General features: G+C 43.2%; 1 protein-coding gene across 1 annotated transcript; it reads right to left on the bottom strand.

Moving 5' to 3' along the window:
- Nucleotides 1-29,730: 29,730 nt before the first annotated feature.
- Nucleotides 29,731-139,324, bottom strand: LOC117506024 (multidrug resistance-associated protein 1-like; the record flags this gene model as incomplete). Its single annotated transcript, XM_034165563.1, has 10 exons — nucleotides 29,731-29,844; nucleotides 35,974-36,135; nucleotides 43,708-43,885; nucleotides 53,348-53,575; nucleotides 69,657-69,788; nucleotides 107,106-107,167; nucleotides 118,095-118,220; nucleotides 126,721-126,858; nucleotides 135,139-135,267; nucleotides 139,142-139,324. Coding segments are annotated over 10 exons (1,446 nt in total), but the record flags the coding sequence as incomplete, so codon positions are not given.
- Between the last annotated feature and the right edge of the window lie 4,855 nt (nucleotides 139,325-144,179).

Below are 144,179 nucleotides of genomic sequence, written 5' to 3'. Positions count from 1 at the left end.
GGGTAATACCCGTGGAGACACGAAGGTCGGACCCCAGAGACGGAGAGCTGGTTTAGTACACAAACACACTCATCGGAGGGTGAGCGTGTGCCGTGTATCTAAAAAAAATAACGGGATCTGACAAGCTACATGATGCTATTACATAGGCAAATATTAGACAAAATACACAACAACAATCTTGCCACAGTAACTTTGAAAAGTTACTTTATGCTTTACTTCATTAGCACCTGTGGACAACTTGTCGGCAGCTGCTGAATGTAACTAATTAAGTAACTTGTAATCTAACTTGGTTATTTTTAAGACTGAGTACTCAGAAAAGTAACTATTAGTTACTTTGTTGATGAGTTACTTTTCTGATTCCTCAATCTTAAGAGTAATCAACTTAGATTACTAGTTACGTTAGTTATTACTAGTTACAAGTTGTGGGGAGCTGCTCAAAGTAACTGCATAAAGCTGCTAATGAAGTAACTGTATAGAATAACTAAAAAATAACTAATAAAGTAACTTTTCAAAGTAACTGTGGCAGCACTGCACAACAGAAAGTAGATCTGAAATTAAATGTACAGAATGGACTCTGGTTTCTGTGGTGAGAAGTGAGCAAAGCCATTCATGGATGGGGCTTTGCTCACTTCACTAAAAATATGAAAGCCAAGATATGGGTTGCATAAGTAATCAGCCCCTTTGGTATAATACCTGTAAATGATCAATTTTGTTGCCACTTTTCTTCAGACAAGTCAGGGGATGGATACATGAACATTTCACAAGTCACTGAATATGTCTTGAACTTTATTTCTATCACTTATGAAGAAATACAAACAGTAAGACACTCTATGGTAAATCTGTGTGTAGACAGTTCTCAAAAACTGAGTGACTGTGCAAGAAGGAGAAGAATGAAGAAAGACACCAAAACATCCAGACAGCCCAGAAGAAGTTACAGGCAGAAGCCTGTAAAGTGGGACAGAGGAGGGTTTTCTTTCACCAAAACATCAAATGTAGGCTTACATCTTAGATGTACCTTCTGGCAAATTGTAGCTGAAGTTTCAGGTCTTCTTTTTAATAAAACCCTCCTCTGCTTCACTTCATCATGAAGCTGTATAACTGGTGACACAAAATGCAAAACGTACTGTGCACAATTTCTCCAATCACAGCCACAGAAGCCTGTAAGAAGTTTGAAGGTGATCTGGATCTGGATCCGGATCTGGAACCTGGATCAAGATTCACTTTGTATAGTGTCTGAATGATTACGTCAAAAGTACTTCATGGATTCTCACCAAATTTTCACCACTATGAATAAAACATCTTAGAGACTGCTACAGAGGAAAGAGATCTTGGCATCTTGATTTCAAACAATCTGTCCTTCTCTAAGCATATAGCTGTGTCAGCAGCCAAAGCAAACAGTGTATTAGGCATGATAAAAAAGAGGGTTTTTTTTTTCTCAGTTTGACAAGGAATCCTTCCTTCTCTTGTATAAGAGCTTCTATCGGCCACACCTCGAGTATTGTGTGCAGGCCTGGGCACCATATCTTGAGAAATACAAGACTATATTGGAAAAAGTGCAAAGAAGAGCCTCCATGTTGGTTCCTGATTTGCAGCAACTGCCCTATGAGGACAGACTTGCTGAATTAGGTCTAACTACTTTAGATGGCAGATGTACCAGAGGTGATTCAACTGAAATGTACACAATTCTGCATGGTTTTGAAAATGTAAACTTTTTAATGTTCTTTGAAAGGAGAAGATATGCTGTTTGAGAGGCCATGAGTTGAACCTTGAGGTTGAAAGGTCCAGACTGAACCTAAGAAAAAATATTTTTAATAACAGAGCAATTGTATGATGGAATTCACTGCCAACTGAAGAGGTGCTCTCACAAAATGTAAATGCCTTTCAGAAAAATTATAATTTGTATTATACTAGCAACACCACCAGGTCTTAATGTCAATGGTTCTTAATGTATTTATTTTTAATTTGTTATGATGTGTCATTATATATATTTTGTATATTTTATTGTACAGAATAAAATGAATTATGAATTATTAATCCATGGAAGACTCCATAAAATTCTGGAGGTAACTCAGATTTGAATCCAGATTCTGGATCAAGATTTCACTTTATATACGCTTTGAAGGATTACGTGAAAACTATTTCACGGATTCTCACCAAATATGCACAAATAGCAAAGCAAATCAGACGGCAAAAATGAAATGTTTAATTTTTTTCTGCATCGAGCACAGGACACAGAAAGGAAGTGGTTTCAACGCAAGTCAGAGCAACGCAATGGTACTCGACGTGACTGGAAGCCACACCCTCACAATACAATGTTACCAGACTCCAATTTATGATTCCTGCTGTGTACCATCCATCCATCCATCCATTTTCTTCCGCTTCATTCGAGGTCAGGTCGCGGGGGCAGTAGTTCAAGCAAAGCCGCCCAAACCTCCCGATCCACACACACCTCCCCCAGCTCCTCCGGGGGAACCCCAAGGCATTCCCAAGCCAGCCGCGAGATGTAGTCCCTCCAGCATGTCCTGGGTCTTCCCCGGGGCCTCCTCCCGAAGGGACATGCCCGGAACACCTCTCCAGTGAGGCGTCCAGGGGGCATCCGAAAAAGATGCCCAAGCCACCTCAGCTGGCTCCTTTCGATTTTCATCACGGACGCTTCACACTCGGCTGCAAACTGCCCCAGTGCACGCTGAAGGTCCTGATTTGACAAAACCAACAGAACCACATTGTCCGCAAACAGCAGAGACAACATTCTGTGGTTCCCAAACCGGACCCCCTCTACACCCTGGCTGCGCCTAGAAATTCTGTCCATAAAGGTAACGAACAGAACCGGTGACAAAGGGCAGCCCTGGCGGAGGCCAACGTGCACTGGCAACAGGTTTGACTTACTACTGGCAATGTGAACCAAGCGGTCGTACAGGGACCAGATAGCCCTTAACAAAGTACCCCGGACCCCATACTCCCGGAGCACCCCCCACAGGGTGCCCCGAGGGACACGGTCGAACGCCTTCTCCGGATCCACAAAACACATGTGGACTGGTTGGGTGAACTCCCATGAACCCTCGAGCACCGCAACCATGTGCCGCGACCAGGATAAAAACCACACTGCTCCTCCTGAATCCGAGTTTCGACTATCGGTGAAATTCTCCTCTCCAGTACTCTGGAATAGACCTTACCGGGGAGGCTGAGGAGTGTGATTTCCCCTGTAGTTGGAATACACCCTCCGGTCCCCCTTCTTAAACAGACGGACCACCACCCCGGTTTGCCAATCCAGAGGCACTGTCCCTGACCGCCACGCGATGTTGCAGAGATGTGTCAACCAAGACAGTCACACAACATCCAGAGACTTAAGGTACTCAGGATGGATTTCATCCATCCCAGGAGCCTTGCCACCAAGGAGCTTTCTGATCACCTCGGTGACTTCAACCTGGGTGATGGATGAATCCTGCTGTGTTCCATTGTTCCTGAAGTATAAATCATGCAGGACTGTTTTTATACCATGTACACAATGCAGTAAAACTACATGCTCAAAAAGAGCAAAGAAAAATGCTGATTGCAGCCTGACTGCTGTTGCAGCTCCTCACTCTTCTCTCACAAATGTGTTTAAATCAAGTCCATAAAAGTCCTGCTCACAGACTGATTGCCAGAGACAGGACATGTCCACATGAAGTACAACTAAATTAACAAAACAACCATGGGAAGAAGGGTCCACAGAGTGCTGCCAGGTGGGGAAAAAAAAACAAACAAACAAACAAACAAACAAAGAAACCACCAAAATGAAATGTGAAAACCAAATAAACTTGAAAAAGTGCTACAAGGGAAAAGAAAACTGTTTGATACACGAACGCAGAACTAGAATCCCAACAAAGTAAACTCTGGGCCCAATCAAAAACCGATCTCATAAATTAACTGGGAGAAAAAAATAACTAAACAGTGATAAAGGCACTCAACCCGTTTCTGATACAAGCAGAAATGGTTGAAGGACCCAAAAATATAATAAGTCTGCACTGCAGTACAGAGGAGATTACTGTACAAACCTTAGTGCACGAATTGTAAGAGGACCTAGCCAGATATAGATATCGATTAAGAATTTTGGGAGCACAAATGCGCAAAAGGCAAATAACTCCACAAATTAAACCTAAGGGGCGACAAAAGCCAGACAATACACTCAGAAAATTGGGAGGTATGTCAGTCAACCAGTACTGTGGGGTGCTTATCCAATTAACCAAAAACATGACCCCTGAGACAGGCAGAATAATAAAACCTAATGAGGGGACAAAACCAAATACTGGCAATGGACTTGAAATTATCTATCCAGCAAGCACAGAGTTGGGTGAAGACACAAATCAATAAGCAGTACCAACATGAAACATGAAAAACTCAGTCCTGTTGGTCTTGGGTTTTGCTGTTTTCCCTCAGAATGATTCAGAAGATTGGATGTGATGAGGTGGCACTGAAGACGTTTCTTGTGGCAGACTCGCAGTTGATTCAGTTTGCACTGCTGAGGAGCTAACAGCTGGGCGCATCATTGTCTATGGCGTGCGCGCTGACAATTCGGTTTGCACGGCTGAGGAGCTTACAGCTGGGTGTGCTGCTGACGTTGTCTGTGGCGTGCACGCTGATGATGACTCGGTTTGCACGGCTGAGGAGTTTACAGCTGGGTGTGCCGCTGACATCATCTGTGGCGTGCACGCTGACGATGCCAGAGTCGTGGAACATGCAGACAGCTGCGGAGGCATGTAGGTAGAGATGTACTGTGGTGATGTAACTTTTCCTGATGGCTCTGCTGATGGAGTGATCAGTCCAGAGAGTTCAGGTAACATGGGAGCTTCTGTTTCCGTGGGCGGAGCAAGTATAAGTGCCGGGTGCTGGAGCTGAGGGGCTCGAGATTTCTGTGGCATTGGTACAGGAGGTGGTTGTGGAGCAGCCAACGAATGTGCCAGGTGACGCCGAAGTGCAGGCTCTGGTGGCAGGTGTGGCGTGGGTGGGGTTTGTGCCGATGTGAAAGGAGGAGGAGACGAGACTGCTGCATTACACAGGGTGACTGACAGTGGTGCATCAGTGCAGGAATCATACAGGTCTGACGCAAACAGATAGTTCATGGAATCCATGATGTAAGAAGGAACCCTGCCCTGCCTGAAGAAAGTTTTTATGTTTACCAAGTCAGGCTAGGCAGCCAAAGTGTCACGCTCTGCTCTCAGGATCTGGTCTAGTGAAGAAAAAAACTCACTGTCTGTGTGGTTGATCAGGATTGTCCCAATATTCAACAAATAAATCTTGAAACTTAAAAAAATATATTGGCAGTATCTTGGAGGGCTTGACCTTCTGCTTCTGACGATGAGTCATCATCCACGTCAACCCACTCTGAATTGCTGTCATTGAGCTAAGGCCTGGGCGGCAGGTGCAGCTCTGGATGCTCTATCCAGTTTGGGAGTCTCTTTGTGATGAAAATTTCATCCAGATCTTCTACAGTGGGGTAAAAAAGTATTTAGTCAGTCCCTGATTGTGCAAGTTCTCCGACTTAGAAAGATGAGAGAGGTCTGTAATTTTCATCATAGGTACACGTCAACTATGAGAGACAAAATGAGGAAAAAAAAAAATCCAGGAAATAGCATTGTAGGATTTTTAAAGAATTTATTTGTAAATTATGGTGGAAAATAAGCATTTGGTCAATAACAAAAGTTCAACTCAATACTTTGTTACATAATCTTTGTTGGCAATGACAGAGGTCAAACATTTCCTGTAAGTCTTCACCAGGTTTGCACACACTGTAGCTGGTATTTTGGTCCATTCCTCCATGCAGATCTCCTCTAGAGCAGTGGTGTTTTGGGGCTGTCACTGGGCAACATGGACTTTCAACTCCCTCAACAAATTTTCTATGGGGTTGAGGTCTGGAGACTGGCTTGGCCACTCCAGGACCTTGAAATGCTTTTTACAGAGCCACTCCTTCATTGCCTGAGCGGTGTGTTTGGGATCATTGACATGCTGGAAGACCCAGCCACGTTGCATCTTCAATGCTCTCACTGAAGGAAGGAGGTTTTGGCTTAAAATCTCATGATACATGGCCACGTTCATTCTTCCCTTAACACATATCAGTCGACCAGTCCCCTTTGCAGAAAAACAGCCGCAAAGCATGATGTTTCCACCGCCATGCTTCACAGTAGGTATGGTGTTCTTGGCAGCATTCACTCAGCATTCTTCTTCCTCCAAACACAATGAGTTGAGTTTTTAACAAAAACTTCTATTTTGGTTTCATCTCACCACGTGATATTCTCCCAATCCTCTTCTGGATCATCCATATGCTCTCTGGCAAACTTCAGATGGGCCTGGACATGTACTGTCTTAAGCAGGGGGACACGCCTGGCACTGCAGGATTTGAGTCTCTCTCTGCGTAGTGTGTAGCCTTTGTTACTTTGGGCCCAGCTCTCTACAGGTCATTCATCAGGTCCCTCCGTGGAGTTCTGGGATTTTTGTTCACCGTTCTCATGATCAATTTGACCCACAGGATCAGTGATGGACAGTAATGCATTTAAAGTAATGCGGTACTGTAATCCAATTACTTTTTCAAGTAACAAGTAAAGTAAGGGATTACAATTGCAAAAATAGTAATTAGACGGCTGTTACTTTCCCGCAAAAGACCACGTTAGTGCGTTACTAAACTGTGATTTTGTTTTGCGAGGCTGTCTCCTGACAATGACGTAAGCGGTGCATCATCAATGGTACAAGACACGACGGAAGAGGAAGCCACAGCATGGAGTGTGGGGGAGAACTGGACCATGCAGCGTTTAATGCTTGGAAATACCAGCATTACTTTGACTTTGAGTCAGTCAAGGATGACAAAAACATTAGCGTCCGCTGTACATTCTGCGTTGGAAGAAAAGTTCTGTCAACAGCGAAAAATTCCACCTCAAATCTTAGCAAGCACTTAGCAAGCCGTCACAGTAATGTGAAGCTAACTGCTGCAGCTACCACATCGAAACCCACCAAGCGGACCTCCGAGGGCCCCTCTCCTGCTAAACAGGTGAAAATAGACTTAAGACCAACAGGACTTAGTGCCGCTGAACTGAATAATCCCGTCGCTGGCTATATTGTCGAGGACATGCTGCCCATTTCCACTGTCGACTCTGAGTCATTCCGATGCATCGTAGAAAAAATACCGACCAAAAGTGGCGTCAAGTTGCCGTAGAGAAAATCATTTGCAGGATACCTCGAGAGAGAATATGACAAAATGGATGCTAATCTGAAGGCTGCACTTGGAGATGTGGACTTTGTTTCCACCACTGCTGACATCTGGATGGTGAATAACAAAAGTTTTATGGGAGTAACAGTTCACTGGATTGATTCCACTTTACGGCGCAACAAGGCATGCCCTGGCATGCAAGAGAATTAAAGGCAGGCACACTTATGATGTAATTGGAGCAGAGATTGAAGAAATCCATTCATCATACGGACTGCATGGCAAAGTTGTTGCCACTGTAACAGATAATGCATCTAATTTTGCCAAAGCATTCCGAGTATGTCAGCCCTGTGAGTTGGAGTCTGAATCTGAAAATGAAGAAGGTGATGATGAGGAACTGACTTTTACAGATGCTATAGAAGCTCTTTCAACCGCTATAGAACCTCTTCCAACACACCACAGATGTGCATCACACACAATTAATCTGATTTCAACAAGTGATGTTGACAAACATTTAAGTTCCTGTGCAGACACCAAGGCTGTATATAGGAGTACTATTTCAAAATGCACTGCTCCTTGGACTAAAGCAAGTCGATCAACATTAGCCTCCGAACAGGTGGAGGAAGTCAGCCGCAGGAAGTTAATGGTTCCTACATCCACAAGGTGGAATTCCCTGTACCAGGCCATTTCCAGAATCATCACAATTCCCATGAATGAGCTGAATCCCCTGTGTGTAAAACTGGGAATCAAGTGCCTTAATGAAAGGGAGTACCTATTTTTTGCAAGAGTACTGCACGGTGATGAAGCCCCTGACTGTAGCCCTGGACATTTTGCAAGGGGATGAGTGCACCTATGGGGCTTTACTACCGACACTGACAAGCCTGATGTCAAAGACACTTGACCTGAAAGATGACCTCTCCAGAATGACAGCCAGCCTTCCTGATGTCATTGTAAAGGTAAGATAATTATTTGGTAATTGATTGGGGTGGATTTGTGAAATTATTATGCTATTCAAAGTGAGCAGATGTTACACTTAATTTTAAGTCATGAGTACAATTATCATAATGATAGTAGATAATCAAAGATAAAATATTCATCCCCTGTTCAATATCTGGGAAAGTGGTCATCATTAAAAATGAATATTAATCATAATATTAACAGAAGATCAAAATAAAGAGGTCAAAAATCGTCCACCAAAATGAAATCTCACAGTATTGATACCACATGAGATTGTTTACGTCAGTAAAGCTCACAAACATTAATAAAATAGCCAATTTTATAAGGTAAAACTAATATTTTTTAGTTATATCATATTGTGTTTTACAGGCCATCAAGATTCGTTTTGATGCTGTGCTGGATAGCGAAGAAGGTCTTCCTGCAGCGGCCACTTGTCCCAAGTTCAAACTTTGATGGCTGAGGGATGAACATAGGAGAGAACATGTGAAGGAGCTTCTCACAGCAGAGTGTCGTAAAACTGTTCCTGCTGCTGACAATGCTAATGTGCCCCAACTGCCAGCCAACCCAGCTGAAATGGATTTTTTTTATTTTGAGAACCAGCCCACAGAAAGCTTCTCTGCAGAAAAAAGAAGTAACTGACTATTTAAGGTCAGGGTATGAACTTGAGATTCTAAATCAGTTCCCAAACCTCAAAAAGATATACCGTATTTTCCGGACTATAAGTCGCACCGGAGTATAACTCGCACCAGCCACTTTATCCATTATAAAGAAAAATAAACCATAAATAAGTCGCACCGGAGTATAAGTCGCACCAGCCACTTTATCATTATAAAGAAAAATAAACCATAAATAAGTTGCACTGGACTATAAGTCCCATGGACATACAGGTATGTTAACTTAACATGAAAAGTTCAGATGATAATATTGTGACGGCTACCGTTTTCAGATGCATATTTCACCAGTCGTATCTTACAATCTGCAGAGTATGATTTTCTTTTTGGTGGCATTTTTTCGGGCCTTCTCCGTTGTCTTGTTAAGTTATCAGTAACGTTGAAATTTTTATTTTTCTATGGTAGTCAGAAGTCGCAGGAACAGTCACACAAGCCTTGAGTGCCCTCTCGTGAGCTGCATTTTACCTACAGATATGTTTGTATTTTGCGGACCACATTGCGAGCCGAACCATGCAGCACCTACCTGCGCAGCTCATGACCACCCAGCGTTGTCGATCCAGCTCCTTCCAAGTGCAGACGCTAATCCTCCGCCGTCGCTCAGTGCTCCCATGCAGCTCTCAGCGTCAACTCTGCTCACACTGATATCCAAGGGTTGAAGCTGTTTTGTTAGCCATCCCGGAATAAACACCATGTTCGTCTGCTTCAAACGCTATTCACAATCTTCGACGCCAGCTCCTTCCAAGTGCACACGCTAATCCTCCGCCGTCGCTCACCCGGTGCTCCCACGCAGCTCTCAGCGTCAACTTAAACACTCTGCTCACACTGATATCCAAGGGTTGAAGCTGTTCTGTTCGCCATGCCGGAATAACAGCAAGCACCGTATTCGTCAGCTTCACACGCTGTGGGTGAGGTGAGGAATACGCGTCCAACGTTCTGTTCTCTGATTGGTTATCGCGACCAGCGTGACTTATAGGACGGCCGCCATACTACAGTGTCCATGATGCATTGCATTTCCTTTTCTGGTGGCCATTTTAAAACATAGATCGACTCTGTCACGTAAAATTGTTTTGTTACAGTAAATTAATTGAGATCCTACCGGTATATTTTTCATTTATAAGTCGCACCGGAGTATAGGTCGCACCCCCGGCCAAAACATGTAAAAAAGTGTGACTTATAGTCCGGAAAATACGGTACATGAAATACAACTCTCCAACTCCATCCAGTGCACCAGTGGAACGGCTGTTCAGTTTAGGTGGACTGGTGCTTTCCCCGAAAAGGAACAGACTGTCTGATAGGAGGTTTGAGAAGCTTCTGCTAATGCGATATAATGACTGCTTCACTCCAAAAGAAAACAAACAAAAATAGGGCCTCATCAGAGTAGCCATGAAACTAGAGTGTAAAACCTCCACCAACACTAGTTTCCAATTCCACCAATTTTTACATTGGGAAAAGTCCAGTTAAAAGTGACTTTTCATAAGCTAACACATATGTATTTAGTTCATGCACTTTAATCAAAGTTTTTTGTGGTGTTGTCAATATTTTTTGGTTTCTAAATTCTTGTTCAGAGAATTTCAACAGAATATTGCTTTTTTCACTAGCTAGGTCAACTCCTCCCCTCCCCCCGTCGTTACTTTTATAGCTGCTTCTTTTTTACCTGTTTAATACTTCTGTTAGTTTTTCAGTGTAACTGCTGTGAATTTTAATTCATTTATTTGCGTCTGTGTGAGCCTTAGGAGTGGTTAGCTTATCCATTATTGGTTAGCTCGTGTTTGCCTGGCTACATTCTTGAATTTCTTAGTGCACAAAGTACACCACTAATCCTACTTTACACCCTCCGTAAATCCTGAGTGATGTTGGAAGATAGGGTGGCTCTCTTAGAGAGCCATGTCCGTAAGTTAGAGCACCTTCTTAGCTCAGTGGAGTTAGATGTTACGGGCAGTCTAGATGAGGTTAGTGTTGGGCCGGCTAACGAGCCCATTAGCATCAGCTTAGAAATGCTGGCTGTGGAGGAAGGCTTTCGGACTGTGGCTAGGCGGAGGAAGCCCCATAGGGCTTGGTGCCCGGTTGTGGCACCCAGATCACACTCGCCACTGCGAACTGTGAATCGGTTCTCCACCTTGGATTTGCCTGATGTGAATTCTCTGAGCCCACAAGTGACTTCCACTCCTGTCTCCAGGCCAAAACACTGGACTTTAGTGATAGGGGATTCTATGACCCGCAAAGTCAGGTTAAAGACGCCAGCTGACGTTAAATGTATTTCTGGGGCCAGAGCTCCCGACACTGCATCTCAACTTAGGGTGCTGACGCTGCAGAAGGGAAGACAGACGAAGGAACATGACATGAGATATAGTCATATAGTTATTCACGTTGGCACCAATGATATCAGGATGAAGCACTCAGAGGTCACAAAAATGGACATAGAATGGACTTGTGACCTTGCCAGAAAGATGTGTCGGCATCGATTAATAGTCTCTGGTCCCCTCCCCTCCCGGGGTACTGATGAGACGTTTAGCAGGCTGACATTGTTAAATAGGTGGCTGGCGCAGTTTTGTAGACAGCAAGGCTTTAGCTTTATTGATAACTGGCCTTCGTTCTGGGGCAGCCATGGCTTGCTGATGCCGGACGGCCTCCACCCTACTGGGGAAGGCGCCGCCATCTTGTCTGCAAACATAGATAGAGCTCTACAGGGAGGGTAACATTAGGAATCTACAGGAGGCCACGGAGCAGGTGATTAGAGACCCTGCAAGGCTTATGACAAATGTGGGTGTGGAATCCATTAGCTTAGCGGGTAAATTAGTGCAGAAAATCCACTATGGTGATAGTGCAGTTTATTTGCCAGGGAGGGAATTTCAACAAGTTCAGACTGTGGCCTGCTTCCGTAGTCGTGTCCATAAAAATCATAGAGGGATATGCTTTCCAAACTTAACACCCATTATTATACTGGATGATGTTGAAATTGAGGGTGGCCCAGTGGTTGTTCCAGCAATAGCAAAGATTTTGTGTCTGCTACTTACAACACACGTGGAATGTCTCACACCTAAACCTACTTCTAGACATCTTATATATGCTACTCTGGAACCACCCCTAAACCCAAACAGTTCAACTGTCAACCCCACTGAGGTCCTTAGACTGGGTCTCATTAACATAAGATCACGGTCCTCAAAATCATTGTTGATCAATGATTGAATTATTGATCATCACTTAGATATGACTGGGCTATGTGAAACCTGGCTTAAACCTACAGCTGTCCTCCCCTTAAATTAGGCCTGCCCGCCAGCATATATACATTTAGTCACGTCCCTCGTGATGCGAAGCAAGGCGGGGGTGGTGCTCTTATTTATAAATCTAGGTTTAGCTTATTAGCTGTTGGGGGTTACAAATATAACTCATTTGAGCATCTGATTCTCCGCTCTGCTAAGGATATTAAGCATTGCCAAGGTCAGAAGAATAAAATTCAGTCATATTACTTTGTGACTGTATATAGCCCTCCTGGCCCATATTCTGAATTCTTAGATGAATTTGGTGCGTTCATCTCTAACTTGTCAACTAGTGCAGATAACATTCTGATCATTGGTGACTTTAACATTCATATAAATAAGCCTTCTGATCCCCTCTGCAAATCAGTTATGGAAATTGTGGATGCATTAGGATTTCGGCAATGCATTCAGGATTCGACGCACATTAGTGGAAATACCCTGGATCTGGTTCTCGCACATGGTATTGCTGTCACAAATATTGACATCATGTCTCTTACATCAGTGGTGTCTGATCACTCACTTCTTAAGTTTACAGTTTCGCTGCCGTGTTTAGTGGAACAACAACCTTATATATCATTACGGCGATGCATCAACTCCTCAACTAAGACTGAACTCGAAGCTAGACTGCCTGATGTTTTAGCTTCACATTTGACAAATACCCAGTCAGTTGACAGACTTGTGGATAGTTTAAACTCTGTGCTCAAAACTACACTCGACATGATTGCACCACCTGTGTTAAAACCGCGCTCCCCCAAATCACAATCACCTTGGTTCAATGATTATCTGCATGACCTCAAGCATAAAGTTAGAGGTCTAGAACAGAAATGGTGTCATTCAAAATTAGAAGTATTCCACCTTGCGTGGCGTGATGCTATCTTAGACTATAAGCATGCATTATTGGCTACAAAGCGGACCTATTACTCTGATTTGATCAACAAAAACAAGCATAACTCAAAGTTCTTGTTCGACACGGTGGCAACACTTATGCATGGACAACCACCTGTAGTTCACTCTCCTTTTACAGCACAAGATTTCCTGGATTACTTTGGAAAGAAAATAGAAGACATTAGGTTAAATATATCCAGGCATGCCTTAACCCAGCCACTACACCCTGCTATTGAGGTGGACGCCACTACTGAGGTATTACCTAGATTTACTAAATTTGATAGTATCTCACTAGACGTGCTGACAAAACTCATGACGTCAACAAAAAGCACAACCTGTTTATCTGATCCTATACCAACAAAACTGTTTAAGGATCTGTGGCCCACTCTTGGGCCGACTGTGCTGGAAATTATTAATCTTTCTTTAACTTCTGGATCTGTTCCTAAATGTTTCAAATCTGCAGGGATTAAACCATTGCTTAAGAAACCTAATCTTGACCCTAGTGTATTGAAAAACTATCAGCAACTATCAAAACTATTAAATCTATCTGAGAATAATCTCTGAGCCACTGCAGTCTGCTTTTACAAAATATTATTCCACAGAGACGGCTCTCACTAAAGTGGTGAATGATCTTCTGCTTACAATGGATTCGGACACCACTACGGTTCTGTTGCTGTTAGATCTCAGTGCTGCATTTGATACAGCGGATCATCATATTCTACTTGATAGGCTGGAAAATCATTTTGGGATTACTGGGAGTGCCCTTGCATGGCTGATGTCATACTTGACCAGTTGTTCTCACTGTGTTTTGTACAGTAACACTACCTCTAACCTTAGTGACATGAAATTTGGGGTTCCACAGGGGTCTGTCTTAGGCCCCCTGCTTTTCTCCCTTTATATAGCACCCCTTGGGTACATATTGCAGCATTTTGGGTTTATCTTTCACTGCTATGCAGATGATACTCAGTTATACATGCAGATAACTACTGGTAATCTTGTTCACATAAAATCCTTAGAAGACTGCCTTGCAGCAGTGAGAAGTTGGATGTCTAGAAACTGCTATGCAGATGATACTCAGTTATACATGCAGATAACTACTGGTAATCTCGTTCACATAAAACCCTTAGAAGACTGCCTTACAGCAGTGAGAAGCTGGATGTCTAGAAACTTCTTACTTTGAAACTCTGATAAGACTGAAATGATGGTTCTTGGTCCAGTGAGACATTGGCATGAATTTGACCAGTTAACGACCTAGGCTCATGTGTTATACATTACACAGACAAAGTGAGGAACCTTGTGGTAATTTTTGATCCTTCATTGTCCTTTGGCCTCCACATTAGAAATATTACTAGGAATGCTTTCTTCCACCTGCGAAATATAGCGAAGATTCGTCCCATCCTGTCTATGGCTGATGCTGAGATCAGCCATAGATCCATGCATTTATCTCTTCGAGACTGGACTACTGCAATGTTCTATTTTCTGGTTTACCGCAGTCTAGCATTAGGGCTCTCCAATTGGTTCAAAATGCTGCAGCCAGACTTTTGACACGAAGCAGAAAGTACAACCACATTACACCCATTTTGGCATCCATTCACTGGCTTCCTGTCCCAGTGAGATCAGATTTTAAGGTTCTGCTACTAACCTATAAAATTATTCATGGACTGGCACCTCCCTACCTAGCTGACCTAATTAAACCTTAAGTACTGGCCCGGGCTTTACGTTCTCAGGGTGCAGGACTACTTTGTGCCCCTAAGGTGAATAAGAAGTCTGCGGGTCACAGAGCTTTCTCTTATCGTGCCCCTGTTCTGTGGAATGATCTGCCTGCGTCAATAAAACAGTCAGATTCTGTGGAGACTTTCAAGTCCAGAGAAAGGAAATGGTTTGAGAGAGGAGAGAAGGAGGCATTTTATGTGAAACAGTTGAAACCCAGCCTTAACCAGGGAGGGGGTCCGAGACACGCTTTGTCCCCTGTTTACAATGGGGTACTCAGGTCAAAGCAGTTTCAGTCCTTTGTTCATGGTAACGAGTCATTCACGTCATCAGGAGAGTCGTCAGGGGTGCCGTCAGGAGAGGTGTCCGTCCCATCATTAGGAGGTACAGCTGCCCTGTCATTAGGAGGGTGCTAACTAGAGCACAATAGGTGCTAATTAGAGCTACTGTTTAGTCACTAGCCTATAGCAGTCTGCCTCTCGGTAGGAGGGGTCTGGTTAGGTTTAAAACTTCAGCTTTTGTGGCTTCTGTTTATTCTTCTCTACAAGAGTCAAGACAGAAGTCAGACTACCAGAGCAAGAATTTTAGCTGAGGAAGCTTCTGCGATTTGAAGCAAATCGTCCTCGCGTCAAGCCACCCAGTCCAGTCGAAGATTCAAGCTTCTCTACTATGGAAACCACCTGGACAACTGAGAGCCTTCACAGAAACATATAACCAAAACCCAACTGAGGCCAACTTAAAAATCACTCTGACCACAAGGGCAACACTTAATTCATTGCTTACTCAAAGTGTTGTGTGGGCCACTGAAGAGGAGGTACTGCTGGCCCACCACCAGAGGGCGCCCTGCCTGAAGTGCAGGCTTCAGGCACGAGAGGGCGCCGGAGCAACCGGGAGTGGCAGCTGTCATTCATCATCAGCACCAGCTGTCACTCATCATCACCAACCACATCACCATAAAGGCCGGGTAGCATCTTCACCTCGCTGCCGAGAAATCGTTCTACCTAACAGGTAAACTACTCAGCCTGAACCAACACATCAGTAGTAACGTCTTTTGCTTCTCTGTGTAATAGTACTGTTGCAGACGTACCTGTTTGTACGGAATAGTCGTATGTGGGGAGTTGGCGTACTCCGCTCCTCGGTTGGAGGAGACGAACATACCGACAGGATCTGCACGTAACTCTGTAAAACTGTGATTAAGAGGTGGAGGTGTTTCCCACCCGTTTCTGACTGTTTGCTGGGTGTGCACGCACCCACCATCACCTGTCTGTTTTTTTCTGCCAGCAGTAGCAGATCTGACAGCCGGAGGCAGTGGCCACCTGGGGACTCAGCGCTTGGTGGCTCCGGAGTGCTCCAGATCCGTTGGCAGTGGAAGATGTGTGGAATCCGGCTCTTCTCTGGACAGGCGTCTTCTATCCTCGAGCCTGCCCACACATCACCGTGAATTATTGACTGCTATTCTAAACTGTGTTGTCTGTTGTTCTGTTGTGCACATTCACAACATTAAATTGTTGTATTTTGGCTTATTCCATTGTCCGTTCATTTATACCCCCTGTTGTGGGTCCGTGTACCTACACTTTCACAACATCAAAGGGCAGAACAAAGTATGAGATTTGCAAAACAAAAATTATACGAGTTTGGCAATAAGCCCAGCAAGTATTTGGTGCATTTGGTAAAAAAAAAAAAAAAGAGCAGATTCTCAAAATATCCCCTATGTTAAGGACTGTTCGGCTCACATGCAGAGGGATAGCAATGGTATAAATGAGGCTTTTACAGAATTTTATCAAAAACTGTACACAAGTGAACAGCTAGGCGAGGCCCCAAGATTGATCGAGAACTTTTTTGTGTCGAACAAAAATCAGACCTGAATAAACCTATAACATTAGAAGAAGTGAATGAAGCTGTTCGTACTTTACAATCAGGAAAAGCCCCGGGTCCTGATGGCTTTAGTTCTGAATTTTTCAAACAGTTTAGGTCATTAATGGTGAAGCCTTTATTAAATACATCTAATCATTCTCTTGAAACAGGAACTCTTCCAAAAACACTTACAGAAGCAAACATTAGCCTGATTCTCAAGAAGGATAAACCAGGGGATGAATGTTCATCTACCGGCCTATTAGCTTACTGAACATGAACTTTAACCTCCTATCTAAATCTCTGGCTTTAAGGCTGGAGAAAATCCTTCCTCATATTATTAGTAACGATCAAACAGGGTTTATTACTGGAAGGAACTCCTATAAAAATGTTAGAAGATTACTGAAAATCATTCAACTGTGTCAACAAAAGCATATTAAGGGCTTGACTGTGTCGCTGGATGCAGAAAAGGCATTCGACCGCATAGAGTGAGATTTTCTGTTCTTCACACTTAAGCAATTTGATTTAGGTGAAAATTTTATTGAATGGGTCAGACTGCTATACCATAATTCGATGGCGGCCGTTATTACAAATGGCAAATGTTCCCCATACTTTGCACTGGGGAAAGGGACCTGACAAGGATGTCCTCTGTCACCACTGCTATTTGCGATTGCAACTGAGCCGCTAGCACAGGGGTGGCCAAGTTCAGTCCTCGAGAACCACCTTCCTGACACTCTTAGTTGTCTCCCTGCTCCAACACACCTGAATCCAATGAAAGGCTCATTAAAAGTCTGCTAACGAAAAGAAGCCAATCGAACTCATCCTAATATATATGGAATATCAATTAATCAAAAACAGCACAGAATTTCCGTGTACGCGAATGATGTTTTACTGTTTATTACAAAACCAGAAATATCTATCGTTTCAGTCCTTAATGTTATTAATCAATTTAGTGAATTCTCCAGATATAAAATAAATTTTAATATATCAGAGGCGATGCCATTGAGCCAAGTACATCATACTTTACCCCCTGGGCTGTCACCTTTCAGATGGGCTACACAAGGTTTTGTCTATTTGGGTATTTATATTACACCTGTGCTTGAAAACATGTATAAAACCAATTTCCTACCGTTGCTCAAACACATTCATGATGACTTGGAGAGATGGGCCAGTCTACCACTCAATGCTGGGGAGAGTCTCTCCGATTAAAATGAATATTTTGCCCAGATTATTATATAATAATACAATTAAGACAGTAAACAGTTGGCTACGAACATTTATCTGGAACCATAAGAGACAACAACTTAAATTTGTAAAACTGCAATTACCATCACATCAGGGAGGAATGGCAGTCCCTAATATTAAATTTTATCAGCTAGCTTATTAAATGCGGTATCTGGTAGACTGGATACAGAATGACCCAGACTCTTTCTGGCTAGATATCGAAGCATATAATATGAGCAAGCCTTTAGCATTGGCTAGTCCCCCTTTCATTCTGAACCGGAAGGATTCAGGGGTTTCAGATGATAATTTGATTGTTAAATCTACTTTAAAGGCTTGGGATATGATTAAAAAATGGGAAAAGAGAACTAATTTGCTCTCACCAATTACCCCAATATGAAGAAATGCAGACTTTCCACCAGGGTTGGTAGATAATTGGTTTTCATTTTGGGAGAATGCAGGTATCAAAACTTTGAAAGATGTATTTGAAGGTGATAAAATGATGTCATTTGATCAGTTAAGATTAAAATATAATCTATCTCAAACACATTTTTTTAGGTTTCTGCAAGTCAGAAGTTTCATTAAGAATCACACTGGGCGTACATTTACTTTGGAAATGTCACCAACTGAATAGCTACTTAAAAAAAATGTAGCAACAGGTTTTTAGTAAGACGCTGCTATGAGGCCCTTTATAGTAAAGAACACAATCCTGCAAATGTGAGCTCAAGATCTTGGAGTAGAGACAGATGAAGCTACAGAGACTGGTATTTGGGAACATGCCTGAAATATATGTAACCAAGCAAAGAAACTGCAATTCAGGATATTACACCGTCTTCAGATTTCACCTGAAATTTTACATAGAGGTTGGCAGTTATATACATACTATATAGACCTGTGGCCATATTCAAGACTTCTGGGTAAAAGTAGTCTCAAAGTTAAATGTAATTTTTATCCAAATATGTTTATTTGCTTTTTAACATTTACTTAAACACAGCTCAGCAAAACCTTGATCCATACCATTAGATTACAGCCAGGTTTCAAGTAAAATCTTAAGATACATACATATATATAAATAAACATATACATATACATGAATAAACAAAAAAAAAGAATCCAGAAAAACATTGTGAGAATGTTCAAAATCAGCAATCAACAATTGCACTGTTCAGTAATGAAGATACAAGTTGGTCAGTGAAGCAAAGGTACGGTGTCCATATGTCCATAAAGCTGCTTTTAGTGTGGTGAATGTGACAAGTCAAGTATTCCAGAGGAAAGAGTTCAATGATGAGTTTGTGCCATGTGGCTTTGGATGGAGGCTTATCGCTGATCCATGTAAGAAAGATATTTTAAATGTTAGGATGTTAAATAATCTGTTACGAGAGGGTGAGCCGAGGCTTGTTGCTCTGTATCCCAGTAACAAAGAAAACAGGGTCCAAGGATAAGGATATTCCAAAAATATGTCTTAGGTCCACCAAAATGTCCTACCAGTACAACTGGATTTTAGGACAAAACTAAACACAATGAGCATACGTCCCAGTGGCAGATTTACATTTCAAACATAAAGGTGAGGTTTGAGGATTCATCAAATGTCTTTTGTGTGAAGATATTTGCAATCTATGAATTATTTTAAATTGGAGCCGTCTAGCATGATTGCAAACCGAAATATATTTTGTCTGACAACAGATGGAACTCAATTTTTCTTCATCAAGGACTATACCCATTTCTGATTCCCATTTTTGTTTAATCTCTAATAAAGTTGATGAGTTACGGTCAATCAATGTACGATAGAAATAAGTAATTATTTTCTTTGTAGGACAGTTTAGGATTCATTTTTCTAATGGTGAGAGACTGGCATCAGACATCAAAAGTTGTTTTCTTACGAATAAAGTCTCTAACTTGCAGGTATCTAAAAAAATCTCTATTTGGGAGGTTATATTGATCTTGAATTTGTTTAAATGAACACAATGTAGGTCCAGAAAATAAATCACACAACTTTTTAATTCCCTTGTTTGCCCAAGCAATAAAACTTGAGTCTATCATACCTGGTAAAAAGTCTGGATTCCCTTATATTGGCGAGAGCAAAGGAGTTAAAAGAGATTTCCCCTCCAGTCGCCTGGCCATAAACCACGATTTCACTGTATTGACAATAATGGGGTTATTAATGTACAAATTTCTTGAAGATTTTACATTTTTACAGGACAAAAGACCAAGAAGGGAACATTGAGTCTGTGATTTTTCAAGATTAAGCCACACAGATGTGGGGTTACTCCCTAACCCATTCAACTATAAACCTCAAATTAGATGCCAGCTGATACGTCTTAAAATCCGGTACATCGAGACCATCTTCAGAGATGGGGGATAATAGTTTTGAAAATTTCAGTCGTGGTTTTCTTTTGTGCCAAATAAATTCACTTAGCCATCCATTGAGTAATTTGATATTTTTGTTTGAAATCAACAACGGAATCATTTGTAAAGGATAGAGTAATCTGGGGAGCACATTCATTTTGATCATGGCCACTCTACCCAGCAAAGACAAAGGAAGAACGTTCCACCTATTTAAGTCTTTTCTGATATTGTCCAAAAGAGGTGTAAAGTTGGCCTTGAACATTTGATGAAACATGGGAGTGATGTGAATACCAAGGTAAACAAAACCAGATAATGACCATTGGAATGGAAAATAAGTTAATGTGTTAGTTCTTTCTCAAAGGCTGCCCACTGGCATAGCAAGGGATTTAGAAAAGTTTATTTTATAGCCGGAGAACATTCCAAATCGTTGAATTTGCTCGATCAGTCTAGGAATTGAGGATTTGGGCTCAGTTATATATAATAATACGTCATCAGCATACAAGGAAATTTTATGCCACTGTCCGCCATGACAGAACCCTGTTATGTTTGGATCTTATCTTATGGTCTCGGCTAAGGGCTCCACTGCTAGAGCAAAAAGAGCCGGACTCAATGGGCAGCCCTGTTGAGTTGAACGATGAAGTGAGAAGGCCTCCGATCTGTAGCCATTAGTAATTACAGAGGCCATAGGGTTACTGTGTAATAATTTAATCCATCTAACGAATGTGTCCCCCAATTCAAATGTTTGCAAGATGCGAAGCAGATAAGGCCATTCGACGCAGTTGAAGGCCTTCTCCGCGTCTGAAGAGATGACCAAACTGTCCTCATCTCGTGCCTGACAAATAGTTATTATGTTTAAAAGCCTTCGAATATTGTGACTTGAACTTCTCCCCTTGATAAAACCTGTCTGATCTTCTTTAACAATATAAAGTAAAACTTTTTCTAAGCGCAGTGCCAAAATTTTAGATAATTTAAGATCTTGATTTAAAAGAGCAATGGGTCGGTAACTGGAGCAATGTTCAGAGTTTTTACCTTTTTTATGGATCAGTGTGATATCAGCTTCCCTTAAAGTTCGAGGAAGGAAGCATGTGGTAAATGAATGATCCAACACAGAGAGAAAGGGGTCTAATAATATATGGTGGAACTCTTTGTAAAAATCACATGATATTCCATCTGTTCTGGGAGTCTTCCCTGATTGTAGTTTTTTAAGTGCTAGGAGTGCCTCCTCTTTAGTAATAGGAGCATTCAACATGGCTCTTTGAGCATCAGATATAGTGGGAAGAGTGAGCTCAGATAAGAAGAGTTCCATAACATCAGAGGCTCCCGGTCGTAGGTTTGATTCATATAATTGATCACAGAATTCCTTAAATAAATGGTTAATTTGCATATTATCAAAATGACGGTTATTGTCAGAGTCAACTATAGAAGTAATGGTTTGTGGATCATTAGGGGCTTTGGTTAGAAATGATAAATATTTAGTTGGTTTGCTACCAGATTCATATAATCTCTGTCTAGAGAAAAGTGTAGCAGTTTTAGCTTGTTGTGTTAACAAGGTATCCAGAGCAGCTTGCACATTTTTTCTGCAATAAATGTGGATCTAAAGATGTGGTTAATACACTTTTTATATTATGTAATTCTTTTTCGAGATTTTGATTTTGATTTCGAGATTTGCTTCCGTTTTTTGGCAGCTGCGTAGCCAATAGTTAGACCCCTAATAAATGCCTTAGATGTCTCCCAAAGTAAAGAGGGGTTATCATTGGTTTTTGAGTTAATATTAAAAAATATTTTAAATTCAGGAGTCATGTATGATATAAATTTTTCATCTTTTAAAAGACGAGCATCAAATCTCCATTTTCTGCTTTTATTAGAGATAGTGTCAGTAACCAGCTCCAGGCTTAACATTGCATGGTCACTTACCACAATATTTCCTATTTCACAGGAGGTGATGTGCTGAATTTGGGATATGGGGATAAAAAAGTAATCAATTCAAGTGTGACACTTATGTGGTGGAGAATAGAAGGTAAATTCCTTATTTGGATGGAGAGTTCTCCATACATCTGCCAGGCCCATCACCCTACAAATAGCAGAGAGGGCACTGGCTTGATTGGTTAGGGGAGAGCTACGAGAAGGATGTCGGTCTACCGTGGGCCAAAGTAAGCAGTTAAAATCCCTGCCCACTAAGGCTAATGGGTTAGACAATTCTGAAAATTCCATAAAGGCCTTTGACAAAAAATTTGGGGTGTAATTTGGAGGGCATTATATATTCATTATAGTAACTTTTTCACTCTGGAGAGTGCTATTAATAATCACATATCTTCCATACTGGTCCTTTTTGCAAGATTGTAATTGAAAAGCAATTCTCTTGTTAAGAAGTATAACACCTCTACTACTTGTTGTAAAGGAAGCAAAATATACCTGATTAACCCAACCATGTTTAAGCTTCTGATGCTCAACATCATCAAGATGGGTTTCTTGGAGTAGTGCTATATCAATTTTCCCTCTTCTGAGTGTAGCAAAAACTTTTCTTTGCTTAATTCTTTTCCGTAAACCTCTTACATTCCAAGTACAGAATCTAATCTTACCAAGTGACATTTACCAAAACATACTTAAATGTATGACCTTTGGAAAAAAAAAAAAACCTGAGTGGTACATATCTTAATGTATAAACACAAGAGTGGATCAAGGCTGAGCTAAATAGAACAAGAACACTGAATATTAACATATAAAGCATGTAAAATGACAAAACTAAATCGAAGGGGGCTTTCCCCAAGTTGTGTGGGGATTGCTGTCCTGTAACACACCAAACCTGGGTGCAAAACTAGCAAATTAGATGGCATACTGTCTGTGGGGAGCTGCATGCCCTGAATAAACATATAGGAGTATCTTATTAGTCAAAGGGGGTTTCAGGCATGGCGGGTTGTGACAGTGGTATAGAAAATATAACAGGTTATAATAAGTATATCAGATACAACAGAGTTAAACCTGTAACAAACAAAACCCACCCGTTTGTGTCCAGTGATTTCTCCTTCAGCCTTGGTCAGTTACGCTGGATGCGTAGGAGGGGACCTCTGCTGGTGAGAGGAAAATCTTCTGCGTACCATTGAACATTACTTTGAGCTTCACCGGGAACAACATGGTGTAATCTGCGCAGATTTCACGTAGACGTTGTTTCGCTGCTGCAAATGATTTACGCTTCCTCACCACCATCGCAGACAGGTCGTGGTAGAATGAGATTTTCCTCCCCTCCAAGACGATGTCGCCTTGTGCTGCCTTTCGTCGCACTGCTGCCATTACCCGCTGTTTCTCTGGGAATGCGTGGAACCTGATAATGACCTGTCGCGGCCGCTGACCCTCTCCGGGCAGAGGTGCTGCGCTCCAGTGTGCACGCTCCAGCCTGACTCTGCCTCCTGCTGCATCAAAACCAAGGAAACTCGGCAGCCACTGTTCAAAGAAATCTAAAGCATTGCTCCCCTCCATACACTCAGGGATGTTAAATATGCAGATATTTTTACAACGCCCCCTATTTTCAAGCATATCGACTTCATCTGTTAAACTTTCAACTCGTTTTTCTAGAGTTTGAATCTTAGCATGGAGGGGCTCGTTAGCATCTTCTAGCTTTAGCACTCTGGCTTCCGCTTCATCCAGTCGCTCGTCAACTTTCTTTAAATCAGCCGAATGTCTCTTGACTGTACTGGTTAGAGGGTCCAATTTCTCATTGATAGATGCCATAGTTCTTGAGGTCATGATTTCAAAGGCTTTAGCGTGCGCAGGGTCCAGTTCAAGACTGTCACTCACACATCCTGGCTCCTCCGTAGATTCGCCATGTTGAGATGAGCCCAAGCTCTCGTCCTCACCGCTTGTCTGCTTATTAGTTTTGCGTTTCGGCGACATCGTTTGGTGTTGTTTGGACCAAAAGAGTTCTAAAGTCATAATACAACCTTAGTAACTGTAAAGTAAGTTAAAGTCCAACGAGAAAGGAAATATATCTTAAGGCATTGACGGAGCTCCCACGGGCACGTCTTTCCCCTAAGCAGCCATCACCGGAAGCCTCGTTAAATGTAATTTTTAATGAAGACATAGGCCTGGACCCAGCATGTCTTCTTCTGGGAATGTCACATGCACAAATCAAAGGGACTCACAGAAGAAAATTGCTGTACATGTTAACATATGCTGCATGCAAGAGCATACTGTTAAAATGGATCTCAAATAAACCACCAACACTTTCAGATTGGCATAAGAATATATTCAATACGCTGCCCATGGAATACCTGACATACTGGGTCAAAGATAAAACTGGAATATTTTATGACATATGGACTCCATTCTTTGATTATGTTGGACCTAGGATAGCGAGCATATTTTGGGGGACACTTCCCAAGCCACGGAATAATGACTGAATTTGTATGAGAGGTTTGGTTGTCTGTAATTTTTCACTTTTTCTGCTTCTCTCGGTTTTTTTTTGCCTCGCCTTGACAATCCATACTATTGACGACAGAGGAAAAAAACAGATGGAACCAAGTTAATGTGGGGAGACGATGGTGAAAAACTTGTAAACGTTTTCCTGAACAGACATACGAGTGCAGAACGTGAATTATCTTGTTGAATAATTTGCACGAGTAAGACTTCTCCAAAGACAGTGAACGACAACACCGCAAAAAAAAGTCAGTCCATTCGCAATGTGTTTATGAAGTCAGAGGACAAATTTCCTTCAAGTAGAGACTTTCATGCTTTTTCATCAAGGCTGCCTTCAAAAGAAGGACGTCTTCAACCACTGCTGAGCTCATACAGTATATTGTGTTGTTGGTAAACCAGCAAGGAATCTCACCACAGATGAAGTTTTGCAGAATCTCACATGCGTCCAAGCAGAAGCAGACACAGCTCTGTTCTCACTCTATGGTAAGCTGCGGTCAGAGGGATATTCAGAAGTAGTCGTCATGGACACAGAGGATACCGATAACTACGTTCAGGCAGCCTATGTGGCTCAGCAAATATCAGGACTCCTGTGCTTGAAATGCAAATTGAAGCTGATCAGTGCTCTGTGTTTGAGTGACAAGGCAATGGTGGAGTCTCTGATCCCACTTCATGTTCTTACTGGATGCGATCAGAACTTTGGCTTTCAAGGAGGAGGCAAGAAAAGTATTGAGGACCATGTAGAAAAATCATCAGAAGCTCACAATCTCCTCAAGAGTTGTGGCACAATCCTCTCGTTCACACAAGAAATCACCAATGACTTACAGAAATTTGTTATCTGGTACATCTATCATGACACCAAACACAAGACAATGGCAGAGGTGAGAGCAGCAAAGTGGTGAGTACTCAAGAAAAAGAAGGTTATCAGACTGATACCTGACTCTGACAGCCTATGACCACACGCAGAGCACACCAATTACCTCACATATCTACAAAACAACTTCCAGCTTCAGAATCATCATCACCAATTGGCCACGGATGGCACCTTGTAAATGGCTTATGCCTCCCAGTAAACTATAACCAACCTGCACTTCTACCATCCCTGGAACTACCAACAACTCCAAGTCATCTACAAATGGAGAGCAGTGATGATGGCAGTGGAAGTGATTCTGACAGTCGTGCATCATATTTGTCCTGCAGTGATAGTGAATCTTAATACAGTAGGGGACAGCAGACACCTGTCATCTTGGATTTTGAGGTCAAGAGGACTCTGAATCATGAATTATGCTATTCCATTTTTGTTTCTGATACCAAAATAGTGGGAAATGACACCTAAATTGTCATTTTTAACCATCTACTGCAAAAAAATATAATTTTATCAGTTTTCTAAGAGAGCAATGAGAGCTAGTTGCCGTTGCTAAATCCACTGAGATTTAGCAATTGTGGGGGGGGTGCGTTCCGGCGCCGCCGGGCTATTCCCCTGGTGGTTTGTCGGGCTGCCCCGGTGGCTGCCCTTCCTGGCTCCTGTGCCCTTCCGCTGCCCTTTTTCTCCTGGTTTCTCCTGGGGCCCTGCGTCCTGGACCCATTTCCATCTGTTGCGTGCAGTCGGCCATATGGCTTCTGATGTGCCGAAGTGCTCCATGTCATATGGTAAGGTTCGGTACTCTTGTCTTGACCCAACACACCAGCCACAGTAGTGATCAGATATTTAGCTGTGATCTGGGTCTCTGTGTGTGGATGGTTATGTGTTTGTGGCCAACACCACAATTCAGTTTTGGGTGCTCTCAAGGGGATCACGACTCTGGTGTCCTAGATTAGGGTATGGACGCTCACTAATAAGACAACAGACTGTTGCTGTCACTGTTTGTTCATGTTTGTCCTGGTATGTTGTATGGTCCCGTCTCCTCGGTGTCTCACTTCACAGTTATCGTCTTCACCACTTGTCTTTCGATCTTGTCTGTCTTCATGTTGTTTTGGTGGTCGGCCCTTTCTGATAGAAGTTGTCGGTTGGCTTTGAGCAGGATGTTGTAGGGTGATCGGGAAGGGCGGATGGGGGTCTCTCTCACAGACACACACACACACACACACACACACCACATTCACTCACACACTACATCCCTTCTGTCTTGCAAGAACAAATTGCATATATGTGTATTAATGTTCATAAATGGGCTGCGGCATTATGCCTCTGCAGCCCGTGCGGTTGCAGAGGCAAAAACTCGGGTCTGGGAGGAGTTCGAGGAGGCTATGGAGGAGGACTATCGGTCGGCCTCAAAGAGATTCTGGCAAACCGTCCGACGCCTCAGGAGGCGGAAGCAGCTCTCCACCAGCACTGTTTACGGTGCGGGTGGGGAGCTGTTGACCCTGACTGGGGACCTTGTCGGGTGGTGGAAGGAGTACTTCGAGGATCTCCTCAACCCCATCGTCACGTCTTCCGAAGAGGAAGCAGAGACTGGGGACTCGGAGGCGGACTCATCCATTACCCAGGCCGAAGTCACCGACGTGGTTAGAAAGCTCCTCGGTGGCAAGGCTCCTGGGGTGGATGAAATCCGTCCTGAGTACCTTAAGTCTCTGGATGTTGTGGGGCTGTCTTGGCTGACACGCCTCTGCAACATCGCGTGGCGATCTGGGACAGTGCCTCTGGATTGGCAGACTGGGGTGGTGGTCCCTCTGTTTAAGAAGGGGGACCGGAGGGTGTGTTCCAACTATAGGGGGATCACACTCCTCAGCCTCCCCGGTAAGGTCTATTCCAGAGTACTGGAGAGGAGAATTCGACCGATGGTCGAACCTTGGATTCAGGAGGAGCAGTGTGGTTTTCGTTCTGGTCGCGGCACACTGGACCAGCTCTACACGCTCCATCGGGTGCTCGAGGGTTCATGGGAGTTTGCCCATCCAGTCCACATGTGTTTTGTGGATCTGGAGAAGGCATTCAACCGTGTCCCTCGGGGCACCCTGTGGGGAGTGCTCCGGGAGTACGGGGTCCGGGGTCCTTTGCTAAGGTTATCCGGTCCCTGTACGACTGCAGCAGGAGCTTGGTTCGCATTGCCGGTAGTAAGTCAAACCTGTTTCCAGTGCACGTTGGCCTCCGCCAAGGCTGCCCTTTGTCACCGGTTCTGTTCATTATTTTTATGGACAGAATTTCTAGGCGCAGCCAGGGTGTAGAGGGGGTCTGGTTTGGGAACCACAGAATCTCGTCTCTGCTGTTTGCGGATGATGTGGTTCTGTTGGCTTCGTCAAATCAGGACCTTCAGCGTGCACTGGGGCGGTTTGCAGCCGAGTGTGAAGCGTCCGGGATGAAAATCAGCACCTCCAAATCCGAGGCCATGGTTCTCGACCGGAAAAAGGTGCTTTTCCCTCTTCAGGTCGGTGGAGTGTCCTTGCCTCAAGTGGAGGAGTTTAAGTATCTCGGGGTCTTGTTCACGAGTGAGGGATGGATGGAGTGTGAGATCGATAGACGGATCGGTGCAGCATCTGCAGTGATGCGGTCGCTGTATCGGACCGTCGTGGTGAAGAGAGAGCTGAGTAGGGGGGCAAAGCTCTCGATTTACCGATCTACGTTCCGATACTCACCTATGGTCATGAGATTTGGCTCATGACCATAGGTGAGTATCGAAAGAAAGAACGAGATCGCGAGTACAAGCGGACAAGATGAGTTTCCTCCGCAGGGTGGCTGGGCGCTCCCTTAGAGATAGGGTGAGGAGCTCGGTCACTCGGGAGGAGCTCGGAGTTGAGCCGCTGCTCCTCCACGTCGAAAGGAGTCAGTTGAGGTGGCTCGGGCATCTTTTCCGGATGCCCCCTGGACGCCTCGCTGGAGAGGTGTTCCGGGCACGTCCCACTGGGAGGAGGCCCCGGAGAAGACCCAGGACACGCTGGAGGGACAACATCTCTTGGCTGGCTTGGGAACGCCTTGGGGTTCCCCCGGAGGAGCTGGGGGAGGTGTGTGTGGATCGGGAGGTCTGGGCGGCTTTGCTTGAGCTGCTGCCCCCGCGACCCGACTCCGGATAAAGCGGAAGAAAATGGATGGATGGATGTTCATAAATGGTTCTGCCAGTGTGGCATTTACCATTACTATATATGCAGACGGGGGGGGCACTGAGAAACTTTGGTATCAAAAATGGTCACGGAACCTCTAAAAATGACCATACTAATATAAAGATTGTAATTTTATGGGACAATAAGGAAACAGTGCTGCAACACAAGGACAGCATTTACAACGCATTAAATATATGTGATTAAGGACCTTGGAACATACTGCTCAGTATTTTCAAAATAATTACACTAAGGAAGACTAATTATTTAAAAGATTTTAACCAAATGTATTCTCTGAGATCACAATAGTCTACTTTATTTTTACAGTCATATTTCATAAATATTATGGCCGAAGAAACCTGCTAAAATAGTTAGCTACAGTTGTTTTTTTTCTCTCTCTCTGTTTGAGGTGTGGCTCCATCCAGAAGTGGGAGTGGGTGTCTTCTTCTGCAGGCCTCCGTCTCCAAGCCTTATGCAAGCGCTCTGTGCACCAGCATGGACACCCAAAATTTCCTGTATATTCGTTTTTGTCAATTGTGTTGGTAGCAAGCTGAGCGCCAACAATAATTTCAGGTCAAACACTTCTGTCACATGTTAAATTTGAGTTTCTACATGTACAGTTAGAAATGTGGGACTTTGAGGAAGTTGATAATGAAACCTCAAAGGAAACTCTAACAGGCAGATTCAAGAGTTGATTGCACAAAATCAACTCTTGAATCATTTCCTTATTTGAGTAAAAAGGTAACACAGACTCGAAGCTGAATGAAATAAATCCAGAAGACATTTCAATCCATGCGCTATTTGTGCTTGTGGCCACAGTAATTCCAAGAGACAGAAACATGAGGAAGAAAGACCGTCAGAAGATACCAGGGGCTGGAGGAAGAGCGAGAAAATATGTGCTGCTGCCACTGTCATTGAAACCTGTGAACCAATTCAGGAAGTGGTGTGCTAACAATGTAAATATCACCAATTAAACACCAAGATCCAATTATCTCCTCTTGAATTATTCTCTTTCATGCATATCTCCATATGCTCTGTGACCACTGTGTGAAGTTCTACTGAAACCCACCACCTGGTTTAGGAGGAGCTGCACTAACAGTACTTGTAGACAGATGGACAGATAGAAAGGATGATTTGCATGTACACCCCGCCCCCCTCCACCCCCTGCCAAATACCCCACATCATATGTTGTTGAAAGGATTGCTCAGATATTTGAGTGTAATATTCTTTAAAGAGGACTAACCTGGTAGGTTTTGGTTTTCATGGCGATGACAGCGTTGACAGGAACCATCAGGATCATCACAGCCACTCCAGCCAGCACAGACGGGCCGAGGTTCTGCCAGGGAAAAGGAAGGGGGGAAATGACCAGCATCAGTACCTTTACTGATTAGGATGACCTCATTTATCAGAGAACTTCATTGTTCGCTGAAAACTGGAACTGTCTTTGGACTGCTGGGGGATGATGGGTGAAAAGCTTTGATGCCTTTGGTACGTATGGCTTCCTGTAAAATCATGGAAAGACTGATTTACATAACCAAAGTAAAGGCAGGAGAACCTGAAAAAGTGAGCAAAGTTTGGACAAAACACAATGGATGTCTGTCATGTTTCTGGAGGTGGAATGCTTCTGTACGGACTTCGGTCTCTGAATTCTGACCTATTCTTACATATTAATACTCTACATGTACCTTTTTCACCAAGAGAAGATTATACTGTCACTTCAAAAATTAATGAAAATGTCAAAATATGTCCGATCTCACAATGGGAAAGAAAGTGGTGGGGGGTGAGGGGGAGCATTCCCAAGGTCCCACAACCTTAATTGGATTCACATCAGAATATAACTGTTTCCTCTTTGGACCGTAACCACAAACTTCCAACAGTTTCCATGAAAACCACCGAATAATCAGCCATGCATGGGCGTGTCAGCGATTATTTGAAGACTGGTCCAGGTTTTAAGCCGCCACGTATACGCTACTAAAGCCTGGTTCACACGACAGGATTTTAAAATTATCTTTAGGTTTCAAAAACCTGAGAGACCACACGTGAAGATAAAAAATCATAGCTCTGACAGGTTTGGTGGTACAGTGTGTGGTGTTCAGCCACACGGTAAGAACAACAACACCACACACGAACAGATTTCACACACAAACATTTACAGTTCAGACAACAAACATTTACAGTTCAGACAGGAAATCTCACAGAATCTCTCGAGATTAAACATGACTTCAGAGTAAACAAACGGAGATACTTTGTGGACTATTTAAAACAGGGAAAAAACAAAAAGAAAAGGCGTTCTTTAAAGGAGTGGAGACAGCGCCACCACCGGACTTTCTGGTAAGTCAGAACAGCTGTTTTGATGTTATTTTCCGTTCTGTGCGTCCGTCACCTCACTTTCTGATTGGCTGCACGTCACATTCAGCAGGCTGCGTGCTCGTTTGTGGTTGGAGGACACAACACACGCTGCAATATCGGGCCAAAAAAATCCAACATGTTGAATATCCCCGATTTGCAATCGGAGCGCTCCTGACGTCCTTCCGAGCAGATCAGAGCGCTCTGAACACACCACACACGGCAGGAATATCTGATAAGATTATCTTTAGCGTCATCACGATTGTCGGGACGTCCTTAAGATTGTCGGAAGGGGAAGATTGGGTCCGATATTGGCCTAATTATCCTGCCGTGTGAACCCGGCTTTAGGTGCCTCTATGCTCCTCTCTGTACCTCACATGTGCCCGGGTTCAGCCTCTAGTGAGCCATGACCAACTTGCCATTTGAGCCTCGTCCAGCCTCGAGTGGCTCATGTGATCCATGTAACGCTATGATAACACAATGTTGGTGCACATTTAGGCATGGGTTTGGTCCAAACCTCCAGCCCTCCCACACTTGGTCCCTTTAAAGCGTGGGTTTTCAATTCACAGCATCCATTCAAGATGTCACATTTTTTTTTAAATGCAGTCCAAAAAAAAAGCAAAAAAAAAAAACGCTGCACTGAGTGAGTGCGCGCTCCTGAGCCAGGGGATACAAATTCTGACTGGGGATAACTACTTTGGCCCAACACCAGTGTGCACCTGGCTGCAGTTCACCTGTGTTCCAGAGTCAAATGCAGCAGTTCTGTGCGTTCACTCTGTGACCACAAAAATAAATAAATAAATACATTTCTGTGGCTTACAGTCACCGTGATCCAACTTTTAACTTGTTACTTGTGTTATGTCTGCAAAATCGCTCTTTTGTGTGCTCTCATTCTGTGTTCCTGGGCAGCTCTGCGCTCCTTCTCGCGACTTCACAGGCGTTATTTCTTCTGTGGCTTTAAACACCCAGCCTCTTTTACACTGTATTCCAACTTTTAACTTTGTGTTTGTCCGTTATTCACTGCAAAATCACTCTTTTGAAAGCTGGCGTGTCGCATAAAAGCTCATCTTGGGTACCAGCCACTGCATCAGCGCACACAGAGCGCGCCTCATCAGATCCATTAACAAGACGTTAAATCTAACATAAACATACTTTTACAGGAATGAACATGCAACTGTTTTACCTAAAACATTACAAATGGTTACCTTTAAGCTGTTGCAAAATATGTTCCTCATGGGGCAGGAGAGAGTGAAAAAAAGCATCCAGATGAAACAGTCCTCTGTGATTCCAGAAGTAATTAGAGGTGTTTTCAACATCCAAGCTCTGAATCCGTTACAAAATAATGATTTTATATACAGCATCCGGCACACAAAGCAGGTAGAATTGTGCGTAAGAGGGCTGAGCTGCTCCAAAAATATCCTCTCGGTCCCTCGTAGCCGTCAGGCTCTGGGATAATGGGCTTTTAGCAGCCTCGTCGTCGCCACACACATGGCTCTATAATCCTCATTAGTCGTCGTAGTAACTCGTACACAAACTGTCCCACGCTGTTGTTGCTAAATTCTGAACTTCTTGAAATTAGCGCCATGCTCAGAGATGACTGAATATTCTGCCACTAAGAGCGTCTCAGGGCCACTGTTCTCCCACGATAGCTGAATAAATCCTCTTGTAGAAAAAAAAAAACATGCTGCATGGCTCATTATTCATCCATCATTATTTAGTGGGACCGGGGCTTTAAGGGGACAATTCAACTTCTTTGGTATTAACTCAGCTTAGTGGATTCAAAGTACCGCTTGAATGGCTTTGTGTCAAATAAAATGTAACTAAAACCCTAGTTAGACTGGGGCAGAGTCCATTCTGCGTGTCTGGTGCAGGGCTGGATATCAATTCAAATTTCAACAATCAATCTGATTCCAATCTTAAGATTCAGAATTGATTATTTCGTTTTGATTCAATACAATCTCGATATGTGTTATAGTGTTATTAAAACCGTTTTTGAGCTGTTATCTGATTGTCTAGTTATGCAAAAAATTAATATTACTTCACAAAATTTGGTCCTCAAAATGCAGGCAAAAGTGTTTCAGAGAGTTACACACACGCATCTTCAACTGTTTAGTCCACTTAAGGATTGCGTGGGGCTGGAGCCTATCCCAGCAGACATGGAGGGTGAGGCAGGGTTCACCCTGGACAGGACACCAGTCTGTCGCAGGGCCACATACAGATAAACAAACACATTCACACCTGCACGCACACCTATGGACAATTTAAAGTTTCCAGTCCACTTAACCTGTATGTCTTTGGATGTGGTTGGAAGCTGGCGCACCCGGAGGAAACCCACGCAAACACTGGAAGAACATGAAAACTCCACACAGAAAGACCACAGGTGGGAATCGAACCCATGACCTTCTCGCTGTGAGGCAACAGTGCTAACCACAAATCCACCATGCTGGCAGTTTCAGTGAGTTATAAATTAAAAAATTTTCCAGCACTGGGGCAAGTTCTCCTGAGTCGTGCAGCAGGAGAGCGCGGCTGTAAGAAAAGTTCTCCCACAGTCCACAGCAGAGAACCTTCGTATTAGGAACAAAATAAAACAGACTGTGTGAATTATGAACGGGGGATGATTCTCTTTTCTTGCCCGCAACAACAGTCCTGGTCGTCATGATTGACATCTTTAAATAGCTTTGAGGTTGATGAATAAATTGGGGACTCACTGCTTCTAAATCAGAAGCAGCATGTCCACATTAAATGTAGACAAATGATCATTTAATTTTTCCCGTTACACACCCTAACGGCCCAACTGTAGTGTAATTTAATCGATCTGAGGGAATTAAAAAGAGAACTGATTTAAAATCGGTGTATCGATCTTTTCAACCCAGCACTAGTCTTGTGCGACCCAGGTGAGACTCAGGTGAGGAGTCAAGTGCATTTTGAAGGAACTACAACTATGACATTTAAACCAGATGTTGCGTTTCTCTTCTATTTTTACTCAAGGCCAAAATATCAGGTATTGTGAAGACTTTGCATCTGTCCGTGCGGTTAGTGTCAGGGTCTTCAAATTCACAGGGAGCATTCTTGGGACATAGACCTTGGACAAGTTCAACGATAGCTAACCTTGACCTATTCTAAGTCAGAATCAGAATCGCCTTTATTGTCGTAATTTGCATTGCAACGAGATTTGAGTGCAACTCCAAAAAGGTGCTTTCCGTGGTGCGAGTAATTTTAGCCAAATAAAAGATAGTGAAATTTAACAGTAAATTATTCAGAATATATGTACAACTAATATAAACATAAGGTAAAATAAAATAAAATGAAATGTGGACCAAGTAAAATGTAAAACGAGAATTATATACAACTGTGGAATCATGTTGCACAGGAATATTGCACATGGTTGACGGATTTGTTGCACAAGAAACATGAAGGTGCGGATTAGAATGATTTGTTATTGTTCAGAGCACTGATCGCTCTGGGGAGAAATCTGTCCCTTTGCCCTAGTTTTGATTGACCGTTGGCCGGAGGGTAGTAGGTCAAACAGGTGGTTGCTGGGGTGGGATGTGTCTTTGCTGATGCTGGCAGCTCTGCTGAGGTAGCGAGAGCTGGCAATGTCTTCCAGGCTGGGCAGAGAGCAGCCAGTGATCCCCTGGGGTGTTTTGATCACCCTCTGCAGTGCGCTCCTGTCTGCTGCTGAACCCCCCCCCCCCCCGTACCACACTGTGATGCAGTATGTCAGGATGCTCTTGATGGTGGCTCTGTAGAACAACACCAGCAGCTTCTCCTCCAGATTGTTTCTCCTGAGCACCCTCAGGAAGTGGAGTCGCTGCTGGGCTTTCTTTACCACCACTGTGGTGTTGGCAGTCCAGGAGAGGCTGTCAGAGAGCTGCACTCCCAGGAACCTGATGGAGCTGACCCTTTCCACACAGTCTCCTTGGATGTAGAGCGGGGCTGGGTCAGCCCTGTTCTTCCTGAAGTCCAGGATTTTTTTAATTTGGTTTTTGTGGTGTTCAGCAGTAGGTTGTTAGCTGAACACCACACTGTCAGTCGATTGACCTCGTCTCTGTAGTCAGTCTCATCCCCCCCTGAGATGAGCCCAATCACGGTGGTATCATCCGCAAACTTTATGATGGTGTTTGTGGGATGGGTCAGAGATAAAGTGCAGTATGGTTTGGGTACCTGGTGTCATTCACTCCATGAAGAGTTTGCCCCCTTGGTAGGTGGAGTGAGGTACAGTAGTGTTCAGAATAATAGTAGTGCTATGTGACTAAAAAGATTAATCCAGGTTTTGAGTATATTTCTTATTGTTACATGGGAAACAAGGTACCAGTAGATTCAGTAGATTCTCACAAATCCAACAAGACCAAGCATTCATGATATGCACACTCTTAAGGCTATGAAACTGGGCTATTAGTAAAAAAAACGTAGAAAAGGGGGTGTTCACAATAATAGTAGTGTGGCATTCAGTCAGTGAGTTTGTCAATTTTGTGGAACAAACAGGTGTGAATCAGGTGTCCCCTATTTAAGGATGAAGCCAGCACCTGTTGAACATGCTTTTCTCTTTGAAAGCCTGAGGAAAATGGAACGTTCAAGACATTGTTCAGAAGAACAGTGTAGTTTGATTAAAAAGTTGATTGGAGAGGGGAAAACTTATACGCAGGTGCAAATAATTATAGGCTGTTCATCTACAATGATCTCCAATGCTTTAAAATGAACAAAAAAAAAACAGACGCGTTTCCCATGTAACAATAAGAAATATACTCAAAACCTGGATTAATCTTTTTAGTCACATAGCACTACTATTATTATGAACACTACTGTATGTAGCAATTAATTATAGTCATTTTGTTTGCTTGAAATATTTGTGTGCATTAAATTACAATTTTAATTATGAGCAACATGTTTTATTTTTGATTGTAATAAGTTTTATGCTTTTAAAGAAACTAAACTAAGTAAAATTTGGAAAACAACTTAATATGTACAAATGTTTGTGTTTTGGTTTCACGGTTCTTGATGATGGAATAAAGATTTGTACCAGTTGAACTCGACGCTGTCTTATTGACGTTAATGCTGCGACAGAGGTGGTGAAGGTAGAGGAGTCAGTGAGTCGTGCACTCTGGGGTTTGTACTGCACCTGCCAGAGAAAGTAAAGGGCCAGCACCACCTGCAAAGGAGCCGACCAAATCATGTTGATGTAGGTGATGAGGTCCATGAAGCGCTGAGCGTCCACTGACATCAGGTTCACGATCTCACCAACTGTGGAGGTCCTTCGTGCTGCATTCGTGATCACCAGTGCCTGGAAGAAAAATAAAACATGTCCAGAGAATGAATTAGAAAACTGCACAGCAACATCGACAACTCAATGCCAGATTAAAAATATCTAAAGAACTTCCAGACAGAACATGTTTCTGTCACATATTAGAAATGTTTAAGCATCATATTTTCTGGAGAATAAATCACACCTTTTTTCCTGTAATATCAGGCTCTTTACTGTATTACTCAGTTTTTTTTTATTAGTTTGGGAGGCCCTGTGACTTATACACCAAATTATCACATTTTCTATTAATAATAATAATAATACTACATATAATAACGATTTATACAGGACTTTTCCATGAATCAAAGCACAAAACAAGATACGGTTCGTCCAGAAAGTAGTCACAGCTCTTCCCTTTTCCCACATTGTGTGATGTTACGGCCTTATTCAAAAATGGATGAAATTCTTTTTTTCCCCTCAAAATTCTACACACAATACCCCATAATGACATGATAAAAGTAGGGCTGTCACTTTAAAATGTTAATTAATTAATTACACCACAAATTAAAGCATTATAAAAATGAACGCAAAATTAATTATAGCACACAAGTGGCAATTCAATGCAAATTTTACCCAGGCAGGAGCATTTTAAATTTGGCCCATTGAAGGACCCGTAGGCAGTGGCAGGTCACTTCACACATGCGTCACTAGTCAAACCAAAAAAATCAGGACTGAGGTGACAACAGGAATGGACACGACTCAGGCAAGTGAGGCGAGCAAATCTTTGCTAGGGCCTTTGAACGGCAAGTTTATTTACAAAAAAAAAAAAAAAAAAAATGCAGATGGGCCAGTCAACAAGAACACAGTGATTTGTAGCTTTTGTAAAAAGAATTTTCTTATTACCGAAGCTGCTACAGCCTGACATATCATTTAAACGCTAAACATGTCCGGACAAGTTCCAGTGTTACCGTTGCAAGTCCTACTGTGAGCTCACTTCACTAACCACACTTACAGAACTCGGAAAACGACTGAGCAAAGCCACCACAGAAAAACTGACAAACTCAATCACAAAGTGGGTTGCTGGTGATTGCAGGCCAATTTCAATCGTGGAGGGCGAGCGGCTAAACGAGGCGTTTCAGATAGCGTCGTCGGATGTGACTTTCAAACTACCTTCAAGAACTACGGTGATGAAAAACACTGACCAGTTGTACAGTGATGAGAGGAAGGCAAAAGAAGAACTGTTGGCAGGGGCCTACCACATCACCTTAACAGGGGATCAGTGGACGTCGGTGAGCAATCAGAACTATTTGGGAGTCACAGCACACCTAATCGTCTTTCACATCACCCGTGAGCAAAACGGTGACCCGCCATTAAGCCGATTCATGCGCGGAGCAGTTCGACGCTGTGACAAAGGAATGGGACATAGAAAGTGACAACCATCGGAACCGACACAGCAAGAAACATGGTCTTTCCAACACGTCCCGTGTGCCGCACATATGCTGCAAAGAACCATCACAGTCTGCCTTGAGGACAACAGCTTTGACAGTAGTACAGAAGAACTGCACCAGCAGCAGACTGCCCTCGGACCAGCCAGACAGTCCTGATCCAAGACGTGTCCACACGCTGAGACTGTAAATATAGTTTTCTTGCTCCTGATGAAGGTGTGTGTGTGTGTGTGTGTGTGTGTGTGTGTGTGTGTGTGTGTGTGTGTGTGTGTGTGTTACAGCCCCCTGCGGGACCAATGGAGTTTTTGTTTTATTTTATTGAAAGATGGAATTCAACACTCTCAACGATCTCATGGTACCTGATGATGAACCAGGAAGCTGTGATGACACTTTGACCCAACAGAAGCACAACCTGACCACACTGACCAAGACAGAGTGTGACAAGCTACAGAACTACAGGGGTGTTCTTCAACCCTGCAGATATGTCCCCCTCTCTCTCTCTCTCTCTCTCTGTCACAAACACTTCACCTCTCTCTCCCCCTTTCATACAGTCATCTCCCCCTCCCTCCCATACACCTTTCACACACACAGACCAGTAATGATGTGGGTTCATTATTGCCATATTTTTGTTCTACTGCAGATATGTGACTGAGCTTCTGGGAGAGGAGAACTATGTGTGGTGCTCTGTGGTGCTCCCCGCACTCTGTGGTGCTTCCCGCACTGTGCCATCTCAGTCGTGTCATGGAGCCCACTGATGAGGATCCAGGTGACATGATAAAGTTCACGGCCACCTTTTCAAAGGACCTAGACACAAACAAGTCCACTATCAACTAGAGATGGCTGAAGGTGGCTACAGCCCTGGACCTACGATTCAAGGACTTGAAGAGCATACCCAAGGATGAGAGGGATGAGGTATGTGTGTGACTGAGAAGACCAGTATTCTGTGAGTGCACTGGTTAGTCCAATGCAAACAAATTAATTTTCCCTCATTTAAGGTGTGGACCTGGACTGTGGAGATGCTGGCAGGTTCAGAAGCAACAGAAACACAAACAGGGAATTTTGGCCTTCAGTAGCTGATAAGGCCTCCATGTTTGGGTTAGGCAGAGAAACACAGAGTTCCAATGCAACCTCTCTTTAACCATCCAGATCCAATTGTGAATATTCACTGGTCTCCAACATCAATTCCTTTGCAGGGCAGACATTTGCTCCGAGATGATTTCCAAATTACGTTTAACTTCAAGAGTTAATGCAGTCTGAGATTGTACCGCCTTGTCCACCTCATTAATCATGAAGGACAGGTGTGGGGTTGTGGTTTTGGTAGCAGCCATCTGGCCAGTTTCCAGTAAGTCAGGGCAGCACCTAATCCAAGCAGCAAGAGCCCTCCTGCCATAAAAGCAAATAAGAATAAATCCTCAATGTCGTCGAGAACATATCCTGTAGGATAGGTTCCATCTGGCCACGTAGGGTCCCCCAGCCCTGATTTCCTTGTTGAAAAGATGGTGTCAACTGCACTGAGAGACCAGCTGATCAATTCCATGGTTATTCCAAATATAGTTCAAAGAATTCATAGTCTGGTAAAGTTGGGACTTTTGAAGGTTGGGGCAGATATAGAGAAACACAGAAAGACAGGAGAAAGGAGGAGATGTGACCACCCTTGTTGGAGTCCCAAGCGAACAGCATAAGACGAGAGAATTTTTTTTCTCCTGGTCTGAGAGTCCTTCAGGTGTCTTTTTGCAAACTCCAGGTGGGTTGCAATGTGCCCTTTTCTAAGGAGTGGCTTCCATCTGGCCACTCTACCATACAGGCCTGATTCATGGATTGCTGCAGAAATGGTTGTCTTTCTGGAAGGTTCTCCATCGGGTTCTTGGTCACCTCCCTAAGGCCCTTCTCCCCAATTGCTCAGTTTAGATGGGTGTCCAGCTCTAGGAAGAGTCCTGGTGGATCTGAACTTCTTCCATTTACGGATGATGGAGGCCACTGTGCTCATTGGGACCTTCAAAGCAGCAGAAATGTTTCTGCAGCCTTCCTCAGATTTGTGCCTCGAGACAATCCTGTCTCAGAGGTCTGCAGACAATTCCTCTGACTTCATGCTTGATTTGTGCTGTGACTGTCAACTGTGGGACCTTATATGTAGACAGATGTGTGACTTTCCAAATCATGTCCAATCAACTGAATTTACCCCAAATGGACTCAGAATAAGCTGCAGAAACATCTCAGAAACATCTCAAAGATGATCAGTAGAAACAGGAGGCACCTGAGCTCAATTTTGACTTTCAAGGGAAAGGCTGTGAATACTTATGTATAAGGGCTGCCACAAACACTTATTTTTAGAATTGTTTGATTATTGTTTTGATTATTTTTGCTATCAGACGACTAATCAGATCATATGTAAATTGCGGCTTAATGCACCAGCATTAAACTGGTCTTATACAACCATCATTAGTTTCAAGCCTGAAGTGTTTAAGCTACGTGATAACTAAAAATAAAGACAATTAAGGTGATAGTTCATTCAACTTTTACTTGGTAACAAATTTGCCCATTCGCCCTATTGACGTATCCCATAATCCCTTGCGTGCCAGAGAGTCACTGCAGTCAAAACAACAGAGAATCCACATGATGACAGTTGTAAATGAATATTATACGACAAAAATGTAATTTTTTTTATGCTTTTCGTCACGTTAATAAGAGACTGCTGCATGAGACCCTGAAAACTTGCTAAAACAATTATAACAAATAATCCGTGTCTGTTGGGATGAAAATCAGCACCTCCAAATCCGAGGCCATGGTTCTTGACCAGAAAAAGGTGCTTTGCCCTCTTCAGGTCGGTGGAGTGTCCTTGCCTCAAGTGGAGGAGTTTAAGTATCTCGGGGTCTTGTTCACGAGTGAGGGACGGATGGAGCGTGAGATCGATAGACGGATCGGTGCAGCATCTGCAGTGATGCGGTCGCTGTATCAGACCGTCGTGGTGAAGAGAGAGCTGAGTAGGGGGCAAAGCTCTCGATTTACCGATCGATCTACGTTCCGATCCTCACCTATGGTCATGAGATTTGGCTCATGACCGAAAGAACAAGATCGCGAATACAAGCAGCCGAGATGAGCTTCCTCCGCAGGGTGGCTGGGCGCTCCCTTAGAGACAGGGTGTGGAGCTCGGTCACTCGGGAGGAGCTCGGAGTCGAGCCGCTGCTCCTTCACGTCGAAAGGAGCCAGCTGAGATGGCTCGGGCATCTTTTCCGGATGCCCCCTGGACGCCTCGCTGGAGAGGTGTTCCGGGCACGTCCCATCAGGAGGAGGCCCCGGGGAAGACCCAGGACACGCTGGAGGGACTACATCTCTCGGCTGGCTTGGGAACGCCTTGGGGTTCCCCCGGAGGAGCTGGAGGAGGTGTGTGTGGATCGGGAGGTCTGGGTGGCTTTGCATGAGCTGCCCCCGCGACCCGACTCCGGATAAAGCGGAAGAAGATGGATGGATGGATGTTATGTTTAATCTGCGTGTAATTTAATAAACACAAACCGAATTTCAGACATATTATATATATTAGTCTGGAACAAAGACAATAAACAGTGTTGTAAAGAACAATAATCAAGATGTTAAAGATCAAACTTCACTTTCCCCCAGAACGACATGATCAGGAAGCGATTGTAGCTCACAGCAGCTCCCACTGAAAATGAGACAGCCTGTGATTCACGCATGTTTACATAAAACAAATGCAATAACAATTTCTATAAACCCAAAGAATATATTCATGAGAGTTTTAGGCACAATATAAAAATAGTTTTATGTTGCGATGTTAATGGTGTTGTCTGTGTGCAGCGGTTAAAGTGCAGCGTGATCAGAGTGTGTCAATGCAGTTCTCAATGTTGCTGAGATCTCACAGCACGGCGACCTCTTCCAAGTTTTGCGGGATTTGAAACATCAATAGGGCGAACTGAAGAGGAAGATATTTGTTTTAGCACTGCAACATAGTATTATAAAACATTAGCGTTATCACATTTCCTTTTCAAACATGGCATCGCTGTTATAAAGTTACAGGTAACACATATGTGTGCTATAGCTAAATAAATTGTCATCATTAATGTTAGTATTTACAGCTAAGTAAACAGCTCACTATAGACAATGTTAGTGGCTAACTAGCCAATTAGCTTACTGAGACAAAGGTAAGCTAATTGGCTATTTGGCTTCATCAGCATCCGAATCAGCCACAACATGTTTCCCTCTCAGATGCTCCTGCATTGCTGTTGTACTACGGTGGAGATTTTGCATTGCACGTTTTTACTCTTTAATTTGGTTAAAATGCTCTCAAACTTTTGAGCTTCGTTGTCAGCTAGCCATGATGTTGTTTGGTCATAACTTTTCCGGTGACATCATGGATGACCCAGATTACAACTACTGCACGAGTGTCAAGGGCAGAAAGGCAGCGGAAGATACAGCGGCAACTTTGAGAGAAAATCAAAGCTTAAAAAATAAACAATGACATCAGTTATTAAATTACTGTATTTTTTGGACTATAAGTCGCACTTTTTTTTTTTTTTTACACGTTTTGGCCAGGGGTGCGACCTATACTCCAGAGCAACTTATAAATTAAAAATATACCGGTAGATTCTCAATTAATTTACTGTAATAAAACAATTTTATGTGACAGAGTCGCACTATGTTTTAAAATGGCCACCGGAAACGGAAATGCAATGCATCATGGGCACTGTCATATGGCGGCCGCCCTATAGGTCACGCTGGTCACGATAACCAATCAGAGAACAGAACATTGGACGCGTATTCCTCACCTCACCCAGACAATGATTGTGAAACAGCGTGTGAAGCAGACGAACACGGTGCTTGCTGTTATTCTGGGATGGCTAATAAAACAGCTTCAACCCTTCAATATCAGTGTGAGCAGAGTGTTTAAGTTGACGCTGAGAGCTGTGTGGGAGCACTGGGTGAGCGACGGCGGAGGATTAGCGTCTGCACTTGGAAGGAGCTGGCATCGATACCACGGGGAGGTCATGAGCTGCGCAGGTAGGTGCTACACGAACATCGGCAGCTGACACCTGGTGTGTACTACGGTCCAAGGCGGGTAATGTATCAGAAAAGAACCGTTCAGCGATGGTTTGGCTCGCAATGTGGTCCGCAAAATACAAATATATCTGTAAGTAAAGCGCAGCTCACGAGAGGGTGCTCAAGGCTTGTGTGACTGTTCCTGCGACTTCTGACTACCACAGAAAAATAAAAATTTCAACATTACTGATCACTTAACAAGACAACGGAGAAGGCCCGAAAAAATGCCACCAAAAAAAAAATCATACTCTGCAGATTACAAGTTACGACTGGTGAAATATGCATCCGAAAACGGTAGCCATCACAACATTATCATCTGAACTTTTCATGTTAAGTTAACATACCTGTATGTTCATGCGACTTATAGTCCAGTGCGACTTATTTATGGTTTATTTTTCTTTATAATGGATAAAGTGGCTGGTGCGACTTATACTCTGGTGCGACTTATAGTCCGGAAAATACGGTAGTTGCCAACGATTTCATAGTCAACATAATTGTGATTAGTCAACTAAACGTCACAGCCATATTATGTACATATAATTCCTTAATTTTTTTATTTTTAAGAAATTTGCAAGAATCTCAAAAAATGTTTTTCACATTGTCATTACAGGGTACTATGTTTAGAAGTTTGAGGAAAAAATGAATTTCATCCATTTTGGAATAAGGCTGTAACATAAACAAATGTGGACAAAGTGAAGTGCTGTGAATAGTTCCTGCAAATGGCAATAATAAAAATTACACTTCAGCAATGTACAAAAATCCCAATTTAAAGAGCTCATAATAATGCTGGGTCCTTATTTGAGTAAATAAAGGAACAGTTCATTTTTAAAAACAGAATAAATCAGGAATAAAAAGTAACATTTTAAGGCTAAAAGACGATAGCAACAAAAACAAGTCAACACAACATTAACAAGATCAACATAAAGAATAATTCCTCCATAATCCAGAATGTGAATGACGGCGTCAGACACTTTTTCTAAAAATCCATGTTTGCAACACATCGAAGCAGCTTTTGACAGTCAGTGTAGCCACGTCCCTGCATAGACAAGGTCCAAAATCTAAACCCATCATAACATTTTTAGATTAAACACAACAGGCTCAAGAAAGTCAAACGTACCTTCCTATAGACGGCTCCAATGATGGCGGTGCGCAGGCGCATGCCCGTCACAAAGCAAACATGAAAATACTTCTGCAGGATGAGAGACTGCACTGATGTGCACAAGAAGAGCAGAGCCGTGTAAAAGTAACCCTGCCATGAGGGGGCGCTGGAGTTGTTGACAAAGCGAATCAGCAGCCTGTTTGGGATGAAGCACAGGGACACGCCCACATGGAGAACAAAAATTAACCATCAGCCATCAGATATCCACATGTTCAAGACCTGTCCAGCTTTGCATTCCATTATCAAACCCTTACTACACACAAACACAATTAAGGTTTGATGTTTGTACTGTAAAACACCCACTTTGACTGAAAACTGACTGATTGATTTTTATTTGTATAAAATGTAAACATGTGTAAGATAATACAGTATAAAAATGTATTAAATAAACATGGATACATAAATATACAGGGTAACACAAAGAAGCATAAAGCGCTTGTTTCCATTCCAAATAAAACACACATCAGCATGACAAGCAAACAAAGACAAATGTGACCATAGGAAGGTCCAACAAACAAAACACAACTGGTTTAATAATAAATAAACTGACTATTTTCTAGTTGGGACATTTGCAAAATAAAAAGTGTTTAACCCCGTTTTAAAATGAGGACTTTAAATCATAGACTCTGATTTGACTCGGAAGACTGATATAAAGCTTAGCACCGGTGTACATAAAACTGGAAACACTAAACGATTTAACATGGGGAATGACTAGAGACAAGTTTCTGGACTGTGTGTTCATGCTATGTTGCTCGTCTGAGAAACTGAAAGAAGAGGACAGATAATGAGGTAAATATTGCTTATTTACGATGTTAAACATGATTAAGTTTTAACTGTTGAACTCTAATGGTCCAGTCACATGGCACTTAACGAAGGGCAATGAAGCCCTGACAAAACAAGAAATCTAGACTTTCGTTGGCATCGTTTAACCTTCACGCAGCTTCGTTCCTGCAGCGGGCGCTTCATCAGGATTTTTAAACTGTTGAAAAATTTGAAAAAAGGGCAACGAAAACCTCAATTCGTCTGTGTTTCGTTTTGCTGTCGTTCTTGACATTTTTTAATTGTTTGTTTAGTTTTTGTAATGTTATTGTTTAAATTGACTTCGTTGGAGCAGCTGAATGTTTTCACACACTGCAAAAGCCGGTTTGTGAACGTTGAGGCTGCTGCTGCTGCTTCATGTACTGTTGGAAATTACAGGGAAAACTCAGCCTGCTTGCTTGCATTTTTTTTTATCTGTATGGGGGGGTCAGCTTCAATGGGCTCAGGCACCTTACATAGGCCATAATTAATCTTTTGTGTGGATATAATTAATTATTTTGCCACAAGCAACTGTTGAATTTGAAACAACAAAAACGTTGTGTAATTTCCAACGGTACTTGAATGCAGCATCAGCAGCAGCAGCTGCTGCGTGCGCTTATTATTTGTATTAAATATAACAATATGAGTGTAGGAATGACAATCCAGTCCTTCTGTACAGTAGTGTTCAGAATAATAGTAGTGCTATGTGACTAAAAAGATTAATCCAGGTTTTGAGTATATTTCTTATTGTTACATGGGAAACAAGGTACCAGTAGATTCAGCAGATTCTTACAAATCCAACAAGAACAGGCATTCATGATATGCACACTCTTAAGGCTATGAAATTGGGCTATTAGTAAAAAAAAGTAGAAAAGGGGGTGTTCACAATAATAGTAGCATCTGCTGTTGACGCTACAAACTCAAAACTATTATGTCCAAACTGCTTTTTTTAGCAATCCTGTGAATCACTAAACTAGTATTTAGTTGTATAACCACAGTTTTTCATGATTTCTTCACATCTGCGAGGCATTAATTTTGTTGGTTTGGAACCAAGATTTTGCTCTGTTACTAGTGTGCTTGGGGTCATTGTCTTGTTGAAACACCCATTTCAAGGGCATGTCCTCTTCAGCATAAGGCAACATGACCTCTTCAAGTATTCTAACATATCCAAACTGATCCATGATGCCTGGTATGTGATATATAGGCCAAACACCATAGTAGGAGAAACATGCCCATATCATGATGCTTGCACCACCATGCTTCACTGTCTTCACTGTGAACTGTGGCTTGAATTCAGAGTTTGGGGGTCGTCTCACAAACTGTCTGCGGCCCTTGGACCCAAAAAGAACAATTTTACTCCAGTCCAGAAAATATTCCTCCATTTCTCTTTAGGCCAGTTGAAAATTGTAAAATTGTAACCTCTTCTACACGTCTTTTATTTAACAGAGGGACTTTGTGGGGGATTCTTGCAAATAAATTAGCTTCACACAGGTGTCTTCTAACTGTCACAGCACTTACAGGTAACTCCAGACTGTCTTTGATCATCCTGGAGCTGATCAATGGGTGAGCCTTTGTCATTCTGGTTATTCTTCTATCCATTTTGATGGTTGTTTTCCCATTTTCTTCCATGCGTCTCTGTTTTTTTTTGTCCATTTTAAAGCACTGGAGATCATAGTAGATGAACAGCCTATAATTTTTTGCACCTGCGTATGTTTTCCCCTCTCTTGAATGTCCCATTTTCCTCAGGCTTTCAAAGAGAAAAGCATGTTCAACAGGTGCTGACTTCATCCTTAAATAGGGAACACCTGATTCACACCTGTTTGTTCCACAAAATTGACAAACTCACTGACTGAATGCCACACTACTATTATTGTGAACACCCCCTTTTCTACTTTTTTTTTTTTACTAATAGCCCAATTTCATAGCCTTAAGAGTGTGCATATCATGAATACTTGGTCTTGTTGGATTTGTGAGAATCTACTGAATCTACTGGTACCTTGTTTCCCATGTAACAATAAGAAATATACTCAAAACCTGGATTAATATTTTTAGTCACATAGCACTACTATTATTCTGAACACTGCTGTATATAGGGTGGTCACAATTATTACAATATTCGTCAATTGCGATTATTTTTCATATTCGCGATTACCGTGAATTATTTATTTTATCCACAAAGCATAAAACAACTCAGAATGTGACGTCATTGTGCTGCAGCCTCGCTCACTCTGTTTTGCTCTTGTCTTAAGGCAGGACAATAACATAGAGGGTGAGGAGCGATCCGTCCTGCTGTCTGGATAAGACAGGCTAAAACAGTGGCCGTCTTCTTTAAAACCATCTAAACTGCGGAGTTTACTGAAGGAGCTGTGTGTGTGTGTGTGTGCGGAGTCAACAGGCTGCAGACTGCGAGGGTGGGGGGGTGAGGGAGATTCCCACGACACGTTGCTGAACCATCAGTGCACAGCGAGCGCGGAGCAGAGAGGATTTTAACCCGAGTGAACAAAAAACCAAACCGTGGAGCTGCCTTTACTTCTCTCTGAACTTTCTCTCCCGGTGTGATTCTGCCGTTACCGTCCTGTTCACACCATGTGTGCGTCGTATACTGAATTTATGAGATCATGAGATGAAATAAACGGTCAAATATCTTTAAAAACATATTTAAAAAATGAGAATATATGAATGAACTGAGCAAAAAAAAAAAAAAAAAAAAACCCTGACGTGGAGAAGCTGTGGTGATGTTCAGACGCAGAGATCACAAAAGCAGGTGAGAACTCTGAACTTTAACAGCTGTTATTTTCCAAAGGTATTTATTTGTTCAATCTTGAGCTTAATGTAGTGTTCAATCACAAAACATGACTGATGAGGAGAAACAATTTCAGAAATGCAACAGAAGCAACCACAATTCAGAATTGGGACTGTATGTAAAAATGAAGATAAAAATAAAAATGTTGCACTATTCCCAGTTTCTCCACTCACAGAAGACAAACGTTCTTCCAGAGTTGTGTAATTATACTACAATAGTAGAATATAAAGAAGGGGGGGAAAAAAAATAGACAATACATTCATCAATCGCAATTATTTGTCTGACAATTAATCGTCTCCAGAAATTCCTAATCGTGACAGCCCTAACGTGGCAACGAGTAGATGAATCAAAATGATTATACAAAGGGCTGTTCTGGGAGGAAGAATTCACGTTGTGGATCAGTGATCAGCTGGTGGAATAACCGCACATGTGAGTCAATGTGCATGTTCACACACACTGATTAATTTACTGCTCTGATATATTCAGTCATCTTTACAGTTATATTTATATTTATTCTCCCTTTTGACAATTTTCTGTCATAGATCAATATATATGGCTTAGAACATAATACTGTGATACAGCAGTGACCACGGCACACTTTCTTTTTTTTTTTAATTGGAGCAAGACGGAGCGCGCAGCGTGTCATCATACAGTGTGGATTCTGATGATGAAGGAGATGATCCCTCCTTTGTTCTGGACGAGGAACCAGAGCAGGTGGTCCACCGACGTGCACACAGAGCTCCACAGATTCTGTTTGCAGTTTCTCCAGGACTCAGGTGCTATCAGCTCCGTCCCAGCACTGAGTCCTGGAACTCAGAGATGCAGACACACACTGCTCCAGCTGTGGCTCCAGGCACATTTTGTTAAAGCGTCGAGATTGTTAGCTTCGGTTTTGTTAAGTTCCTCTTTTGTCCCTTTTGCGCTCTTGCTTCGTAGACTGTTTGGTGATAAAGGTCTTTTCGTCCACCTTTTCTCAAGGAATTGTGACATTTTTTTACTTTTTCCTTTCCTTCAGGAATCGCCGTGTGCCGTGTGACTGGGCCATAAGCTCCACTGGCAACATATCAACCTGTCTGATCAAAATGAATGGCAGCTGGTCGCTTTGCTGCTGTCTCTTGTGGGTGATGGGGTTCACACAATGTTTGACTGAGTTGTAAACAATGATGTTAGAGTGCCCTCTGCTGGAGACATTATGTAATGATACCATTTCCAGCTACGCCTTTCTTTGTGAGCTGGTTCAACAAACCTGAAAGTTGCAATTGGAGTTAATTCATACTGTGATGGCGGTTGTTAGCTTCATGTGTAAAGCCGGTGTCACCAACTGAACAACCCCCCCCCCCTCCCCCCCCCCCCCAAAAAAACTGGTCCGCCCTGCCTTCAATGGGCATGTGTCTGAGACTGACTCGGAGTCTGACTCTCTACACCCAAAGCGATCGAAGGGAATAATGTGATTATTAACCATCAGATGACAAATTAAAACATCTTAAATCATTCTAAAGTCAGTTTTAAGAAGAAACGAAGTGATAATCGGTGAATCGCTACTGACTCTCTGAAATAAGTGTCACTCAGACGGCTGCGCTCTGATCACGATGAAATAATGCTGAACTTATGTGGAAATGATTGCTGTGCAAAAGCTTCAGATATCTGTCACCAAGATAGATGATGACTAGAGGCAGACTGGTTTTAAACAGAAACAAGGTGATATTCGGTGCATCGCTGCTGACGTACAGAAATGATGCATGCACGGTGAAGGCAGGGTGGACCGTTTGGTCAGCGACACCGGCTTTCTACTTCAGGCTCTGTGTGCAGTACTGCAGAAGAAGACGTGTAATGTGTCATTTGAATCTTCTTTTGCAAAAAGGGACCAGTGACATGATGCATATTTATAATTATTTTTTCAATAATAAAACACTAAACGGTTTCAGAGTCACTCTGATTAAATAAGATGTGCTGATGTCAGATTTATCTGTGTGCTTTCTGAGAGAATTAAAATGATTAATGACTCTCCTGTATTAGTTTAGGTCACAATTAAATGTTTTGCATTCAGTCTGTCTGGAAATAAACTCAAAACATGAAGGCAGGTTTCCAGGGGTGGGATGAGAAAATTTCAATGAGACATTTAAATAACATGTGAAGCAGTAAAATAACAACAGTACAGTATTAATCGACTGATTGGGGTGCGCTCTTTGATGCCCAGGGGGAGGACATCAAAAGCATTACGGACTGCAAAACTGATTACATCCCAACCAAGACACCATTACCCCAACAACAAACCATGGGTGACCAAGGACATCAAGGCGACGCTGAACAGGAAGAAGGCTGCATTCAGGAGTGGAGACAAGGAGTAGCTGAAGGTGGTGCAGCAAGAACTGAGAAGATCACAGAGGGGAAGGATGGTTACAGGAGGAAGCTGGAGAGCAACCTTCAGCAAAACAACAGGAGGGAGTTGTGGAAGGGGATGAGAACCATCACTGGTCATGGTAAGAAGGCGGAGCAGATGATGGAAAGAGACATGAGGCCAGGGAGCTAAACCTGTTGTTCAACAAGTTTGACAACATGGTCTCTGCCCACCCTCCCCCCAGCTCATCTCAGTGCCCCCCTCCCCTGTGCACTCACCTCACACCCCAATTATTACCACCCCCTCCTCCCACCAACCTGCCTTCACTCCTCTCCCTCCACCACTCCCTCATCCTCCCCAAAGTTGCCTGTGTCCAGGAAAGGCTGCAGGTCCTGACGGCTTCGGCCCCAGAGTGCTGAAGGGATGTGCTGTCCAGCTGTGTGGGATTTTACAGCACATCTTCAACCTGAGCCTGAGCCAGATGGTTGTTCTTGAGCGGTGGAAAACCTCATGTCTGGTCCCTGTGCCCAAGAAGAAGAACCCCAGCACACTTAATGACTACAGACCTGTGCCTCTAACATCACATGTTATGAAGTCACTGGAGAGGCTCATCTTGAGGCACCTCGGCACAGTCGTGGAACCATCACTGGACCCCTGCAGTTCACATACCAGCCCACCAGGGGAGTGGAGGGTATATCATCATCTTCATGCTGCACAGAGCTTACTCTCACCTGGAGGAGGCAGGCAGCACTGTGTCATGTTCTTCAACTTCTCCAGTGCATTCAACACCATGCGGCCTGACTTACTCAGCGATAAGCTACGTGAAGGTGGAGGCTCCACTGGTGGTCTGGATTACCAACAACCTCACAGGCCACCCACAGTATGTGAGGCTTCGACACCACCAAAAGGACATCATCGATGTACCTGTGCCGCAATGATATTTTAGAATAATAAAGGATTATTACCCGAGCGAGAGGTCTGTACAAGGAAATATCAGACCAAGGTGTCAGTACGAACCAAGTGCAGAGAGGTCCGAGTGAAAAACACTGAGGTCTGATATCCCCGTACAGACCGAGCAAGCAATGTTAATAATTTGTTTATTATATGGCTATTATATATATATATATATATATATAAACATGCAAATTTACAGTATCGCTCAAATATGCAGCCGATACGTTCGCTTATGTTCGAATATGCAGCCGATACGTTCGCTTATGTTCAAATATGCAGCCGATACGTTTGCTTATGTTCGGATATGCAGCCGATACGTTCGCTTATGTTCAAATATGCAGCCGATACGTTCGCTTATGTTCGGATATGCAGCCGATACGTTCGCTTATGTTCGGATATGCAGCCGATACGTTCGCTTATGTTCAGATATGCAGCTGATACGTTCGCTTATGTTCGAATATGCTGCTGATATATTCGCCTTCATCACCTCCATGAAGAACTTGCTAACAGATGGTCCAGTCGTTAGCTGGTAAGCTTTCAATCCTTGTGTTTTTCTGATGCTGTTTAGATATTTATGGAGTATGTTCATGTCGGACTTGGAGAGAAAGACAGAGACAGAGAGAGTGAGAGAGAGAGAGTGAGAGAGAGCGAGAGAGAGAGAGCGACAGAGAGAGCGAGAGAGAGAGAGCGACAGAGAGAGAGCGAGACAGAGCGAGAGAGCGAGAGAGAGCAAGAGAGAGCGAGAGACAGAGAGAGCGAGAGGAGCGAGCGAGAGAGAGAGCGAGAGAGAGCGAGCGAGCGAGAGAGAGCGACAGAGCGACAGAGAGAGAGAGCGAGAGAGAGAGAGCGAGAGAGACAGAGAGAGCGAGAGAGACAGAGAGAGCGAGAGAGCAAGCGAGAGAGCGAGCGAGCAAGCGAGAGAGCGAGCGAGAGAGAGAGAGAGCGAGCGAGTGAGCGAGAGCGAGAGAGCGAGTGAGCGAGAGCGAGAGAGCGAGAGAGAGAGGAATAAGTGTGAACAGCAGACACTACATGCTGTATAAAAGCAGCAAAGCAATTTTAATCAACGATCCTCTTCACCACACAGCTTCAGTGAAACAGTAAAGTGTGAAAACTGATTCAGAACGTTTTCCATCCAGGATTTCATCTTTAAAAGAGCAAATTTACTTCTTTAGTTCTTGCAGAAGTATTTTATTTTTTGTTTTCTTTTTATTATTGTTGTTTATGCACCAGTGACACCAAATCAAATTACTTGGATGTGAGAACTTACTTTGCAATAAATTTGATTCTGATTTGAAATCAGTCCAGATTTAGCTCTTACTCAAACAAGACAGTTAGGGGTTATATTCTTTTTGTTTTTTAAGTATGCAATCCCACTCAGAAATGTTAAAAAGAATAAACTAAACTGTCAACATGACAGAGAAACTCTGCCTGTCTTACTGGATTAAAGGTACAGTGTGTCATTTTTAAAGAAGAGGAGAGCAAATGTTATGTCCATCAAACATTAATGTGTTTTTAAACTTTTCAATTTAATTTATTTTATTAAGTTAAACAGAAACATGCAAAAAAGAAGTGATATTATAACAGAAGTACTATTTTTTGTCTATTATTCTTGCTTTCAATGCATCTAAAAGCAGTCAAAATGACACACAACACGCCACCTCGGTGATCATAGCCAACAGCACCACTATACTAAAAATTTATGGGGAGAACCCTGCGAATGCCACGAAGTACACATTCTTGGCCACTGATCACAAATGTGATGATTTGAGGCAGAGGCGTCAGGTGTCCTCAGGAACTGCTGCAACCTGTTACCACACGTTATGATTAATGGCACGTGCTGCTGGTGAATTATCAGGAACCATTATGCACAGTCAAGAATAATGTTCCGCGCTGTCCTGCACTATTGCGCGTAACAGCACATCGTTACGTTCTCTCATATTGTGAATGAGGCAAATTGTCTCCATACACGCACCCAGTTACGATCTCCACAACATGAGGCAAAATGAGGGTTGTGCGTGACATTCGTGGAAGATTTTCTGACAGCCAAAAACATGCTCCATGAAAATCACGAATGTCACACACATATCACACACAAACACTATTAAGAAACCTATTCAGATGTGTTAAGTCACATTAAGAATGTCAGGAATGTGCCAAGAATGACGCAAATATGACATTTGTAACGTGTCCTGTGTATGTGTAAACGCAGCATAACTGACACAAGGTGACTACAGTGGGACTTACATAAACTTAAATAAGAAGAAGGCAGAAACCGGTTTCTTTTTAAAAGGCGTCACGTCTCTGAGGGTTTCACCAGTACTGGAATCAAAGTTTCTGATTATAGTATTACTATTAGACAGGACACTGGACCTACAAAAGAAATACTTCAAATGGAGCTGTCTGAAAAATTTAAATGAGTCCACTTTAAGAGAGAAAGAGACAATGTGGTTGGATGGGGCAAACGAGAGAACTTTCCGAAGTACTGCTTTCTCTGTACCTGTAAGGTCAAAGTCAGATATGTTAATAACACTCTCCTCTGATGAGTCCCCCCCCCCACACACACACAAATAAAATGTGCCTTTGTCTTGAGACCTGTAATGATCGTCAGCTACAAATATGTTCGTTTGGATGAATTCTCTTCAAATGAACCAGTGGCATGATAAGGACATGAGTCTGGTCTCAGGCAAAAAGCAGAAGTGTCTCACCTCAGGATCTCGGGCCCAACAAACATCAGGATATCTTGAATGAACTTGTAGAGGCAGGAAACAAGGAAGTAGGGCCCAAAGGTGAGACACAGTGCCCAGAGCAGAGAAGGATCCTTTGTTTTCTGGGGCTTTTTTAGAATTAAGATCTCCGATTCCTCCAGAACTTGGTCCTCTTTCCCCTCATGGAGTGGAGCCCGATGAGCAGCATACTGAGCGCTCTGCTCGGTCCTAGAAAAAGACAACAGGAGAAAAGGCACTTTGGCATGTACAACACGAGAGCAAGTGATCTGAAGGGTCATGAAGCGTAGAGAAGCAAACATCAGGAAGGCTGTCTGAATATCCCACTCCAGAAAGAACAGGAAAACACTGCACAGGACTGGACCCGCTTTATGATGGTCCGCTGCCTCCCCACAGCAGGTCAGCAGCCCAGCTCTTGATGTCACCTCACTTTGACACCAACATGCTTACAAATCAACAAGTCAAATTGTGGAATATTCAACTGTTTCTGATGGTACCTCGCTGCCTCCTGATGAGGGCAGAGGTTACAGGATCTCTCTCTCTCTCTCTCGTCTGGATGTTTGTTACATGTGCGAAATCTTGAAGTTGTGTTGTCAGAATTTATGTCATAATTTTGCATCTATGTATTGCTCATTAAAATGAGACTTTTCTCCTTTTATCTCATTCTTTAACATTTACTTATTTTGTGTTCTACCGCTTATCCAGCTCACAGTGACAGCAAACCGAGCCGCTCATCCCCCACTTCCCTATCCCGACCAAGTCCTGTAAGGGTAGTATCTCACTGGGCTGCGATAGCTTGTGAACGGCATCTGGGCAACACTTGCCATCCCTCACCTGAGCTGCAAGGTGGCACCTGTGTGTCGCTTGATTTTTGAACAGACCAAAAAATCTGCACAGCAAACTTCCTTGTCAGATAGCCAGACACGCACCTCGTACCTTTATGTACATTAGTGTTCAGAATATAGTAGTGCTGTGTGACTAAAAAGATGAATCCAGGTTTTGAGTCTATTTCTTATTATTACATGGGAAACAAGGTACCAGTAGATTCAGTAGATTCTCACAAATCCAACAAGACCAAGCATTCATGATATGCACACTCTTAAGGCTATGAAATTGGGCTATTAGTAAAAAAAAGTAGAAAAGGGGGTGTTCACAATAATAGTAGTGTGGCATTCAGTCAGTGAGTTTGTCAATTTTGTGGAACAAACAGGTGTGAATCAGGTGTCCCCTATTTACGGATGAAGCCAGCACCTGTTGAACATGCTTTTCTCTTTGAAAGCCTGAGGAAAATGGGACGTTCAAGACATTGTTCAGAAGAACAGCGTAGTTTGATTAAAAAGTTGATTGGAGAGGGGAAAACTTATACGCAGGTGCAAAAAATTATAGGCTGTTCATCTACAATGATCTCCAATGCTTTAAAATGGACAAAAAAACCAGAGATGCGTGAAAGAAAATGGAAAAAAACCATCAAAATGGACAGAAGAATAACCAGAATGACAAAGGCTCACCCATTGATCAGTTCCAGGATGATCAAAGACAGTCTGGAGTTACCTGTAAGTGCTGTGACAGTTAGAAGACGCGTGTGTGAAGCTAATTTACTTGCAAGAATCCCCCGCAAAGTCCCTCTGTTAAATAAAAGATGTGCAGAAGACGTTACAACTTGCCAAAGAACACATCAACTGACCTAAAGAGAAATGGAGGAATATTTTATGGACTAATGAGAGTAAAATTGTTCTTTTTGGGTCCAAGGGCCACAGACAGTGAAGCATAGTGGTGCAAGCATCATGATATGGGCATGTTTCTCCTACTATGGTGTTGGGCCTATATATCACATACCAGGTATCATGGATCAGTTTGGATATGTCAAAATACTTGAAGAGGTCATGTTGCCTTATGCTGAAGAGGACATGCCCTTGAAATGGGTGATTCAACAAGACAATGACCCCAAGCACACTAGTAAACCAGCAAAATCTTGGTTCCAAACCAACAAAATTAATGCCTCGCAGATGTGAAGAAATCATGAAAAACTGTGGTTATACAACTAAATACTAGTTTAGTGATTCACGGGATTGCTAAAAAAGCAGTTTGAACATAATAGTTTTGAGTTTGTAGCGTCAACAGCAGATGCTACTATTATTGTGAACACCCCCTTTTCTACGTTTTTTTTACTAATAGCCCAATTTCATAGCCTTAAGAGTGTACATATCATGAATGCTTGGTCTTGTTGGATTTGTGAGAATCTACTGAATCTACTGGTACCTTGTTTCCCATGTAACAATAAGAAATATACTCAAAACCTGGATTCATCTTTTTAGTCACATAGCACTACTATTATTATGAACACTACTGTAGTCTCCGCGATTCAGAATATGCGCAACATGTGAGTCAACTTGTGAGGGGTTGACACATACTTTTCCATTTATATGACTGGACAGGAACAACACATCTGGAAGTGGCCAAGTGAGTCCAGCAGCTTCCAGCCACCTGGCACCCACCCACCGTGTACAGATCAGCAGCACAGATGTGTCCCATCTGTCCACAGAGGAGCCGCACCATCCAATGGAACTAAGTTTTATGTGTTGGCACGGCTGTGAAAGGACAGTCTGGCTGTGCACGCCCGTCAGCCCGCTGGGCACATCTTGTCCGGCCAAAGAGGACCCACATGAGCTGGATGTACTTTGATGTTATGTTTCTTTAATTATTTATGTTATTTTTATGAGGACCACAAAGGAAATAAGTTTAATGCTGCTGGGCCAGCAATAACTACTGTGCATGCACGGACAGCGCGCTGGATATCAGGTGTGTGGAGGATGAGGACGACGCCGGCGTGATTCTTTTATTTTATTTTTATCAGAGCATTTCCAGAGGATCATGGAGTCCGCACACGCATCAAGGAGGCTTCAAGTGTATCAAGATGCTCGGCCAGCTGAGGACTGTATAGTGATTCCCAGGAGGAGAAGACAGTAGAACCAGCAGGGACACCATTATTGACAGTACGCAGCTCCTGGACATCATTCTGCCAGTCAAAGTGGCTGTCCACACTTTTCATCTTATTATTAATTTTTATTTATTTTATTATTATTTACAGTGGTTTACAGCACTTTTTTTGGGGGGGGGGGGGGGGTTTTTCACAGTGTCTTTCACATAACAATGTAACCATCCACAGCCATCCTGAGCACCGTGCGCAAGCATTTCAGCCATGCCGGTGATGCTCAAAATCCATGAGAGTGCCGTGTGGCATTCACGTGCAAATCCTTGCACTTGCAAAGATCACGCGAGCGCTCCACGCATGCATGTGTATAACTTCAATCACGGACAAACTGGAGAGCTGATATTTGCCGTTTGGTATGCTTATGTATTTTGGGTCAAGGATGAATGCTGCGAAAACAGAATGTTTGGAGAAAATACGGATAATAGCTAACGTTGTTAATTACATTCTGGAACAACACGTCATTCCAGCAGGGGGCGGTAAACCATCTTTATATTAAAACCGTGAGTTTATTTAATACGTTCAGTGTAAGCAGATAATATAATTGTAAATATGTTAAAAATACATGGATAACAAGTGAAATCACTTATTTCCATTGTGGTCCAGTAAAAAATCAAATGACAAAATAGAAGTAAAAATAAGATGATTAAAAGGTAATAACTCATTATAGAAACTTTGCATAACTTATGGAGGGAAGATGGAGGAGGAGCAGCTGGCCCGGAACAATGTCAGAGACGTGTGGAGATGCCTCAAGACCGCCTCCGGATTTGGGCAGGGTGCCAGCAGGACTACAGATGGGGATTCTCAGTTCGCAGAGGAGCTAAACAGCTACATCAACCATTTTGGCTCCTTCACGCCTGCCCCCCTGCCTGCTCCTGGCCCTCCACATGTCTCCAGCACCCAGCCCTCCAGTCCCTCTGACCCCCCACCTTCTACCCCCTGGTCACCTCCACTGCACCCCGGACCTTGTCCCTCCTCTCCCACGACTGTATTCAGCACCAGCCCACCTCAGCTCACACCTCAGCTCCCCCCTCCCCCCTCACTGTAATTCCATCTGAGGTGAGAGGCCAGCTCTTGCGGCTGAAGCAGAGGAAAGCAGCAGGACCTGATGAGATCCCCCCAAGGCTGCTGAGGACCTGTGCAGATGAGCTCTGTGAGGTCCTCAGCCACATCTTCAACATGAGCCTCAGCCTGGGGGTGGTCCCCACCCTGTGGAAGACCTCCTGTGTGGTCCCGGTTCCCAAAACACCGCACACCAAGGAACCGGCCCACTACAGACCAGTTGCCCTGACCTCCCACCTCATGAAGACCATGGAATGGCTCGTCCTGTCTCACCTCTGCACCGTGGTGAGCGACACCCTGGACCCACTGCAGTTCGCCTACAGGCCCAACATCGGGGTAGATGACAGCATCATCTACCTACTGCAGCGAGTGCTCACCCACCTGGAGACCGGCAGGAGCGCTGTGAGAGTCATGATCTTTGATTTCTCCAGCGCTTTCAACAACATCAGACCAGCGCTGCTGCGGGGGAAGCTGGAGGACACAGGTGTGGATGGACACCTCGCCGCCTGGACCATCGACTACCTCACTGACCGCCCGCAGTATGTGCGGCTGCACGGCTGTCAGTCTGAGGTGGTAAGGTGCAGCACCTCGGCCCCCCAGGGCACCATCCTCTCGCCTTTCCTCTTTACCCTCTACACCTCGGACTTCACCTACAACACGGACAGCTGCCACCTACAGAAGTTCTCTGATGACTCCGCCATCGTGGGTCGTGTGTCTGAGGGGAACGAGCTGGAGTACCAGTCGGTCATCACAGACTTCGTGGACTGGTGTGAGTGCAACCACTTGTGTCTCAACACCAGTAAGACAGAGGAGATGGTGATCAACTTCAGATGGAAACCACCACCTCACCCACCGGTGAACATCCGGGGGAGGACTTAGAGACTGTGGACAGTTTCAAATACCTGGGTGTTCACCTCAACATCAAACTGGACTGGACTCACAACACCGACGCCCTGTACAAAAAAGGCCAGAGACGCCTCCACCTCCTGAGGAGACTGAGATCCTTTGGAGTGAGCAGGCCTCTGCTTAAGACCTTCTACGACTCTGCTGTAGCCTCAGCTCTCCTCTATGCTGTCGTCTGTTGGGCCCCGGGCAGCACAGAGCGGGAGAGAAAGAGACTGAACAAGCTGGTCAGGAAGCCCAGCTCTGTCCTGGGCTGTCCTCTGGACTCTCTGGAGGAGGTGGCTGAGAGGAAGGTGTTAACCAAGTTCAAATCCATCATGAACAACTCCTCTCACCCTCTGCACTGGACTGTAGTGGAGCTGAGCAGCTCATTTGGTGACAGACTGAGGCACCCTCAGTGCAAGAAGGAACGATACCACAGGTCGTTCCTCCCTGCTGCTGTCAGACTGTACAATAACACTGTGAAATAACCACATGCAATAATATGTCCACAAATCACGTGCAATAACAACTCGTTTACAAATCCCTGCACTAATGTCACCTTATCACATCTAAACTCCATTTCACATATTGTAAAGAAGATCTCCTTTTCAATCCCAATCATGTTTATATATATACATATACACATATAAATATATACATATACACATATAAATATATACATATACACATATAAATATATACATATACACATATAAATATATACATACGAGGTCTATTAGAAAAGCATCCGACCTTATTATTTTTTCAAAAACCATATGGATTTGAATCACGTGTGATTACATCAGACATGCTTGAACCCTCGTGGGCATGCGAGAGTTTTTTCACGCCTGTCGGTTACGTCATTCGCCTGTGGGCAGTCTTTGAGTGAGGAGTCGTCCACCCGCTCGTCGATTTTTTTTCATTGTTTAGGAATGGCTCAGAGACTGTTGCTTTGTTTGATAAAAATTTTTTTCAAAACTGTAAGGCACAACTGAGTGGACACCATTCAATAAATTCAGCTGGTTTTCGGTAAAAATTTTAACGGCTGATGAGAGATTTTGGTCTGGTAGTGTCGCTTTAAGGACGGTCCATGGCGCCTGACGGCGATCTGCGCTTCGAGGCGGCAGCGTCTCGCCGTTTCAAGTTGAAAACTTCCACATTTCAGGCTCTGTTGACGCAGTAAGTCGTCAGAGAACAGAGAACTTTCAGAAGAAGTCGGCATGAGGAGTTTATTCGGACATTCCATTGTTAACGGTCATTTTGTAATGAAAGAACGTGCGGGCAGAGTCGCATGTCGGGCCGGACCCGACCGCGGGGGGTCGCGGCAGGAAAAACACCTCCGTTGGAAATCTTAACGGGCAAGTTGGAACATGCCCAAGCTGTTAAACAATTTCTCAGTTACTCACTTGTTGAAAGCCATTAAAAGCCGCCTGAATTCTACAAATGGTTTTCAACACGGAGGTGTTTTTCCTGTCGCGGCGCACACAGATTTGCCGAGTTGTCACGGAAACGACTCGGCGAATTTGCGCGCACGTCTTTCATTAAAAAAAATGTCCTTAAACAGTGGAATGTCCGCATAAATTCCTCATGCCGGCCTCTTCTGAATCTTCTCTGTTCTCTCACGATGTCCTGTGTGAATTAAGCCTTAAATTAGGATGTTTTCAGCTCGAAACAGGCCGACGACAGCGCCTGGAAGCGCTGCAGGACGTCCCGCTCCGTGGGAAGTCCTTACACCGACAGAAACACCCCATAATCTCTCATCAGCCGTTAAACTTTTCACAGAAAACCAGCTTAATTTCTCGAATAGTGTCCACTCGGATATTCCTCACAGGTCCAGAAAAAGTTTGATAAAGCAACGCGCGCCGTCTCGAGCAGCGTGTGAAACAAAGGAATTCAGCCGAGAGGGCGGGACCACATCTCACTCAAGGCCTGCCCACAGGGAAATGACGTCACCGACGCGTGAAAAAACTCACGCATGCGCACAAGGGTTCAAGCATGATTGGTGTAATCGCATGTCATTCAAATCCATATAGTTAAAAAAATAAATAAAAGGGTCGGTTTATTATCTAAGAGACCTCGTATACACATAAATATATACATATACACATATACATATATATATACGAGGGCTGTCAATAAAGTTACGGTCCTTTTTATTTTTTTCAAAAACTATATGGATTTCATTCATATGTTTTTACGTCAGACATGCTTGAACCCTCGTGCGCATGCGTGAGTTTTTCCACGCCTGTCGGTGACGTCATTCGCCTGTGAGCACTCCTTGTGGGAGGAGTCGTCCAGCCCCTCGTCGGAATTCCTTTGTCTGAGAAGTTGCTGAGAGACTGGCGCGTTGTTTGATCAGAATTTTTTCTAAACCTGTGAGACACATCGAAGTGGACACGGTTCGAAAAATTAAGCTGGTTTTCAGTGAAAATTTTAACAGCTGATGAGAGATTTTGAGGTGATTCTGTCGCTTTAAGGACTTTTCACGGTGTGAGACGTCGCGCTGCGCTCTCAGGCGGCGTCATCAGCCTGTTCAAGCTGAAAACCTCCACATTTCAGGCTCTATTGATCCAGGACGTCGTGAGAGAACAGAGAAGTTTCAGAAGAAGTCGGTTTCAGCATTTTATCCGGATATTCCACTGTTAAAGGAGATTTTTTTAATGAAAGACGTGCGGACGGGTCCGCGCGTCGGGACGCAGCCGACGCGGTGCGGCGGCACAGGAAAAACACCTCCGTGTTGATAACCATTTGTAAAATCCAGGCGGCTTTTGATGGCTTTCAGTGGAGTGAGTATATGAGAAATTGTTTAACAGGCAGGACATGTTCCAACTTGTCCTTAAGGCTTTCAACAGAGGTGTTTTTCCTGTGGCGGAGCGTCGCGGCGGCTGCGTCCCGACGCGCGGACCCGTCCGCACGTCTTTCATTAAAAAAATCTCCTTTAACAGTGGAATATCCGGATAAAATGCTGAAACCGACTTCTTCTGAAACTTCTCTGTTCTCTCACGACGTCCTGGATCAACAGAGCCTGAAATGTGGATGTTTTCAGCTTGAACAGGCTGATGACGCCGCCTGAGAGCGCAGCGCGACGTCTCGCACCGTGAAAAGTCCTTAAAGCGACAGAATCACCTCAAAATCTCTCATCAGCCGTTAAAATTTTCACTGAAAACCAGCTTAATTTTTCGAACCGTGTCCACTTCGATGTGTCTCACAGGTTTAGAAAAAATTTTGATCAAACAACGCGCCAGTCTCTCAGCAACTTCTCAGACAAAGGAATTCCGACTAGGGGCTGGACGACTCCTCCCACAAGGAGTGCTCACAGGCGAATGACGTCACCGACAGGCGTGGAAAAACTCACGCACGCGCACGAGGGTTCAAGCATGTCTGACGTAAAAACATATGAATGAAATCCATATAGTTTTTGAAAAAAATAAAAAGGACCGTAACTTTATTGACAGCCCTCGTATACACACACACATATATACACACACACACACACACACACACTCCGGAAGTGTGAACCCATCGAAGGCTGCTGGTCCCGATGGTGTCCAGGGGAGGGTATTGAAGGGCTGTGCAGACCAACTGGCAGAGGTTTTTACTACCATTTTTAACCTCTTGCTGGCTGCCTGCTCAGTCCCGAGCTGCCTAAAATCTACCACTATCGTGCCTATTCCCAAGACACAGTCGGTCAGCAGTCTGAATGATTACAGACCTGTGGCTCTCACTTCAACTGTCATGAAGTGCTTTGAGAGGCTGGTGCTGAGACATATAAAATCCTTACTGCCCCCCAGCCTTGATCAGCACCAATTTGCATACAGAGCCAACAGGTCCACAGGTGATGCCATCAACACAGCCCTCCACACAGTGTGTCAACATCTTGAACAGTCTGGCAATTATGCGAGGATGTTGTTCGTGGACTTCAGTTCTGCTTTTAACACACTTGTTCCAAGCAGACTGTTGTTCAAACTGCGCAGTCTGGGCATTGGCGAGCACACCTGCAGATGGATCAGAGACTTTCTCACCAACCATCTGCAGTCAGTCAGGATGGGGTCCCACCACTGCTCAGTGCTGACAATGAGCACTGGGGCCCCTCAGGGCTGTGTGTTCACAGAGCCTGTTCTCACTGCTGCCCTCAGGAAAGAGGTACCGGTCCATCAAGGCCTACACATCCAGACTCACCAACATGTTCTACCCAAGTGCAATACGAGTATTGAATGCACATTAGTCTACAGTTTGCACTGTTCATTGCATTTATTTTTTATAAAGAGGAATGCAATGAATAGCACAGACTTCTATTTATATACACCTATTTATATACAGAAGGGGAGTTGTCTTTTAATTTCGTTGTACCTTGAGTATAATGACAATAAAAAGCATTCTATTCTATTCATATTCTATTTCTACCTCATGTCTTGTACTGTTACAAGTATTATTATTAATGCTTATCCTTGCACACGCTGTTAAATGAAAATTTTCCTCTACTTGCACCCACCTTGTGTTTTTTTTAAAAGCTGATGTAACATGTGAATTTCTCCTCTGTGAGATCAATGAAGTTTATCTTTATCTTCATCACACTTGAAAAAAGGCCAATACCTATTTTATAAACCCGTGGATCCCCATGGGCAACATGCTAGTTCTATTTCATTCCTTCTGACTGCCAGAGGGTGGTGCTTAGCACCTGGATTGTTCCATCTGCGTATGTGCAGAGGTCAAGGCTTATACCAACAAAGTCACGTTAGTGTCTGGGACCTGAGTGACGTCAGCCAACAGTACATGAGAGCATGTCACCCGCCATTCATTTCTTTTTTCCATCTTTTGCGTGGAGAGCAAATGGTCGAACTTCTTTCGGATCGATGGTCTTGCCAGAACTTTGCAACCATCGTGGTTGGAGCTGTGCATGCACACCCTCCAGAGGCTGCAAAACCACAAGATCTTTACTCTGTTACGCTATCCGCTGTGGGTGAGCCCGTCAATATGCTCGAGCTGTAGGCTGTCATTCTAGCTCTGAGACATTTCTCCTCTGCCCTAGAGGGGAAACATGCTTGTTCAGTCAGACATCCCATCAACAGTCTACCATATAAACCATCAAGGGGGCACCAGGTCTGTTCATTCCCTAAGAGAAGCCCAGGAACGTCTCCAGTGGGCTTTGCCTCACATGCAGAGTTTCAGACCTGTGCGTCTGCCGGGCATGTAGAACTATGCTGCAGATTTCCTCTCATGACAGAAACTGCCGGATGAGTGGCGACTCAACCCAGATGTGGTTCAAATGATCTGGGAAAAATTTGGCAAGGCGAAAGTCGATCTGTTTGCCTCAAACACCACAACACACTGTTGCCTGTGATTCTATCTCTGAGAACCACACAGCCCCCTGGGCCAAGACGGCTCACCTTTGGCCAGCCCATCTACTGTGTGAGGTCCCTCCTCTTATGTTGATCACACTGATACTACACAGGATATGCATGAATGATCACACAGTGTTGCTTGTGGCCCCATACTGGCCGGGCAGGCATGGTTCCCCATGAGTCAGATGCTTCTCAGTGGGGAGCCAAAGCCTCTCCCTCAGAAGAGGGAGCATTTGGCACCCTCACCCAGAACGTCTTCAGCTGTATGTGTGGACGTGAAGGGCCAGACTCCATGCTGAACTCTTGTGATCAAGCTGTCGTGCAGACTGTACTGAATGCCTGTGCGTCCTCCACTAGGGCTTATATGACAATAGATGGAAGCTTTTTTAACTGTTGGTGCAGTACACAGGGTGTAGACCCTGAGCACTGCTCTGTGCCAGTGTTGCTTAACTGTCTTCAAACACTGTTTGACAGCAGTCTTTCTGTCTCTACAGTTAAAGTTTATGTTCCTGCTGTCTCTGCTCAGCACATTATGGTGGATGGACACTCAATAGGGTCACACTCCCTGATGTATCATTTTTTAAGAGGTGCTCACTGGCTTTGGCCTCTGAGGGTTGCACATGTGCCATCCTGAGGTCTTCCATTGGTCCTAGAGGGCTTCACCGTTTGAGCCACTGGGAGCCAGTGACCTCAGATGGTTGTCTATCAAGACAGCTTTCCTCTTTGCCATTTCATCTGCAAAGTGTGTTGGCGAGCTCCATGCCGTGTCAACTGCTAAGAACTGCATACACTGAAATTGTGATGGGTCAGGGGTTACTCTTTGGCCGAACCCTTCCTTTTTACCAAAGACAGTTTTGGCCTTCCATATTAACCAGCCAGTTACTTTGACTGTCTTTGTCCCACAATCTATTGTAGAGACTAATTCTAGTCTGCTGTGTCCTGTTCGTGCACTCAGATGTTACATTGAATTGACAGCTATGTTTCACAGAATTGATGCTGCTTGTCTGCTCTGGGGGGCACAGGAAGGGCTGTAGCTTGTCCAAGCAAATACTGTCGCAGTGGATTGTTTAATGCTATATTCCAAGCTTACAGGAATGGTGACAGTTAACCTTCTCCTCTGAAATGTCATTTAACTCGGGGCATATCCACTTCCTGGACTGCCCTGAGAGGTGTTCCACTGACTGACATCTGTCTTGCAGCAACGTGGGCTTCCTCCTGTAGTTTCGCCCACTTCTACAAAGTTAATATGGCTGCTCCTCATCCTGTGGCGACGGCCGTATTATCGGCCTCTTCAAACTGCAACTGAGGTTTGGTCAGTGCAGATTCCTCGTGACCTCTTAGGTATGAGGTCATCCAGGTGTTAAGCAGCGCCCTCTGGCGGTCACTCGGAATTCATAGAACCGTAGTTACATAAGTAACCCTCATTTAATTAAAATATGATGCACACTTCATATTTCATTACTTTGTTATATTTTCATGCCACTTGTTGTTATATACGTTATATATATGTTAAAAACAAATATTGGATATAGTGTTTGCCACTGTGTTCAAAAATCTACAGTATCTTTAATGTGTGAACAGCAGAGAGCTGCGTCAGACACTAATACCGCGAGACTGAGAGTAAATGTCAGACAGAGCTAAGTATAAACGTCAACTCTCAATCTTTAACTGAATTACAGCTCTTGTTATTTGCTTTTGACGAACTTATTCTGCAGCACATTCATTACTTATTTATTTTCTGAATAGTTGTGTGATGAGTAGCTGCAGATGTGCTGCTCCAGGGGGCCTTAAATATTTTGTCAATTTGAGCATGTCAAAAAGCATCACTCTTTACAGATTACAAATCTTCGTAGGCAGTGTCACTATTCGGCCAACATCCTGTCCATGAAATCTTATAGTAATTCATATAAAGTGTCAAATTAGCAAGTAGAGTAAGTGTCGCCATTAAGCCCACCAAAATCTAAGTTTTGCTATTTTTCCTATGTATTGACATAATTTGAAAGGGACATCATTTGTTAAAGGGCAAGATTTACTTCTCATTTGTATATTTAGTAATTAGTTGATGTACAATTCAAAAGACGCAAGTAAGAAATTTTAGGGAAAAGTCAAAAGTCTGGAATGGTGTACCATTTAAGACCATATGTCTTCCAAATAAGCCCATAACATCATTTATTGATTAAAAAAAACTTGTTTCATACAGTAATTAATGCTTACAAATATAATTAATGCAATATATTTTATAAATGTTTTTTTTTTAAATCCATTTTGAACAAGATCATCTGAACAAATGACATACATGACGAACAGTGTAGTACACAACACGGAACAATGAATTGGTTCATTTAGTTTCATTTCAGGCACTTCAGGCAATTCAATTAAAAATAAATAGCAATATGTTTATTAAATAACAGTGAACATGTCTTTAAAAAGATTAATTTATATTTACATATTAAAATTTACATTTTATCTATCTCTCTCTCTATCTAGTAAAGTAGATCAGTAATTTAAAGTCACATAGTGAACTGTTACTTTTAAACACTTTTGAACAGAAAAATGTATTTAACTTGTAGAGGAAATTCTCTATTGAAAAACACAAATTTGTAAGATATGCTCATGCTGCATGGAGCCTAAATATAGTTTACATCAAACATTACAGCAGTTACTACAGTGCATACATTCAGAAATCTAAAGTTTTTGTCATTGAATATTTCGCATGTGCTCCCTGTAGTTTGCATGCATTTTGACAGGATGTACCATTTAAGCCAACTGTAAAAAAAAAGTTAATTTATGAAATTAATCAGCTCCACAGAACAATTTATGATGCATTTATCTAAACATCAATGTTAAATGAATAACAAAATGCTTAATATTTGTAGCTGACAACCTTAGTTCTTGTGGCAGAGTAGCATTAACAGGGCTACGTGTGTTTGCATGAGATCAGCTGTTTGCTCGCTCATAAAACTCATATTTTCTTTTGAAGGGAAATAGAATAAGTTGGTAAAATACTATTTATCTATAAATCAAAATTAGTACATTTATCTCTTATTTGACATAATATTAATGTACTTACCAAAGCTGTGGCTGAAATTTGCTGAAAATGAATGAAACCTGACAGGTCCCAAAACAAAAACATTTTTGGTTGTCTTCTAGTCAGGGGTCCAGAGACTGTGTACTCTGGGGTGGAGCGAAACCCAACAACAGAAAATGTGATTTGTATGCAATAAAAAATGTCATAGAAGCAACAAACCATTTGATTGGATGAAGTAATGGATGGCAAAATATATATTTTCCTTTTTTTGTAAATTGACATCAAAGTTGAAAGTGGGCTTAATGGGTACACTTACCTTAATGTCATGTAATGTAACAAGTGGTGTTGTCTTCTTCAACACACAGTGATTAAACACAAACCTGGTTTGATGTGGTTTGGCTTTTAGGTACCTAGTTTAGAAGAAAAAAGCAATTTAACCAATTCCCTTTATTCTTCCAAAGTTTGTGGATAGCAGGATGCAGGCTGGTTTGCTGTTCTAAATTGTCCACACTAGTGGCCTTTCAGATCTATGCTCAAACACACAGCAGGTTGACCCCGCCTCCTGCAGAAAAGAGCTGACCACAGCAAAGAGAATCAAATGAAATGGTGACAACATTATTTTAAAAACCAGTTTTTGAATGTTTTGAAAGTGTGGGGCGTCCCTCCCGAGACATGTTCATTTGTGTGTCGCGGGAGTGGTGCCGATTCTGCGACCAGGGACATGGTAAATTTTACATGTTCTGTCCAACCTTGTTGATTTAGAGTCACGACAGTGTAAGCACAAACTCTGAGACTGGTTACATGCATCCAAGCTTTTGTAGATTTTCCAAATCCTCGGATGCATGGGGGGGCTAGCTGAAGAAAAATAAATAAAGTCACAATGCCCAAGTACATAACACGAGGCAGTGAACTCTCTCTCCGATCACGCACATCTCGTATACATCTTCACCAATTAATTTCATCTTCATCTCATATTGCGACTGTGCTTCACTGCTTCGTCCATCTCTAGATCTCACGACCGTCCCAAAGTGTTACATTTTTGCAAACATTTGCCGTCAGAGAGTAGAATGTGTGCTTCTGCCATCTCCGAGATGGGCAAATATCTGGGTCACACACATAAATGGTAAATGGACTGCATTTATATAGCGCTTTTCCATCTGCATCAGAAGCTCAAAGCACTTTACAATAATGCCTCACATTCACCCCAATGTCAGGGTGCTGCTATACAAGATACTCACTACACACTGGGAGCAATAGGGGATTAAAGACCTTGCCCAAGGGCCCTTAGTGATTTTCTAGTTAGGCTAGGATTTGAACTGAGGATCTTCTGGTCTCAAGTCCAACACCTTAACCACTAGACCATCACCTCCCCCCAGTCATAATACTAACATCAATGAAAACACTCTATTGGAGACCTATGTAAACACACGAGACAGCCTAAACTGATTCAATACAGAACCAGATCATATTGCTGCACGGCTTCACTTTTCTAAATACAACAACATATTCTTCAGATCCAAACATTTTCTCTGAATTTTAGGCAACATTTTAATGTACAATGTAGTGGCAAAAGTCTGGAACCACAAATATGTCTTCATGCTCTAATTTCCTTTTTCCAGACTTGTCCAGGCCTGAAAATGACTAAAATCAGATTCCATACTTTCCCATACTGTATAGGAACCCTGTCTGTAGATGTTCTCCTGCACCTCTGGATTTATGTGGACCATCCTGAATAAAGATACATTTTTATTACCTCCGCCAAGGAGGTTATGTTTTCGGTCGCGTTTGTTTGTTTGTTTGTTTGTCAGCAGGATAACTCAAAAAGTTTTGAACGGATTTTGATGAAATTTTGTGGAGTGGTTGGAAATGACAAGAGGAACAAGTGATTACATTTTAATGGTGATCCGGATCATGATCTGGATCCCGACGTGTTAGCATGTCTATGGCATTTTCAATGTTAAAAGTTAGCATTAAGCAGTTGCAGCTGTCATCACGTTCGGGTGCATTTGTTTTCAAATTGTAATATTTATTACATTTATTTCTGTTTATATATTAATAATCTAATGATTATTATATACAATTTTAGAGAAAGAGACAAAAAGAAATAGAACACTGTGCCAAGGAGGGAATCTCTTTAGGGTCAGTGACCCTATGGCCTTGTTTAGAGAAGTGTTTCATAAATGTTAAAAAATTAATATATTTGCAGTTTAGTTGAATAATAAATTGAATTTTGTCTCATTTGTTTTTGTCTATAAGCACATGCAATATCAATATCAGTGCTCAGATGACAGTAGCTTCTGGGAAAGGTGCAAGTTGCAATAAACTGTGATGCTAAGCGCTAAGGATACATGCTATCCAGTCACAGCAGATGAAACTTTTTTACTACTGAGCAAACATCATTGTTAGAATTTTATGGTTCAATGATTCCACGGCGTGTAGATGTTATGGCGTCAGTGACCCCATGGCCTTGGCGGAGGTTTGCACTCTCTGAGTGCTTCTAGTTATCATTATTATTACTATTACCAGTATTATTATTATTATTAGTGTGCCACTTTGTAGTGTAGCTTTAGCTTCTGCTGCTACAATGATTAGCTCTTCCACACGTTTACTCCGTTTTCTGTGGAAGTGTTCCAGCACCACATACAGGCCTGGCATACAAAGAATTTTCAGACAGTTTGAGCGTTTTCTTGTGTACGCAGATACAGTATTTCTTTAAACAGTACCTTGTTTATGAAACATTTTGAGGAGACAAAAGATCATATTAGGAAAGTTCTGTGGATGAGGCCTTTATCTCACAGGTAAAGAAAGACATAACAGCAAGATTTTGAATCAGACCTGTGTCTGTCTCAAAATATAACCACCACCTTCATCAAAACCCACTTTTTTCTATTTGAATAACTGTGTCCACAGTCAGACAGACAGAGAGGACATCCCATGAGCTACGCCTGTCTGAGGGCAGCGCGGCGTGTCCTCTGCTGTGCAAACCTTTTGGCCTTCTGACACTCTGTGGTCCAGCGCTGTACCAGCTGTGGAACGACTCTCTGGGAACAGTCTTCAGAGTTCAAAGACCACAGGTCCTTCTCCTCCAGGGGGCGCCTGTAGCCATTCAACATCATCCTGGAAGATGAACAAACAAGAGTGGATTTAACAAACACATGAACATTTTCGTGGTGCTCCATGGATGAGGAGCTGGTCAGACCATATGTAGACTTGGGTTTGAAAGCAGTCATGCTACCTAGTGTCAGGTTCGGGGTCAGGTTCTGGTTCCAGTTCTGCTTTATTGTTCTGGTAAAATATTCTGTATTTTTTTTTTTTTTTTGTCCAACACCAACTTGAGCGTTCTTGTCAATGTTTTTTAACTCCGCATTATAGATCTTTGCTGCCATCCTGGACTGCTATCTTTGCCAATCATCTCCAAAAAATTTTGGTATGAACATTATCAGTGACTGAACTCGCTCCGTTTGCACATTACTCATTTGGTTCACCCTCAGGCAGAACGTCCCTGTTTTTGGACCATTCTTCTTGCCTGCTGTTGGCTGTTTTTGAAAGACTGACATGACGGCTCTCTGCTACACCTCTGCCACATTCACAGGCGTGTGTACACATAGGCACATTCTGATCTGTGACAGTCACGAATGACCAAAATCACACACAAACCACGGCTCCTGTTCTATACAAATATCCACAGACCTCCACATGTAGCCTGTAACCTCAGGAGAAAAATGGCAACAGCAGACAGAGAGAAAATCTTTCATCTTCCATGGGCTGCAAAAACCAAACCATTTCAGCAACTTGAAACTACACTCACTGCAATATTAAATCATCACTGATGCTGAAAAACTTCTCCATGCCTTTGTCTCCTCTAGGCTTGACTACTGTAACTCCCTGCTCTTTGGGATCTCTGGAAAAACAACCTTCAGAGGCTCCAATGCATTCAAAACAGTGCAGCTAGAATTCTGATGATAGTACGTAAACAGGAGCACATTACACGATACTCAATAATACCCAATGCATCCATGGCAATGCCCCCACATACCTCAAAGACCTCCTCACTCCCCACACATCCTCTGGTTCCCTCCGTTCATACAACACTAATCTTCTCAGTCCCCCTCACACCAAGCTTCATACCATGTGAGACAAGGCCTTCTGTTCAGCTGTCCCTCATATTTGGAACTCCCTCCCTGACCATCAGAAGGCTCCACAGACTGTGGAAGCTTTTAAAAAAAAGCCTTGAGACATACCTGTTCTTTTAAATTCTATTTTATTATTTTATATTGGTTTTATTCTATTCTGCTGACTGTTTTATCTTAAGATTTTCTGTTTTTATTCTCTTCTTTATACTTGGTTTTATTTTATTAGCACTTATTTATTAGTTTTATTTGTAGCAGTTTGACATTTTTATTAATGAAAGGTGCATTAGAAATGAAATTTCTTATTATTATCATGACATTGTTGAACGTGATGTCATTAAACATCAAGTTACACTCATTTGTGTAAAACAATCAGTTCTGTTGATGAATGTTATTTTCTTTTATGACTGAAACATTTATTTAATCACATAAACATGAAAACGCGGAAGTGTCTTACTGTGGAACCAGTGTGAAGTTGGCACCGGGTTCGATATTCGATATTCAAATATGGAGCTAGCTCTTGTCAGATTGTACTTGAAGAACATACTCCAGTGTGCCATCCTATACACACTATCCTGCAGTACGCCAACTTCCAATTCCAAGATGATGGTTGGATGTCACAGGAGCAATTTATTTGTGTAGCAACTGGAAAATCCCAATATGTCCAACAATAAAGTCAATGGCAAACAAACGATCCACTATGCCATCACAGACAAGACAGCTCTCCAACCACCCATCCAAGATGGTCAAAACAAGATGGTGTCTTGGGTGGCACAGCGGCAATTTAGCCAGCAACAAGAATTTATTTCAATTTAATTTTCAATTTATTTCCATTTATATGGCACCAAATCACAACAAAGTTGCCTCAAGGCGCTACACACAAGTAATGTCTAACCTTACCAACCCCAGAGCAAGAACACAGGTGACAGTGGTAAGAAAAAAAACACCCTCTGATAATTTGAGGAAGAAATCTCAAGCAGACCAGACTCAAAGGAGTGACCCTCTGCTTGGGCCATGCTACCGACACAATTTACAAAACAATTTACAAAACAAATATACATGAAATTTAGAAGTTCAGAACCTCCATGACCAGTAAAAAATCAAGGACCAAGATGTCGCCCGGTATGGCGGAGCCGGGGCCCCACCCTGGAGCCAGGCCTGGGGTTGGGGCTCGTGCGCGAGCGCCTGGTGGTTGGGCCTTAGCCCACGGGGCCCGGCCGGGCTCAGCCCGAAAGAGCGACATGGGCCCGCCCTCCTGTGGGTTCACCACCTGCAGAGGGGGCCATGGGGGTCGGGTGCAGAGAGGACTGGGTAGTGGTCGAGGGCGGGTGGCCCGGCGGCCCGGTCCATGCTCACAGCCCCTGGCTGTTGGGACGTGGAATGTCACCTCGCTAGGGAGGAAGGAGTCTAAGCTTGTGCGGGAGGTTGAGAGATACCGACTAGAGATAGTCGGGCTCCACGCACAGCTTGGGCTCTGGTACCCAACTCCTGGAGAGGGGCTGGACGCTTCATTTTTCTGGTGTTACCCACGGGGAGAGGCGGAGAGCTGGGGTCACATTGCTTATTGCTCCCCAGCTCAGTCGCCATGTGTTGGAGTTCACTCCGGTGAACAAGAGAGCTGGGGTCGCATTGCTTATTGCTCCCCAGCTCAGTCGCCATGTGTTGGAGTTCACTCCGGTGAACAAGAGGGTCACGTCCCTACGCCTTCGGGGCGGGGACAGGTCTCTCACCATTGTCTCGGCCTACGGGCCAAGCAGCAGTGCAGAGTACCCGACCTTCCTGGAGTCCCTGGGAGGGGTACTAGATAGCGCTCCGACTGGAGACTCCATTGTTCTCCTGGGGGATTTCAACGCCCACGTAGGTAGCGACAGTGAGACCTGGAGTGGGGTGATCGGGAAGCACGGCCTCCCCGATCTGAACCCGAGTGGTGCTCAGTTGTTGGACTTCTGTGCTAGTCACAGTTGGTCCATCACAAACACCATGTTCAAGCACAAGGGTGTCCATAAGTGCACGTGGCACCAGGACACCCTGAGCCGGAGGTCGATGATTGACTGTGTAGTTGTATCATCTGACCTTTGGCCATGTGTCTCACTCGAGCGAACAGAGGGGCAGAGGTGTCGACCGATCACCACCTGGTGGTGAGTTGGATCCGCTGGGAGAGGAGGAAGCCGGTCAGACCTGGCAGGCCCAAACGTATCATGAGGGTCTGCTGGGAACAACTGGTGGAACCCTCTGTCAGCAAGGCCTGCAACTCCCACCTCCGGGAGAGCTTCTCCCAGATCCCGGGGGAGGTTGGAGACATGGAGTCCGAGTGGACCATGTTCTCCACCTCCATTGTCGATGTGGCCGCTCGTAGCTGTGGTCGCAAGGTCTCTGGTGCCTGTCGTGGCGGCAATCCCTGAACCCGGTGGTGGACACCGGAAGTAAGGGATGCCGTCAAACTGAAGAAGGAGTCCTACTTATCTTTGTTGGTAGGTGTGACCCCAGAGGCAGCTGATAGGTACCGGCAGGCCAAGCGTGCCGCAGCCCGTGCGGTGGCAGAGGCAAAAACTCGGGTCTGGGAGGAGTTCGGGGAGGCTATGGAGGAGGACTATCGGTCGGCCTCGAAGAGATTCTGGCAAACCGTCCGACGCCTCAGGAGGCGGAAGCAGCTCTCCACCAGCACTGTTTACAGTGCGGGTGGGGAGCTGTTGACCCTGACTGGAGATGTTGTCGGGCGGTGGAAGGAGTACTTCGAGGATCTCCTCAATCCCATCGTCACGTCTTCCGAAGAGGAAGCAGAGACTGGGGACTCAGAGGCGGACTCATCCATTACCCAGGCCGAAGTCACCGAGGTGGTTGGAAAGCTCCTCGGTGGCAAGGCTCCTGGGGTGGATGAAATCCGTCCTGAGTACCTTAAGTCTCTGGATGTTATGGGACTGTCTTGGCTGACACGCCTCTGCAACATAGCGTGGGGATCGGGGACAGTGCCTCTGGATTGGCAGACCGGGGTGGTGGTCCCTCTGCTTAAGAAGCGGGACCGGAGGGTGTGTTCCAACTATAGGGGGAATCACACTCCTCAGCCTCCCCGGTAAGGTCTATTCCAGAGTACTGGAGAGGAGAATGCGACCGATGGTCGAACCTCAGATTTAGGAGGAGCAGTATGGTTTTCGTTCTTGTCGTGGCACACTGGACCTAGCTCTACACGCTCCATCGGGTGCTCGAGGGTTCATGGGAGTTCGCCCAACCAGTCCACATGTGATCTGTGGATCTGGAGAAGGCGTTCGACCATGTCCCTCAGGGCACCCTGTGGGGAGTGCTCCGGGAGTACGGGGTCCTTTGCTATCCGGTCCCTGTACGACCGCAGCAGGAGCTTGGTTCACACTGCCGGTAGTAAGTCAAACCTGTTTCCAGTGCAAGTTGGCCTCCGCCAGGGCTGCCCTTTGTCACCGGTTCTGTTCATTATTTTTATGGACAGAATTTCTAGGCGCAGCCAGGGTGTAGAGGGGGTCTGGTTTGGGAACCACAGAATCTCGTCTCTGCTGTTTGCGGATGATGTGGTTCTGTTGGCTTCGTCAAATCAGGACCTTCAGCATGCACTGGGGTGGTTTGCAGCCGAGTGTGAAGCATCCGGGATGAAAATCAGCACCTCCAAATCCGAGGCCATGGTTCTCGACCGGAAAAAGGTGTTTTGCCCTCTTCAGGTCGGTGGAGTGTCCTTGCCTCAAGTGGAGGAGTTTAAGTATCTCGGGGTCTTGTTCACGAGTGAGGGACGGATGGAGTGTGAGATCGATAGACGGATCGGTGCAGCATCTGCAGTGATGCGGTCGCTGTATCGGACCGTCGTGGTGAAGAGAGACCTGAGTAGGGGGGCAAAGCTCTCGATTTACCAATCGATCTACGTTCCGATCCTCACCAACGGTCATGAGATTTGGCTCATGACCGAAAGAACGAGATCGCGAGTACAAGCAGCCGAGATGAGTTTCCTCCGCAGGGTGGCTGGGCGCTCCCTTAGAGATAGGGTCAGGAGGTCGGACACTCGGGAGGAGCTCGACTCCCGCTGCTCCTCCACGTCGAAAGTAGTCAGTTGAGGTGGCTCGGGCATCTTTTCTGGATGCCCCCTGGACGCCTCGCTGGAGAGGTGTTCCGGGCACGTCCCATTGGGAGAAGGCCCCGGGGAAGACCCAGGACACACTGGAGGGACTACATCTCTCGGCTGGCTTGGGAATGCCTTGGGGTTCCCCAGGAGGAGCTGGGGGAGGTGTGTGTGGATCGGGAGGTCTGGGCGGCTTTGCTTGAGCTGCTGCCCCCGCGACCCGACTCCAGATAAAGCGGAAGAAAATGGATGGATGGATGGATATACATGAAATGTTGCTGGCGCACAGGACAGGAGAGTTGCAGAAACAGACACCACACCCATCTCTAGATGGAGCCGCACCTCAAACAGAGAGAAAAAAACAGAATCAGGCATCAGAAATACAACAAATACAGTATAATTTGTCAACATTAAGCAATAAGAAAAATGGAAGAAATACTAAGGTGATCGCTGGCCACTAACCCTAAGATTCACTAAAAGACCCAGAATTTAGATAAAGCTGAGGCTGTGGCACGCTCTGTTTCCTATGAATTTAAAATGGTAAAAAGCATAGCCTGTATTACATACACCAGTATGCCATATTATGCTAGTATGCTAGCCATACAAAAGGGAAAATAAGTGCATCTTAAGTCTGGACTTGAATGTCTCTACAGAATCTGACTGTTTTATTGGCACCGGGAGATCATTCCAGTACTCACAAGCCTCCGCTCCTCTTTCCATGACAAAAACTCCTGTAACAGTGGAATGTGCCGTTCATTTCCAAACTGGACGCTGTGTTTTATCCGGGACGTCGTCTGACTAGCACAGGAATTGTGAAAAGACGTGGACATCAGCAATTTTTCGACACATTGAGACAGACGTGCGGAGGAATTCCACGCGTCGCGGCGGTGCTGCATGGTGCACAGCAACGCCATGATGAAGCCTCACGGGACATGTTCTGGCATGTCCAGGCACATCCACAATTTCTCGAATAATCACTCGATGGAAAAACCACCAACAGCTGTCTGAACCCCATCTCAAAGCCGTCCTGTGAGACCAAAACGGAGGTGGTTTTGTCTCGCTCCAGTAGCGAATCCATCGTGACGCGCGAAGCCTCCACTCGGCTTTCCATGACAAAATCTCTTGTTAAAAGTGAAATCTGCTGGAAAATGGTTGATGTCCAGCTCTTGTGATAACCAGAGAAATGGCACACGATGGTCACGGATCCAGACAGCCATCCGTTCAGAAATGAAATAGTCGTTAAGCCTGTCGATGGCGGCTTCGGAGCGCGGCGCGCCCCACAGCCGCTGGGGGCCATCCTTAAAGCGACAGTAACACTCCTTATTCTCTGTGAAGCCCGTAACATTTTCACCGAAAGCCAGATAAATTTTTCGAATGGTTTCCAGCTGCCAATCTGTAACAGTTTCTGTCCTGACAATGAAAATCTGACGAGGGGGCTGGACCACTCCTCACTCAAAGCCTGCTCACAGGCGAATGACGCAACCGACAGGCGTGGAAAAACTCACGCATGCGCACCAGGGTTCATGCTTGTCTGACGCAATCACATGTGATTCAAATCCATATGGTTTTTGAAAAAAATAATAAGGTCGGATACTTTTCTAATAGACCTCGTACACATAATTACATATACATACATACACATATACACATATACAACCCCTGTCAATAATTATGGAATCACCGGCCTCGGAGAATGTTCATTCAGTTTAATTTTGTAGAAAAAAAAAGCAGATCACAGACATGACACAAAACTAAAGTCATTTCAAATGGCAACTTTCTGGCTTTAAGAAACACTATGAGAAATCAAGGAAAAATAATTGTGGCAGTCAGTAACGGTTACTTTTTTAGACCAAGCAGAGGGAAAAAAAAATATGGAATCACTCAGTTCTGAGGAATAAAATATGGAATCACCCTGTAAATTTTCATCCCCAAAACTAACACCTGCATCAAATCAGATCTGCTCGTTAGTCTGCATCTAAAAAGGAGTGATCACACCTTGGAGAGCTGTTGCACCAAGTGGACTGACACGAATCATGGCTCCAACACGAGAGATGTCAATTGAAACAAAGGAGAGGATTATCAAACTCTTAAAAGAGAGTAAATCATCACGCAATGTTGCAAAAGATGTTGGTTGTTCACAGTCAGCTGTGTCTAAACTCTGGACCAAATACAAACAACATGGGAAGGTTGTTAAAGGCAAACATACTGGTAGACTAAGGAAGACATCAAAGCGTCAAGACAGAAAACTTAAACCAATATTTCTCAAAAATCGAAAATGCACAACAACAAAACAAATGAGGAACGAATGGGAGGAAACCGGAGTCAACGTCTGTGACCGAACTGTAGGAAACCGCTTAAAGGAAATGGGATTTACATACAGAAAAGCTAAACGAAAGCCATCATTAACACCTAAACAGAAAAAAACAAGGTTACAATGGGCTAAGGAAAAGCAATCGTGGACTGTGGATGACTGGATGAAAGTCATATTCAGTGATGAATCTCGAATCTGCATTGGGCAAGGTGATGATGCTGGAACTTTTGTTTGGTGCCGTTCCAATGAGATTTATAAAGATGACTGCCTGAAGAGAACATGTAAATTTCCACAGTCATTGATGATATGGGGCTGCATGTCAGGTAAAGGCACTGGGGAGATGGCTGTCATTACATCATCAATAAATGCACAAGTTTACGTTGATATTTTGGACACTATTCTTATCCAATCAATTGAAAGGATGTTTGGGGATGATGAAATCATTTTTCAAGATGATAATGTATCTTGCCATAGAGCAAAAACTGTGAAAACAGTCCTTGCAAAAAGACACATAGGGTCAATGTCATGACCTGCAAATAGTCCGGATCTTAATCCAATTGAAAATCTTTGGTGGAAGTTGAAGAAAATGGTCCATGACAAGGCTCCAACCTGCAAAGCTGATCTGGCAACAGCAATCAGAGAAAGTTAGAGCCAGATTGATGAAGAGTACTGTTTGTCACTCATTAAGTCCATGTCTCAGAGACTGCAAGCTGTTATAAAAGCCAGAGGTGGTGCAACAAAATACTAGTGATGTGTTGGAGCATTCTTTTGTTTTTCATGATTCCATAATTTTTTCCTCAGAATTGAGTGATTCCATTTTTTTTCCCTCTCCTTGGTCTAAAAAAGTAACCGTTACTGCTGCCACAATTTTTTTTTTCCTGATTTCTTATAGTGTTTCTTAAAGCCAGAAAGTTGCCATTTGAAATTACTTCAGTTTTGTGTCATGTCTGTGATCTGCTTTTTTTCTACAAAATTAAACAACTGAATGAACATCCTCCGAGGCCGGTGATTCCATAATTTTTGCCAGGGGTTGTATATACATATACATATATATACACATATACTTGTACACACACACGTACACACACACACACACACACACATATATATATATATATATATATATATATATATATAAAATCACCATTCTGTGTTCTGATCTTTGCCAATATCGTCACTGTTGCCAGGCTGAAGGTTTTCCTCCAAGGTTTTGTCTCCCTCTTCTTCTTTATCTTTCGGCCACGGAGTAAAGGGGTGACAGAGGTCAAGACAAAGACGTACAGGGATTTGTATTAATAGCTTTTGTGAAAAAGGATTTGGAATTGATGTGTGATAGCTCATGGGAGAGCGGCGAGAGTAAGCTGGGTGTTACAAGCGAGCTGGGAGTGCTTAAATAAGTTGTAAACTGGCTGACATATAAGATTAATGTAAGTGCGTGAGAAGGTTGAGGCGTTTAAACCCAATGCGATGGATTGGGTGGGCATAACAGACAAAGAGAAAAACGAGAAATAGGCTGCACGACAGGTGCAGTGATACGACAGAAACTAGAAGAGAGAAGAGAGTGATAGAAATAAAAAGATATCTTCTTCTTTGTCTTTCGGCTGTTCCCGTTAGGGGTCACCACATCAGATCAATCATTTCCATCTCACTCTGTCCTCTGTATCTTCCTCTGTCACACCAACCACCTGCATGTCCTCCCTCAGCACATCCATGAACCTCCTCTTTGTCCTCAATCTTCTCCTCCTGCCTGGTAGCTCCATCCTCAGCATCCTTCTCCCTATATACCCTGGGTCCCTCCTCTGCACATGTCCAAACCATCTCAATCTCGCCTCTCTGACTTTGTCTCCAAACCATCCCACCTGAGCTGTCCCTCTGATATGTTCATTCCTAATCTTGTCCATTCTTGTCACTCCCAAAGAGAATCTCAACATCTTCAGATCTGCCTCCTGTCTTTTTGTTAGTGTCCCCGTTTCTAAACCGTACAACATAGCTGGTCTCACTACTGTCTTGCAAACTTTCCCCTTCACTCTTGCTGATATTCTTCGGTCACAAATCACTCCTACCACCTTTCTCCACCCACTCCACCCTGCCTGCACTCTCTTCTACCACACTCTCCATTACTTTGAACAGTTTACCCCAAATATTTAAACTCATCTACTTTCACCACTTCTACTCCTTGTAACTGCAATATTCCACTGGGCTCCCTCTCATTCACACACATGTACTCAGTCTTGCTTCTACTGACTTTCATTCCTCTTCTCTCCAAAGCATATCTCCACCTCTCCAGACTAGACTCAACTTGCTCTCTACTCTCACTACAGATCATAATGTCATCTGCAAACATTATAGTCCATGGGGACTCCTGTCTGATCTCATCCATCAACTTGTCCATCACCACTGCAAACAAGAAAGGACTCAGAGCTGATCCTTGGTGTAATCCCACCTCCACCTTGAATGAGTGTCATTCCGAATGCGCATCTCACCGCTGTCATACTATTCTTGTACATGTCCTGCACTACCCTAACATACTTCTCTGCCATTCCAGACTTCCTCATACAATACCACAGCTCTTCTCTTGGCACCCTATCATAAGCTTTTTCTAAGTCCACAAACACACAATGTAACTCTTTCTGTCCTTCTCTGTACTTCTCCAACAGTATTCTCAGAGCAAACATTGCATCTGTAGTGCTCTTAATCGGTATGAAACCATATTGCTGCTCACAGATCATCACCTGTTTTCTAAGCCTAGCTTCTACTACTCTTTCCCATAACTTCATGCTGTGGCTGATCTGCTTTATGCCTCTGTAATTACTGCAGCTCTGCATATCACCCTTGTTCTTGAAAATAGGAACCAGCACACTTCGTCTCCACTCCTCAGGCATTCTCTCACTTTCCAAGATTTAATTTAAAAATCTGGTTAGAAACTCTACTGCCATCTCTCCTAGACACTTCCATGCCTCCACTGGAATGTCATCTGGACCAACTGCCTTTCCACTCTTCATCCTCTTCATAGCAGCCCTCACTTCTTCCTTACAAATCTCTTGTACTTCCTGATTTACTCTCACCACATCATCCAGCCTTTTCTCTCACTCATTTTCTTTATTCATCAGCATCACCTCTGTTCCCTTCACCAACATGCCCATTGAAGTCCGCTCCTGGGCAATTCTAGGGTAACGGAATTACAACAGCAGCAAAATTTGGACATACTGCATCTAACCACTACAGATTAGCTCAGATTGTAATTCCATTACCGTAGAATTGCCCTCCTATCACCACTCTTTCATGCTTGGTCACACTCTCCACCACCTCATCTAACACACTCCAGAAATCATCTTTCTCCTTCATCTCACAACTTACCTGTGGGGCATATGTACTGATGATATTCATCATCACCCCTTCAATTTCCAACTTCACACTCATCACCCTGTCAGACACTTGCTTAACCTCCAACATACTTTTAACATATTCTTCCTTTAAAATGACCACAACACCATTTCTCTTCCTGTCCTCACCATGGTACAACAACTTGTACCCACCGCTGATGCTCCTGCTCTTACTTCCCTTCCACTTGGTCTCTTGCACACACAATATGGCTACCTTTCTCCTCTCCATCATATCAGCCAGCTCTCTTCCTTTACCAGTCATACTACCAACATTCAAAGTCCCCACTCTCATTTCCACCCTTCTAGTTTTCTTCTTCTCCCGCTGTTTGTGGCAACGTTCTCCTCATCTTCTTCATCGTCTTGGCCCGGCAGTAGCCCAATTTCCACCGGCACCCTGTTGGGCAACAGCACCGGTGGTGGACGTTGTTAACTCGGGCTGCAACCGATCCAGCATGGAAATTTGATTCTTAGTCTGCATAGTTGGTTGGCTTGTTTTACGCCAGATGTCCTTCCTGACGCAACCCTCCTCATTTATCCGGGCTTGGGACCGGCACTCAGAATGTACTGGCTGCACACCCCATGTGGCTGAGTTAAGGTTTTGTCTCCCTCATTGTCATCTAAATAAGGCTAAAAACGATAAGGTTGTGTCCCCCACAGCTTCTTCAAACATTTACAGAATCACCTTCAGACTGGACCGAAAAAAAAAAGAAAAAAAACAAAAGCTAGGCACTAGAAAAAAAAATCATCCAAAAACAGCTCGATCTCCGCCATGTTTACAATTGACTTGGGCTTGAATCAGCAGGTCCCGTCTCCCGATGACGTCACAATATGGCCGCAGCTGAGGCCTGAAATAGAGCGCAGGCTTCAGTCAGCTGTTGTTTAGCCTTCACCTGTGCACTTATCAACTTTTATTATTCTGAATTTTTTTAAATATCAACATCATTTTAGTGGTTATTTCTGCACATTTTTGGTGTCACCTACTCTTTAAGGGGTTGATTGTATTGCTGGATGCAAAAAAGGCATTTGATCACATAGACTGTTTTTCACACTAAAAGATTTTGATTTAGGTGAAAATTTTTCCGGGGGGGGGGGGAATATACCGTTACACTGGTATGTCTTCTTCTAGGAATGCCACACACTCAAATCAAAGGGACTTACAGAAGAAAACTGCTGTATATGTTAACATACGCTACACGCAAAAGCATATTGTTAAAATGGATCTTAAATAAGCCGCCAACACTCTCAGAAGATTATATTCAGTCTTCTACCCATGGAATACCTGGGCTAAAGGTAAAATTGCTATGTTTTATGATATATGGACTCCATTCTTTGATCATGTGGGACTGAGGATATCTAATATATTCTGAAAGACACTTCCTTAACCACCGAATGATGACTGAATTTGTAAGGAAGCCTTGGTTGTCTGTAATTCTCACTTTTCTTTTCTCTGTCTCTTTTTGTTTTTGAGAATATTATATGTATCTTTTTTTTTTTACTTTTCTGAATACCACTATATTTGATAAGTCTGTGCTGTGGGATTTGTTCTGAAGTTGTTGTTGGTGGTGGTGGTGGGGGTGTTTGAGTCCCTTTATATAAAGAGCAGCGACAACTGAGAATACGGCACCATTTTGGGGCCAACTGTGCTGAACTACTGAACGTACCTTTTATGTTTTCAACATTTTTTTTTATCATTTAACAACATACAGCGACACATCCAGGTACAGGTACTACAAAAATAAATATAAGCGATCAAACGTACATAAATTTACAATTTACGATGATTTATTTAATTAATTTTAATCCTGATTTATGCTTCTGCAGCTGTAACTCCATGTCAAGCAATGACATTGACGTGCGTGACCATTTTAAAGTTCTCTGTTGCTGGATTAAACTTTAATCTGGATTAATTTGTTCCTCAACAAGCTTTTTTTCCCTAATCAACTTCCAATTCAAAGGTAAACTGTATACTTTCCTCTTTTTCTGACTCCATGTTGTAAATTTGCGCACTTTCTGCCAAACCTATTTGATCCATTTGTAATCAGCGTGTGCACTGTAAAAATTGTTAAAATATGAGAGGAAAGACTGAAAGCAGAAAAGTGTCAAATCACAGCCTTTTGCTGTGTCTAATTTAATAGGTGCACGTCAGGCTGCGGGTCCGTGTCTGAGCACGGTATGAAAAAAATAAAGGTCAGGCTTTTAATCAGGGAAATGACTCTGGTCCCACATGCAAGGGGTTTTTCATGGAAATACATTGCGATCAGATGGGACATTTTTTATCCGATGTGAGCGAAAAATCTGTTAAACAAAATCCATTATATGCGGTTTATTACATGGAAAACAATAAAAAAAACATTGGGACTTTTTTGCTCGGTGACTGCGAATATCCAGTTTATACACTCAGGGTTTAGGTGAGTTTTACTGTACATGGGACTGAACAATAAATTTACCTCGCAAAACTTTGACAATGAAGTTGCTTCCATCCCACACAGCTGACTTGATTTTCCCAGATTTTTCTTCTGTTCGGATCTGAAGGGAATCTGTACATCTTGAAGCCCTTGTTGTGTCTATTTGTGCCTCCAAACGCACAGGAATCCGGCATTTTCAGTGAATAAATAAATAAATTTGCTGGATTTACAGGCAGACAGTTTAACAGCAAATGCTATTTTGGCCCCAAGATGGCACCATGAGTCACGTGACCCCCCCCCCAGCTCATCATGTCGCTACTCTCTGAATAAAGGGACTTGGGGGGGTGGTACATAAATGGAAACAAAATAAACAAAGGCTGTAATATGGGACATGATGAAGGTTTGAATAACAATAGATATGTTGCCTTGGGGCAACTGATTGTTGTGATTTGGCGCTATATAAATAAAATTGATTTGATTTTGATTTGATTTGATATGTGTAAAAAAAACAAACAACCCAAAGCCACTAATGGCGCTTTTCTACTTCACAAAAGTAGCACTACTCGGCTTGACTCTACTCGTTTTTTTTGCTTTTCCATTAGGGTTAGTACCTGGTACCGAGTGATTTTTTTTAGTACCTGCTCAGGAGCGATTCCAAGCGAGCTGAGCCGATACTTAAATGTGACGTCAACAGGCTGCCGGCCACTGACTGGTCAGAGAATGTCGTCACTGGACGAGTCATGAGCGCGCCGTCAGAGATGAAAATCAAAACCCGCCATTTTTAAATAGTCACAGCGGTGTTACAGCAACCGTCCTTTTCTTTCCTTTCATGGCGAGTTTTTGTTTTTTACTCGCACAAAACCACACCGTGGTCTGTGGATGAGCTGCAGACGTTTGTGTTTGGTGGCGGAGGAGAGAATACAGAGAGGTAGCGAATGAAGCGACCCGAAATGAGAAAATCTCCCAGTCTTTGGCCGCACCCGGCTCACCGGACATTACAGCAATGCAGAGAACAGCTGAAAAAAGCTTAAAAGTGATTACAGGATCACAACGACCGGAGTAGGTCAGACTGTAAGGGCTGGAAATGGTTCGACCGCAGGAACGCTATTTACGGACACCGACCGGCGACCTTTGTCCTGAATCCTGTAGGGCTCACTTGTGGTGGAGGGACCTTTGTGTTTTGTTGGTATTGGATTTTTAGTCGGAAAAACTGTGGGAAGCACATCAATGTAAATTAAGAGAAGTGTGTTTATGGTTTTTGGTCACTGTTTTTTCTTACTTTCACAGACACTCCCACGGTTTCAAATGGTGCTGCTTTGTCGCGTGAAATGTGTCAGTGATATTGTGGTTCCATGAAATGAACTTTGTGCTGATGATGATGATGGGTTGTGATCTATAATGTCAAGGTTGCCTGTTGTGAACAGCCCATTTGAGCTTCACTGGACACACAATGTTGTCATGTTTGTATACTTCTATAACCATCTGTGAATACTTGCAGTATGCGATCACAAGACAAAGTCAGACCATGATGAAAAAGAATGTCAGCGAGATCCCGTTTTGAGAAGACCCAGGTAAACTGGCAGTAATGTTTCACATTCCAAACTGTGGCGTACTGCCATAGTTTCTTACCTTCCTCATTTTATAGTGTTGAATGTTACAAGTTGCGTTAAGGATTGCACAAGTACACTTACTTCCTTGTTGATCTCCATCTGTTTTTTTTTTTATGTTTGTACCAGCAAGGGTCATTTGCTTCAAATCTGTCGATGCCGGTAAGTTATGATTTGTCAACCAAGGATCCTTTGAATTGATATTGCATTTGCAAAATATCTTTGCGCATGATCTGGGCAGCTCTCATGAGAATAACTGCACCATTGTCTGAGCTTTTTTGACTAGCACACAGTAAAGTTTCACCAATGTCCTGTTTGAATGAAAACACAACTTTGCGATTGTGCTTATATGCCTGAAGTTGTGGAAGTTGACTGAGAAGTTTATCTTTCAGGTGAGTCAAATGGATCCTTTTTGAGGTGCTGCCTCCCAGTTGTGCCAGACGTTCTGTATGAAGCTTCATGAGATCAACTGACTTGAACACAGTGCAACTCCCATTTCTTCCAGACAGGATATCATTCAGCCAAAGCCACCGATTCTGGCTGCATATCATCACTCAGACTGCCTGCTTCTTTCTTTCCTACAAATGATCTGCATCATGTGTGAAGAGCCATCATGGACTTCTTGTGATATACAGCATCTGATGCTGTCATTTCATCAACAGATAATCTTGCCAGGAGTTTTGTATCCCTCAACTCCGTCACCATAAATCAAACAGTGGAATTGACATTTATTGTTGCAGCCCTGTGAACTACGCCCTCATCTCGGGTAATGCTATCACAAAAGAAACATATGTTACCAGTACTTTGTTCAACAGGTGGAAGAGCAAAACTTTCTCTGAGTCTTTTCTTAACATGCGTGTAAGTTTGTTCACCAAGTCCAAGGTCTGTACTTTGCTTTCTTGCCCTGGATTTAGCCCTGCTCACATGAGAAAAGCTGCCCTGCACATAACACTTTTTGTGCCATTTGGCATTATTTGTAGCAGAGGCGATTGCTCTAAGACTGCAAGGGAAGCTCAGCTTCCCCTAAAATGTCAAAAAATAAGTGATCAAATATACAACCCCTGGCAATAATTATGGAATCACCGGCCTTGGAGGATGTTCATTCAGTTGTTTAATTTTGTAGAAAAAAAGCAGATCGCAGACATGACACAAAACTAAAGTCATTTCAAATGGCAACTTTCTGGCTTTAAGAAACACTATAAGAAATCAGGAAAAATAATTGTGGCAGTCAGTAACGGTTACTTTTTAGACCAAGCAGAGGGAAAAAAATATGGACTCACTCAATTCTGAGGAATAAATTATGGAATCACCCTGTAAATTTTCATCCCCAAAACTAACACCTGCATCAAATCAGATCTGCTCGTTAGTCTGCATCTAAAAAGGAGTGATCACACCTTGGAGAGCTGTTGCACCAAGTGGACTGACATGAATCATGGCTCCAACACGAGAGATGTCAATTGAAACAAAGGAGAGGATTATCAAACTCTTAAAAGAGGGTAAATCATCACGCAATGTTGCAAAAGATGTTGGTTGTTCACAGTCAGCTGTGTCTAAACTCTGGACCAAATACAAACAACATGGGAAGGTTGTTAAAGGCAAACATACTGGTAGACCAAGGAAGACATCAAAGCGTCAAGACAGAAAACTTAAACCAATATGTCTCAAAAATCGAAAATGCACAACAACAAAACAAATGAGGAACGACTGGGAGGAAACTTGAGTCAACGTCTGTGACCGAACTGTAAGAAACCGCCTAAAGGAAATGGGATTTACATACAGAAAAGCTAAACGAAAGCCATCATTAACACCTAAACAGAAAAAAACAAGGTTACAATGGGCTAAGGAAAAGCAATCGTGGACTGTGGATGATTGGATGAAAGTCATATTCAGTGATGAATCTCGAATCTGCATTGGGCAAGGTGATGATGCTGGAACTCTTGTTTGGTGCCGTTCCAATGAGATTTATAAAGATGACTGCCTGAAGAGAACATGTCAATTTCCACAGTCATTGATGATATGGGGCTGCATGTCAGGTAAAGGCACTGGGGAGATGGCTGTCATTACATCATCAATAAATGCACAAGTGTACGTTGATATTTTGGACACTTTTCTTATCCCATCAATTGAAAGGATGTTTGGGGATGATGAAATCATTTTTCAAGATAATAATGCATCTTGCCATAGAGCAAAAACTGTGAAAACATTCCTTGCAAAAAGACACATAGGGTCAATGTCATGGCCTGCAAATAGTCCGGATCTTAATCCAATTGAAAATCTTTGGTGGAAGTTGAAGAAAATGGTCCATGACAAGGCTCCAACCTGCAAAGCTGATCTGGCAACAGCAATCAGAGAAAGTTGGAGCCAGATTGATGAAGAGTACTGTTTGTCACTCATTAAGTCCATGCCTCAGAGACTGCAAGCTGTTATAAAAGCCAGAGGTGGTGCAACAAAATACTAGTGATGTGTTGGAGCGTTCTTTTGTTTTTCATGATTCCATAATTTTTTCCTCAGAATTGAGTGATTCCATATTTTTTTCCCTCTGCTTGGTCTAAAAAAGTAACCGTTACTGACTGCCACAATTTTTTTTTTCCTGATTTCTTATAGTGTTTCTTAAAGCCAGAAAGTTGCCATTTGAAATGACTTTAGTTTTGTGTCATGTCTGTGATCTGCTTCTTTTCTACAAAATTAAACAACTGAATGAACATCCTCCAAGGCTGGTGATTCCATAATTTTTGCCAGGGGTTGTATACTGTTGTGTGTACATGTCACTGACTAAATATGCGCTACAACGTGCTCAACTTTTGTTCAGAATCAGCTTCTTATCACTGGTAACAACGCAGCTTTCCTCTCACTCATTCCCACAGCTTCACAGTGCTTTAAACAGCGTGGACGCTGAGCGTCCACAGAATTCAATAGAGAAGCAAAGAGTGCAGCGAAACGAGACAACTCATTGGATAAATGCTGGGCTTTGTCCCGCCTATTGGATGCGCAGCGTGTCTGGGGGTCTATGGGGCAGTGGGCCGGCCTCGGCTGGCCCGGACGCTCAGCTTCTGCATGATGATTGGATGATCTGTCTGAGGCTGAATCCCTTTTTGATTGACAGCGAAATGAGAAAATCAGCGATCTTTTGGTGTAAACATCCGTGGGAGCATTTTTTAATTTTCATTCTGTTCTGAGTTGAACTGGAGACTTTCCTAATCCTCTTAGCGGCATTTTCTTTGTTAAAAACGACTAGCGACAAATCGAGCTTCTATTTCTGGTGGGTTTTTTTTTGTAGCTGCTTGTGTTTGGAGACTGACTTCTATCACTCTTTCTGACTTCTATCGCAGTTTCTGTCCCTACCGAGCAGCGGGTGCTGCTGAGCTCCTCCACCGTCACAAAGCGCTCACAGGCGGACAAACTTCACACTAGCCTCACGCCAGTCCCAGCTAGCGAGCTAGCTAGGTAGCAAGCTGCACATAATGGCAGACAATTTGATGGTTGTGGACCGGATTTTGGCAAAGCCATTTGATAGTCTTCCTTACGAAGAAAAACAGAGTTAAACAGCAGGGCAGATCAACTCCTCAGATTAATTTGGTGCAAAAGGTGGGGAAAAGTAACAGGTCTTTTCAGCTGTCCTGGTATGACAAAGTGAGCTGGCTGACTGGAAGTGCTGTAACAAATAAAATGTACTGTTGGCCATGCCTCTTGATGAAACCATCTCAGGGATGTGTTGTCTGGTCAACAGAGGGTTTTGGGGATCTGTCCAACTTTGACAGGGCATACAAAAGGCATGAAAAAAGCAATGAACATGTGAGTGCATGTGCAAGGTTAAGTTGCCTGGGCAGAGTCAGGGTTGAGCATGTAATCAATGAAGGCGCTCGGATTCAAGTGGGAAAACATAATGAAGCAGTTAAACAAAACAGAGCTTTCCTAAACCGCCTTATTGATGTGACTTCCTTGCTTGGCCGTCAGGAGCTGTCATTTAGGGGGCATGATGAGAATGTTGAATCATCCAACAAGGGGAATTACAGGGAGTTTAAGGAAACATTAGCTAAATATGACTCTGTCCTGGCCACACAATGATGACACATTAGACTGTGCCAAAGGCCTTCTGATGAACTGGAGGATTTTGAGTTTGTGTTCATGTTGTACACATATGAACACATCTCTCAGACTGATGTGGTGTTTGACATTGTCCAGCAGAGAGCTATGGATGTTCTGTACTGCAAGAAAAGAATTGAGTCTCTTCTTGCTTTTATCAAAGAGAAGAGGTCAGAGGGGGCTTTCCAAGCTGTTTATGTCAAAGCAGCAGATCTCACATCAGACCCACAAACTGAGCCCATGAGAAAACGCCGTCTGTCACAACTACAGGATCCCAAGGAGCGCTACAGAAATCTGTACATGGCCATCCTAGACAATCTCACAGAGCAGCTACCTCGGCGTTTTGCAAATTTGGAAAGTCTGCGCTTCTTGGAATTGGTCAATCCAGGAAAATTTGATGAGATGAGACAAGTGTTTCCAGAGGAGGCATTTCAGAGTGTCCTGAAAAGTTTTGGCCAGTTCTTTGATTCAGGGAGACTGAGGTCTGAACTTCAAGTCCTATATTCAAACCAGGACTTGCAGGGCAACAGGGGAAAGCTATGTGATTTCTTGCTGTTTCTGAAAGACATGGAGTTGGACAGTGCAATGCCTCAGGTGTACAAACTATTGTCATTAGTGGCAACGATTGGAGCTACATCTGCAGGTGTAGAGAGGAGCTTCTCCTGTTTAAAGCGGCTCAAGTCTTACACCCGCAACACCACGGGCCAAGGCCGTTTAAGCAGCCGAGCTCTGCTGGCCATAGAGAGGACACTAGTCAAGTCCCTGGAAAAGACGCCTTGTTGGTACAACAGGGTCACAGATCATTTTCTTGAAAAGGAACGGGGGGTAGAATTTACGTATAAATAAACCGACACATTTTATGATGTAGGCCGAAATTGAGCTTCCCCTCCTTGAAAGACCAGCATCCGCCACTGATGTGTAGCTAGAGTTTGTGATATACCCTAACCATCATCTAGTCGTGAAAGATTTATGCTGAAAGGTAAAGCACTTAAATCATTACCTTGAGGTTCTGAGCAAGAGTCTCATACACTTCTTGACTTGACTGATTGTTGGCCCTAAGTGCATCTCTTAAGGGTTCATTTTCGGGAACATTCCTGTCAACGAGCGCATAGGGTCCAGTCTGTTGGCTTTGCAATAGTTGATGATGTTTACTTGAATGATTCAAACATTGGTTCTGTTCATAATTCAGTTCTACTCCACATTTCGCCTCCACCAGATACCATCACCACAGGTCCTGAAAAATGAACATAAGTTAAGAAATGATTAGAATGAAGAGCGTCAGGCCTATTGTTATCCAAAGCTTCCATTGCCTTTGAAAATATTATTGCATTATCAACAACCTGAAACAGACTCTTTAACAAGCCTTTCACATAGGAACAGCCACCTGAAAATTGAGAAAATGAATTTTTAAGAGACCTTGACTTCCAGGCACAATGCTCTGCTCTTTTAAAGACAATTCCAGGGTTTGTTTTGTGCCTGGGGGTTTAGGGCCCCAGACATCCACAGCCTGTGGACCACTCCAGGAGTACAGGTGACCTCAATACCATGGTCATAATTCAAAGGAAGCCCAAAGTAGAAAATCAAACTGACTGCTGCAGCCTGGTTTTGACCCCCAAACTGACACTCTAACCACTGAGCTATCCTGACTCCTACTGCCCAACTGTCCTACTGACATTTAAAAGTGATGAGGTGTCAAAGATTGGAGAATGAAAATTATTGAACCAATAACGTTGGCACCCATCTTTAATTCTCATTTTACAAGTGGTCCCTTGGAAAAAGTGCTTGGATCCGGCAAAATTTGAAATCAGCATACTTCAAACCGTTTGTATGCAAATTTACATACTTTCTGCCAGATATGAACATCTTAGGTAATTTTTGTTACATATCTGCCTCACTATGTGGCAATAATGTGGACTGGAAGCACCAAAGTCCACAAAAGGCACTCCACCAAAGGTGGTTGAGAGGAGCAGAAATAAGGTGCTGTGGGACATCAATTTCCATACAGACAACCAGGTGCTGATCAACCAACCAGACCTAATGGTGGTTGACAAGGGGCAGAAAATGACAGTTGTGATCGATGTAGCAATTCCAAGTAAGAACAACACCAGAAAGAAAGAACATGAGAAGATCGAGAAGTACTGGGGCTGAGGGAAGAACTGGACATGATGTGGAAGGTAAAGTGGTACTAGAAACTGGACAAGTAGTGCTAACAAATTCCAGGTGCAACGTCTGATGTCTCTGTTGAGATGTCGTAGCAACAATTAAGATAAGGCCCAGAACCCTCAAACTCCCAGGCCTCTGGAGTTTGAGTGTTCCCCAAGAGAAACAAACCACCACCATCTCCCAGGGGGACCAACATCTGGTATCAGCTGCATTCACTCCTTCTTTTTGTGTTGGCTTTCACTGACTTATCTTACACAATATTACAACTGGAGTTTGTTTCAACACACACCAAAATGCCCCAAAATTTATTCCTTGTTTGATGTTAAAATGCCAAAAAGAAAGTCAGCAATGTTTTTGAACATTCATGCTCAATATTCTATTAATAAGCATATGTTGCGGACATGACCGAGCGAAGCTCTTCAGCAGCTCACCATATCATTTAGGTCCTTCAGACTTTTTTTTTTTTTTTTTTTTTTTTTTGAGTAAATGCTTCAAGGGAGCATTAGTATGGATAAAACCCTAAAGCTTCTGGGGGCCCCGCCTTTTTAAGCATTTTTCGTTATTTGCCTATCACATGCCTGGAAGCTCCTCACCATGCCATTTAGGTCCTTCAGACTTTTTTCAGTAAAATGGTTTGTAGAGGCAAGATTTTTGAACTATCAAGTGTCCTCCATCTGAACTGTTAAAGTGGATTCCATTTGAGCTATCAAGTGCCCTCATTAATCTCTCGGACTGTGCCCTCACTAGTCTCTTTGACAGTTAAGTACCTTCCCACCTGATAGCTGAGCTGGCTGGCGCCAAAGAAATGCATTAAAATCATGACTCTCTAGTCTGGTTGGTGTCAAGAATGTGTTAATGACAATGAAACAGCAATGAACCTTCATGCCAGGTGGCGCCAGCCGATAGAAAGCAATGGTTTTTAAAAAAACAATTATTAATCTATCTGAACATAATGGTGGGAACTGTCATATAGGAATAATTAGCTCTACGCCTGCTTAAGGTGAACTAAAGGTCGCTTCTATTAGAAAACCATGTTTGGAGAATGAAATAAATTAAATATCGGAGGAGGAGCAATGCCCACGGGTTTTCTATAAAAGATGAGCGCGGTTGGAACATATTCAGTCTCTCTAGAGGACTTAGTTTGTGCAAGTATTCTGCTCTGCTGAACACTTGAATAAACTTAAACTCTGTGCATTTTATCCTGTTCAAGGCTGAGTTTTTCTAAGTGTTGTGTCCCCTCTCTTGCAAACCACCTGCAGTCATTTTTCCATTATCCAAGAAGGCATTCTGAGACGAACAGAGAGAAGGACCACGACATAAATTATCGAGCCAGAGCCAGGAGGGACCAGAGGCGTCACGGCGACCTGGGTCAGCCCGGACCAACCTTCCAGAACGTAACATAGAAAGTGATCATAACAAAAAGGTAAGCAGAAACCTTTTACAAAATCTGCATGCTCTGCAGGATTGAGTCTGGATTCCGCCCAAGTCACAGGTGAAATTTTTGTAATTGTAATTGCCTTTTACCCAGAAGAACCTGGAACAGAGAATTGATAAGAAACCAAAAAAGAAGATAAGATTGACAAAAATTCTCAGGCCTTGTGGATAGAATGCTCAGAGGGTGAATGAGTGTCCCCGGGGAAGAGGGTGTCTGAGTGAGTGAAATGTTAGGAATGTCATGAACTCTGGTGGGGATAGCGTGCGTGAGACTAACCTGGATGCTTGGGAACAATTGATGTTAAATTTGTCAATAACATGCTGGCTGATAGCATGCGCTGTGTTTTTAGGAGGGTTAATTTGGTTAGCAGTACATGCTGAGAATAAGTAAAAGAGAAGTAAAAGGTAACATAAGAGTATTTATAGGAAAAGAGACTGAAGCAGGAAGAAGTAGTGCGGAAGGCACAATTCACGCTTGTAAAGCGTGGGAGAAATAAATAAATGAGGAAAAAGAATAGTGCAGAGAGGCACAGCAGACGCTCGTGGAGCGCGATAGACACAGAGTAAACGGGAAATACTGTAAGCTTGGGAGGGAGCTTGATAAGGAAAATAATATATCAGATGCTGGCAGCGACTGAGTGCTGTCTAAGTGAAGGAGAAATACTCAGACATAATGCATTAATGTTAGAGACGACAAAGAAGTTGTCTGAGGCCACGGAGTAAAGGGGTGACAGAGGTCAAGACAAAGACGTACAGGGATTTGTATTAATAGTTTTTGTGAAAAAGGATTTGGAATTGATGTGTGATAGCTCATGGGAGAGCGGCGAGAGTAAGCTGGGTGTTACAAGCGAGCTGGGAGTGCTTAAATAAGTTGTAAACTGGCTGACATATAAGATTAATGTAAGTGCGTGAGAAGGTTGAGGCGTTTAAACCCAATGCGATGGATTGGGTGGGCATAACAGACAAAGAGAAAAACGAGAAATAGGCTCACGATGGGTGCAGTGATACGACAGAAACTAGAAGAGAGAAGAGAGTGATAGAAATAAAAAGATATCTTCTTCTTTGTCTTTCGGCTGTTCCCGTTAGGGGTCACCACATCAGATCAATCATTTCCATCTCACTCTGTCCTCTGTATCTTCCTCTGTCACACCAACCACCTGCATGTCCTCCCTCAGCACATCCATGAACCTCCTCTTTGTCCTCAATCTTCTCCTCCTGCCTGGTGGCTCCATCCTCAGCATCCTTCTCCCTATATACCCTGGGTCCCTCCTCTGCACATGTCCAAACCATCTCAATCTCGCCTCTCTGACTTTGTCTCCAAACCATCCCACCTGAGCTGTCCCTCTGATATGTTCATTCCTAATCTTGTCCATTCTTGTCACTCCCAAAGAGAATCTCAACATCTTCAGCTCTGCCTCCAGGCAGATATTATTTCAAAGAAAGGAAGACTAGGCATTAAGAAGTAAATAAACACAGCAGAAAATAACGGGAGAGTAGAAAATTAGATATCAGGAAAGAGAAGAAAGTCAGGAATGCAAACACATTAGGAGGTGTTTGGTAATACTAATAAAATAATTAAAATAAATAAAATTGACTAAAACTAAAGAATTAGAACTGTAAAAAGATTAAAGAAGTAAACTTGATTAAAAATTAAAGAGTTAAAATAAAAGAAATTATAGTAAAAGGCTAACAGACTGATCAATGCCTGGGACAGTCATTGATGGGAGACTTAAGTGATGATGAAACAATACTCCCCAAACATTACTCAACTGACGAAGACATAGAAACCCAGGGAATTAGGACACATTTTTGGCTGGAGAGAACATATGATAATACAGGTGTAGAGCATTGGCAGGACGAACAACAGATTAATCAGAAATTATGGCAAATAACTACAATAGTCAACTTAAAACAAAAGAAATAACAATTCCCTCTAATTCATTGGGAGCTGCTGATAAGACGACTGTGGCATCAAGGCTTAGCCCCGTGGTTGGAATTGCTTTGTGCTGATCCTAATAAAGAAATTAGTATACATTAGATCAATTAATAACACTATCAAACGATCCAGGTGAAGAACTATTCCCTAGGTTGACTCTGACTGTGGTCCCAAGGAAGGTTCAGTGGGAAACAGGTAAATTTGCATATTTGGTTAAAGAAGAAGAAGACGGAAAATATAGGTGGAAATTTAATCCATTTAAGAATTTAAAATACAAAACTGGTGTTACAGCAGGCAAACTATTAGTCTGGATCAGGACAGCCCCTGAGAGACAACCAGAACACCATAGGAACACCTCACAGTGTTTGTCAGGGTTATATGGGTAACACTCAAGGCCAAGGTCGGGGAACTACCCCGCTAGACTTTGTACTAAGAAGGTATCTGGGAAAATGCATTAAGGCCAACCGATGTATGAGAAAGTGGCATAAGAGGTCACATGGGGACAGGCAATGGCCACTGGAGGGATCATTTGATCCAGTTATGTGTGAAGCAGTTGCTGTAGAAATACAGAAAAAAGAAATTAAAGATCAGCAGAAAAACATAAATACAAAAAAACGAGCTGAAGAAAAAGAAGTGTTGGCCCTGCTCCAACAAGAAGCACAAAAACTACAACAGAGAAAAGAGAAGGTGGCCGAGGAAGAATCCAAAGAGACCAAAGCCAGCGCACCGAGCTGGGAAGCAGAGCTTCCCCCATATAGACGTCATGATAGGGGGAAAACAGCTGGATAATTTGTACTAGGCACTCTTGAAGAGGACCAGGGCATGGATGTAGAGGGCAAGTTCACATTGACACTAAAGACCCGAGAGCCACAAGGAAACAGGCCCTCAACCTGTCACATGGATCCCATGAGGTCTCCGAGTCCAAGGAGGAGAGACACCCCACCCCGGTCAACAGAGGGTGCAACATATGACAGTGAAGCTGAGTTGGATGAGGAAGAAAAGGGAGAGGCGAAACCTTCACCTGCGCCCAGAGGCCGACTGAAAACCATCCCCTCCCACCATAAGTCAGCCGACTGGACACTCTCAGGCCAAAAGGGCTCCGCGGAGTGGTACCAGAGGTTTAGTGACACACTGGATCTGGCCAGAAAAGACAATGAAGAACTAGCTGAGCAACTTTGGCTAGTGGAGGAAAGAAGACAAAAATACAGGGATGCCGAGGAAAGAAGGAAATTACAGCAGTCAACACCCAATCAAGGGAACCACACCGAAGAGCCGCCCACCCGGAGGATTTCTGGTGAGGTCATCATTGAGAGTGCAAGAGAGGCACGACTCAGGCAAAGACAACAACGTACAGCCAAAGAAATAGCAGGTCTGGAACAGGACATAACGGGCTTGCTGGGTCGCCTGGGGGCCGGCAGTAGCACTCGATCCGGCAGAAATCATGGAGCCCCCGCAGGGATAGAAGAGGACGAGGAAGACTTTATGTGCCCACTGGTAGTTAGAAATGGTCATCATGTGTACACCCCATGGAGTTGGACAGACATGGTGGGGCTGGCCAACAGACTGCCAGACGTCACCCAAGGAGCTGGGAGATGGATAACTGCCCTAGAGGAAGGCACTGCAGGGGTCACCTTGTCTTTAGGCGACATAAAGGCCATGCTGATGCATGTAATGGGGAAGCATGACACTGAAGAACTAGCAGAAAGGGTCAGACTAGCACAGATGGTGGGCACTAATCAATACGATGAAGTCCCCTTTAACCGCTATAGGAACACTATGTGGGAGGAACTGAGAAGAAAATACCCTGAGGTTTTGGACCCCTCTAAGTTGGATGATGAGGAGTGGAAACCCGAGGAGTGCCCAAAGAAATTCCTGCACAGGTTCCAGAAGAGGTGGGCAGAGGAAACAGGAAACACATGGAACCATTCCCCAGCGACTGAAATCCTGTTCAAAATAACTGTTAAAAAAAAGCTCTACCTGAAGCTGTTCAGAAAGCCCTAGATGGAGTAGTGGTTCAAAAATGAACTGGGCCTTATATTTTGAACATGTTTGTCACCACCTCGAAATCTATAACTAAGAAAAACAAAAAGAATAAGATGCAACCAAATCCCTGACACAAAAACTGGTACAGATGCAATTGGGAGAACTGACCAAAGCAAAGAAAGAAAAAACAAAGACCCAAGCTCCTGTGATGACCCCTGTTTCTGACTCCCATCCGACTCCTTCCGAGCCGGCGGGCACCGGTACTACAGCAAACACTGCTGCCACCATACAGGCGCCTGTGTTAACAACCACACAGAGCCCCCAAGGAGTAACTGGACCCAATGGAAACAACGCTCCCGCGGGGGGAGCCTCGGCCCCAGTGGAGCATCACCATCACTACCATAACACTGGCACACCCGGAAATGGGCCCACCTACAGTCATGGGTGGAGAGGAAAACCACGGAACTTCCAGGGTCCCAGAGGAGGGTGGCGGAGAGGACCTCGCCAAAATCCATTTGGAAACAGATTCCAAAACTTGGCTCCCAAGAACAGTCAAGCGGGACCACCTACAGGATCAACACCCCCAGCTGGGAATCAACCTCCCAATGAGTGTTGGAGCTGTGGACAATCCGGACATCGAATGAGAGACTGTCCAGCCCGACCTTGGGTCGGACCCTCCGCCTATTGGCAATAGGGGGGCCTGGAGAAGCCGGAGGGGGAAACTGTGGCATTGGCTATTTCTGCGATACCAAAGGAGGAGCCAACCATCACCGTTAATATTCAAAACAGAGATTTCCCTTTTATGGTGGATACAGGGGCAACATACTCTTGCACAGGGAAAATGGGCGCTCATCTCCCCCTCTCTGGGTCTGCAATTAAGACCATCGGCTTCTCTGGGAAAACCCAAATAATACCTTTTACATGCCTACTTCCTGTAAATGTTGCAGGAAAAACAATTGAAACACCCCTGTTATACTCACGAAATACACCTGTGAACTTGTTGGGAAGAGACATTCTATGCAAACTACAAACTAAGATAGTGTGTACCCATCAAGGGCTGCAAATACACTTTTCTGACGAAGCACTTACCAATGTTATGGTTCTTATGGACATGGAAGATAAGGTCCGAACCGTACAACCCATGGTGTACTGGCTGAGGTTACAACCAGAAAACTCAAATCTCCAACTGGAGTGGGAAAAGTGGAAGCCCTGGGCAGAACAACACTATGCAGCAGCACATCCGCCCAATCTACCTCTGCATGTCACCTTGATGTTCGATGCCAAACAAGAACAAACTGACTATGCATGCTGCTGGGACACATTGATGAATCAACAGCTGTTTCACATAACCACCACAGAAATCTATTTAGGCCCCCAAGGGGCCGCAGCCTCTGTCAAGCTGACTTCAGCTGAACAGCAATGGTACCAAGTGCCAAATGCCGCGCCTCATCTGACCCTTTTAGTTTCAGATAAGTATGAGTCTCATGACCTAGGCCCAATGGTAAGGATAGCTTTAGAAGTCACAGAATGGCAAAACATAGAAAATCAGCAGCTACATCTTTCAAAAGACAAACAGTTTATACGAATTAACCTAAAAGTAAATGATGAGGGTATAGCTCAAAAAGTGGAGCTCAATCCTAGACCAGAGACACAGATGGTATTATCGGCCCAACAAGAGAAACTGTTAGAGCAAATACCACCAGTGGTGTGGTCCAAAAGCAAAACAGATGTAGGACTGGTAAAAACAGCCCTACCAGTAAAAATAAAAGTAAAACCAGGAGCAAAACTGCCTCACCAAAGACAGTATCCATTAAAACCTCAGGCTATTGAAGGCATAAAACCAGTAATCAAGGGACTAATGGCAGCAGGAGTTTTAGTAAAAACTAAGAGCCCGTGTAATACTCCCATCTATTCTATCCCTAAAAACAATACCAAAGAGTACCGGCTGGTACATGATCTAAGTCCTATCAACGCAATAGTAGAAATGGATGCACCTGTGGTTCCTGATCCACATACTACACTATCAAGCATCCCTGCTGAAGCAAAATGGTACACGGTAATCGATTTGTGTTCAGCCTATTGCAGTGTACCTGTGCACCCAGATTCGCAACACTTGCTTGCATTCACATTTCTGGGACAACAACTAACATACACACGTCTGCCTCAGGGACTGAACCTGTCCCCAGCTATCTTTAACAAAGTCCTGGCTGAAGATTTACAACACCTTGATATACCCAGCACATTGGTGCAATATATGGATGATCTCCTCATTGCATCAGACACCCAAGAACAATGTGAAATAGATTCATTAACTGTACTGCATGCTTTGGCGGATGGAGGTCACAAAGTAAGTAAGAACAAACTACAGTTCTGCCAACAACAAGTAGAATACTTGGGGAGACAGTTGTGTGGGACCACACGATGTATAGCCCCAAGCCAAGTGGAGGCTGTAATCAAGGCTCCCAAACCACAAACAGTGGGACAAATGTTTTTATTCCTTGGGATGGCAGAGGGGATTCTTGAGGGCGGATGGCACCCCTGTCACACAAGGAGAGGCAATTTCCCAATTGTTACAAGCCCTCCAACTGCCATCTGCAGTAGCCATCATTAAATGTGCAGGTCATCAAAAGAATAATAACATTATAGCTCAAGGTAACAACCTGGCAGATGATGCAGCACGAAAAGGAGCACAAGGGGAAAATATGTTCCCAATATTGACCATCCAAGACTGTGCCCCACTGGTTTCACTTGAGGCACTGATAATAGCTCAGAGTAGAGCCAGTGGAGAAGAAAAACGTATGTGGGTTAAACGAGGCGCCACTGAGATACGTAGCCAAGGGCCAGCTGACAAACTGTGGCGCAGTAGTCATGGGCATTTTGTGTTACCCACCAATCTATTACAACATGCGATCATTTGGGCCCACGGACCGGATCGTTGTTCGCGAGTCCAAATTATGAACAAATTAACAGCTGTCTGGTGGTCACCATATATGGCAGCCACGGTGGACCATTTGTTGAGTGAATGTGAGGTGTGTGCACAGTACAATGTCAGGAAATCATTCACAGCACCCCTAGCCCACATTCCGGTCCCTGACAGACCGTTTAGACATCTCATGATGGATTTCATAGACATGGGAGCTGACAATCGAGTCAAGCGAATGAGATATGTTGTGGTAGTGATATGCAGGTTCAGCCGATGGATTGAGGCAGTGGCCTCCCCAAATCAAGACCATAAAACTGTAGCCAAGTTCTTGTGTCGAGATGTCTTCCCAAGATTTGGCATTCCAGATATTATCTCATCTGACAACGGTAGGGCCTTTATAGCTAAGGTCACACAGGAAACATTCAAACAACTGGGCATCAAGCAAAAATTTGGGTGTGTTTATCACCCCCAATCAAATGGGGCAGTGGAGCGGGCTAATGGCATCCTAAAAAGCAAACTAGCGAAGATCATAGCAGACAGCAACGGCAAACAAACTTGGTTGGATGCGCTACCGCTTGCCCTCTTGTCAATGCGCTCACAAACTAACCGACTAACCCATCTAACACCATTTGAAGCTCTCACAGGTCGGCCGATGCCTATTCCATACCTGAAAGGACCCTACGAGGGACCATCGCTAGAACAACTACAGGATGAATGGCATAATTATCTGAGGCAATTAACCCAAATACACAAAACTATCTTTTTGCAGGTCAAAGGTGCCACAGCAGACAGAGAAGCGGATATTCCACCTGAGAATCAGACCATCCAGCCTGGTGATCTGGTTTAGGTTAAGGTGTTCAAAAAGAAGTGGAACCAGCCCCGCCGAGAAGGTCCGTTTAAAGTGATTCTTGCCTTGAGAACAGCAGTCAAGGTAGACGGTAAGGACACTTGGTTCCACTTAAACCACTGCTGTAGGGTTGGTGGCCCGGCGCTCCTGCGGCCTCGGCAAGCTCGTCTTGACAGTTCCGCCGGGCCAAGGGGGGAAGCAAGAGAAGCCAGAGACCCTACAGCAACACCGAGGGAAGGCCACGCCTCCCTGCAGCCAGAAACATCAGGCGAACACCGGCCAAGGCGCTCACAGAGACTGATCGAACAAAGACAACGCACGCCTTCAGAAAGTAGTGGATCCCTGCCAGATAGAGCAGCAACAGACTCAGATGCGGACTCAGAGCTAGAGAGACCCAGTTACTAACAGTTCAGAAACAACAGGAGACGCAGACAGACAGACAGAGAGGCCACAGGAGACATCAGACTCAGACATTAACTCAGCGGACTTAACCACAGTAGAACAGCAAGAACAACAAGCCAGAGGAAGCACAGACACACCTGGTTATAGCTCACCTAGTGAAAGTCCATTCAGTAGCACAGCTAGTGGCACACCTCAACCAACACCAGTACAACAATGATCAGGGAACTACTCAAGGGTTTGACCATACTACTGGTAGTTGGTATGGGTGGGGACAGACATCCAAAACATACAATTGACTGGGCTGTGGCTATGGCCACAATAGCAACCAAACAAGGCACTCTAACAACAGGAAAAACATATAATTTGGCATACATCAAATCAAGAGCCTATAAGAACATAGGACTACAGGGACAGCTGGGGGATTACATACTAGGTGAAGCTATTAGCACCAAATGTGAAGAGGAGGGAGCAATCAATATAGAGGTAATTTGTGATAAAAAAGGATGCAGGGAAACTAAGCAAGACATAACTGTTACAGTACATGAAGCCACAAAATGGGTAAAAATTAAATCAAGAAAAAAGAGGACAATTAGAAGCCTAGAAACGAGTAGTCGCTTAGGGGGATGGGATTCCGGTATAGACCTAGCCCGCACACAAAGTCTGAAGACTAATTTATTTTACCAATGGTTAAAATTTTCAGCTAGACAGATCAGTGAAAAGCCTTGCATAGCCTGTCACCGGAAAAAATGTGATACCTCAGGCTAAACCCCTACCTGATATGAACAACTGATATAGGAGTCCCCAACATAACTCACAACAAGCAGAGTGCTATCCGCAATGTGTTATGAAAATGGCAGCAGGTGATGAAAGGTATGCTGCCAACAGTAAATTTTGTCCTGTTCCCTTAAGTACAGAAGGGGGGACAACCCTCCCACCCATTATTAGAATAGAGAAAAGAATGATACACCCATTTTGTATAGGTAAAGGCTCAGCAGCACAATACATAAGTAACTGGCAGGTAGGGATGGGCAAGTCAAAACACCCCATACAGTGTATGCAAAAGAAACAAGAATATAAACCGGCCCAAACATCAGGGAATATTACTGTATGTCACACCCTGCCTACAGCAGGTCTACAGTGTGAACAGGTAGTACAGGCCACAGGGGGGGTCTGTAACTGGAATGAATCTCACCCATGCTTCATGGATATCTATCCCAAATTTAGCTAATGGGACGGTACCCTTAGCTGATATTTTTTGGACATGCAGACAAAAGAAGAAACTCTTGTCATCTCTGTCCCCTAATTGGAAAGGGCTTTGTGCCCCCGTAATGCTCACAGGCGCAATAACAGTAATTGAAATGCCACGTTCAACACAAACCATACCCCAAAGACTTCGTAAGAAAAGAGGACTAATGACACTCAAAATAGACTACAACATCACAGTCAAAGACGGGGTACCAGAAGGGATACCCCGACAATTAGAAGCCATAGATAGTAGCAGAGTTAAAGCAGACGAAGACTGGGAAAAATGGAGATGGATAGCAGCTCTGTTCGGGGTAACCCCAAACGTTCGTTCTAGGCTCAGGAGGTGCAGTGGATTAATTACCTATGGTATAATCAACAAAGATACTTGAATTGGACATAAGCAGCTGTAGGAGCTTTATCAGAACAACTGCACGCCACCTCGCTAATGACAATGCAAAACAGATTAGCTATCGAGATGATGATGGCTGATGAACAAGGAGTTTGCATCATGATTGAAGCAACAGAATGTTGCACAGCTATACCCATGAATACGGGGGAAGATGGAAATTTAACTGAACTCCTAATCGAACTCGGATAGTTTCAACAAGAACTATTAAGTAACTCCGTAGGAGGAAAGAACGGAACTGACGAGACCTCTGGAAATACCTTAGGAGATGGAATAAATGTTGGCCCACTGTTCACGCTTTTTGGGGCTTTAAGGAAAGGGTGGATATCATGGAAGGACTGGTTATATCAGATGGGTGTGGTCTTGGCGCTAATAGAAGTGGCTATCTTGCTAGTAATATGTTGTGGTATTCCCTTGCTAAAATTTCTGGTTAATAAGATGACTGCATCCACAGTAGGACAACTCCCCCTTTTAGCCATCCAAGCCCTAGGTGAAGACACGGATGAAATAGGCAGAGAACCAGAATATATGGAAATGGATGAAATACCAAATGTCCTCCCTGACACCCCCCAACTACCTGACATTGTGGCATATACCCCAACAAGTAACAGGGAGGACAGGGATGAACAGTATTTAGTGGTGTTGTAGACGAGGGAGAAGACATGCATGCACATTTACATTTACACACATGCACCCACAACAATGAGGGATAGGACAGACAATGTTTGAAAGAATGACATGGAGATATAGTAATGACTGTATATGTATATATTAATAGGACACAGAAGTATGGCTGAGAGACCAGACTCCTCTGACCTGGAACTTATTCCTGATCTGCCTCTCAGTCTGATTGATCTGAGGATCCAGCGGAGGGCCAGTTGAGCCAAGGCGAGCCGCCACAACCGCCAACCATCCAGCAGCTGTCCCAGTTGGCATCAGGAGGACCCCTATTGTTTCGGCCCCGAGCGACGAGGGTTCCACTGCTTCAGCCTGCACCAAGAAACGGCCAAGGGACTCCGCCATCGTCTGGAGGACCTTTTGGTCTCCGGGGACCACCCCCTCCGCAGATGCCATGGAGACAGTCGCATGTGCCGGCAGCAACAGTACCTATGAAGGGAGGTAGCCAATGTTGGCCATATGTGGCAGAAGTCCGAGTGCACCCTAGACCTAACCCACAGCAAGGATCTGTCCCCAACTTCCCTTCCCCAATGCAGGGAAGGGGTTCGAAACAGCCCAATGCCTCTGGAGGAGGACCAGCACGGGTTGACCTAGGCACACTTTGCCCACCAAGACCTGTACAGACTGCTGAATGCCCATATGCATGTCCCAACAACTTGCTTGTGCCACAGTGACGATACTCCTCCTGCATGCGAGATGCCTCCCCCCACGTTGCTCCTGTCCCCTGGACTGCACAACTTTAATCTGATCATGGTCACCCCACTGGACATGGCAATCCTGTCCAAGAGCTCCAGCTTCCACAGGGACTTGCTCCAGAGACCCTGGATCAGATTCTGCCCATCACGAATCACATTCCCAGCTTGGTATTCGATGCACTCATGCCCAAACTGAGTCACACAGCCGCATACCTGCTAAGGATGCACCGTGACAATGCCAAAATTTCTTGTGCTCAGGAGTGCCTTCAGACTACGATGTGCTGTCTTCAGACTAGCATAAACAAGCTGTTCGGCATGGTGGACCATACGAGAATGGAACAACTAGAAATGTCCACGTCCACCCTGAAAGTGGGGGAAAATACTCTGGGGGCCCTATTCCAGTTGGCCATGCAGAACAATGAGCTGGAGAAAACCTTCAGAGCACTGTGCGACTGTCTGCGAGCCATACTCCCTGATGATCTTCATTCCACTGCCCCTGAAAGGCAAACCCCCTCATATTCCCCAACTTCCCCTCCCCGAAACTCGGACGCTGAGTGAATGCGGGGGACTCAGACTGATTTAATGGCTCTGAAAATGGACAAGGACTCTGGTTCTTGGATTTGGATTATGGACTGGTTTCAGAAATGAGTGTACAAAAAGTGGATTGGTATATGTCAATAACGAAGGTCTGATAAATGTCTATCCTTACCATCATTTGTGTAACACAGGTAAAGCTAGATGCACACACGTAGTTAACACATTGGTTGATTTATGAAAGGGGACCCTTACACGGCGTATCCGGAAAGTTAGTGGTAAAGAGGCGTCATAGGGACCCCTTTCGTTATTTAGTGCATGCCTCAAGAGACATGCGTTGCTTAGGTTTGGCGTCCTGCTGAACGGGCACTGAAAACAAGCTGAAAAAAAAAAAAAAAAAAAAAAAAAAAAACAAAGTGGAAAATGTTAAGAAATGGCCTGTAATGATAACCCATTATATGATTAGGTAAGACAGATGACTCAAGAACGGACATGAAGGGTAACAATTCATTATGTTTATCATTAGGCTAGACTCCGTTGTGTTGACCCTAGTATAGTTCCTTGGTTGGCTGAATAAATAGTGATAAGGTAGCCCTTGCTTGATATGCCTGAATAACAGACGTGTGAGCTTTGATAAGAAAATAATAATTAGAACCACGTATAATGGGTTGGAGCCTCTGGTTGAGTGAGACAATAGATGCTAGAAGATGATTTGTTACACAAAATGCCAATGTAATGTCTGTGTTTTGCTATGACTAAAAGCTTGTTGTAAGCTGGTTTATATAACCATTTTAAGTGCCTTGGCTTATACCCAACTCAATGATGTTTGAGTGTCACCTTGCTTTGATATGTAATCCAGCTGATAACTGACAATTTGTGCCTTAGTATGTGGGAATACCAGCATTTATGTTCACCAGCACTTAAATATATTTACTGTGTTAGTATCAATTGTACCCTTTAGATATCCGCACCAGCTTTATCAGTAATTAGAGGGGTGTTATTTTCACAGATGATGATGATGTCCTGTCATTAAACAGCACAGGGGTATATTTGGTGAGATGCGACTCTGTCGAGTCCCAGAGGAGGGACTGTAGAGGAAAGATTTTTGAACTATCAAGTGTCCTCCATCTGAACTGTTAAAGTGGATTCCATTTGAGCTATGAAGTGCCCTCATTAATCTCTCGGACTGTGTCCTCATTAGTCTCTTTGACAGTTAAGTACCTTCCCACCTGATAGCTGAGCTGGCTGGCGCCAAAGAAATGCATTAAAATCATGACTCTCTAGTCTGGTTGGTGTCAAGAATGTGTTAATGACAATGAAACATCAATGAACCCTCATGCCAGGTGGCGCCAGCCAATAGAAAGCAATGGTTTTTAAAAAAACAGTTATTAATCTATCTGAACATAATGGTGGGAATGTCATATAGGAATAATTAGCTCTACACCTGCTTAGGGTGAACTAAAGGTCGCTTCCATTAGAAAACCATGTTTGGAGCATGAAATAAATAAAATATCGAAGGAGGAGCGATGCCCGCGGGTTTTCTATAAAAGATGAGCGCGGTTGGAACATATTCAGTCTCTCTAGAGGACTCAGTTTGTGCAAGTATTCTGCTCTGCTGAACACTTGAATAAACTTAAACTCTGTGCATTTTATCCTGTCCAGGGCTGAGTTTTTCTAAGTGTTGTGTCCCCTCTCTTGCAAACCACCTGCAGTCATTTTTGCGTTATCCAAGAAGGCATTCTGAGACGAACAGAGAGAAGGACCACGACAGGTTCTTGGGAGCATGAGCATGACTAAAACCTTTTAGCTTGTGGGGGAGCTTCCCGCCATTTTCCACTCATCATAAGGTTAGGATACTGTGCCCTCCAAAAGTATTGGACACTTGGAATTTCACACATTTCATTTGTTTATGCCATTTCAAATACAAGAAATACAAATAATATAAAGAATAACAATAAGTAGGAAATTGGTCACTGGATCCTTGATCTCTGGACAGAAATAAAAATCAATCAAATCTGTACATGGTCACTGGATCCTTGATGTACATGGTGGATCCTTGATCTCTGGACAGAAATAATACTAATCAAAATCTATAGTTTTTGTCAAAAGCATTTCCTTTCAGATATTAATGGCACAAATGTAACTCACTCTGAGCTGAGCTCTTCAGCTGGCTGATCTGCACGTCACGATGTAACTCATAAAAAACGCAGGACGTTTTGGTCTGTTGTAGTTCTAATGTTTGCATTGTACTAGCTTTTGGAAAGAGATTATCATTTGATTTAAAACAGCGATTCTCTCTGAAGTTATTAATTCTGACCAAAATCTATGTGGCTCTTTGAAGCTGTGCACTTAGTCCCACAAAATAGAGGATATTGTTATATTATTATTATTATTATTATTTCTTTTACCTGATGGACAACATCAGGTTAGCCGACTCCACCGGCTGGTGTTCACACCAGTGGATTTGCCACTTCTGAAAACCAGAGAAGCAGAGAACCAGCGAATAGCGGGTTGAAGCACTGCTTTGTTGCTTCAAGCTTCTGCAGACCTGCTGCAGTCTGCAATCAATGTAGAGAAGTATCATTTTCTCCATAAACACCCTGAAAAACAACGTTCGCTCTGGTGTCCCGAACCCTTCATGGTGCATTCAACGTGCCTCAGAAAAAAAAAAAAGAAAAAAAAAATCGATGCAAGCAGGCAGCGAGTGATGCAACACGATTCAACCCGTCAACTGAATCGATATTTTGAAATTTGTCTGTTTTCAAGAATATTCTCGATTCGCCTTCACTACTACTGAGTAGTCTTCTAGAATATTCTTTAACTGGTAGAACTGTCTAGAAGTTTCCAGAATTATCTAGAAATTTCAAGAAACTTTTAGAACTTTCTAGAACATAAAAAAAAAAAATAAAATCAAAGTTTGTGCTGAATGTAGTCATTTTTCCATCCGTTGAAATATAACACTTAGAAGCCAGGATCAAAAATTGTGTTACATAGTGTAGTTATTATCTTACTTTCTTGTAATGCACCTTTAGATGCATTTCCCCCAAAATTTAATAGTTTCTCTTCTAAGCCACAACAAACCCAGTTTCTTGGGTTTATTTTGGTTTTTATTTGTGTTTTATAAATAAAGTGTCATCACTTCGGTGTGGGCAATGAATCACATTTTAACACAATGAATGTCACAATCTGCTCACCTGCTGATCCACCAGAAGGTTATTCTGGACAGGAAGGCAGCTCCAGGCTCTGGACAGGGATTCTTGAGAGAAAAACAAAAACGATTACAGTTAGATTTAAAGATAGAGTGTCTATAACCCTTTGGGTGTTTTATCACAAAACAGATTTTATTGTTAGCAGGACAGCTTAAAAACTAATGAAGAGATTTCAATGACAATTGGTGAGAAAAGAGAAAATGTTCCAGAAAATAAGGATGTATATTTCTCGGAAATGTCCCAAAGGTCCAGGCAGAACTGGGAAAGAAGGGCTTTCAGTTTGCTGCACCCTCTGTATGGAACCTTTTACAGAATGACTTAAAACTGAGGGAGCTGGTCTCCTTAGAATCTTTTAAAGGACTTAAATGACAAAGATGCTGGCACATTGACATGTAGTTGTTTTAACTGATTTTTTTTTTTTTTTTGTAAAAATGTGTTGTTTTTGAACTTTTATACTGAAACTTTTCCATTGGCTGGTAATTTGTTTATTCTGTATGTGTGGTGGAATGCTGAAATTGACACGTAACCTTGCTGCCTGTCTTGGCCAGGATGCTCTTGTAAAATAAAGGTAAGAAAGAAAGAAAATAAGAGACTCCATTTTGGTGGTGATCTGGAACATATTCTGGAACTGCAATCCGAAAGAATATTTGGCACATAGCAGCACCGAACTCAAAACGCTGCGAGAGGAAGATGATGAAGATGGAATTTGGTGTCATATAAACTGAGGGATTTTATTTTGAATTTCATGATGAATATGTGGCCTTGGCACAGGTCTGCACTCTCTGAGTACCTTCTAGCTCCAAATATTACTGAGTCTGCTGAAACTTCATGTTTTATAGATCACTATTTCTGAATGTTTAAAAATACATATCTGTGTTCAACAGGAATTAAAGCAAAAAAAAAAATGTTCTGGCTGAAAATAGTTTTTAACAGCCATCTACCTTTTATAGAAACCCTTGTGTGATCGAGTCCTAGAGTTTAAGGTAAAACAAGGTGGAAACACTTTGTTGTTCTTTGATTGTTGTTCTTTGATTGTTCTCCTGCTGAACAGATTCTATTTCACTCATGAACCGTTTCTAATGCAGCATCATTATTACAGAAAGACCTTAACCTACACATTATTTAAATACTTCAGGAAAAAAAACATTTTAAGAGGACAGCTTTACCTCATTCAATACCAATTAAAATCTCAGGGTGGCCGTTCAAGGCCCCCAGAAAATTTGGGGTTTTTTGATGTCCAGGGATGCATTCTGGAGGATTTTTTTTATGACTATTTCCCAGTTTAGTTGTTCTGCTTAATGTGTGTATTAGTATTTTCTTTTGCACATTTTCATCTTTTCTTTGCCTTTAACCAAAACTGATATCACAACCTACATGCTTGTTTGATCAGATTACTGACCACAAGAGCTGTAATCATTTTCAACTCATCCTAACTGACCTGATTTTAAAGCTGGAACCCCAAACAGACCCAGTAATGCTGAGCTTAGACATTACATTAAAAAAAGGTACTGCTTCACATCCCACTTCAGTTATACAGAACAGTTAAATTATTTCAATTCCATTTCAATTTATTTTCATTTATATAGTGCCAAATCACAACAGAGTTACCTCAAGGCGCTTAAGTAAACTTATTTTTTATATGGCTCACCAACTGAACGTAGTCCAGAACTATAGTAAGACTTAGGCCCAGAGTAATACTGATTTAAACATTGTAGTTGTTAAATTATTACTATTATTACATTATTTTCTTGAGTATTATTAGATTATTTAGATATGATTGGGTTATGTGAAACCTGGCTTAAACCTACTGCTGTCCTCCCTTTAAGTGAGGCCTGCCCACTGACATATACATTTAGTTACGTCCCTCGTGGTGCGAAGCAAGGCGGTGGTGTTGCTCTTATTTACAAATCTAGGTTTAGTTTATTAGCTGTTGGGGGTCATAAATATAATTCATTTGAACATCTGATTCGCCGCTCTGCCCATGATGCTACGTATTGCCAAGGTCACAAGAATAAAAATCAGCTTTGGTGAGTTTATCTCTAACTTGTGAATTAGTGCAGCTAACATTCTGATTGTTGGTGACTCCAATACTCATATAAATAAGCCTTCTGATCCCCTCTGCAAATCAGTTATGGAAATTATGGATGTATTAGGATTCCAGCAATGCATTCAGGATTCGACACACATTAGTGCTGGCATGCCCAACCAGTTGATCACATGAAAAAAAGAAAAAAAAAAAAAATCTGTCACTGGACTTGAGAGCATTTAGTACTGCAATAACAGACTGGTGCAGCCGGTGGCAGCAATACACCAATAAGGATGCCAGCTGCCATTAAATGCCATAGAAGAAGAAGAGCTCTTGGTGGAGCTCTTGGTGGAGGTGGAGGATAAAAACAAAAAATTTTAATTTTCATCGTGGATTTTTTTTTTTTTTTTTTTTGAATGGCAAATCCATCTGTCTTATCTGCAATGTAAATGTGGCTTTACTGAAGAAAGGGAATGTGGTGCGGCATTTCAGATGATTCACAAGAAATATGACGCTAACTAATACTAACTTGGCTAAATCCCCTCTACTCGCCCGAAAAGTCCAGGAATCAAAAAGTCGGCTAGCAGCACAACAGTCCATAAATATGGAAGAGTGATGAATGTGGCGAACAAGACTGCAGTGTTCTGTTCGGGCCAGGAGTATGACAACGCATTTATTCTGTATGCAGCTGGAGGAGACACACCAAAACACGCAGCTGCACTCAGACGTTAAGTAGCTCAGCAGAGGTAAATTTCTGTTCATTGAAATTTCTGAATTGTTTGCCTGAAATTAAAGTATTTCTGAAATGTTTAAACCATGCTGAATAAGCACAGCTTTTGGATTTGGAAGCAAGTTTGAAAGCATATTACATGTGCTATTAAGCAGGTTGAAACAGTGAGACCTGCAGAACTTTCCACACATGGACACAGAACCTAAGCACCAGGACAAAGACCGTGGAGCCTAAGAGTGCATGCTATAATGATCACGTGCAGAGCATCTGGTCAGAATTTGACAGGTGCTTTGCTGACTTTGCATCCAGTGAGCCTGTTGTCAGTTTTCCATTTGGGGAACATATAGATGGGGACTGTACATTGATGAAAGTGGCATCACTCTTCAACCTGGGTAGCTGTGCTATTGAGAATGAGATCCTCACACTGAAAAAATGCCATTGAGCTCAAATCCAGAGCAACGCCTGACATGAATGTCCAATTCTGGAATCTAATGCAGAAAGAGAGTGGATGAGGGCCTCCTTACAGCGGGCACTCAGATCCTACTGTCCAGACTATGAGAGACCAGCTTCCTCCTCTCACTGCCAAAAGTCCCACTAAGGTCCCTTTCACACAGTGATCGCTGAACGAGGGAAAAAAGTCACAAATCGCAGAGAAAAAGTGGAGGAATGAGCTGGCACTTCTCCCATCACTGAAAAGCATGCAAGTCCAGAGCGAAACAAAACTAACAAAAGAAAAATGAAGCAAACGGCGACCTTGACGCTTTAAACACAAACAAAACATTCATGACGATGTGACTTGACAGCAGGTATCAGACCGAGCGCCAGCCTGTGATCATTTCTACAGTCAACATGCGCCCTCCACAGCACCTGCAGGTGTGAGAGTTGTCTTGACAACAGGTCTGTCTTCACAAAAACGTGTTTTTGAAGACAGGTGCACAAACGCACGTACACGCATGTTCCAGCCACAGACGGCATGCGAACGTGCGCACAGCCGTCTGTGGTGCACAGCCGTTTGTGTGTGTGTGCACAGCCTCTCCAGCCAGAGATGGCATGCGAACGTGAATAAATAGTTAAAGTAGTTGATCAAGCATTCTTGACGTGATTGTTTCTGTATGAAAACGTTGCTTTTTGTCCCACACATGGATGAGTCACGTTCAGCTCTTTGGATCTATAGTTATTGATCGGTTCAGATATCATCAATGTTCATGCAAGACGTTGGACTTTTATGTTTGGAGAAAGTTGGACAACAGTCAAATGGAACGACAGTACAGGAACAACGTAAACAATGAGGAATCATCAAGACAGAAAGCAAAACTGAGTATGGACGAATTAAGGTTGTCATCGGAATTCATTCACATTTTTCAACAGTTTGAAAATTCTGACAAAGCGCCAGCTACAGAAACGAAGCTGGCCGATGGTTAAATGATGTCCTCAATGTCACCATAACTCTACATTTCTTGTTTAGTTTTGGCTTCGGCGTCCTTCGTCATTGCCGTGTTACCGGGACTTAAGGTAGGGAAAAACTTTTCCAGCTTGAGGCCAGTCCTATGCCTATTTGTGCTTATTCTGTTCCACCATGCACATATACTTCATTAATGCATAATTATTATTGTTAAAACTTTACCTTTATACCAGAAAATTGTGCTATTATATTGGTGCACAATAAATTGTGGCTACGCTATGGCATTCGATATGGCTTGGTAGATTTTGATGCACTGTCAATTTTAAAGGTAGATCTTGGTTCAAAAAAGGGCACTCCTTTTTTGGAGTTGGGCACTCCTGCATTAGTGGAAATACCCTGGATTTGGTTCTCACACGTGGTATTGCTGTCACAAAAATACTGACATCATGCCTCTTACATCAGTGTTCTCTGATCACTCACTTATAGGTTTACAGTTTCGCTGTCATGTTTAGTGGAACAACAACCTTATTTGTCACTACAATGATGCATCAACTCCTCAACAACAACTGAACTTGAAGCTAGACTGCCTGGTCTTATGGCCCAGTCACACGGCACACGACGATTCCTGAACGAAGGGAAAAAGTAAAAAATTACAATTCGTTGAGAAAAGGTGGACGAAAGAGCTTTTATCACCGAACAGTCTACGAAGCAAGAGCACAAAAGGGACGAAAGAGGAACTTAACAAATCCGAAGCTCACAATCTCGACGAAACGTGCCTGGAGCCACTGCTGGAGCAGAGCGTGTCTGCTCCGGCACTCGGCGCTGGAACGGGGCTCATAGCGCCTGAGTCCTGGAGAAACTGCAAAGAGAATCTGTGGAGATGTCGATGGACCACCTGCTCTGGTTCCTCGTCCAGAACAAAAGAGGGATCATCTCCTTCATCATCAGAATCCACACTGTCTGTCGACACGATGCGAGCTCCGTCGTGCTCCAACAAAAATAAAAAAATTTAAAAAAAGAAAGAAAAAAAGGAAGTGTGCCGTGGTCACTGCTGTATCACAGTATTATGTTCAAGATATATTGATTTATAACAGAAAACTGTCAAAAGGGAGAATAAATATAAATATAACTGTAAAGATGACTGAATATATCAGAGCAGTAAATTAATCAGTGCGTGTGAACGCGCGCATTGACTCACGTGCGGTTATTTCCACCAGCTGATCACGGATCCACAAAGTGAATTCTTCCTTCCAGAACAGCTTTTATATCATCATTTTGATTCATCTGCCCGTTGCCACACGTACAGAAGGACTGGATTATCATTCCTTCACTCATATTGTTATATTTAATACAAAATAATAAGCGCACGCAGGAGCTCCTGCTGCCGCTGATGCTGCATTCAAGTACCGTCAAAAATTACACAAATTTTTCATTGTTTCAAATTCAACAGTTGCTTGTGGCAAAATAATTAATTATATCCACACAAAAGATTAATTCTGGCCTATGTAAGGTGCCTGAGCCCATTGAAGCTGCTCCCCACACAGATAAAAAATCCAAGCAAGCAGGCTGAGTTTGCCCTGTAATTTCCTACGGTACATGAACGCAGCAGCAGCCTCAGCGCTCACAAACCGGCTTCTGCACTGTGTGAAAACGTTCAGCTGCTCCAACAAAGTCAAATTAAACAAGAACGTTAGAAAAGCTAAAACGATTAAAAAAACGTCAAGAACGACAGAAAAACGAAACAGACGGACTGAGGTTTTCGTTGCCCTTCGTTCAAATTTTTCAACAGTTTAAAAATCCTGACGAAGCGCCCGCTGCAGGAACAAAGCTGCACGAAGGTTAAACGATGTCAACGACAGTCAACGAAAGTCCAGATTTCTTGTTTCATCAGGGCTTCATCACCCTTCGTTAAGTGCCATGTGACTGGGCCATTAGCTTCACATTTGGAAAATGCCCAATCAGTATACAGTCTTGTGGATAGTTTAAACTCAGCGCTCAAAACTACACTCGGCATGATTGCTGCACCTATAGTAAAACCAAGCCCCCCCTCTGCCCCCGAAAACACAGCCACCTTGGTTAAATGATTACTTGCATGACCTCAAGCATAAGGCTACTGGTCTAGAACAAAAACGGTGTAGTTCAACATCAGAAGTATTCCACCTTGCGTGGCGTGATGCTATCTTAGACTATAAGCATGCATTACTGGCTACAAAGCGGACTTGCTACTCTGATTTGATCAGCAAAAACAAGCATAACTCAAAGTTCTTGTTCGACACGGTGGCAACACTTATTCATGGGCAACCACCTGTAGTTCACTCTCCTTTTACAGCACAAGATTTCGTAGATTACTTTGAGAAGAAAACAGAAGACATTAGGTTAAATATATCCCAGCATGCCTTAACCCAGCCACTACACCCTGCTATTGAGGTGGACGCCATTACTGAGGTGTTACTTGGATTTACAGAATTTTATAGTATAGTATAGTATGGGTGTGCTGACAAAACCTGTAATGTCTACAAAAAGCACAACCTATTTATTTGATCCTATACCAACAAAACTGTTTAAGGACCTGTGGCCCACTCTTGGGTGGACTGTGGATTCTGACACCACTACGGTTCTGGTGCTGTTAGATCTCAGTGCTGCGTTTGATACCGTGGATCATCATATTCTACTCAATAGGTTGGAGAATCAATTTGGGATTACTGGGAGTGCCCTTGCACGGTTGACGTCATACTTGACCAGTCATTCTCACTGTGTTTTGCACAATAACACTACCTCTAACCTTAGTGACATGAAATTTGGGGTTCCACAGGGGTCCGTCTTAGGCTCCCTGCTTTTCTCCTTTTATATAGCACCCCTTGGGCACATATTGCAGCATTTGGAATTACCTTTCACTGCTATACTGATGATACTCACATATACATGCCGATAACTGCTGGTAAATCTCATCCACATAAAATCCTTAAAGGACTGCCTTGCATCAGTGAGAAGCTGAATGTGTAGCAATTTCCTACTTTTACACTCTGACAAGACTGAAATGATGGTTCTTGGTCCAGTGAGACATCGGAATCAATTTGACGAGTTAATTTTTGATCCTATATTGTCCTTTGACCTCCACATTAGAGATATTATGAGGACTGCTTTCGTCCACCTGCAAAATATAGCGAAATTCATCCCATCCTGTCTATGGCTGATACTGAGACCCTGATTCATGCATTTGTTTCTTCCAGATTGGACTACTGCAATTTTATATTTTCTGGTTTACTGCAGTCCATCATTAGGGGGCTCCAACTGGTTCAAAATGCTGCTGCCAGACCTTTGACATGAAGCAGAAAGTTTGACCACATTACACCCATTTTGGCATCTCTTCACTGGCTTCCTGTCCCAGTGAGATCAGATTTTAAGGTTCTGCTACTAACCTATAAAATTATTCATGGACTGGCACCTCCCTACCTAGCTGACCCAATTAAACCCTACATACCGGCCCAGGCTCTGCGTTCTCAGAGTGCAGGACTACTTTGTGTCCCTAGGGGGAATAAAAAGTCTGTGGGTCACAGAGCTTTCTCTTATTCTGCCCCTGTTCTGTAGAATGATTTTCCTGCATCAATAAAAGTCAGATTCTGTAAAGACTTTCAAGTCCACACTTAAGACACACTTCTCTGTATGGCTAGCATATTGGCATAGTATAGTACTATGTTTTCTACACTTTCAAATCCATATTATCACAGAGTGGGCCATGGCCTCAATTTTATCTAAAGTCTGGGTCTTTTAGTGAAGCTTAGGGCTAGTGGTGTCATGGTCTCCCTCTGTCTGCCTCTCTCCTTTCCTTTTTTTAACCTTTTTTAGTTTGAGAGTTTTTCCCCCAGATGGCACACTCAGAGCCTTGCTCATCACTGCCAGACACCTGACGTGCATGAGCGGCTCATCAGCAGCGGGTTACTTAAACTCAGGCTTCCAGCCAACTCACTGCTGAATTCTTGGTGGTTTTCCATGTCATGAAACCAGATTGTTGCATCGCATCCGGCATGAGATTCCATGACCTTGACCTCGTCTTTCCTGCCACTTCCATGTGCTCAGACATCGGAGCTTTCTGCAGCTTGTTTCAAGGTAACCTGGCCACCGCTAATTCCCGTATTACAGCTCGTTTTTGGTGTTTCCAGACACTGTCCTGCATGGCTCCGCGCCACTCTCTGCACAACGTCACTTTGGAACTCTCTGGCTCTCAGCTACAGCACATGTAGCTCTACCACACTTCAGTTAAGTTCCTGTTTTTGACTGTGCATGACTAAGAACTGTATCCAAGAACAAATTTCAAGAACTGTATGAGCTCTGGTGCAGAAGAGCTAAGAACATTCCAAGCCGTTGCTGAAGTCCTGATTAACTGGAACTGCATCACAAGACGCTCAGCACCTGACCTCTGGCATCTGAAGATATTCATGAACTGTGAACGATTCCTAAATGGCAAATCTTATTTCAAGAACTGTGAACATTCCTGTTAAACCTTCAGTGATGGTTAAAGGCTTCAGTGTTACGAGAGAAATCACTCACCTCTGTTCTCCTTCATCCCCCTAGTTCCTGTTCTCAGCTCTGTGTGTCCCACCTGGCCCGGGCTCCAGAATAATATACGCCAGAATTTCAGTTCTCTTACAAGACTGGCCCGGGAACCTGCAGCTCCTTAATTTCCACCGCAACAGACGGGCCCTGTCTTGGCTCAGCAGGCTGTATAACCAGCGCAGCATTATTTCATTTATTTATTGTCAATTAATCTCTTTCATTCACAACCAGTTCTGTTCCTTGCTCCCAGCGTTTAAGTCCATCATCAAGTACTGGTCCTGTCCCATCCAGACCTCTAACCGTAACAAGTGGCCGGCGATCACCTTAGCATTTCTTCTGTTTTCAGGGCTGTGAAATGAAAGTTGTGAAATCTGAGGAAAATTTTTCAAGGAGTCTGGGAGCACAGCCCCCAGGAGCCGAGATCTACATTTTCAGCATCTCCTAGAAGAAATAAACTCAAAAGAAGTGCCTATTTATATGATTCTAGATTCAACATTTCATTTGAACTGTCAATGATCATGTTGAAATAACAGGATATGACGTGGAAGTAGGACCTGTAATGATTTTCCTTTTAATTGTAAAGCAAATGATGCATTAACTCAGAACAATTAAACTACAAGAAGTTCATCAAGACTGAAAAGACAAAGCATGTCAAAAACCACACCTGAAGCTTATCTTGGTCTTGGCTTAGCTTGGTCTAGTGGTTAAGGTGTTGGGCTTGAGTCCAGAAGATCATGGGTTCAAATCCCCGCCTGACTGGAAAATCACTAAGGGCCCTTGGGCAAGGCCTTTAATCCCCTATTGCTCCCGGTGTGTAGTGAGCGCCTTGTATGGCAGCACCCTGACATCGGGGTGAATGTGAGGCATTATTGTAAAGTGCTTTGAGCGTCTGATACAGATGGAAAAGCGCTATATAAATGCAGTCCATTTACCATTTATTTATTAAACAATTTCATATAGTCTTTCTCACCATCTTCTCTCTGTCAGACATTGATCTGTGACTCAGACATGCCACAAAATTCTTCTTTTAAAAACCTGATAGCTCTAAAAGTTTGCAATGTCCACATGTTACTTTTAGCATAAGAGCAGGGTCTTGGAGCAGGCACACAGCGTTGCCGTAGCAACCAACCAGTCCTGCTTTATGACAACTGTCCTAAGAGCCACGCTTTGAGTGAGGTGTTTTTCTCCACAGAGTTCTGTGGATCCGTAGACACTGATCTGTATCTGTTATGCAGATCAGTGTACGCGGCGTTATAAAACCTGCATGATGTTGCAAAAAAAAAAAAACGCTTTGCCATAGACATTTTACAAACTCAGTGACAATCACAATTACAGAGTACAACATTAACATATCACGGAAGACCAAGCCCCTCCATTGGATGTACCATCAACAGACAGGCTGACATCAAAAAAGACGTAACAGTGGCTTGAAAAGCCCAGCCTAAAGCACAGCACAGGGACTCTGATCATGACGGCACACGAAGAAGCCCTAAACACCAGATCCATAGAAGCAGGAGTCTACCACAGCCGACAGGACCTAAGTTGCAGGCTGCGCAAATGTGCCCGTAGACAGTCCAGCACATAGTAGCATGATGTAAGCTGCAAGCTTGGACAGTGTACAATGAGAGACAAAACCAAGTGTCGGGAATGGTGTACAGGAACATCTGTGCCGCATATGGATTATAAGCACCCAAGTCCCGATGGGAGATGGTGTTGAAGGTGGCTGAGAACAACAGAGTCCTGTGGGACTTCAAATTCCAGACAAGCAGCTGCCGGCCAACCAAACAGATATAGTGGCGGTTGACAATGGAAAAAGACCACAGTTGTGATTGATGTGGCAATTCCAGCTGACAGCATCATCAGGAAGAAGGAGCACAAGAAAATAGAGAAGTAACAAGGGCTGAAGGAGTAACTGGAGCAGATGTGGAAGGCAAAGTCCAAAATCCAACGGAAATAGGAGCACTGGGAGATGTAACCCCCAAATTGGAAGAGTGGCTCCAGCAGACTCCAGGCACAACATCAGAAATCTCTGTTCAGAGGAGTGTAGTCCTAGGAAAAGCTACAATACTGCACCAAACCCTCAAACTCGCAAGGCCCGAGCTTGAGGAACACACAGTCTTGTGAAGTTGGATAAGTAAAATTCTGTAAGAGGGATGGAGACATTAAACATTTTAGTCCACTTGACATCTACATCTATTTAAGAGTGAAAAACAGGAGTGTTTGGGCTTCTGAAACAAGAAAGATACATGACAGACATCTCACCAGGTCTTTAATAGCTTGGGAGAAGAGCGGCGGCTGGTCTGAAAGGCAGGACAGGAACAGAGCAACAAGCAGCATGGTGTAGTAGATGTAGAAGGTTGTGTGTCGCCACACACACACTGTAGATGGCTGAAACAGAAAAAGAAATAGAGGAACTATGGTATTTCTGAGTGTGTTACATGTGCTGTAATCCTGAAGATGCACATAATTACTGCATTTTTGAGTGAGACAATTATAGCCTTGGGAATGAACAAATGTTTCTCCTAATGTACACACTGCACCCAGAAGACATAATTATCATGTTTTACAGACTACAAGTCATACCCACATATTTGTTGCACCTGTCCAAAAATGTATTGTGAAAAGGAAAAAGCACAAGTCACACTGGTCTATAATTTGCATTTATTTTTGAAACATGGTGCGATAATTTCATAAAACAAAAAAAGCAAAATTAATTTACCCAAATACTGTGTTAGTCTGCAGAAGCTAATGGGCTAATTAATGTTACTGCAGGGAAATCCCTACACCTCACCACATGGCATATCGCGAATACATGCATGATATGGTATGGTTGCCTCAGAATCACCACAGAGGCAGTGGTGGGCACAGTTTAGCTAATCCGCTAACCACTAATTAGCGAAGCAAATGCCCCTTTTTTTTTTTAACAAATGACAAAATAATTATATATTTACAAATACACATTTATAAAAAACCAACACACGTGTCTGTTAATGCTCAAACCTTCAGAATTAGTGCATTACTTTAAAAGATATGTGCAATACTTTCACTTTGTAAAAATGACAGCGTTACCGTTAATGTCGATAAACTGTCTGGAATTAGTTGTTTATAAGTGAAACCATGAATGAAAAGGGCTTTGCGTTTCATGTCTCCTGCCCACTGTCTGTGTTGTAGTATGTAGAAAGTAAATGACATTTTTCTGGGGTGGGGGCAGCAGCGGGCCGGGTGCATAAAGACAGAAGCTCAGGCTTGTTGTTTATTTGGGGTTTGTGATCACCTTTAATTTTACTCAGAAGCCTCGGCAGTGCTTAAACTCAAAACTGGCTTATCAGTGGCCGACAGTGTACTGAGTCAGTACTAAAAGTTAGCAGTTAGCGGTAACTTCTGCTAAATTTTTTTGCTGGGTTAATGGTTCAGCGTTATGAAAGTTAACTTTTCAGTTAGCGGTTCAGTGGTTATCGAAGCTAACTTTGCTATACAATGCTGCTGGAACCTGAATTTCCCCCAGGGAGTCTTTCCAAGGGATTAATAAAGTTCTATCTAATCTAATAGACACACACTATATATATATATATATATATATATATATATATACATATATATATATATATATATAAACTTTATTGATCTCACAGAGGAGAAATGCACATGTTACGTCAGCTCTAAAAAAATGTGATAAGGTGACATTAGTGCAGGGATTTGTAAACGAGTTGTTATTGCATGTGATTTGTGTACATATTATTGCATGTGGTTATTTCAGTGTTATTGTACAGTCTGACAGCAGCAGGGAGGAACGACCTGCGGTATCGTTCCTTCTTGCACTGAGGGTGCAAGAAGGGTCTGTCACTGAACAAGCCTCTCAGCTCCACTACAGTCCGGTGCAGAGGGTGGGAGGAGTTGTTCATGATGGATTTGAACTTGGTTAACACCCTCCTCTCAGCCACCTCCTCCAGAGAGTCCAGAGGACAGCCCAGGACAGAGCTGGGCTTCCTGACCAGCTTGTTCAGTCTCTTTCTCTCCCGCTCTGTGCTGCCCGGGGCCCAACAGATGACAGCATTGAGGAGAGCTGAGGCTACAACAGAGTCGTAGAAGGTCTTAAGCAGAGGCCTGCTCACTCCAAAGGATCTCAGTCTGCTCAGGAGGTGGAGGCAACTCTGGCCTTTTTTGTACAGGGCGTCGGTGTTGTGAGTCCAGTCCAGTTTGATGTTGAGGTGAACACCCAAGTATTTGAAACTGTCCACAGTCTTTATGTCCTCCCCCTGGATGTTCACCAGTGGATGAGGTGGTGGTTTCCTCCTGAAGTCAATCACCATCTCCTTCATCTTACTGGTGTTGAGACACAAGTGGGTGCACTCACACCAGTCCACGAAGTCTGTGATGACCGACTGGTACTCCAGCTCGTTCCCCTCAGACACACGACCTACAATGGCGGAGTCATGGAAAGCCGCGCGGAGGCTTTGTGCGTAACGACCGATTCGCTGTTTGAGAGAGACAAAGAACATCTCCGTTTCGGCGTGTCATGGGACAAGTTGGGACATGCCTATCTCGGCTTTCAATGCTTACCAGTCCAGTAAGTATCAGAGAAATTGTGGAGAGCTGGGCTTGTCCTAACTTGTCCTCTGAAACACCGAAACGGAGGTATTCCTTTGTCTCGCTCAAACAGTGAATCGGTCGTTACGCACGAAGCCTCCGCGCGGCTTTCCATGACAAAATCTCTTGTTAAAAGTGAAATCTGCCGGAAAATGGCTGATGTCCAGCTTTTGCGATAACCAGAGAAAGTGCACACGACGGTCTCATATCCACAGAGCCATCAGTTTAGAAATGATCTGGCGTTTTCTGCCTCGTCGTCACAGCTCGGAGCGTGGCGCGCCGAGCGTCCTTAAAGCCATCCTTATAGCTGCAGTAACAGTCCTTATTCTCTGTGAAGCCCGTAACATTTTCACCGAAAGCCAGATAAATTTTTCAAATGGTTTCCAGGTGCCAGTCTCTAACAGCTTCTGAAAAAATTCTGATGGAAAAAAAGTCCAAATCATTCCGCCATTTCCAAACAATGAAAATCCGACGAGGGGGCGGGGCCACTCCTTCCACAAGGTGTGCTCACAGGCGAATGACAAAAAAATGAAAAACTCACGCATGCGCACGAGGGTTCAAGCATGTCTAACATAAAAACATATGAATCAAATCCATATAGTTTAAAAAAAATAAAAAGGACCGTTACTTTATTGACAGACCTCATACATATACACATATACACACATATATATACACATACATATATACACATACATGTACACACACTCAACAAAAATATAAACGCAACACTTTTGGTTTTGCTCCCATTTTGTATGAGATGAACTCAAAGATCTAAAACTTTTTCCACATACACAATATCACCACTTCCCTCAAATATTGTTCACAAACCAGTCTAAATCTGTGATAGTGAGCACTTCTCCTTTGCTGAGATAATCCATCCCACCTCACAGGTGTGCCATATCAAGATGCTGATTAGACACCATGATTAGTGCACAGGTGTGCCTTAGACTGCCCACAATAAAAGGCCACTCTGAAAGGAGCAGTTTTATCACACAGTACAATGCCACAAATGTCACAAGATTTGAGGGAGCATGCAATTGGCATGCTGACAGCAGGAATGTCAACCAGAGCTGTTGCTCGTGTATTGAATGTTCATTTCTCTACCATAAGCCGCCTCCAAAGGCATTTCAGAGAATTTGGCAGTACATCCAACCAGCCTCACAACCGCAGACCACGTGTAACCACACCAGGCCAGGACCTCCACATCCAGCATGTTCACCTCCAAGATTGTCTGAGACCAGCCACTCGGACAGCTGCTGAAACAATCGGTTTGCATAACCAAAGAATTTCTGCACAAACTGTCAGAAACCGTCTCAGGGAAGCTCATCTGCATACTTGTCGTCCTCATCGGGGTCTCGACCTGACTCCAGTTCGTCGTCGTAACCGACTTGAGTGGGCAAATGCTCACATTCGCTGGCGTTTGGCACGTTGGAGAGGTGTTCTCTTCACGGATGAATCCCGGTTCACACTGTTCAGGGCAGATGGCAGACAGCGTGTGTGGCGTCGTGTGGGTGAGCGGTTTTCTGATGTCAATGTTGTGGATCGAGTGGCCCATGGTGGCGGTGGGGTTATGGTATGGGCAGGCGTCTGTTATGGACGAAGAACACAGGTGCATTTTATTGATGGCATTTTGAATACACAGAGATACCGTGACGAGATCCTGAGGCCCATTGTTGTGCCATACATCCAAGAACATCACCTCATGTTGCAGCAGGATAATGCACGGCCCCATGTTGCAAGGATCTGTACACAATTCTTGGAAGCTGAAAATGTCCCAGTTCTTGCATGGCCGGCATACTCACCGGACATGTCACCCATTGAGCATGTTTGGGATGCTCTGGACCAGCGTATACGACAGCGTGTACCAGTTCCTGCCAATATCCAGCAACTTCGCACAGCCATTGAAGAGGAGTGGACCAACATTCCACAGGCCACAATTGACAACCTGATCAACTCTATGCGAAGGAGATGTGTTGCACTGCATGAGGCAAATGGTGGTCACACCAGATACTGACTGGTATCCCCCCCCAATAAAACAAAACTGCACCTTTCAGAGTGGCCTTTTATTGTGGACAGTCTAAGGCACACCTGTGCACTAATCATGGTGTCTAATCAGCATCTTGGTATGGCACACCTGTGAGGTGGGATGGATTATCTCAGCAAAGGAGAAGTGCTCACTATCACAGATTTAGACTGGTTTGTGAACAATATTTGAGGGAAATGGTGATATTGTGTATGTGGAAAAAGTTTTAGATCTTTGAGTTCATCTCATACAAAATGGGAGCAAAACCAAAAGTGTTGCGTTTATATTTTTGTTGAGTGTATATATATATATATTATATATATATATACACACGAGGTCTGTTAGAAAAGTATCCGACCTTTTTATTTTTTGCAAAAGCCTGATGGATTTGAATCACGTGTGCTTGCATGAGCCAACCTTGAACCTTCATGCGCATGCGTGATTTTTTTCACACCTGTCGGTTGCGTCATTTGCTTGTAAGCAGCCTTTGTGTGAGGATGGGTGGAGTCTCTCGTAGTTTTTTCTTTGCAAGGAAATGGCGGAACAACTGGAGCAGCGCGACTGCATCAAATTTTGCCACAAACTGGGCGAAAGCCAGGTGGAAACCATTCGGATTATTTAGACGGCTTTCGGTGATGATCCTCTGGGTATCACACAGATTAAGGAGCGGTACAACCGGTTTAAAGACGGCCGCACAACGGTGGAGGGCGCACTGCGCTCCGATCGGCATCAACATGCTGAAATGACCAGATCATTTCCAAAGTGAACGCTGTGATGATGCGGGACCGTCGTGTGATTATCCGAGAAATTGCGGAAGAGGTGGACATCAGCACTTGATCGGCACATTCCACTGTGAAAGAAGATTTTGCCATGAAAAGAGTGGCGGTGAAATTCATTGGCACGAAGCTGATGGCGCAGCAACAGCGCCTATATGTTGAAGTCTCACAGGACATGTTGTAACATGCCCAGCTCGTCAACCATTCATAAGATTCAGACGGCTTTCGGTGGCTTTAGAGTCGTGTGACTATCCGAGAAATTGTAGACAAGCTGGCCATGTCAGGATGGATGGATGGATGGATGTCCATCCATCCATCCATTTTCTTCCGCTTTATCCGGAGTCGGGTCGCGGGGGCAACAGCTCAAGCAAAGCCGCCCAGACCTCCCGATCCACACACACCTCCCCCAGCTCCTCCAGGGGAACCCCAAGGCATTCCCAAGCCAGCTGAGAGATGTAGTCCCTCCAGTGTGTCCTGGGTCTTCCCCGGGGCCTCCTCCCAATGGGACGTGCCCGGAACATCTCTCCAGCGAGGCGTCCAGGGGGCATCCGGAAAACATGCCCGAGCCACCTCAACTGACTCCTTTTGATGTGGAGGAGCAGCGGCTCGACTCCGAGCTCCTCCCGAGTGACCGACCTCCTCACCCTATCTCTAAGGGAGCGCAAAGCCACCCTGTGGAGGAAACTTATCTGGGCCGCTTGTACTCGCAATCTCGTTCTTTCGGTCATGAGCCAAATCTCATGACCACAGGTGAGGATCGGAACATAGATCGATTGGTAAATCCAGAGCTTTGCCCCCCTACTCAGCTCTCTCTTCACCACGACGGTCCGATACAGCGACCGCATCACTGCAGATGCTGCACCGATCCGTCTATCGAGCTCACGCTTCATCCGTCCCTCACTCGTGAACAAGACCCCGAGATACTTAAACTCCTCCACTTGAGGCAAGGACACTCCACTGACCTGAAGAGGGCAAAGCAGCTTTTTCCGGTTGAGAACCATGGCCTCGGATTTGGAGGTGCTGATTTTCATCCCGGACGCTTCACACTCGGCTGCAAACCGCCCCAGTGCACGCTGAAGGTCCTGATTTGACGAAGCCAACAGAACCACATCGTCCGCAAACAGCAGAGACAAGATTCTGTGGTTCCCAAACCAGACCCCCTCTACACCCTGGCGGCACCTAGAAATTCTGTCCATAAAAATAATGAACAGAACCGGTGACATATGTATGTATGTATGTATGTATGTATGCATGTGTGTGTGTGTGTGTGTGTGTGTGTGTGTGTGTGTCTCTCAGAGTCGAGTCTGCAATTTGCTACAATCGGAGATTCTACTAGTAGAGCCTCCGATCTACTGGCAGAATCAGAGACTCGACCAGGATAGACTCCGATTCAGCCAAGCCATTCATTATCATGACAAGATGATATCTAGCCATAGAATGATAGCAATGTCTCACGGTGAAAATTAGAAAAATATGTGTCATATCAACTTCACATTAGAGCCCCACCATGCTGACGTGATCAGAGTAAGAAAGCAAGAACTTGTAATCAACTGAAACTCTACTAGTTGATTCTCCAGGTCTCTACTCGTAGAATCGCAGTTTCTACTTTGACACACACACACACAAACATAAAGTCACACATTCCTTATTATTATTATTATCATCATCAATAATAATAGTGTCAATTTATGTAGGCTTTTCCCAGGAGTCACAGCACTGAGCCATATTAATTCAAATAAAAGAATAAATGCCAATAATAAGTACATTTCAACAATCCCAAATTAAAGAGCTGATAAAAAAGAAAAAATGTGACTTACACTCCAGTGTGACTTCTATATGGGTTTTTCCTCTTCAAGAGGCATTTTTTAAACAAGTGCGACTCATACCCCAGAAAATATAGTAATCATTTGTTCTGCCAAAAAGTACTTTGTACCTTATAAAAACATTGTCAGTACCCATGGAGTTGGACATAGCGAAGCTAGAGTGTGCACTCTGTGTATTGCTAACATAACGCGGCTGTGCCTACACAGGGCTTGGCAGCCATTACCAAAGAGGGCAAAAAGGACACGAAGTACCCGTGTGTGCAATACAGTGTGCATGTTGAGTGCATAAGATTTATCCAACTACATACATAAAGACAAAACCAAACATTACTCATTGGAGAAATTAGTTAAAACGTTATATTGAATCCAATAATGCTTCAAAACATGTATTTTATAGACAAATTTGATCTGTAAATGTTCAGTTGCCCTGTATTTTATTTTATTATATGTAAATAATATACAATAAGCCCCTTATGTTCTTTTAATTTATGTGTGCAGCTATTTCAAGATTTTGTATAGTACCTGTTTTGTTTGTATTTGATGCATAAATAAAAAACAATAGTCTTACACAGACCGTAAATGCTGTACTTACCTGTTTTTAATTAAAATAATATTAATTAAATTAGAATAAAAAGAGTTCAATTTCTTACCTTCTTTGGGAACATAACACCCGGGCTTAACACACCTGACGTGGAAACACACTTGTGACTGGAACATCACTAAATACAGCATGGTGCATCACGTCATGTAAATAAATCCACAGATAAATTCTCATGGTGTCGTCCCAAGATCCTAATGATATGAAATTTACAGTTTGGCACAAAATAGTGCTCGAAGCACACTCTGGAGCTAGTAAAATCCATCTGAAAACACGACAGCACGATCACACCATGTCACTTGTACCATTGAACTGTGCGGTAAACGGTCAATTCAAACGTCACTTTTTGCCCCCTGTGGTCATGGTAGCGCATGGTCCTTGTCAGCACAAAAAAAATAAAAAAAATTCTCCATGTTCTTTTGTCCCTCGCACATTGAAAAGACCTCTGGAGAACGGCGCCTGATGTTTGCCACCAAATAATCAGAACTAGCCCTCATCAACACTTGATGTCTGTGGACTTGGTAGAAAGCAGCATCACCAAACCACATGAAGACTAAGGTGAGCTGCTGCCTGGACCATAAGTTGTTTTAAAAAGCTTCATTACTTTTACAGAGGAAAACATTCATTATCGTTTCTCTCCATAACAAGTCCAATGACATTTTCTCCCGTTCAGTGGTGACAAAAAGTGGTTGACTATGAGGTTTTTCTACTTGCCCCAGAGACTTACATTGTGTAGGACCCAGCCGATTTGGCCAATATGAGCCTTTCACAAATGTAGTGGTATCGCTCTTATTTTCACAAGAAACCAGAGTTACAAGAGACAGAGGCAAAGTGACCAGCTGCCATTCATTTTCAATCAAAGTGGGCGCTTTACAGCAACAAGAGATGAACGGTCACTATGCTGCCAGCTGGAAAGCCAAACGAGAAGCCTATTTTATGCAAATTTTGAGCAATGCAACATAATGATGGTAGTGTGACATACTTTGGTTGGTTGTTGGTTATATGTTTGGTTATTTAAGATTTGCTTTCATCATCGGCCAGGTGACCTAAAATCACAGATTGTACCTCTCAGACTTACCTGGTACAGCGCCTGGAGGACCTTGGACCTGAAGGTGACTGTAGCACAAAGCAGAGCCAGCAGCCAGTAGATCAACATCACCCCAGAGGACTGAACACCCTTCATCCGTTCATACTGGATTAACAGGGTTGCCAGCAACTGGAACACACACAGAAGTGCAGATCAGAACACAGCAGGGATGGCAAAGAACACAACAACATCTCCACAAATCTTTCCCAAAATATTCCTTTTAATTTGAGATTATGTCTGAAAATAAACTGCTGAGTTTGGCGCAGGTTATGTCACGTTTTCTCTTCTGACCATCAGACCAGGTGCCAAAATTTACCTTTATTTCCACTTTCACCCTCATCACCCTGTCAGACTCTGACTTCACCTCCAGCACACTCTGAATATACTCCTCATTTAAAATGACCCCAGTGCCAGTTCTCCTCCCATCCTCACCATGACACAATGGTTTGAACCCACCTCTGATGCTCTTGGCTTTACTACACATTCTCCTCTCCATCACATCAGCCAACTCTGTAACTTTGCCAGTCGTATCGCCAACATTCTAAGTCTGGACTCTCACTTTTAACTTTCCTCTTCTCCGGCTGCCTTCAAACACGTTCTCCATCTCTTCTTCGCCCCACAGTAGCTCAGTTTCCAACAGCACTTGACCCAGGCTTTGACGATCTGGTGCGAAAAATCGATTTGTGATCTGTGTGTTTGGTTCAGCAATATTTTCACCGGATTCTCTTCCTGCTTTGACCCTGCGCACTTGTACTGACTGAATTGTATGTTTCCACCCTCTGTATCTGCTGATAGTCAACAGTCAGAGTGAGAGTGGTGAAGGGGGCCTTACGGAAGTCTGTGATCAGTTCTTTTGTTTTGGTGATATTCAGATCGACACAGTTCCGCCTGCACCAGTCTGAAAAAGTGACCAGCTCAGTCAGCTGATCTGAGGAAGTTGTGAAATCCATGACGACAGTGTCATCAGAGTACTTAATGTATGTAATGTCCAGGTTTAGTCGTCGGTGAAGAGAGTTTAAAAAACGAGAGGATGAGGTGAGAGGATGAGGATGAGGTGCCATCCAACTGACATCCATCTGGAGAAGTTTTTGTCCCATCAGATGGGGTTAAAAGCACTTGAGAAGTCGAGAAGAAAAATGACTTGGGCTTCTGAAGGTGAGTGTGCACTCCGGTCTGTTTAGGCACAGGGCATATGATGGAGGATTTCCAGACTGAAGGGTGGAGTGGTTAAAGAGATGACAGCAGACAGACAGCAGCAAGCTGTCTGCTGTAGGTCTTCGGCAAGTGGCCACAGATGTGGTCTGGCCCTGACGCATTATTTGGTCTCGTCCCTCTCAGCACCAGCTCAACCTCTGCCTGCTGCAGCTCCTGGTTGTTATGGCTCGGTGTCTTAGCAGAGCTCCACCAGCAGCTTCTCCCTCTCTTGCATGTAGTCACGCTGGTCACACCTGAAGTAGATCTGGTTAAGGTTCTCTGCCATGTTAACACAATCTTCTGCCCGGGTGGTGGGTGGAGCTGAGTGTTGGGGAGGCCAGAGAGAGTTTTGACCCCTTGCCAGGCGTCCCTGGGTTTACCCTCCAGGAAGAGCTCTCAACTCTGTCCTTGTGTTCCTCCTTCACTGCTCTTATTTGTTTATTTATTTTGAATGAGTCTGGACTGAATTTTATTCCCAGATGAGAATGCAATTTTCTTTTCATTCAGAGTTGATTTGAAGGCTTTTGTTATCCAAGGCTTATTGTTAGAAAATACCTTAACAGTCTTAGTGGGGACATCCATCTCCTCACAGAATGTGATGTCACTGGTGACCATGTTGCCTCCTCCAGGCCATTTCCCCGTGTTAGCACTTCACCCTGGGACCACTCCAAGCAGGCCTCAGTTGCAGCAGCGTCACACTTTTTCACCTGCTTCTTGATGACATCCTCTCTTTGCAGCCTTGCGTGATAAGATGGACAATACTATGGCCTCCAGTGCTAAGGGGAGGTTTTTTACATGACTTCTTTACATTCTTTACATTTCCATAACAGGGGTCAAATGTTTTATTGCCTCTGGTAGTGAATGAAATATACTGATGGCAAGTCGGAAAAATCTTATTTAACCCTCTGGGGTCCGAGGGCATTTTTTGGACAGTTCACTTGCAATGACTTTTAGCAGGAGTTCGAATCTTTCTTCTATCAAAAACCAAAGTTCCATGCAAATTATATATATAAAAAAGTGGTCTATGCGTTTTTTTGTCTTCATGGTAAAAGCAACAGAGTTATCTAGTAACATTCACATGCAAACTAGTGGAGCAATCCTGATAGTTACACACTCTTTGTTTGAGCATGTGAGATTGTCATCAGAGGCTCTCCATCTGCTTTCACTGATCGCTGTCGTAATGGCGCAGGGTGCATTTGGAGCCCAATAGTATGTACTCATTGGAGCACCCAGGTGGCTATTCAAACGGGCCAACTAGTAACATATCACTCCTGAAAACAATTTTTGTCTTTTCACGTGAGGTGAATCTGCCCTACGATTGGATTTTGGAAAACCATGTGACGGTGAACCAATTCCGATTGGACACTCACATTGTGCATGTCATCACACAGCTTCTATGAGGAGTACAAAGATGACCGACGGTGGATCGAAAGTCCATGGAGTTAACTTTTCAGCAAAAAAAAAAAAGAGTAGGTTTCTATCTCATGTCATTAAAAAGTTATTTATAATTTAGTAAAGCTTGGTCTTTGCCGCCGTATACGACGGCGTCAGCCCCAGAGGGTTAACCTACAGGCATTAAAATCTCCAAGGACAAGAACAGGCGAGTCAGGCGATCCACATTCAAGTTTATGGACACACGCAGCTACAGCTTCAGACGCGCGTGTGACGTTGCCAGAGGGAAGGATGTAAACAAGCAACAAAGCCAGCTGACTGAACTCACAGGATAAATATTTGGGTCTAAAAGATATTTCTGTGTAGGCTCTCAGTTGTCCAGGTGGTTTCCATAGTAGAGAAGCTTGAATCTTCGACTGGACTGGGTTGCTTGACGCAAAGACGTTTCGCTTTAAATCGCAGAAGCTTCCTCAGCTAAAATTCTTGCTCTGGTAGTCTGACTTCTGACTGACCCTTGTCGAGAAGAACAAACAGAAGCCACAAAAGCTGGAGTTTTAAACCTAACCAGACACCTCCTACCGAGAGGCAGACTGCTAGTGATTAAACAATTGTGTCTAATGTGGGCAGGGTGTGGGTGATTGGTAGTTTGGTGTACTGTGTGGACGCACACTAATGCTCTTCTACATGTGAAGTTCCTAACGGAAAAATAGTTACTTGAAATGAATTGAATTTGAAGTTACAAATAGCTTCTAAAATGCTAACACCCTTAGCATACATATTTAAACAACACAAAGATTTTGTGCTGTATGAAGATCCTCTGTAGTTTTTCCCCTACTCCTGCTAAATACAGGGATGAGATTGGCAAATTCAATTTTCAGAGGAAAATAAGCCAGGGTCCAGGGGCCGCAGGTCCCGGTTGGTCCAGGGCGGAGCCCTGGCCAGGGGGTCTGAAGCCAAAGCATTTTTGCTGTTTTAAAACATGTAAATTGCACTAAAATGATATTAAAAACTACTATAAATGCCAGGTGTTCATATCTATAATTCAAACTGTAAACCCTTACTAAGACCATCTACTGTACATGTGTATTTTTGTGACCAAAATATTTTTTCATAACTAGACTCACTTGATTTTCAGCATTCTCCACTTTCAGCATGGCACACTTGTCAACAAACATACATGTATATCCTCAAATACATGTACATGTATAATCGAATGTTCTATGTCCACTGAACTGTCAGACCATATAAGGTTTATATTTAGTCGATGTGATCTCCACCTATAACACTGTCATCACGTGTATACATGTATATAATATAGACATACATACAAGTATATATAATTACAATGTTCTAGCACACTACAATAACGTCAAAATGTCTGTTTACATAATCCACTGTGTGTGTGTGTGTGTGTGTGTGTGTGTGTGTGTGTGTGTGTGTGTGTGTGTGTGTGTGTGTGTGTGTGTGTGTGTGTGTGTAACACCGAAGAAAGGGCGGGAGAAACGCATATATAACCTTTGTGCTGATTGGTCATAAGCTTTGTAATAACCAATGAAAACGTGCGTAAGTAATAGCTTCGACTGCGCTTCGATACCGTCTCGGTTTTTATGATTTGTTGGAGGGAAAACTACCGAATATTGGAAGTTGAAAGACTCCACAGTTGCCTCCCTTACACTACAAGCTTATTGTGCACCTACTTCATACTGGTAACTGATCAGCAGAGTGTTACTTCCGCGTTCGACTGACTGACGGACTGATCGAACTTGCTGCGTCGGTGATAACAAACAAAGACCACTCAGTGTTCTGAATAGACGACAATTTTATTAAACAAAAGGGCCTGTCACAGTGGCGTATTCTATCAGACTCCTTAAAATAAACTCTCTCTCTCTCTCTCTCTCTCTCTCTCATCAGAACTACGACTCTAAGCTGAAAAGAGGTGTGACTAAAATAAACGCGCACTCGCTGCATAAAAAAAATACATAATAATAAGAATAATAATAATGTTAAATGACTGTTTTTGAGCTGCACCACACCATGCAGCAGAGCGCACTTCCACAGAGGCAGAAAATAGCACTGAAACTGGTGCAGCATGGCACACACGACTGTGTGCACACATTAAAACGCGAACACACGCAGCTGCAAGTATGAACGAACACTGTTAAAGGCTGAGTAAGCGCGTATTTCGGCCGTATTTAAATGAAACAACGCTGTAATGACCAGCTCTACGAATACGCCACTGTGACAGCCCCTAAAGGTACTCCTGGCATTAATTTTTTTTTTGCATTCTTACCCCTCCCCCCCCCCCAAACGGATTCTCAACGGATTTTGACGTTTCACAAAATCGACCCCCGGGACTGTCAAATCCGCGGAAAAATCTCATCCCTGTAAATAAGGGAAAGACACTCCTCTTCTTCTTGGCTCCATCTCCTGTCTGTCTGGTCTCTTTGTTCTTTGGGACTTCTGCACTTTATCCAGGGACCATCGTGGGTACCCACATACTGTGAGGGCTTTCTGAACATGTTGCTGTTCTTTAGCCCTTCCCTCTGTAGTTGTGGGCACTTGTAGGGCTCTGTGTTGAAGAGTCCTGATCACCCCGAGCTTGTGTTCAAGGGGGTGGTTTCAGCCGAAGAGCAGATATTGGTCAGTGTGAGTGGGTTTTCTGTAAACCCCTGTCTGGAGCTGCCTGTTCTCTCCAATCATAACATCACAGTCCAAGAAGGCTAAATGGTTGTTTCTGGCATCCTCACGTGTGAACTTGATATTGGGGTCCATCGAGTTGATGTGCTCTGTAAAGTCCTCAACCTCCTGTTGCTTGATTTTAACCCATGTGTCATCGACATATCTGAACCAGTGACTGGGAGGGATGCCCGTGAAAGACATCAAGGCTCTCTTCTCCACTCGCTCCATGTACAGATTGGCCACAAATTCCAGGTGTCACACACGAAGATCCAATACCACTCACAGAGCACTTAGGAAATGAGGTGCCATTCACGCAGTCAGCATGAAAAGAGAGCAGGTGACTACTTTCGAGCTGGCTATGATATTTGTCTTAACTGCCCCATGAGTGTGGCGTTTGCAAACAACACATGTGGCGTGCCAGTGTCCGTTCCCCCCGCAACACATGTGGCATGCCAGTGTCGGCTCTCTCTACAACACGTGGCGTATGCATCTTTCGCACCCTCCCCCTGCAACACATATGCCGTGTGTGTCTTTTACGTCCCTGCCCCTGCCCCCCTACACATGTGGCGTGTGGGAGGGTTCACTTGCATGAAATGGTAATATTGGTATTCACATTCCCATCCAGTAGAAGGCAGTGTGAATACCAATTACCACACATTTGCTATACGTCCTGAATCACATTTAAACAGAATTTTCAGTTTTCAAATGGCCTTTTTGTTTTTACAAATGAAAAAAAAAGGCATATTTACAAATACAGATTTATTTGTAAAAACCAACACACACGTTACAGTAACTTGTGTGTTAGTTTTCACATGTAAATAACCAACCAACCACTGATGACATAATCCCATAATGCCTTTTGGCATGTGTGTCTGTAAACGCTCAAACATTCAAAATTAGTGCATTACTTTAAAACTAAAACATATAGCTGATATTTCACTTTTCACGTTAATTTCGATAACCTGTCCGGAATTAGTTTGTTTAAAAATTTAACCATAAGTCAGAACTGCCTTGTTGTGCATATCTCCTGCGCCATGTCTGCAAGACTGTATGGGTGTGAAAATAAATTATCTTTTTTTTGTCTCTCTCCCCTTTCTTTCTCTCTGGTCACCAGGTCTCTGGTGACAAAGTCTCTCTTCACCAGGCGCGTGTCACTGTGGGATTTCTCCACATTGTAATAATTAAACAACATATCACATTTGCAATGCAGTCACCAGTGGAACACTGCGCACTGGACATGCCATGCCGGGTGATGCGTTTATGACACGGGAGACCGGCTCTTCATGACACGGGAAACCGGGTCTTCATGACACAGAAGACCGGCTGATCTCTTCATGAGAGAGGCGCATCAGGTAATTCATGTAAATCATAAAAGGGAGAACAGCAATCCACATCATTTCATTACTTCCTGGCATACGTCTCGGCGGAGGCTAACTCCGCTCTTTATAACAGGAATTAAGTATTATAACTTGTGGTGTTTAATTAATTTTTTGCTCCACTGCTGTGTGCATGACTTTCCACTTGTTTGCACTTTGTTCGTGTCGCCGCAGTATCAAGCACGCCAGTCCGACTGCGCGTCTCTCCCGACAGCAGGTGGAATGTTTCGTGGTTCCCCATTTCGTTTATGGTTTGTGGATTTTCTTCCGGTTTCTGCCGTTTTCGTGTTATGTGTGAAGGGGCCCTTACTGAGGAAATTGGGCCATAATTTTCAATGCCCACACCACAACAAACTGATTTAAGAATGATCATAGTCTGATTAATTAAAACCCATGAGCGAGCCAAGGTTAACCTGTCAGCTTAGCTTGTTCAGTAACTAAGATGGGTGTGTGTACGGGCTTCGTTCGTTCCGCAGGAGGTTTTGGGCTTCAAAACAGCTTTTCAGAAAATCAAAGGGTGTCGTCACACAGGGGTTGACCAGTATGTACATACATACCTATCCACATATGGTTTGTTTTTTTTCCATTTTTATGTGTAGCGTGTAATGAACACTTAGCAGTGCTTTTGATTTGACTGCCTTTGTGTGCAACCTGAAAACTTTTGGTTTTGAGCATATTATTAACCCTCTAGGGCCAATGCTGTCATATACGACGGCTAAGACCAAGCTTTACTAAATTCTAAATACCTTTTGAATGATATGAGATAGAAACTTACTTTTTTTATTGCTGAAAAGTTAACTCCGCGGACTTTCGAGACAACCATCGGCCATCTTTGTACTCCTCATAGAAGCTGTGTGGTGACGTGCAGAATGTGAGTGTCCAATCGGAATTGGTTCACTGTCACATGGTTTTCCAAAATCCAATCGTAGGGCAGATTTACCTCACGTGAAAAGCCAAAGATCGTTATCTGGAGTGATATGTTATTAGTTGGCCCGTTTGAATAGCCTCCTGGGTGCTCCAATTGGTACATACTAGTAGTAAATACTCAGGGTGCCCTGCGCCATTACGCACAGTGATCAGTGAAAGCAGAGGAGCAGATGGAGAGTCTCTGATGACAATCTCACGTGCTCAAACAAAGAGTGTGTAACTATCAGGATTGCTCCACTAGTTTGCATGTGAATGTTGCTGGATAACTCTGTTGCTTTCTCTGCGTAAAGCACTGTTTACCATATCAATGGACAACAAAACAAAGACTATTTTGGATATATTGTTCAAAATGTGCATTTGTGTTTATTGTTTGAACCTTTTTGTTGTACAGTCTTTCACACAAGACCTCAAATTACCTTTATAAAGTGTCAAAACAGTTGTTTATTATAGTTTGCTGTGTGTTTTGAATAAATGTGTGTGGAAAATTATTTTTCGCTTTATTTCTTCCTTGCCTATTTTTGATTGTAAACCTTTATTACACTTATAAAACACAACAAAAACATATATATTCTGAAAGCACAGGTTGTCCTGAAAAAAGAGAGACATAAAACGTGATTGTGGGATGCAGGGAGAGCTGTTAACAGCAATAATAAAACATTTATGCCAGGCAAGTGAACTGTCCAAAAAATGACCTCGGACCCCAGAGGGTTAAACTGTTTTAAGAAGATATAGCTTTTGAGAATGTAGATTTAAAAACTAGGTTTGTAAGAACAGAGCAGAAATGTATTTCATCATCTGTGAAAAACTGCAATGTGGCAAAAAAGATAACAGATAAACTTACCATGGTGAGGCCAAGAATGGTTGGACTGACCAGATAGACTGGAGCAGGGACGCTGGTACTTTGGCTTCTTTCCCAGAAAGAATAGAAAACATCTGCCCAGCAGATAATCCATAAGAAAAAGCCAACAGCCTGTTGGGGGAAACCAAGTGCAGACATAAGAACTAAGAGAGGAGATACAGTTCTTACAACAAGCATCGAAAATTCCATAAGGCAGCTTAATTACAAGCTTGTTTGTGGAAATTTCACAAAATTATGCTGCACTGTATTATTTGACAAATTTACTAGAATAAGAAAAACATTCTTAAAAACAATGGATGAACTAAATCAATGTGGTGAAAGAAGGAAACGGACCCCCGTGAACTTGTACATAGCTGACTCTGGTTTGGGTTATCACCACTGCCACAAGGTAAAAGGTTAGCATTTCTGTGAACCTCATTGTGAGGCACGTGCACACAGGCTGCACTTTGTGTCAGAATAATTAAAGCAGCAACGTGTGTTGTGATGAAGGAGAAAAGCTGCTGACGCTCTTCAAAGTGCTGAAACACGGCACGCGACATCTGTTCTCATCTTGTGCCCAAGTATTTCCTTTTAATTGCACTTTGGAATCAACGGGACAAACTCTGTGCACACGACACACTCCAACACATCAGATACACATTAAAAGCTGAGATTTTCTTTAGAGGTGAAACAAGCAGTCTGTCCCAGAGAAACTATGGATTTAGAAGAGAAAAACTATTCAGATGCAGCCTGAAGGTGTCACTCAATGTGTCATATTTATCAAAGCCCAAAAACACATGGGTTCTCCATTTCATCTCAGAGCACATCTCTGGGGGTTCTCAACCAGAAAAATTTGAAATCTCGAAAAAATAAATAAATTAATAAATACTGTAAATAAATATTGTTGGGGCAAGTCAAGTTTTCAACCCCGGTCTTTTCAGACAACTTGCACTGTTCTACAAGCCTTTAATCCAAAAAACATACATTGTGGTTCAGAAAAAAGTACACAGTAAAGGAAATGACAATTCAAAGAATTCAAAATAATAATTCTCTGTATCAATTCAAATAGAACAACAGGAGTACTTATGGCACATTAATGCATCAACGTGTTCAACCTTTACTCACTTCTGAGTTTTCCTAGTTTTGACAGGAGCTTTGGAGTTACTGATAAGCTCTCTTTTCAAATTCCTGGTCAGTTTAAAATCCTTATAAATGTGTTTTTCAACAAGATTCATTTCTGATTACATTTTGAAGTTAAAAAAAACTTTTCTTACATTAGAAAACTTGTAATTTAAATTGTTTTAATTAAAAAAATTCTTTAGAAATCTTTTATGTTAATCTGTAAATTAAAGCCATTACCTATCAGTAGTTGTTGATATAATTTCTTGATGAGTATTATACGGAACCCTGGGCATTTATTTTTAGACAAATAAAATAGCATGAAAAGTAATGTGTATGTAGGCCAGTTGCTTCTCTTGATCAATAGATGGCACTGTTGTATTACTTCTACCATCAGGGGGTTTAGTGGTTGCAGCCATTTGCCCTTACAGGCTACCGTACTCGAGGGTAGTCGGCTCAGCTCATGCCAACTTCTTTTAATGTTTTTTGTTACTTGAAAGGTAAACACACTGTGAACTGCTCTCTCCGGTATCAGTGAATATTTGGACTAAAAATAGTTGCAACGTTATTCTGTATGAATGGTATGTGTGTTGAAATGAAGATGAATGGTCTGAAGAAGTTTGGGGATGCATAATTGTAGTTAATTATATATTTTTATGCTTATGCCGGCTGTGAGGGTGGCCAGCTTTAAGTTCTATGTACGTTAGCTTCCCGGAGTCGCCGACCGAACAGTCCCCCTAAGAATCGGTCCCCCTGATGATGCGGTTCATGAATTAACACCTCATTTCTGCTTCAAACTGCCTCCACTCATCATCTGTCTCAGCGACAGATATCTGTACAACAATCATTTCCACATAAATTCAGCATTATTTCATCATAAAAGACAGAGGAAGTGATCAGAGCACTGCGGCTAAACAAGCTGCTAGCTAATGTGTTTACCGCTCGTCGCAATTTCAAAGCGTCAGGGATTTTCGCCTCGTTTCTGCTTAAAACTGACTTTAGAATGATTTAAGAGGTTTTACCTTCATCGTCTGATGGTTAAGAATTAACCAAGAATGAATCCATTTGATTACTCTGGGTGAAGAGACTTCGTCTCAGACGAGCTGCTGTGGTCCAAAATAATGCATGCGCAGATGGAAAAGGCTAATGTTAGCTTAGCCTTTTAGCTGCAGAATCAGTCAAGTTGAATGAACATTTTAACTTGTAAATAATGTTTTTTGGGGGGTTATTTTTTGTTGTTTTTGTTCATTCTGAGACCGTAAAAAACCTTCGGGGGAGGGGGGGATGTGTTTTTTTTTATTTCTTTTTATTATTTTGAACTGTTTAGTGTTTCTTTATATTTTAAGATGTCTCTTTTTTTTGTTCCACAATCAGGAATATTTGCTGTGCAGATGCACATCAAAAACTTCAAGTGATGAACTGAGTCCAGTTGGAAGAAAACATCTCTGCTCTTCACAATGGGAGAAAAAGAGGTTGATGCTGCAGAAGAGACTTTCATTTGGTTAAATGTCCTGAGAGTCCAGCAAACCAACACCTTCTTCTAAAAAAAGAAACTATTTTATTATTTTTAAAAGCTGTTTCATTTTTATATTTTCATGTTAAATGAATGGATCATTAAACACATTCATGAAGTCCAAAGTTCAGTCAAAAGACATTTGCACAAGTGGAAGAAGCTCCACCCTGATTGTGCATAATTTTAAAACATTCACAATCATTAGAATAGTCAAATTCATATTTTAGATACTGCTCTGTCCTGAATGCAACATCCAAAGCAATCACATAGTAAATGAGGACGTAATTAAATGTTGAAATGACTAAATTAAAAAATGATTTCATCATGAGGTTTATGTCGCATTAACAATTACACTGTAGTCATTGTTAAATTATTTCCTGTTGCGTTTATAATAAACAATTGTAATTAATTACAGTGTCTGTTTTTCTGGTTGAAATGAGATATGAATAATCTACCAGACTATGTCTAAAAATAAACGTCCATGGTTCCTTAAAAAGAAATCACCTCGTCTGAAATAACAGGTAAGTTATGGTTTTAATTTACAGATGAAGAAAGGTTTCTAAAGAATCTTTGATTTTATTTTACTATTTTAATTACGTGTTCTAGACTTTTTACGGTAATCAGAAATTAATTTTGAGGGAAAAAAAACATTTGCAACAATTTTCTGCAGAAAACTGCTCTGTATAAATGAGCAGTCCTGTGACACGTTTCTGCACTGATCTGTATGTAACTGTTTTATACAGATCAGCGGTTTCTGAACTGATCTGTACGTAACACTGTGTTTGTGTTATGTACAGTGAAAGTTCAGCTACAGCCCTGGTAGGGGCTTTCAGATCTTTTCTGAAGAAAATCCTCCTCGATACCACTTTATCATGAAGCTGAATAACTGGGGATACAAAATATTCTTATATAAAGTCAACAATAATGATATTAAAGCAAATAGAGCTCTGGTAGATATTCAACTTCAGGTATCAACATCAGACTGGAAGTGGAAAAAAAATGTGGATCTGTGCATCTCTAGTTTTGAGTCACTGGGTGTGTCATGCTGAGAAATGTTGGTTTCACAGAATGCAAAATATGGAGAACCACTTTGGTCAAAAGTACTCTTTCTTTGTCCAGAGGACATCAGGGTCTCTAGACCTTGTTTTAAGACAAATAATATCAGATAGGTTAAAGTGGGTTGCCAATGTTGGCACACCACCTTGATGCTGGAACTTCCTTTATGATGTAACTAGCATTGCTTTGACAGCATTCAGGAAAATGAGTTCTCAGCAGTAGTAGTTTTACACATTTCTCTTCATACCTGCAGTAGCAGAAACCACAGTGGATTTAGAAAACACGTCAGCAGATTGGCTGGTGAATCACATCACTCACAGTTTTGGCTTTGTTGAGATGACTCATGCATATGTAACCATTGTTATGTCTGCAGAGGTAGAGGAGGTAGACTGGAGCACAGAGCCAGAGGTAGAGGCATGGCAGCCACACCAGGACAGTGTTCTGGAAGCACGGGGTCAGGTCTGGGCTCGTGGTGTACCACGTACGGTTCCAATCCTGAAACAAAAACAAAACAAAAAGTCAATAATGGGTGGTTTTCAGAACCTAAAACACGCTGTTTAGAGCTGGAGAGGATCCATGTGGCACTTTGAGGAGACTGATCCTCAAACACTGGTTGTGTCTTCTGTGGTTTGCAGAGCTTGTGCTAAGTGGTCGGGTACTACACACCGTGCCTGATGAACTTGATATCATTCTGTTAAGCAGGGAAACACCTTTAGACTGGTCAGCAGTCAGTGATTCTTAGGCAACTTGATGACACAGAACATGCTGAAGTCCAGGGAGTAATGAACACGAGTACGACGACTAGGTAAGAATGAAACAACCATTTTGGAAGCTGGCAAATGAAACTCCTCAGAGCCAGCGTACTATGTGCACTCTATGGTTCCACTGGATTTCATCTGGGACACCACCACTGTTGAAGAACTTCTTGTACGGCAAGCACACTGTAGACCTGACAGTTTTTATTTATTTATTGAGGTTTTAGGGAGCTTTTCCTTGTACTAGTACAGGCTAAAGGTTACTGTGTTGTAGGGATGGACCAGATCGTGATGCAACAGACAAAAGTTGCACTTCATACCACTTCTCCAACCACAACCAAAGAAGACTAACTCCATCAGAGTTGCCCGAGTGTCTTGGTGGCTTCCCTCACTAAGCTTCCGGCACGGTTACTCTATTTTTTAGAACTGCCTACTTGACACAGATTTACCACACAGTACCATACTGTTGGTATTTTTATCTTGCCAAAACGAAGTTTTGCAAGATATATTAGTTAGTATGTATGTTTGTTTTTTTGTAATCATTGCTTTCTCACCTTTAACTGGCTGTGCTGCACACAGTTTAAATCACAGACTGTTGCAACTTCACATATAGCAGGTCTAGCAAGATACTTTTCAGAATCCAAAATGATCAAGCTGAAGGTCAAAGGTCAAGGTCACAGCAACGTCAAACACGAAATTCAACAAAACAACTTCCCTGGTCGCAATTTTTGAAATTTGCCTCCAAATTTGGCATGGACATAGTGACTGGCCTTGCCCATAAACCATTACCTGGGATAAGCGATTGAACTTGACCTTCAGGGTTTTGCTTGAGGTCAAAGGTCACCTAAATAAGGTCAAACTTCAGATTACAGCAAAACATGTTGGGTAATAAATCAAATTAAATGGCTTGATGAGGGAATCCAGAAAATAGCAAAGGTTTTAACTTATGATGTCATTTGATGGCGTCATCATGCAAAAAACAAGCAAAATTTTGATTTTTAAGGGTTTTGTTAACTTGCTGTGCAGCACACAGTTTACATCACAGAATTTTGCAACTTGACATATAGCAGCTCCAGTAAGGCACCTTTCAACACACAAAAGGATCAAGCTGAAGGTCAAAGGTCAAGGTCACAGCAAGGTTAAACACTATATTCAACAAAACAACTTTTCTGGTCACAATTTTTGAAGTTTTGCCTCCAAATTTGGCATGAACATAGTGACAGGCCTTGCCCATAAGCCACCTGGGATAAGCAAATGACCTTGACCTTCAGGGTTTCACTTGAAGTCAAAGGTCAACTAAATTACAACCCCAATTCTAATGAAGTTGGGACATTGTCTAAAATGTAAATTAAAAACAGAATACAATGATTTTCAAATCCTCTTCAACCTATAGTCAATTGAATACACCACAAAGACAAGATATTTAATGTTCAAACTGATAAACGTTATTGTTTTTGTGCAAATATTTGCTCATTTTGAAATGGATGCCTGCAGCACATTTCAAAAAAGCTGGGACAGTGGTATGTTTACCACTGTGTTACATCACCTTTCCTTCTAACAACACTCAATAAGAGTTTGGAAACTGAGGACACCAATTGTTGAAGCTTTGTAGGTGGAATTCTTTCCCATTCTTGCTTGATGTACGACTTCAGTTGTTCAACAGTTCGGGGTCTCCATTGTTGTATTTTGCGCTTCATAATGCGCCACACATTTTCAATGGGTGACAGGTCTGGACTGCAGACAGGCCAGTCTAGTACCTGCACTCTTTTACTACGAAGCCACGCTGTTGTAACACGTGTAGAATGTGGCTTGGCATTGTCTTGCTGAAATAAGCAGGGACGTCCCTGAAAAAGACGTTGCTTGGATGGCAGCATGTGTTACTCCAAAACCTGGATGTATCTTTCAGCATTGATGGTGCCATCACAGATGTGTAAGTTGTCCATGCCATGGGCACTAACACACCCCATACCATCACAGATGCAGGCTTTTGAACTTTGCACTGGTAACAATCTGGATGGTCTTTTTCCTCTTGTGTCCAGAGGACACGACGTCATGATTTCCAAAAACAATTTGAAATGTGGACTCATCAGACCACAGCACACTTTTCCACTTTGCGTCTGTCCATCTCAAATGAGCTCGGGCCCAGAGAAGGCGGCGGTGTTTCTGGATGTTGTTGATGTTTGGCTTTCACTTTGCATGGTAGAGTTTTAACTTGCACTTGTAGATGTAGCGACGAACTGTGTTAACTGACAATGGTTTTCTGAAGTGTTCCTGAACTCATGTGGTAAGATCCTTTACACAATGATGTCGGTTTTTAATGCAGTGCCGCCTGAGGGATTGAAGGTCACGGGCATTCAATGTTGGTTTTCGGCCTTGCTGCTTATGTGTAGAAAGTTCTCCAGATTCTCTGAATCTTCTGATTATATTATGGACTGTAGATGATAGAATCCCTAAATTCCTTGCAACTGAATGTTGAGAAACGTTCTTAAACTGTTGGACAATTTTTTACGCAGTTGTTCACAAAGTGGTGATCCTCACCTCATCTTTGCTTGTGAACGGCTGAGCCTTTTGAGGATGCTCCTTTTATACCCAGTTATGACACTCACCTGTTTCCAGTTAGGTATTCTTTGAGCGTTCATCAACTTCCCCAGTCTTTTGTTGCCACTGTCCCAGCTTTTTTGAAATGTGTTGCAGGCATCCATTTCAAAATGAGCAAATATTTTCACTAAAAAAAAAAAATACAGTTTATCAGTTTGAACATTAAATATCTTGTCTTTGTGGTGTATTCAATTGAATATAGGTTGAAGAGGATTTGCAAATCATTGTATTCTGTTTTTATTTATATTTTACACAACACCCCAACTTCATTGGAACTGGGGTTGTAGGTCAAACTCCAGATTACATTAAAACATGTTGAGTAATACATCAAATTAAAGGGCTTGATGAGGAGATCCAGAATATAGCAAAGGTTTGAAGTTATGACGTCATTTGTTGAGGTCATCATGCAAAAAACATGCAAAATTTAGATTTTTAAGGGTTTCATTAACTCGCTGTGTAGCACACAGTTTACATCGCAGAATTTTGTAATTTCACATATAGCAGCCCCAGCAAGGTGCCTTTCAGCGCACAAAAGAATCAAGATGAAGGTCAAAGGTCAAAGGTCACAGCAAGGCCAAACACTATATTCAACAAAAGAACTTTCCTGGTCGCAATTTTTGAAAGTTTGCCTCCAAATTTGGCAAGGACATAGTGACAGGCCTTGCCCATAAGCCATTACCTGGATAAGCAAGTGACCTTGACCTTCAAGGTTTCATTTGATGTCAAAGGTCACCTAAATAAAGGTCAAACTTCAGATTACAGCAAAACATGTTGTGTAATACATCAAATTAAATGGCTTGATGAGGGAATCCAGAAAATAGCAAAGGTTTTAAGGTATGATGTAATTTGATGACATCATCCTGAAAAAACATGCAAAATTTAGATTTTTTTAAGGGTGTAACTAAGCCTGTAAATCATCATTGCAGACTCTTGTAAAATAACATGTAGCAGTCTTACAGAGATACCTTTCAGCACACAAAAGGTTCAATGATGAGGTCAAAGGTCAAGATCACACAAATACTAAAATCACCAAAAAAAAAACAACTTTGCTGGTCACAATTTGTGCTTACTTGCCTCCAAATTTGGCATGAATACAGTATATTCCCTTGCCCGTCAGTGCTTCTTCATGGTGGTTGTTGCTCGTGGTAGTCTCTTTTGTTCGCCTTTTGGCAAGGTACCGGTCACTCTCAGGGTGACAGTTTTTTTTTAATCTTGCCAAAACGAAGTTTTGCAATATATGTTAGTTAGTATGTATGTTTGTTTTTTTTGTTTGTTTGTTTTTTTTGTTTGTTTGTAAGCATTGCTTTTTTCACCTTTACCTCGCTGTGCTGCACACAGTTCAAATCGCAGACTCTTGCAACTTCACACATAACAGCGCTGTCATTTTAAGAAAGGCAGAAGTATTTCTGATGAAAATCCTTCATGAATGGTAATTTGGTTGTCAGCTAAACACCAATGACAATGACAATGTACTGTTCTAAGGTCACAATGTCATAGAACTGGGATTAGCACCCCCCCCACCCAAACAAAAAACATTTCATCTTGGAATAGCAGCAAACAGAAGGTATAACCGAAGGAAGAAAACAAAACTTTATTTCTCCCAAAGAAAAGGCTTGTTATAATACAGGGGTCAAAATACATTTTTAACCTACTTGCACTGGTGCTAGTAACAAAAAAATTACTTGCACCAAAAAAAAAAAAGTTACTTGCACAACCAAAAGTCACTTTCACTTCGAGTTGCATCATGATGACATAGGAATATCTGCATCAGGTGCACGCAGCAGGGGGCAAAGAGGAGGTGAGAACGCAGCCTGCAGGTTCCCTGCACAGAGAAGTCAGAGTGCAGAGTTTGGCTGCAGACAAACTGTGCACTCTGACTTTTCTTCTAGTTTATATTTGTTCTTGTGCTGAGCTGCAGGTCTGCGCTCTGAGTTCTGTTAAAGTTTATCTTTCCTCCTGTGGCCGCGAGATGAGTGCTCACAAACGAACCGTCCGTGAGTAAA

Source organism: Thalassophryne amazonica, unplaced genomic scaffold (genome assembly GCF_902500255.1).
Source record: "Thalassophryne amazonica unplaced genomic scaffold, fThaAma1.1, whole genome shotgun sequence".
Lineage (NCBI taxonomy): Eukaryota > Metazoa > Chordata > Actinopteri > Batrachoidiformes > Batrachoididae > Thalassophryne > Thalassophryne amazonica.
This window is presented reverse-complemented; position numbering and strand designations above follow the sequence as displayed.